The sequence below is a fragment of the Acartia tonsa genome, chromosome 15 (assembly GCF_053477335.1).
Source record: "Acartia tonsa isolate MP-2025a chromosome 15, ASM5347733v1, whole genome shotgun sequence".
NCBI classification, from domain to species: Eukaryota; Metazoa; Arthropoda; class Copepoda; order Calanoida; family Acartiidae; genus Acartia; species Acartia tonsa.
The window spans coordinates 23,112,448-23,234,343 of record NC_137274.1 but is presented as its reverse complement, the minus strand read 5'-3'; the positions used below and the strand labels follow the sequence as shown (position 1 = coordinate 23,234,343).

Here is a 121,896-nt window from a genome sequence, read left to right as displayed (position 1 = left end):
ATATTGAATTAATTGCCCATTGCCCCCTCCCTTACTCCCTGGGCATACCTACTTCAATTTAAGATTATATAGTATATGTATAACTGCATGTTTTCCTTTCATTTCAATGTTTATTAATTAATATTTAATAAAATTCTAGAAAGTACTTAAAGTTGTTAAGCCAGTGAATAAGAAAACGTTATAATAAAAACTTACAGACTAGTGTAACAAACAGCTCAATGTCCCTAATTTTTTATTTTAGATTTAAAAACAATTTCTGGGGGCAATTTCTCTTGGGAGGGTGGTGGTACCCTCACCCAAAATAGTTATAAACCTTCCCTGGACCTCTGAGAAGCTACCCTGTAAAGGAGAACCATATTGGTTCAGCAGTTAGCAAGATCCTTTGGTACAAAGACATACTTATAGACAGACAGACAGACATTCTTTTACTTTATTATAAGGATAAAAAGATTAAAGTAAATATGTACAGAGGATTGTTGGAGATATACCAGTGCATCCTGGGCCTCAAGTTCACCAAGCTTGATGATATGGAATTTGGGCACGATGATGTCCAGGTCTACAAGGTGGAAGACAACTCTAGTGGACAGGTAACTTTAATCATACAAACACTGAAAATAATAGGTCTTTTGATATTTCTAGAATGGAGTTTCCCAAGGTAGCATATTAGGTCTTCTGATATTTATAGAATGGAGTTCCCCAAGGTAGTATATTGGGTCTTCTGATATTTCTGGAATGGAGTGCCCCAAGGTAGCATATTAGGCCCTTTGGTGTTTCTAGAATGTTTAGTAAGAAAGGATCAAAAGTTTTGAACACCCTGAGCTTGATGACATGGAGTTGTGGCATGATGATGTCCAGGTCTACAAGGTTGAGGATAACTCCAGTGGACAGTTAAACGCTTTGTCTGATTTTTATTTTTCCATGTCATATAAAGCATCTGGGTAAGATAAGATAAGATTTATTTCCTAAGGTGCATACAACTAGGGCGAGTTACTGATAAAGTTTACAATGTTTTTACTATAGATTTCTTCCTGAAAGAGATTACAATTTATATTTAATTAGTTAGGTTTCTTTCTGAAATAGATTGCATTGTTCAGATTAATATATTAATCACAATAACATTGGATTATTGATTCAGGAATGTAATTTTTATCAGTTTATTTAATTTACACAAATATGTTTAAGGTATGTACCAGCTCAGGGCTGTATTGAACATTACTTCTCCTCCTTATTCACATACATTTTATTTTTAAATATGATTTCATGACATTTTAATTATGAACACTGAGCAGCTGTGACACGAGTGGATGGCTTAACCCTTCAGGGTTGTTTAACTGCATGGTGTCGTTGCAGCACTTACCAAATTGCGTCAGAGCTTATATGTAGGATATTGCATGAATGATATAATAATAACTACATATAAAATAAAATAAATTCGCTAATAGTACCATTATGGCAACAGTTCCACCCAACTAGTTTTGGGGTTTACAAGAATAAGATCAGTACGATTATGTTACCGATGCCGTAGAGTTACCCTACGTTTCTATTCCCGTTTTGGACCCTCCCTTGCCCCACCCCAACATTTCCCAGGATTAGTTGATTGTACACTATAATGTTATTTTATATCCCATGGGATATATCATCCCATTTTAGTAGGTACCTAGTGACTTATTCTCATCCCAACATTTTCCTACATCCCTGTGGCAATCTATGGATTAATAAGTGTTAGATAAACATTAGAATGTTAACAAGTTCACCATGTGGGTGTAAATATTTGAAGGTAAGATAAGATGTAAAATGAAAAATAAGAAATGAAAATAAAATGAAAAGAAAAGAATTTTGTTTAAGTGCTATTTATTTTGTTTGGATTTGTACCTATTGAAAAGATTTTGTTCAAGAGTGATTAATAATATAAAAATTTAAAAAGATTCTGAAAAAGATTCATAAAAGAAAATAAATAAACATTCAGTGCTTGTTTATCCCTTACAGAATGCAGCTGATTTAAGGATTGTCAACTTAATAATAGGGGTTATAAGTTTGTTTTTGAACACTCTACGCTTGGCAACTAGTAGGTTTGACATAATGATGTCTAAGCCTCCAGGTTCAGGACATCTTCATTGGACAGGTAACTGTAATTGACACCTGAAAATGTTTTGTATGGTGTAAGAGCTGGGTACCTACTAAAAAGATTCAAAATAAAAAGTTCATAGACTTTCAGTAAGAAACAGTCCTAAGTACCACTAGAGACATTGAAAAAAATAGTTATATATTGCATCATAATTATAAACTGCTTTCTGCTGTTAAAAAAATATAGAATTATAATTCTAAAACCAGATGCTGAAGGCACAGGCTAAAAAAATGGTTTAATCTTCTGATTGTGTATTACTGAATTTTTAAAAAACTAGAAATAATATGGTGATATACATAGTTTTTCAGTATAGGTGAGAACCAGTTCTAGTCTGTTTCAAAGAAATACTGGAAAAAAATTCCAACTGATTTTAAGTGTTTTTCTTTATAGGTGCTGGGTTATTTTTATCTGGACCTGTATCCCAGAGATGGTAAATATGGACATGCTTGTATGGTGCAACTTCAGCAAGGATGTCTTGACAACAAAGGTAATATGCTTTTTAGGTCCTCTGATTTTTCCAGAATGGAGCCCCCCAAGGTAGCATATTAGGTCCTCTGTATCCCAGAAATGGTAAATATAGACATGCTTGCATGGTGCAGCTTCAGCATGGATGTCCTCATAACAAAGGTAATATGCTTTGAAATTTACATGCAGGTAGCATATTTGTCTGCCTGAAAGCTGCCTATAATACAAACATATTACAGGAGAAAGACAGAAATCTGTTGTTGCATTAATCTAAAACTTCTCCATGTTGATTGTAGAAACCGATAAATATCCGATGGATTAGAACCAGTTCTCGGGCATAATATCCACGGAAAGCTGTCTACAATATGATATTATTTCAGGTGAACGGCAGAAATCCGTGGTGGCAATGATCTGCAACTTCTCCAAGTCGACAGCGGACAAACCCTCGCTGCTGGACCACAAGGAGGTCGAGACTTACTTCCACGAGTTTGGTCATGTCATGCACGGCATCTGTTCTCAGGTATCATATTTCATAATATTACAGTTTATTGTCTGTAGCCAAGGGTCTTGCTAGCCGCTGCTAAACCAATATAGTTCCCCTTTACAAACAAGCATCTTATATGTGAGCACCTTTTTCACCAATAAAATGGCCAGATTGATCTGCCACTGTTATTTTAGTTTAGATTTAGTTATACTGGGTCTTATATATTCAATTGTCACAGGCTGATACAAGCAAATTCTTCGGCACCCATGTGGAAAGAGACTTTGTGGAGGCGCCAAGCCAGATGTTGGAGAACTGGTGCTGGCAGGAAGAGTCCCTCAGCCTCATGTCAGGTAATCCAATTTTATGTGGAGTCCATCAATTAATTCCTCTGATTCAAATCAGTTGGACTGCTATCAATGCTATAAACTAAAATATACCCCATACCTAGGGTGAGGCGGGGCTGAACCGGTAATTTTTTCGGTTTTTTTAAGAAAAAAAATGGGGTAAATATTAATATTTTTAAATGGGACCAAGACCATTAGAAAGCTTACGGAATGGACTATCAGGTCCTATAAGGATGTTATCCTAGGACTTTTAGAAGTTTGTCATAATTGGACTCAAAGAAATTACGGACCAATGCCCCACGGTGGGGCATGACAGGTAACGTCTTTTTAACCTAAAAAAAAATCGATAAAAAACGGCCAAAAGGCCAGTCAAACATAAATAATCATAATTAGTTTAGGTTATAGGGATTAACCACAAAAATTTTCATAAGGATCGGACTATTCCTACTATGTCAAAAATCATTTTTTTTATAAAACGAGAAATTTTGATTTTTTTCTTGCAAAAATTTTCTTAAAAAACAAAATTTAAATTTTTTATATAAAAAAAACCTGTTCTATTCAGTTTTTGGCCTAGTTCTTAAAAAGCCCATATTGAATTTTAGATTTTATCAAAGAAACCTGAACATTGATCTTAAAAATCGAATTTGAATTTTTTTTTCAATGTTACTGAAAAATACCCCACGTGAACTTTGGGCATTTTTGAAAAAAATATTAACTCTACATTTAAGTTCTCAACGGATTTGGCAAGAACGGGCAATTCATAGTTTAAAAGGTTTTTACAGATCAGTTCTAGGTCTTACCAATTTTTGTGTAGGTGGATCTTTACACCTAGGTGAAAAAATTTATGAAAAAAATTTTTTTGTCTGACTTTGAGACCCAAAAAGTACCCTTAAAATTCATTTCACAAAAATTTAATTTTATACTTTATGGCCCTTTAAAGTGAAAGATAGAGTAGCTTTGCTTTGCTTTGAGGATGGCGTTTTCTGAGACATATTGTACATTTTGTTCAGGTCACTACAAGGATGGGAGTGCTCTGCCTGCCGAGATGTTACACAAGTTGATCCAGTCCAAGAATGCCAATGCTGGAATCTTCAACCTGAGACAGATCCTGCTGGCCAGCTATGATCAGAAGCTCCACTCAGGAATGTAGATTAATTATGGGACATTCCCATTTTTATATTTTTAGAATGGAGTTCCCCAAGATAGCATATTAGGACTTTTAATGTTTCTAGAAATGGAGTCCCCCAAGATAGCATATTAGGACCTTTAATGTTTCTAGAAATGGAGTCCCCCAAGATAGCATATTAGGACCTTTAATGTTTCTAGAAATGGAGTCCCCCAAGATAGCATATTAGGACTTTTAATGTTTCTAGAAATGGAGTCCCCCAAGATAGCATATTAGGACCTTTAATGTTTCTAGAAATGGAGTCCCCCAAGATAGCATATTAGGACTTTTAATGTTTCTAGAAATGGAGTCCCCCAAGATAGCATATTAGGACCTTTAATGTTTCTAGAAATGGAGTCCCCCAAGATAGCATATTAGGACTTTTAATGTTTCTAGAAATGGAGTCCCCCAAGATAGCATATTAGGACCTTTAATGTTTCTAGAAATGGAGTCCCCCTAGGTAGCATATTAGGACCTTTAATGTTTCTAGAAATGGAGTCCCCCAAAATAGCATATTAGGACCTTTAATGTTTCTAGAAATGGAGTCCCCCAAGGTAGCATATTAGGACTTTTAATGTTTATAGAAATGGAGTCCCCCAAGGTATTATATAAGGTCCTCTAATGTCGTTAGAAAAGGGTGCTCTAAGGTAGCATATTAGGACCTATGATATCTTTAGAATGGAGTTCCCCAAGGTAGCATATTAGGTCCTCTCATGTTCCTATAATGGAGTGCCCCAAGGCAGCATATTAGGTCCTACTATGTTTCTAGAATGGAGTGGCTCAAGGTAGCATATTAGGTAAAGGTAGAATATTCACATTCACATTTTAGAATCCTTTTTAGAGCAAATAGGTATATTGCAAAAAGTAACCAAGACTTTTTATGCAAAGTATGAAAATCTAAAGAAAAAGTTCTTTTTGATTTTGATGTACATATCAGATAAATGTTTCTCATATTCATTCGAATCCGATGGATAGGAACCGGTTCTCATCCATACGAAAAAACTCTGTCTAGAATTGTATTATATCCAGCTTTCTACAAATATAAAAATGTACAATCATAAGATTAAAAACTGGTTTTAATCTTATAATTGTACATTCTATATCCCCGGAACCGTTTATAATATGATGCGAGAAATAACTATTATAAAAATAGTAACCAAAAACTACCTGTAAAACAAGTTATAACTTTTTTCAACACTGTTATTGATTAAATTACACTTTTAGGTTTAAGCCTTACCAAAGTAGCGCATAAAAACTCTTTTTATTAAGTTATTAGGTAAACAGAGAAATGCCAAATTTAATTTAAATTACTTTTTGCACTTTATTTTCTCTAAAAAGGATTCTATATCTAAATTTCACATTCAGGATGATTTTATGCCAATTATTGTGTTGACTTTTTAAAAAAATCATCTATTTTGTTTCTATGCCTTTCTTATCATAAAAGGTAAAAAAGTAACACTGAAGATATTTTTTATGTTTAAACTTTTATATGCAAACATGATTTCTGCGGATTTTCTAATTTACATATGCGTTTTCTTTATATATTTCTCTTTCCAAAAATACCTCTCCTGTAAAGATTGGATAAAAAACTTCATGATTGAGATTCCATAACTCTGATCCATAGCATTAATACCCAGAGGGAGGGAGGGGACATTGGAATGTAAATTGCACTGGAGCACAAAGTTTATCTACATGTTTCAAAAACACAGGATCCCAGAATGTAGATACAGCAGCAGAATGGGAGAAAATGAACAAGGAAATGTTTGACATGTCCACAATTGATGACACCAACTTTGCTGCAACCTTTAGACACCTCGTAGGAATGGATATAGAATATGTGAATATATGGCGTTATCCTGTTACAAAATTTTTTATCAATTTGAAAATTTGAGTAGCCAAATTTGCGCAAAATTAAAACCTTTTACTGGCCAAAGTCAATAAATAAGGAAATTATGCCCCAAAACATGAATATCCCTGTAATAAGGTTTCCCCTCTGGTATACTGGATTTTCTTGATTTACCTCACTCAACTTTCTGGCGTGAAAAAACTACCCCCCCCTTATTTTTGATTTTCTTCAAAATTAAGGGGGGGGTTAATTCTTTGCCTTGCGGTGCTTTTTTCCTCCTTGCCGTTTTCCAGACATTAAAAAACTACCCCCCCCTTATTTTTGATTTTTGTCAAAACTAAGCGGGGGGGGGGGGGTTTTCGGTGCTCCGGTCTTCACATGTAAGCAAGCACCGAGATATTAGAGGACAGAAAAGAAGATACAAAGAAAGAAAGAGGCTTGCCTAGAAAATGAAGATGGCAGCTATGAGTGGGAACCAGTACCCACGATGCGCTTTTTTTATTATTTAATGATATTGTTTTAACAATTACTAATAGCTCTGTTTAGAGCCACAAAAACTATCAATGAGATTATTATTCTAAAATAAGGAGGGGGGGGGCCGAAAAATGTTTAAATTTTCGCGCGCTATTGATGAGAGGGGTAATCTAATTTTTAAAATTTCCAAAAAATATTTTAGGTTAGGTTAGCTTATAATCTAGGGAGCCAAGCGCTGCGGCCACAGATGTTGGTTGTCGAGGGTTCTCTATTTTTATAAATTTCAAAAAACTATTTTAGGTTAGGTTAGGTTAGGTTATAGGCTAGGGAGCCGAGCGCTGCGGCCACAGATGTTCGTTGTCGAGGGTTCTCTATTTTTATAAATTTCAAAAAACTATTTTAGGTTAGGTTAGGTTAGGTTATAGGCTAGGGAGCCGAGCGCTGCGGCCACAGATGTTAGTTGTCAAGGGTACGCTAATTTTATAAATTTAAAAAACTATTTTAGGTTAGGTTAGGTTATAGGCTATGGAGCCGAGCGCTGCGGCCACAGATGTTAGTTGTCAAGGGTACTCTAATTTTATAAATTTCAAAAAACTATTTTAGGTTAGGTTAGGTTAGGTTATAGGCTAGGGAGCCGGGCGCTGCGGCCACAGATGTTAGTTGTCAAGGGTACTCTAATTTTATAAATTTCAAAAAACTATTTTAGTTAGGTTAGGTTATAGGCTAGGGAGCCGAGCACTACGGCCAAATATTTATGTTATTCTAAACCCATTAAATTACTAACAATATTTGTTAAAAAGTATCGTTAAATTTGACAATTTTTAACGTAAAAATAAATTACTTACAATACTGAAAAAAATAAAAGATCCCTCATTCATGGAAATATTTACAAGGTAGAACATGTTGTATAGTTAGGTTGCTAATATGGACCTCATTTATTGGTAAGGGGCTGGGGGCAGACCAACATGGCAGGATTTATGCTAGTTTTCATTTACTAGGTTTAAATTTCGGATCAATTATTTTTTTCCTGTAACAAAATTATCATTAACTTTTTTTTGCAAAAAAACCCACTAAAAATAACGATAGGAATCTGAATTTTTTTGTGTAGATTCCTTAGACAAATGAAAATTGCCGTTCTTTTATGCTTCGTGTCCGATTTTTACGTTTAAACCCATATAATTATGTAATCTTTGTCCGTAGGTTTTAAGTTTAAATTTCGGATCAAGTATTTTTTTCCTTTCACAAAATTGACGTTAACCTTTCGTGGAAAAAAACCCACTTAAAATAGAGATAGGAGTCTGATTTTTTTTGAGTAGATTCCTTGGACAAATAAGAATCGCCGTTCTTTCATGCTTCATGATCGATTTTTACGTTTAAATCCCTTTAATTATGCAAACCTTTTCCTTAGGTACTAAAGTTTAAAAAGATTACATATGATCTCAAACTTGATAATGTTTTTGTCCTAAACAGGATGGCATCATGGTTGGGCTTGCCGGCGCTCTTCTTGGTAAACTTGACGGCGGAAGTGTTGGTAAACAATTGAGATATTCATTTAAATTTAATACTGTTTGCATCATGGTTGGGATTCCCGGCGCTAATCTTGGTAAACATTTGGGCGCAAATGTTATAAAACACTAAGTTTTTAAATGTGAAAATTTAATATTTAAATTACTCTCTGGATTTGTACTCTCTCGCACTCCCCCCCCTCCCAACCCAATCCCCACGGCGTTTTGTCCTGATCCTAATTTCATAGTAAACTGACCTAATTTTGCTACATGTACGAATATTTATATGTGCTTGCGGCTCCTCCTTCTCTCGCGCTCCATCCCCGACAGAATTGAAGAAAGTCCAAATCAAAGAGTTCCTCTTCCAACCAATCAGAGTGTTTCATTTTTGACCAATCACACACGAGTATTTTGAAAGCTTTGCAGATTTTTTTGTATAAATAAACTGTAAAGACAGGATAACAATCAGTCGCGTGAGGCTTGTGGTAGTAACCTGAGTGTTAGCTAACCGGTTGCCACAGCGGCTAAAGAGGCTTATGTCTCTATCTTCCCTCCCCTCCTCTCCTCTCTTTCCTTTCACACATTATAATATTTCATGGAAAATATTATTTTGTTGTCGGGGGGGGGGGGGCTACTCAAATTTTCAAAAGGGAAAAAAAAATTTGTAGGAGGAATTTACCGAATATATTTATCAATCTGTTTTTATATCTCTCTTTCTAAATAACTTGATATTTATCTGTCTATTTGTCTATATATTTGTCTATCTGTCTATCTATCTATCTATATATCTGTCTTTCTATCTGTCTACCTATCTGTCTTATCAATATGTTTATCTATTTGTCTGTCTGTCTGTCTGTCTATCTATCTGTCCATATATCAGTCTTTCTATCTTCCACCTCTCTGTCTTATCAATTTGTTTATCTATTTGTCTATCTATCTATCTATCTGTCTGTCTGTCTGTCTGTCTGTCTGTCTGTCTGTCTGTCTGATGAATCCACTATTTTATTTGGTGGATTTTTGTAAAAGTTTGAGGATTGGCAACCCTAATAATAGGAAACTAGATTGATGACACTATATCCACGTATTTTATATCCATTATTGTTGTAGGGTATGATGGCCAGTATTACGGCTACATGTGGAGCCAAGTTTACTCTCAGGACATGTCTGAGGCTAGATTTGCTAAGGATGGTGGAGTCATGAATGAGAAAGCTGGCCTTGATTACAGAAACAAGATTCTGGTCCCAGGTAATGCTTAATCCTATTAATATCCGCTGGATTAGAACCGGTTCTCAGCCATACTATCCTCATAATATCCGCAGAAAGCTGTCTATATTCCTCATGATTGAGAAAACTGGCCTTGATTACAGAAACAAGATTCTGGTCCCAGGTAATCAAACATATTAGGTCCTTTGAAGTGCCCCAAGGTAGAATATTAGGTACTCTGATATTTGTAGAATCCATCCATATATCTATCCATTCTTCTATAAAATTATTAATCTATCTATCCATCTATCTAATAATTAACCCATCCTTTTATTTATCTATTCATCCATCCATCTCTATATATCAATCTATCCTTTTGTGTATCTATCTATCAATTTATCCATCTATCTATTCATCCACTCACTCATATATTAATCCATCTATTTATTTATTCTTCTATCAACCAATCCATACATCTATCATCAATTTATCCATCCATCCATATATTAATCTATACATTTTTTATTTATCTATCCATTCACCCATCCATCTATTAATCTATTAATTCACTCATCTATCCATCTATCTATTGATCTATTATTCTATCCATCCATTTAGTCATCTATCTATCTATTTATGTATCTATCTAACTTAACTATCTATCAATATATCCATCTATCTATCAATCTATCTATTAATCCATCCATAAATCCTAGGTGGATCCCGCGACGCTTTGCTGGTAGATTTTTTTGGCCGTTCTCTTAATCTATTTATGTATCTCTCAATTTATTTAAGTATCGATCTATCTATTTATCTATCTATCTATCTATCTATCCATCTATCAATCTATCTATATTAATCTATCCATCTATCCTAGGTGGATCTCGCGATACAATGGCTCTCCTGGAATATTTAATTGGCCTTTCCCCCAACCTTTCTATCTATTTATGTATCTATCTATCTATTTATGTATCTATCTATCTATTTATGTATCTATCCATCTACCTATTTATCTATCTATCTATCCTAGGTGGATCTCGCGATGCAATGGCTCTGCTGGAAGATTTCCTTGGCCGCTCTCCCAACCCAGAGGCCTTCCTGAGAAGCAAAGGACTGGACACCATCCAACGGACAGCTTAAAACCACACTAGATTAAAACCGGTTCTCAGTAGTACTATCCGCGGATAGTATCTGCGGACTGCTGTCTATAATACGATATTTTATATATAAATAAGAAAATTTCAGGGATCTGAAGGGATAAGACAAAGTAATAAACCTAGCCAGAGAGAGAGAGAGGGGACAATGAGCTGGTTATTGTACTAGTCCCCAAAGTTTCTTAGTAATATTTTCTTATTCGTTGGCTTATCAACTTATTTATTTATTGTCCATTGTCTTATCCCTTAAGCATATATATATCATTAACTATTAATTTTTTGAAATAGCTCAAAATTCATGTTAAAATTTTTGGTGTGTGTTTCCTCAAAGTTTCTGTTGATCCTCCCCCCCCCCCCCTTCCTCTTGCATATTGGGTACTGGGTACCCCGCAGGGTTAGGGCTCCAGTAGGAGTTAGGCATTTGAAGAAAAAAATTAGAGGGGAGGGGGGGTGTTCTTGTGCTTAACAGATACTTTGAGGGAAAAATTAGGATCACGGGAAGAAAACGAAGTTGCGGGTTTCATCCCATTTTGCACAGTAGCTTTTGATGGGTTATTTTAGTTTAGGTTTGGTTAATGATTGCCCCCGCAGGGTTAGGAGATTGGCCCCGCAGGGGCTAGAAATAGGAGAAAAGCTACTGTGAAAAAACGACGAAACTTGCAAATTTGTTTTCTTTCCATGATCCAAAAATTAATTGTTGAAAGGAAGTTTACTTTTAATTGATTGTATTTAATAAAAATTATTTTGATTTTTAATAAAATATTGTAGTCCAAATTTTTACATTTTTAAATTAATGGTAATATTATTTTAAACAAGGATGACAACATCCATAAGTAATAAAGCACATAAAATCCAGAGAGAGAGAGAGAGGTGGCAATGAACTGTTTATTACACTAGTCCCCAAAGTTTTATAATAACGTTTTCTTATTTGTTGGCTTTACAACTTTGGGGAGTTAAATGAATTTTGATTGGTTGGTTAATTTTGTTGAGTGTTCAAACGTTTTAACCACTAGTCTTAATCTAATGAAGGGGTAGTTTTGTGTATCATCATTGGGGATGTACATCAATTTATCAGTCATTGTCTTATCCCTTTAAATCCCTGATTTTGCTGCCGTATTTCTTGAATTTAATTGATAATTTAATATAAGGGGTAATTTTGTGTAACATCATTGAGGATGTATATCAAGTTATAGGCCATTGTCTTATCCCTTTAGATCCCTGTTAGAATATACTTTCTCTACCTTATTATATTGTTAGTCAATGAATATTAAATTAAATGGGGAGGGAATGAATATTGGACTGTAAATAACACTGGTACCCAAAGTCATATAACTACTTTTATCTTTGGGTAGAAGGAATAATTTTGTCTATCATCCGTGTGGGTATGTCTATTAATTTATTATCCATTGTCTTATCCCTTAAGCTGCCTGTTAAGGCCCTACTATATGATATTGCAGCAGTCTAGTGCAAAAAAAACATGATTTATAAAAGCAAAGGTATCTAGAATTATGGTTGGTCTGTCCGTCCAACTGTAGAGGAAAAGAGGAAAATTATATCATAAAACAAGGATGACAACATCCATAAAACTGAAGCACTGAAACGGAGGGACAAATGGACATTAAAACTTGTATAGAGTCAGAACTGAATAATCAGAATATAAATGTATAAGAGTCAAAGCAGAAATGTAAGTAAATTTGTTGAAAAACTGCTTGATAAAGGATAATGTTTATGGACATACTTATCTCTCTGTGACGGATGGACGGACCGACCATGATTATAAAAAGCCTCGCTTTTAATGAAAGAATTTTAGTTTGATAAGAAGTCTACTTCCTAAACAAAATTCAAACATCATACAGTTCAATTTTAGTAGCAAAGCTACTCCATGAATATTTCTAGTTTGTCAATTTGAGCACCAACAACCTTTCCACGATAAACCCTTGTCTTATATTTTTTCTTGTTTATTACCACGGGTATAGGTTCTGCAGGGTTAGCGAGGTTTAATCAAAGAAAAAAAAAGGAAGACAAGTTGAATTATATGAAAGCCGCCCTCTCATGCGCAGCCTAGCATATAAAAGGCTCACAAACAAGCTACGTGACCTCTTAAGCACCAGAATAAGCCACACACTGTTAGCAACTCTCAGTAACATGGCTTAGGCTGCAGCCACGCATATTCAAGAGAGCTTTTGTGCTATGGAGCTGCGGCTTACAGCCCTGCACCGGACGTTCGTTCTAATAATAGAGCGGGTGTATGCCGATTCGCTAGAACTGGATGTGTTGATGGTTTCATAAGTAGATGATTAAAGTCCCTCAATAGATGATGACGACATATGTTAGAAAAACCATTGAGAGGCCATTATACACTATAATTGACCAATGGTAAAATTTATGCTGGCCTCTCATTGGTTATTTTATCATATAACGTCATAATCTGTTATTAATCATTTTCGTTTCATAATTAAGCAGTACATAAGAATCAATATTTACACAGAATAGATAGACAACAAGGATGACAGCATCTATAAGTAGCGAAGCTAAGAAATTATGAATGTATATTATGAATATATTTACCATATACCAGTGTCATCCTATATATTTGATGAAATAGGGAAATGACAAAAACTTCAAAATCACGCAACCTTTAAATCACGAAAAATTAAAAAACTAGGAATCGATCTAGCACCACAATATATAAACAAATCTTAATGAAACTTGATGGAAATATGTAGACTATTAGCATATACAATCCCTGATAATTTCAGCCGTAAATTTTGAATAGGAATTGAGAAAACAATAGAAAACCTAAAAATCTAGGAATCGATCTAGCACCCCTATTAATAAAAAAATCGTAATAAAACTTAAGGAAAATATGTAAAATGTAAATTTAAGCAATCCCTGAAAATTTCAGCCCATTATCTTAAAAAGGAGTTGAGAAAATCAGAAAAACATGAAAATGTAGGAATCGATATAGCACCCCAAATGACAGACGGTTGGACAAAACAATGTATAGATTAGATGGGCATATGTTATAAGAATCTTCACTAAAAATTTCAGCTGTCTATCTTTTATAGGAGCCGAGAAAATCACGTTTCCCCCACTTTGTCTCAGACGGACGGACGGACAGACGGACGGACGGACAGACGGACATCATTTCGAATTATAAAGTAGCTTCGCTACTAAAAAATAGAAATGTAACAATATATAAGCATAGAGTAGAATGATGGGGGTGGAGTTCCCACAGTTACAATTACAATAGTCAGAAAACTAAGAGAGGAGCATGCTATGGAACACAGTAAAAGTGTCGGACTGATTATGACGTAAAAAAAATAGCCAATGGCAGGCCATTATTGACCAATGGTAAAATTTATAGTGGCCTCTCATTGGCAAATTTTTTTTTACGTCATAATCAGTCAGACACTTTTACTGTGTTCATGCTGTGATTGTACAAGGTGTATAGATAGATAGATAGATTGATAGATAGATAGATAGATAGATAGATAGATAGATAGATAGATAGATAGATAGATAGATAGATAGATAGATAGATATATATAGATAGAAAGAAAGATAGATAGATAGATAGATAGATAGATAGATATATATAGATAGAAAGATAGATAGATAGATACCCAGCCGACAAATTAGCAATTTCGCCGGGCAAAATCGCGAACTTTAGCAAGGGATTAAATGCAAATTAGCAGTTTTTAGCAAAATTTTTGTTTTTTTTGCAAAAAATTTCGAATTCGCGAAAAATTTTGCTAAATGTATAGGCTAAAAATTGCGAATTAGCAAGCTAAAAGTTGCTAAAAATTGTGAATTAGCAAGCTAAAAGTTGCTAATAATTGCGACTTTGTTAATTAGATTTTTGAGAGAACGAAAATATGCAAATTCGCTAATTTTTAGCGAAAAAAAATTGAGAAAATTTGCGAATTAGCATTTTTCGCAAAATATTTGCGATTCTTTGTCATCACCTTTAATAAATTCGCCTTTTTAAATCGCAAAAAAATTGCAGATAAAACTAGCGAATTCGCGGCTTTTTTTCAAGAAATCCTTGCAAATTCGCGGATATTCTCTATTTTTCCCTCAAAATTCTTGCAAATTCGCGACTTTTATCTTTTTATTTTCGCGGCTATTCTCTATTTTCCTCAAAATCATTGCAAATTTGCGGCTTTTATCTATTTTATTCCCTCCAAATTCTTGCTAATTTGCAACTTTTGTCTATTTATTTTTGCGGCTATTATATTAGCTCTAGCTTACGTATCATTGCAAATTAGCAGTCATTCTCCTAATCTACCCAGCGGATCCGTATGTTTATTTGCAGATTTTTCACGAAATTTTACATCATATTTCAACTAAACATTGTAAGCTCTGGCTCAAGAAGTATTGCAAATACGCTAATGTTTTCTAATCTACCTTGCAAATATTGGCGGATTCACATTAATTTACTTGAGATATGCTTAACTTTAACCTCTGGTTCAGAAGTTAAGTAATGAGAATCTCGTATACTTATTCTTAAGTGAGAAGCTATAATCCTTTCAATCTTATATTAAAAATTTTCAAATTTTGTATACTGTTGTCTGTTGTTCAGATTATGTTATTCTTTCTTACAATAAATTTCAAAATACCGGAAAAAAAATGAAATAGGAAATTAATAAAAATATGATATACTTATTTAATTTTTAAACAACCATACTTATATCAAAAATACCAAAAAAAAATATGATTTTCTAAAATGTTAGCGGCAAAAATTTAAACTATATAAAGTATAAATTTGTTGAAATCCAATTTAAATGGCAAATGGAAAAAATATAAAAACAGCTCGCCACAATTTTATACACAGGGAGGGAGCGGACATTGTTTTTTACACTAGTCCCCAAAGTCTTAGTATTTTTCGTTGGATTTACAACTTTGGGGACTTTTATTGAACTTTTATTGGTTGCCTTAATAAGTTAAGTGTTCAGACATTTCAATCACTAATTCTAATCTACAGAAGGGGTAATTTTGTGTGTCATCATTGAGGATGTACATGAATTCATTTGTCATTGTCTTATTCCTTTAGATCCCTGTTTTCTACACCTTATATTAAGTGAATATCAAATTCAATGTCAATTTTAATTATCCGTAAATTTCCATATACAAGAACAGACAAATATTTAACCGGTATGGTATTGAATCTGATAAATTTATGCTGGATTAGAACCGGTTCTTGGGTCATGTATCACAATAAACACTTTTCCGCATAGGGTAAAATAAAATCAATAACACTGGAGTTAATCTTACAAGTTTTCATTTTACTATCCGCGGACAACCATCTAACGATGAAATAATCTATTCCTTTTAGGATTTGATGAAAATAAAGATTTCAACCTATAGGGACAGAAAGCTTTGCTATATATGTATACTAGTGGCTGCGCCCCTAGAAGCATCTAGGGGCACTTTACTTAAAGGGAGTGTGAACGTAAAAATTTCTCATCTGATTATCAAATCTTAACATTTACTAAGCACATTTCACTACACTGATCAACCAAAAATGTCCTATTCACAAAAATATCCAGAAATAATGCCTTGATTTTATGGTATTTTGAGAGGGAAAAAGGAAAAAACAGGGAAAATCTGAACGGTTTTGTTTCTTATAATGTTTGTAGGGATATTTAACTTGTCATATATAGTTGAAACAATTTACTTACTGTTAAGGATTTATTTTATGCTATAAAATTGCCAATTCGTTTTTTTATAACATAGTAATTAGGTAATAAAGACATATTTTAAATTCGTATTATTGACAAAAAAAATACCTCACTGTCTACAAAGGGTTGAATCTCATAGGTTATATAAAATAATAATATCCTTTTTTATTGTGTTGAACAATAAATAACCCACTTTGGAGAATTAGTTTACACTTTTATCAGACTGTTTATAAAGAAATATTGCGTCTTTATTATTTACAAATTTGTAATTAAAGGTGGGCGAGAGATGGGCCATTTAAAGTTAATTGGATACTAATAAAAAACCTGTTTCTGGCTTTGTTATTGTATTTGGTTTTCAATAAAAAAATATTGCTTATTTTATCAATTTCTAAGTAACTATACATTGGATTAAAGCAAGGATTATGTTAAAAGTCAGCTTAACTGTTAGGAAAAATCTAGAACTATGTGAAAAAGTTTAATTTTAGCTATAATGGGAGAAAAAAGCAATTTAATGCACATTTTATATAATACGGAAAATTTCTTCCTTTCCCCGTACCTTATAAAAATCGTCGGAAAAAGCCGTTTTTTAAGCAAACAAAAGCGCGTTTTGCTCTATCTGTGAGATATTATGAATGAGATAATGTTAAGATTTGATATTAAGATGAGAAAAATTTACGTTCACAGTCCCTTTAAGGTAGGAGGAGGAAAAGTCGACCTCATACCATTCAAAATTTGAGTTTCAAAAAGATAAAGAAGATATTTTTGGGGGGGAGGAGGGTGAAGACACCCTCTCCCAAAATAGTTTAAAACCTTCCTAGGACCTATAAGAAGCGTCACTGTAAAGGAGAACAAAATCGGTTCAGCAGTTAGCGAGATCCTTCAGTACAGACAAAAAACGCTTACTACTTTATATAAAAGGATATATAAAGCCTCTAGGGGCTTTGCATCAAGATGTTTGATTAACCTGATTTTTCATTCGGTGGGGGTGTCCCACCCCCCAAGAAAATTGCTTAAAATTGTAAAATCCATGTAATAATAATCCATTATATAATACTAGCGGTTACGCCCCTAGCTTCTAGTGGCTCTGTATTCAAAGGGGAGAGTTAAAAAGCCTAAAACCTTCCCAAGACTTAAAATAGAATAGCCTAAAACCAATCCACGACTTAAAATAAAATAGCCTAAAACTATCACAAGACAAATATTAAGCTTACCTGAAATAGAAAGCCCAATCGGTTCAGTAGTTATTGAGATCTTAAGCTTCCGAACATAGAACCAGTTCTAATCAAGGGGATAATAGTCAGTTTTTAAGCCAAACTGGAAAAACTTTAATGAACAATTGAATAAATGCAACTACTCTATGAAGTGTATGTTATACAGGGATAGGAAAATGGCCGATAAATTGATATACAAAATTACCCCTTCTGTAGATTAAAAATTTGTGGTTTAAAAGTTTGAACACTCAACTTAATAAACCAACTTATCAAAATTCACTAAAGTCCCCAAAGTTTTTAAGTCAACCAATAAGAAAACGTTATTGAAAACTTTGTGGACCAGTGTAATATACCCATTGTCCCCTTTCTCTCTCTCTGATATTTATTGTTTTTTTATCAGTAGCGAAGCTACTCTATAATTTGAAATGTTCGTCTTTCTTAGTTTGGGGGAAACGTGATTTTCTCGGCTCTCATAAAAGATAAAAGATTGATTTTTTTTGACAATTAATTACCCCTTATGAACAATTAGATTATTTGTTGGAAAAGTTTGAAGAGAAAGAGGGGACAATGGGCTGTTTAATATACTAGTCCCCAAAGTTTTATAATATTGTTAATAATATTTTTTTTCTTTGGAGAATTTTGATTGGTTGGTTAATTTAGTTAAGTGTTCAAACGTTTCAGCCACTAATTTTGATAATATAAGGGGTAATTTTGTCATTCAATGTCTTATCACTTTAGATCCCTGAGTTTGCATTAAATTTTCAATTGCTCTTTAAAAATGTATAAATATACATACACAACTATCTCTCTCTATACACAACTTATGTTACATACGTAAAATCATTCTTATATGATGAATTTCCCAAGTTTTAAGATTTTTTGAATAGTCCTCCAGGTTCCGGAGCTCCAGGCCTCCAGGTGGTCTCTGTACAGGTAAAAGTTAAAAATCAACTTTTTTTGATGAGTTAGAATTCAACTTATTAAACAAAATATGCATCTTTTTGAATATTATTCACATATTGGAAGAAATAACATAAAGATTTTGTTTCATAAGCTAACATCGTATTATGAACAGCTTTTCGCGGATATTATAATGTACAATTATAAGACAAAATTAATTAGCCCTGAGAGGCCGAGGATCATAAATTGATATACATACATTCCAAATGTTGATAAACAAGATAAGATGATAAACTAAAATTGCTTAAAAACGGACCTAATGAAGCTTCCCTAAAATGAATTACTTAATCAGTTTAATGATTACCAAGATCTTAACGAACAAACACAAAGTTATCAGCGAAGCACCACTGTTTTTTTAATTTTCAAATGTTAAGCATTCTGTATTTGATTTAGTTTGGGATAAATATTTATATAAATTTAAGAAAAGTATCCAACTTTTAAAAGCCAACCAAAATGAGCAAACGTTTTATAAAATTTGGGTAGCAGCATATTTTAAATTCCAATCCCCAATCCCTCCCTGTTTATTACGTGTCCAGTTTGACCGCTCATATGCTCTCACATGCACCTCATGTAACTGCTATTGGTCTAGTGCGCATATTTGACCGACAATGCTCATGCGTTTTCATCTTTGAACTAAATAATGGGTATATAAAAAAGACAATTCACATCATCTCTATTAATACCCAAAAACATCCATTGTCTATCTAACGGGAAATGTTCTCAATAAAATCTAAAGGGATTTGCATATCCTCAATGGTGACACACAAAATTACCTCTTCTGTAGATTAGTTTTCGTGATTGAAATGTTTAAACACTCAACTTAATAACACAACCAATGAAAATTCAATAAAGTCCCTAAAGTTGTTAAGCCAAGGAACAATACTAAGACTTTGGGGACTAGTGTAAAAACAGCCCAATGTCCCCTCCCTCCCTTTGTATAGAATTGTGGAGAGCTGTCTTTTTCATTGCACATTTAAAATAGAGTTAAACAAATTTTTACTTTATATAGTTCAAATATTTGCCGCTAGGTGTCTCTTACTTTTTAAAAAAACTTTATTTTTTAAGTGTTTTTAATATATGTATATGTATGCTAATTAGCAAGATTGAAAATTTTTAAAAATTGGCGAAAATATGCAAAATTGCACTAAATCTTATATGCTAAACATGCTAATTAGCAAAATTGGGAATGTAACAATAATTGGCGAAAATATGCAAAATCACACTAAAGCTCATATGCTAAACTTGCTAATTAGCAAGATTGAAAATTTAAAAAAATTGACGAAAATATGCAAATTTACACTAAATCTCATTTGCTAAACTTGCTAATTAGGAAAATTGGGAACTTAAAAAAATTTGGAGAAAATATGCAAAATCACACTAAATCTCATATGCTAAACATGCTAATTAGCAAAATTGGGAATGTAACAATAATTGCCGAAAATATGCAAAATCGCACTAAATCTCATATGCTAAACTTGCTAATTAGCAAGATTGAAAATTTTAAAAAATTGACGAAAATATGCAAAATTGCACTAAATCTCATTTGCTAAACTTGCTAATTAGCAAGATTGAAAATTTTAAAAAATTGGCAAAAATATGCAAAATTGCACTAAATCTCATATGCTAAACTTGCTAATTAGCAAGATTAAAAATTTTAAAAAATTGGTGAAAATATGCAAAATTGAACTAAATCTCATATGCTAAACTTGCTAATTAGCAAGATTGAAAATTTTAAAAAATTTGTGAAAATATGCAAAATTGCACTAAATCTCATTTGCTAAACTTGCTAATTAGCAAGATTGAAAATTTAAAAAAATTTTTAAAAATTGGCGAAAATATGCAAAATCGCACTAAATCTCATATGCTAAACTTGCTAATTAGGAAAATTGGGAATTTAAAAAATTGGCGAAAATATGCAAAATCGCACTAAATCTCATATGCTAAACTTGCTAATTAGCAAGATTGAAAATTTTAACAAATTTATGAAAATATGCAAAATTGCACTAAATCTCATTTGCTAAACTTGCTAATTAGCAAGATTGAAAATTTTAAAAGATTTATGAAAATATGCAAAATTGCACTAAATCTCATTTGCGAAACTTGCTAATTAGCAAGATTGAAAATTTTAAAAAATTGGCGAAAATATGCAAAATTGCACTAAATCTCATATGCTAAACTTGCTAATTAGCAAGATTGAAAATTTTTAAAAATTGGCAAAAATATGCAAAATTGCACTTAATCTCAGATGCTAAACTTGCTAATTAGCAAGATTGAATATTTTGAAAATTTTTTTAAAATTGCTGAAAATATGCAAAATTGTACTAAATCTCATATGCTAAACTTGTTAATTAGCAAGATTAAAGATTTTTAAAAATTTGCAAAAATATGCAAAATCGCACTAAATCTCATATGCTAAATTTGCTAATTAGCAAAATTGGAAATTTAAAACAAATTGGCGAAAATATGCAAAATCGCGCTAAATCTCATTTACTAAACTTGCTAATTAGCGAGATTGAAAATTTTAAAAAATTTGTGAAAATATGCAAAATCGCACAAAATCTCATATGCTAAACTTGCTAATTAGCAAGATTGAAAATTTAAAAAATTGGCAAAAATATGCAAAATCGCACTAAATCTCATATGCTTAACTTGCTAATTAAGATTGGGAATTTTGAAAAATTTGGCAAAAATATACAAAATCGCAATAAATCTCAAAATGTGATAAACTAGCTAATTAGCAAGATTATAAATTATAAAAATTAGGGAGAAAATACGCGAAAACATATTTTTTTGGCAAATTTTTAGGGTTGATAAAGTATGCAAAATCGCAAATATAAAGCTAAGATAAAAGTTGCAAAATCGCACTATATCTCAAAATTTTCTAAAACTTGCTAATTAGCAAGATTGGGAATAAATCTAATTAGTGCTAAATTGCAATCATTAGCAATTATTAGCAAGATAGGTAATTTGGAAGTTTTCATTTTAAGTGAATTAGCAAGTTTTAGCACATTTTAAGATTTATTGCGAATTTGCAACTTTTATCTAATTTTTTTTTTTGCGATTTTGTATATTTTAGCAACCCAAAAAAATTCGCCAAAAAAAAGCATTTTGGCACATTTTCGCTAATTTTTTTTTGCATGTTTTTTCGCGATTTTGCAAGGTTTCGCAAAATATGCGATTTTGTAAACTTTCGCTAATTTTCGCAACATATAATCGCAAATATTTCGCGAATTCGCCATTTTTTCGCAATTTATTTGCGAAAGTTGGCGAAAATTTCGCAAATTTGTCGGCTGGGTAGATAGATAGATAGAAAGATAGAAATATAGATAGATAGATATATAGATAGATAGATAGATAGATAGATAGATAGATAGATAGATAGATAGATATATATAGATAGAAAGATAGATAGATAGATAGATAGATAGATAGATAGATAGATAGATAGATAGATAGATAGATAGATAGATAGATAGATAGATAGATAGATAGATAGATAGATATATATATAGATAGATAGATAGATAGATAGATAGATAGATAGATGGATAGATAGATAGATAGATAGATAGATAGATAGATAGATAGATAGATAGATATAGATAGAAAGATAGATAGATAGATAGATAGATAGATAGATAGATAGATAGATAGATAGATAGATAGATAGATAGATAGATAGATATATAGATAGATAGATAGATAGATAGATAGATAGATAGATAGATAGATAGATAGATAGATAGATAGATAGATAGATAGATAGATAGATAGATATAGATAGAAAGATAGATAGATAGATAGATATATATACCGTACCCCATTACTACACTTTTTTAGGGCTTAGAGAAAGAATCTGCCACTTAAAGATGATTCCTGTGACGTCATATATATTTCGGAAAAGAAAAAGGGAAGGGGGAAAGAAAATCTCTTCAAAAGAGATGGAAGAAAAGGGAATCGTCTTCCTCTAAAGTGACACAAAAGTTATGTAGTTTAGTTAATAGTCATTCTCTACCCTCAGCAATAGCAACCCTAAGCTGAAGAACACCAACCCTAATCCACAAAAGCAGCCCTTTAAAACTACTCAGTTTTTTATTCAACTTTGAACGAAAGAACTAAAATATTTACCATATTCACTCTCTTTCTTATTCCTTACAACTTCATTTTCTTTCTCTCTTTCTCTTAATTTCTTTCTTCTTTTTCTTTCTTTCTCTCTTTTCTCTCTTTCTACCTTTTTCTCTTTTTCCTCTTTCTCTCTTCCTTTTTTTTCTCTCTCTCTTTTTTTCATTCCTTTATTCTCTCTCTTTCTACATGAAACAGCTTTTGGAATTGTAGTTCCTAGAGTGATATCACTTTAACCCCTTACAGTCGGGCCCCTTGCCGCACCTTAATCAGCTTAATTAGCCCTCTATCTCAGTTCCTATTAGAGCTAGAGGGCTAAAAAATTTTGTGCAAGTCCCCTGTGTTATGATGAATTTCCGACCTTAAGTAAGTCAAAGTCAATTTTCGCTTCCTTCACCCTTTTATTTAACAACCTTTGTTTTTAGGTCCTTTTTTACTTACTAGCGGCTTCGCCCCTAGCCTCTAGGGGCTTCGTTATGGGAAGTCAACCCTTCTTAATAGAAATATTCAAGAAAATTATTCTTTGTTTAATTACTCTGTGGTAAAATTAAACCCAGGTTGTGCGCTTTATGCACAAAAATTTTGATTTGTACAAATTAAACCCAATTTGTTTGCCGTATACACAAAAATTTCAATTCGTAAAAATTAAACCTAGGTTGTTCGCATACACAAAAATTTAAATTAAAAAAAAAATATTTTTATTTTTTTTCGGGGGGGGGGGGGGGATTCATGGGGGCTTCGCCCCATGTTGCAGTGGGGTTCCCCCACCCCAATTACTGGTTTTTGTTTACAAAAGTTTTAAAAAATTAAAAAATTTTGGAAGTGGGGATTTTTTTATTTTTTGGGGGGGGGGTGGGGTGTCCCATCCCACAAGAAAACAGCTTAAAACCACCAGAGGACCAGTAGGTATATGCCCAGAAGGGTAGAGCCCAATTTGATCAGCAGTTACTGAGATTTTACAAAAAATGTAAAAAAAAAAATTTTAGGGGTTGGTTTTTTTTTTTTGGGGGGGGGGGTTGGGGGTGTCCCACCCCCCAAGAAAATAGCCTAAAACCACCACAGGACCAGTAGGTATATTCCCTTAAGAGTAGAATCCGATCGGTTCAGTGGTTACCGAGATCTTAAGGGACAGACAGACAGACGGTCAGACGGACAGACATCAAGCTACTTTGTATTATAGATAATTTTTAAACGGCTGTAATTTTCTTATTTTTGAAGCTAGAAGAACAATTTTTTTGCAGAAAATGTTTATCTTTATGTAAATTTTATATTTAAAATATCAAAATATAATTTCAGCGGCCGCAGCTGTACTTAGCAGCTGCCAGCCGCCGCAGTCGGCGGGAAAACGGCGGCGGATCTTTGTAAAATTTTAATACATTATGTTGACATGTAAGATAAGCTTAAGTATAAAATTTGAAGTCTTTAAGTCAAAAATTGCGGCCACAGGAGCCTTTTAAAGATTTCTGGAGACCTGGAGGATCAGGACCTGCAGGATCATACCTGGAACCTAAAATTGACTTGAACACCTGTATTTAATATGAGGATGTACTACTAGAGGATATTTTAGTATTTTGGTAAGATAAAATGATTTGTTTAAGTCAAAAAAAATATTTTTGCACTTTACCTGGATGACCCTGACAGGTTTGCTGGCATCCTGTGCCCGCCAGGATGGAGATATTCAAAAAATTTCAACTCTCAGTTATGTCTCATACCCACACTTAAAAAGTCAAGCAGTTTGGGCTCTTTATCTTTCACACACAGAAAATGAGATAGAAAAAACCGGATGGGGGGGCGTTCAACGCCTCCCCCCCCCCGACTGTTAAGGGTTAAATGCCGTGCAAATTTCTATATTTATGTCAAGACTAGGATGAAATTATCTATAAAAAGAAAGCTCAAAAATCAGAGGGTAGGTCAAATAAACTATAGACTTGCAGAGTGTCAAAATTCTATAAGAATCTATAAGTAAAAGCATTATTAAATAAAAAAAGTTGTTTCAGGACATATTTACATTTCTAGGACTTGATTATAGATATGCTTTAATTATAAAATTTATAAAAAAGAACCTATATTCTAAAACTCAGATGAATAGGATAATCATATCATACACTAAAACTTTTTTTTTAAAGTTTAAAAAAAAATATTAAATATTATCCTTAATTTGTCCGTCTGTCTGTCTGTCTAATTTCACCTATGTTGATGATGTCATCCTTGTTTTTAAAAGCGAAGCTTTTCTTTAATTAGGGTCCGTCCGTCAGTCTGTCAGTCCGTAATGGTTAGCTCTTTACTTATTGTCTTATCAATTTCAGACTTTGAATGGTGATTCCTGTAGTAGTTATGTAGGATTTAGAAAGCACTGCAACTCTGTAATCATTACCAGAATGTCCGTATGTCCATTTTAAACATGTTGATTTTTAACTGTTTTTAACAGCAATTTTTTATGTGATAAAATTATTTTATTGATCTAATTTTTGGAATACTGATTCATATGACAACAAAGTACAACGTTATAAGCGGAGCAGCTCTTAAATCAAGTCCTAAAAATGTAAGTATGTCCTAAAATATCATCCTGAGCTGGATCTGGATCACTGGATCACTTTAGTGGTGAGCCAGATCGGGGTGCGCCGAATTTTCGCCAATCACAGCGCAGCATTTCATAAAATGATGTGCTCTCATTGTTGGAAAGTTGGCTCACCCCGATCTGGGTTTCCACTAAAAAGATTTAAAGATTCAGCTCTGTATTAAGCAGTTCTTCAACAAATTCACTTAGATTTTAGCTACGACTTTATTTTCTGATATTATTCTGTTCTGACACTCTACAAGTGTTAATGTTCATTTGTCCTACCATTTCAGAGCTTCGCTTTTATGGATGTTGTCATTCTTGTTTTACCTAAACATTAAATTTGATAAAGATAAAAATGAAAAAAAATCCGTTAAATAAAAAGTGAAAAATCCATTAAATTTTAGTTTTTATTGGCATCTGAAAAATGAAAATGTAATAAGCATCAACTAAGGTAAAATATTTAATAAACAAGGATGACAACATCCATAGATGCAAAAACTTAATCAATTGTCAGTCAAATGAACTGCAAGCAATTGTAGAGTGACAGCTAGGGAGGGATGGGACATTGGACTGTAAATTATACTGGTCCCAAAAATTTTTGACACTTATGTTAACTTAAAAACTTTTGGGATTTGATTTGTATGTACAAACTAGAATTGTCTAAACTTTTCAACCATTAATTTCAACCCACAGAATTGATAATTATGTTAATTTGCCATTATAGCAATCTTATTTTATCGCCAATTTTCTTATAAGAAGCAAATGGACAGTGCTTACAATTAAAACCAACCAAACAGGGATGTAAAGGGATAAGACAATGGCTGATAAATTAATGTACAACCCCAATGATTATACACAAAATTACGTCTTCTTTAGATTATAATTTGTAGTTAATCGTTTGGACACTCAACTTTATGAACAAACCAATCAAAATATAATAAAAGTCCCCAAAGTTATTGAACCAACGAATAAGAAATTGTTAAGTAAAGCTTTGGGAACTATTATGATAAACAGCCCAATGTCCCCACCCTCTCCACCAATCAACAGTGTCTAAACTTTTATACCAATAGTCTTAATCTAGAAATAAGTAATTTTGTTTTAGGAAACATTCTATTTACTTGAAAGCTTGCTTTTAAAATTCGTTATCAGCTCAAAAGTCTGTGTGACCATTTTAAACTATTAAATTATTACTTTTTAAAGATTTTTAAAATTTTATTGAAATAATGATACTATTTATTTGACTTTTTAAATGGCTAATCCTTGGGTTATTCTAGTGTGAGAGACGGACGTTACTTAAGCCTTGATTACAAAAGACAAAGGTAGACCTCTGGAAATTTAAGGTTGACCTATTTGATAAAGTCATTTATTAGTTGTACTTGTTTAGGTTGACCTACAAAATTAATCAGTCAACCTATTATAAAAGTTTATGAATTGTAGAGAAGCTTCTGGTCATGTAAAGGAAATAAAGTTGCGGGTTTCATTTTCACAGTAGCTTTTGAATGGTTATTTTAGGTTAGGTGATTGTCACGCAGGGTTATGTACCTGGCCCCTGCACGGTTAGAGCCCTCTCGCAGGGGCTAGAAATAGGAGAAAAGCTAATGTGAAAAAAAGGAGAATCGCCCCTTAAGTTGCTTTGCCACAAAAGGGACTATACCCTAAAGTTTTACCAAAACTAATCTTTCTATCTTTAGCATTAGGTTAGGTTAAATGGTGATTTAAATATATTCCTTCCCTTTGTATATTAATGTAGCATCTCCATAATACAATTATAAATTTATTCATACCTCTTTATTACCTAAGAATTCTGTAATTTAATAAATTTGCAAATGATTAAAAATGATTTCTATATTTTAATATCTTTTATGTTTTTCCATTTCTCTAGTTGTATGTTCTCCATTTTAATTTATGAGCGGTTTTCACTATGTCAATGTTTTATAGGTTGTAGGGATTTAAAAAAAATTAAATATGAACAAAATTTACCAATTGAATAAAGAAAAATCTGTTAATATGAACTTTAAAATTTTCAGTTTTATGTTGGCAGCAGAATAATGATAGTTTGTTATAATGTACATAGTAATCCTTTTATAAGAGTAACAGGATGTTTGTCTGTGTGTATAACTTGAGAACATGCCAAATGCTAAAATTATGTACTTTTTGCTGTGTATTCTACATTTAGGTACTAAGTTTTGCAACAAATTTATAAACAATTTCTTTAATACTTACTAGCGGCTTCTCCCATAGCCTCTATGGGCTTTGCCCCAAGAGTTCATTTTTAAAAAAAATTTTGAAAAAATTTCTGGTGCTGCCAATGAATTTATGTGAAGCAGTTTCCCCAGAAAACATTTTTTTTCAAGGAGGATCTTCATTTTTTTAAGGGGGTTGGGGGTGTCCCACCCCCAAAAAAATACCTTAAAACCACCACAGGACCAAAAGGTATATACTCTAAAGAGTAGAATCCGATCGGTTCAGTGGTTACCAAGATCTTAAGTATCAGATGGATGGACGGACGGACAGATAGATAGATTTATGTTCTGCTTCTTAATTTTTGACATTTATTGGGAACCTTGATTACTAGTCGCAAAAGTTTCTGACAGTAGGAATTCTGCTTGTATCATCCAGTATGTAAAGATGTCTGTCTGGCATTAATAATCAAAAGTCAACCATTTGTTGCCAAGCATCATAGTTTAGCTTTATTACTGAACAGCGGCTTTGCTACCCTAGACTTCTCTAGGGGCACTTGAGGAGGGTGGAGTTTAATCCCAAAACCTATCTTTTTAAAATTCAGATTTAAAAAAAAAGAGACAATTTTTTTTTTGTTGGGGAGGGGGGCGACCCCTCCCTGGCCACATTTTTATTTTAGTTTTTAATTTTATTTTAAAGTTAGTATGTTTTTCAACCTATTTTTAAAAAAAATACACTATTCTAAGACATGAAGATATATTTCGATTTTAGCAATTTTCAATTCATTTTGTCTCTTGTAGAAGTGAATCAAGCAATATTAGCTTGGTCGTTTTATTAATTTTTTTCCTAGATGTGATTTCTCTTGGGAGGATGGTGGTACATTCCCCCAAAATAGTTCTAAACATTCTCGGGACCTATGAGAAGCTATCCTGTTAAGGAGAACCAGATTGGTTCAGCAGTTAGCGAGATCCTTTGTTACAGACACACAGACAGACAAACATCCATCTACTTTATTATAATGATAACATTGAATGAGTATTTTTATAATTTGAATATCTTTAAAGTAAAAAAATGCGATCACAGGAGTCTTTTAAAGATTTCTGGAGACCTGGAGGATCAGGACCTGCAGGATCATACCTCGAACCTGACATTGACTTGAACACCTGTATTTAATATGAGGATGTACCTTTTAATTACCTTGTACGGGCGGGATTGCAGTTAAGGACCTTATCAACTTGATGTATTGTCCAGGTCCTGGTCAAGCAATTCAGAAGAACTAAGGATGACTGTTGCGCACCCTTCTCTGTCCAAACACCCAAGGATATTAGGTTAAGTAACATCCAACAGACAACCAACTCTCTGTGAGGCACGACCTTTGTCTGAGAAGTCCCAACTGTGCATGGTAACGAGTTGGGCATGCTTTTGGGCCAAGGTGTTCCCCCTACTCTAACTACTTATGTCGCGCATCTGACATAGCAGCAGTATAAACCATTTTTAACGTCTTTATTTATGACATGGTGTCGGACCAAGATTCGAACCTATCACCTTCTCGATGATGAGCAGATGCGCTTTGTGTTGAGCCACGGTTTTGGGTAAATATGAGGATGTACTACTAGAGGATATTTTATTAGTTAAATTAGTTGAGTTTTTTCCTCGATTCTTATAATCAAAAACTATAAACACTATTAAATGAAAGAGGAAGGTGGCAGAAAATAGCCTAAAACAAATCTCAATGTTTAAATAATGTTTTTATGACTTAAGACTTAAATTAAAATAGCCCTTTCAGACTTGTAACTGAGAGACAAAGTAAATTAAAAGTAGCCTAGCTGGGAAACAAATTAAAATTGTAAGTAAAAAAACTGAAAAAATCTAAATATTCTTATTTTGAAAATCATGAATCATACAATAATCAATTTTTATAAAAAAAATGCAGGTTATAAAGCATTTGTAGGTAATCATTCTGTTAACCCAAAGCAGTTCTGTTCTGAAATAATTGTTATATTAATTGATCAAAATAATATTGGAATTAATAACAGATATAAGATATAAACAGATAAACTGGAAATATTAATAGATAGATATAGAGAAAATTAAAATTAGAAAGAGTTGTTTGTCTGTTCATTTTGATTTTCAGATTAGATATTTTGAGATAAATAGATATAAAGATATGTTTAGAAAGATAAACATCTCCTGCCATAAACATTTAAATAGTTATAGGTTCAGAATTAAGGATTATAAATAATGAATAAGTAAATAAATAGATAGACAGATATACAGTTAAGTTGGTGTAAAAAGATTTTTAAATACATATTTTACAAATAAGGAGTAGAGTGATCTATGCTCCCTATGCAATTTAAGTGAAAGAACTGATATAGCCAACTCTTTTAATCTTTAAATGTTTCATAAGACTTTACTTATAAAATGTTTCACCTTGTTATATTGTTGTTATTCTGACTTTACTCAATCTCACTTCCTTTCTTAGCTCCTAAAAAAGATTTTAACTTTTAGGATCAATGTGAATTTCCCTAAAATTTTTAACTAAATTAGTTACTTGGTTATCTTAAAGGACAAATCAAAAAACCTTTATAATTAACCAAGATTTTCCCTCCCCCCCTCCTTAATTTTGAAATAAGGGCCCCATAACCTCTGTACTGCACATCTATTGAATAAACTAAAGACTATATCTATATGTGATGATTTTTTAACAACATTTTCACATTTCTTGAAAAGCTTACCATTTTTTCTAAGTATTTCTACTATTTCTCTCTTTTCTTTTCTTTCTTCTTCAGTATCCCTAGAATTTTCCTTAAGAGCCCAATCCATAACTGTGTACCCTATGATATTTATTGATTATCTAATAATATACATATATTAACCCTGTCAAAATTTTGTCAAGTTAAATGATAATAGTCAAGTAGTCATAATATGATTACAATATTATTAATATTGTTAATATGTCAGCAATTTGACTTTTTATTAGTTTATAAAGTTGGCATAAACTATATTTGAATTGTACACATAAACATAATGTTTACAAGGTAAATGGACAAGCAACATAGCAAAGTATTACTGGGTAGAGAGATAGAAATAGAGAAAGAGAGAGAGAGAGATAGTGTGAGAAAGTGAGAAAGAGAGAGAGAGAGAGAGAGAGAGAGAGTGTGTGAGAAAGTGAGAAAGAGAGAGATAGAGAGACTGATTAAAGAAGTTTAAAGAAGAATGTTTAATACATATCTGTGCATCAATCTAATAATAATACAAAATAAATTTAAAGTTTAATAAATACATTTCTGACTTTTTAATTCATTATAAAGAAAGATAAATTGATAGAAAGATATTTACATGCAGAAAGATAATTAGATAAATAGATAGATAATTAAGCAGTTGAAAAGCAATTAGAACTATTGTTGAATAGATAAGAAAATAATACTAATTGCAACGTCAATATTTACATGAAATATATTATAGATACAATATATGGTATAATAATATTATGTAACTAACCTTCATTATCTTTAATGTTGACATCGGCTCCATATTCTAGAAGTAGTTTGACTACTTCTGTGTTTCCATTTCTTGCTGCAACCATAAGACTTGTCTGACCTAGATATAAATATATTAGTTACATTATATATTCTTTAGTTCAGAGTACAGCTATAGATATACAGAGAGAGGTATACAGAAATTGATAGATAGATAGAATACACTAAATATACAATATTTAAACTATTAATTATATAATGTAACTAACCATAATCATTTTTATGTTTGACATCGGCTCCATATTCTAGAAGTATTCTGACTACTTCTGTGATTCCATACGATGCTGCCCTCATAAGACTTGTCCATCCTAAACATAAATATATTAGATACATTATATATTCTTTAGTTCAGAGTACAGCTATAGATATACAGAGAGAGAGGTCTGCAGATAGATGAATGTAAATGTATTGTATATATAGATAGATATACTAAAGATACACTATATAGTAAAATAATATTATGTAACTAACCAGCATTATTTCTATGGTTCACATCAGATCCATGTTCTAGAAGTAGTCTGACTATTTCTGTCTTAGACATTTCTGCCATAAGACTTGTGACTCCTAGATATAAATATATTAGATAAATTATATATTCTTTAGCTTAGAGTACAGTTATATAAATGTATACAGAGAGAGGTATACAGAAATTGATAGATAGATAGAATATACTAAATATACAATATATAAATGTTATAATCGTATAATAATATTATGCAACTAACCTCTATTATCTATATGGTTAACATCAGCTTCATGTTTTAGAAATAGTCTGACTGTTAGATAGAATATACTAAAGATATACTATATATTAAAAAAATACTATGTAACTAACCCTTATTATCTTTAATGTTGACATCGGCTCCATATTCTAGAAGTATTCTGACTACTTCTGTCTTTCCATTTTCTGCTGCATGTATAAGACTGGTCCTTCCTAGATATAAATATATTAGTTACATTATATATTCTTTAGTTCAGAGTATAGTTATAGATATACAGAGAGATGTTGCAGAGATAGATATTTAGACTATATAAAGATAGATAGAGAGAATAAACTAAAGATACAAATATAGTATAATAAAATTATGTAACTAACCATCATTATCTGTATGGTTGACATCAGCTCCATGCTCTAGGAGTAGTCTGACTACTTCTGTTTTTCCATACCATGCTGCCCTCATAAGACTGGTAGCTCCTAGATATAAATATATTAGTTACATTATATATTCTTTAGTTCAGAGTACAGTTATAGATATATATGTAGATATATGTGGAGAGATAGTTATAGATAGATAGGAAGATTGATAGAAAAAAATTAAGATAGATAGAGAGATAGTTAGATTATATAGATATAAAGATAGATAGATAGGTACAGATAGATATTTACTCCAGACAATATACAAACTGGCATTGTAGGTCAACAAAAAATCTGATATAGATAAGGTTTTTTATGTGCATTTGGAGCGAGCTATACTTAAGCAATAAACAAAAAAGATTTTTGAATAATGGAAATTTTTAGTTTGCCTTGTAAAGTAAATTATATTTTGTGCATTGAAAGTCTGTACTGCCAGCCGTTTGGCGCCTTGCTCATGCTCAAGTTCATAATATAGGTAATAGATAGATATTAAGATATATATCAAATAGATGGATAGATAAACAAATATTTAGATTGATAGATAGATAATTGGATAGATAAATAAACAGATTGATAAAATGATAGATAAATATTTAGATAATTAGATATATAAATAGATAGATAAATGTATAGACAATTAGTTAGATAAATAGATAGATAAATAGATAGATAAATAGATACGTAAATAGATAGATAAATGGATAGATAATTAGTTAGATAAATAGATAGATAAATGAATAGATAAATTAATAGATAAATATATGGATAAATAGATGGATAAATAGATAGATAAATATATATAGATAGTTAATAAATAAATAAGTAATTTTGAGAAAATGGAATTTCTGAATTCAATATCTTTATATTGTAGGATATTTTATGATTCAATGTTTTGAGTACAGATACAACCATTTCTACCCAAAGCAAATCAAATATTTTTCTTTTTACAATTATCAACTATTTGAAGAATTTGTTTAAAGGACCACCCTCAACGTCACAAAAAATGGTTTTTGATATTATAGCCCCCATAGTGCCTATGTGAAAATTAAAGACCAGTTTTCCATACAATTTGGGGTTGGAGATTCCGAATCTGGCGTCCATTTTTATGTAGCTGACCTCCTACATGCCGAAAAATGGCGCCAAAGTTGACTACCCTTCAAAAAATCCGCGAATACCAATTTTAGCAAAAAAAAATCTACCAAATTATTTTGATCATAAGATAGATAGATAGTCAGATTTAAATAAACATAATTAATTTTTTTCTTTCTTAAACGTTGAGAGAGTGAGAGAGTGAGAAAAGGAGATAGAAAGAAAGAAAAAAGGAGACAATTATAAAGGGAGAGAAAGAAAAGATGTTTTTTGGATAAAATGTATAATATGATACAATGTATAATAAGATAGAGAGAGAGAGAGGGAGAGAGAAAAGGAGAAAGAAAGAGAGAGAAGAGAGAAAAGAGAAAGAAAGACAAAGAGAGAGAGCGGGAGAGAAAGAAAGAGAAAAGGAGAAAGAGGGAGAGGGAGAGAGAAAAGGAGAAAGAGGGAGAGAGAGAGAGAAAAGGAGAAAGAGAGAGAGAGAGGGAGAGAGGAAGAGATAGAAAAGGAGAAAGAGAGGGAGAGAGAAAGAGATAGAAAAGGAGAAAGAGGGGGAGAGAGAGTAAGAGAGAAAAGAGGAAAGAAAGAGAGAGAGAGAGAATAGGGGAAGGAAAGAAAGAGATAGATAGAGAAAAGGAGAAGGAAAGACAGAGAGAGAGGCAGAGAAGGAGAGAGAGAGAGACAGAGAGAGAGAGAGAGAGAGAAAGAGTGAGATAGAGAGAGGAGAGAGAGAGTGAGAGAGACAAAAACTGAGAAAATGTGTTAGATAGAGAGGGAGAAAAGGAGATAGAAAGAAAGAAAGAAAGAAAGAGGGGGATAATTATAAAGTGAGAGAAAGAAAAGATATTTTTTTGGTAGAATAGAAGACCTTACATGTAATCTCCTTATAACAAAGTTTGTCTGTCATGTTTGTCTAAATGTTTGTCTGTTTTTTTTGTCTATCTGTTTGTCTGTCTGTTTGTCTGTTTGTTTGTCTGTTAGTCTGTATGTTTGTCTATCTGTTTGTCTGTCTCTTTGTCTGTTTGTTTGTCTGTTTGTCTGTCTGTTTGTCTGTACTGAAGGATCTCGCTAACCGCTGAACCGTTATGGTTCTCCTTTACAGGGTATCTTCTCATAAGTTCTGGGAATTAAAATATATTGAGAATCAACTCAGGTAAAATCCATAAATGCTTAACAAAATGTGTGGCATTGTAAAGTGACAGCTAGGAATGGAGGAGACATACAGCGGAAAATTTACTAGTACCAAAAGTTCTTTTAAATAATTATCTTATTCGTTGGCACAAAAGCTTTAGGTACTGTTATAAATTATGATTGATTTAAATTTTAATCTACCGACAGGGAAATTATATGTTTAATAATTGGAGGGGGGGGGGGTTGTATATTTATTTATGACGTTGTACATCAATTTATTCCATTGTCTTATCCCTTCTGCCTATCTGCTACAGAAATGGATATAGAATACATGTCTATTGTGACAGAGGAATTTTGTCGACAATTTAGGTTGCTAATATATAGTTCTCAGAAATAAGTCAATACCTTCATCCATGGTCATGGAAAGGGATGAGGTAAAGTCATAGCAGGTGATTGGGATTATAGTATACTAGCCATGCAGCGGAAAGAAACATTTTATTCCCGTATTTTATATCAACATTTATCCATAGCTACAGGAATCTTTTAAAAGGTTTAAATAAATAAGTTGATATTATAATTACTACTACTAATTGCTTCAACTCCAGCCTCTGGTAGAAGGACAGGAAAATAGCCTAAAACTACCCAAAGATATTTGTAAAGCTTCCCTGTAAAGTACAATCCATACAGACCAGTAATTTTAACGTTAATTGACTTTAGACAAAGTAAAAAATATAATTTTTCAGGGGGGGGGGTATTTATTTTTCCTAGGAACTATTTCTCTTAGGAGGGTGTAGATAACTACCCCAAAATAGTTATAAACACTCTTTGGACATATAAGAAGCATCACTGTAAAGGAGAACCATATCGGTTCAGCGGTTAAGGATATCCTTCGCTACAGACAAATAACCTTACTACTTATATAATAGAAATTACTAGCGACTACGCCCCTATGCATCTGGGGGCACTTGAGGTGGATGGAAGATTGAAGTCGACCACCACCTGTTATAAATTAAGTTTTTAATAGATAATTTTTTTTTTTAAAATTGGGGGGTGGGTGGTAATTTATTCTAGTGGCAATTTCTCTTCTGAGGGTGATGTTCTCTCCCCCAAAATAGTTATAAACCTACAATGTAAAGTAGAACCATATCGGTTAAGATGTTATTACTGGGTGATTTTCTAATAGGACAAAAATATTGCTTAATATAACCCTCTTACTATTGACATAAATTAATGTACTATATCTTATATTCTTCATTGGGTTGGGGAGTTTTGTATTAGAAAAAAATATTTAATGATCTGGTGATTACAAGTAATAATATATCCAGGTTCAAGATCTATCTAGTAACAAGGATGACAACATCCATAAGTAGCGAAGCACAAACAAAATCTTGAAAAGCCAAGAAAATCACTTCATGTCGGATGGACAGACAGACGGACGAATAGACATTTGGAATTGTAAAGAAGCTTCGCTCCAAAAAAAATATGTTGTTATCTTGTAAACATAAATATGTAGTTTTAATGTTATAAATGACAATATTATGTCAGCCACAACTGCTTTTATTTAAGTAAATATAAACTCTTGAAATTGAATATATTGTAATAGGGGTGAAGCAGTTCAACCCTATTTGGTGAGTCCGGCAAAAGAGCCCCTAGCCTTAATGATTCTATCAATAAAATACTCCAAGTAGTTACAGTTTTGAAGATTTATCTAGAACTGTTTATACATAACAAATTAATGGCTTTATATACAACAGATTACAATATTGGGTTAGGTAGAAAATGGGTGTGGAGAGAATGAGGGACTGCAGGCCAGGTGAATGGCAGAATGGCAGGCCCCTGTGGGGGTAAGGCTGGCGTCCCCCGGAAAAGGGTAGGTCATCTGGAACATGAGGGGGGAGGGGCAACCCCTTCCCCAAGTCGGCGGCTGGTAGAGTTGACCGCATTATCTGGCGATCAATAAAAGAAAGGGTTGGCTGAGGAATGTGATGGTTAGGGATTAAACACCTGCGTGTTTTATTGGGAGCCCCGGAGCGTAGCATGCTCTGGGAAGTGACAGTCTGTCCGACTACCACAATATATATAGAATGTCAACAAGTATGGCTGGGTATATCAATCCAGGTTCTTTAAACTTTTTCTGTCTGTCTGTCCCTCATTCCTTAACGCCATGGGAAATAAAATTTTCTCGGCTGCTATTGAAGATAGACATCTAAAATTTTAAGTGAAGATTTTAATGGCATATGCACATCTAATCAATACATTGTTTTGTCTGTCGGTCATACTTCAAAGCAAACATTTTTTTTTAAGGTTTCGTGATTTACTTTTATTTTTTAATTTTAAAGAACTGAACATCTGCCCCATAACTCACTTTGTCTGTTTGTCCATTCAATGATATTTTCTGTTTATAACTTAAGTTAATCATGAATAGGAATAGAGAAATTCACAAAAATCTAAAAATGATCTAGCACCCCAATTAATAAACAAATATGTCATAGGAATCTTCACTAAAAATTTCAGCTGTCTATCTTGAATAGGAGCCAAGAAAATCATGTTTCCCCCATAGCATTACAGACTGATGGATGGACGGACTGACTGACAAACAAAGTGAATTATAGAGTGACTTTGCTTCTAAAAAGTATGACATTCCTAAAAGTGCAGCTCTAAAATCAAAAGGAAGGACAGACGAACATTAACCCTTGTAGAGTGTTAGAACTTGTAAACAAATAAGCATAAACAAAATTGTCCTTATTTTTGTGGCAAAATTGCGTAAATACTTACGTTCAATTTTAGGACTTAATTATAAAAGTTCCTCGCTTATGATATTGTACTTTGTTGTCATAGACATCATTATTCAAAAATCTGAATAATAGGATATTTATCCGCATGCAACAGTTGGTGTAAATAAACTTTACAACCACTGATTGTAATCTACAGAAGTTTATCATCATTGGGAATGTATTTCAATATATTAGCCATTGTCTTGTCCCTTTAGATCCCTTTTATTTGATCTTTTTGTTACGTTTTCTTTATTCTCTATCTCTCCCTCGTATTAACTCTTTTTCTCTCAATCGCATTATCTCTCTCTCCTTCTCTTTCTCTCTCTCTTTTTTCTTTATCTATCTCTCTCTTTCTCTCTCACTTTATGTATTATTTTTTCTCTCTTTCTCTTTTTCTCTCATTTGCTCTCTCTCTCACTTTCATTCTCTCTCTCTTTTTCATCTTCTCTCTCTCTATCCTTCTCTCTCTTTCTCTTTTCTTATCTTTCTTTCTCCTTTACTCGCTTTCTCTCTCTCTCTCTCTCTCTCTCTCTTTCTCCTATACGCTATCTCAATGTGTTTCTTACCTTATCTTTTTCTTTCACTTTCTCTTTTTCTCTCATTCGCTCTCTCTCTCTTTCATTTTATTCCTCTCACTTTCATTTTTTCTCTCTCTATATCTCTGTCTCTCTGTCTCTCTCTCTCTCTCTTTTTCTTTCCTTTTTCTCTCTCTCTCTTCCTTTCTCTATCTCTTTCTCTCTCTATATCTCTGTCTCTCTCTCTCTCTCTCTTTGTCTTTCTTTCTCTTTTCTCTCTTCTCTCTCTTTCTTTCCCCTTTTCTCTCTCCCTCTGTCTCTTACCTTTTCTTTCCCTTTCTCTCTTTATCTTTATATATTACAGGGTGTCCCTCGTAAACTGTTTTTTTTGAAACGCTTATTACTCCCTTAATATTTCAACTATCTTAGTAAAATAAAAAGTATTTGGCAGCCTACTACTGATCATTTAATGATATAGTGATGAAAAATCCGCAAAGTTAACAGAAAAAAATCCAGAAGGTAATACATAACATGCTGATTTTAGTGAATATAAGACTAATCCACAAGAAAAATATGACTTAGTTAACTTTTAAAGCAGCTGGTGGTCAAACGGTAGATCACAAAGACTTACTCCAGACATTATATGAACTGGCATTGTAGTCTAATTAAAATATCTGGTATATTTCAGGTTCTTGTGTGCATTTGAAGCAAGCTCACATGAAAAATTAACAAAGAAGATCAATATTATGCCTATTTTTACATATTGATTACCTACTTATATTACACTTCAGATTCTTGAATATTGAGAATTTCTGGTATTTTATGTCAAGTCTGTTCTATTTTTGTGCTTAGAAAGTCTGAGCGACCAGCTGTTTGGACCCTAACTAATCTTAAAGTTCACAAAGCAAATATTTTCTTGTGGTTTAGTCTATATTCAAAAATATTAACCTCTTATGTAATACCTCGTAGATTTTTTCCTGTTTATTTTGTGGATTTTTCATCATTACCCTGTAAAATGGTCAGTAGTAGGCTGGCAAATACATTTTATTTTACTAAGATAGCTCAAATATTAAGGGAGTAATAAGCGTTTAAAAAAAAACAGTTTATGAGGGACACCCTGTATATTATACATTTTATCAACAAAAAAAAACTTTTCTTTCTTTCTTTATAATTGTCTCCTGTTTTCTTTCTTTCTATCTCCTTTTCTCACTCTCTCTCTCTCTCAACGTTTAAGAAAGAAAAAAGTTAATTATATTTATTTAAATCTAACTATCTATCTATCTTATGATCAAAATAATTTGGTAGATTTTTATTTTGCTAAAAATGTCATTCGCGGATTTTTCGAAGGGTAGTCAACTTTGGCGCCATTTTTCGGCATGAAGGAGGTCAGCTACATAAAAATGGACGCCAGATTCAGAATCTCCGACCCCAAATTGTATGGAAAAATGGTCTTTAATTTTTCATATAGGCACTATGGGGGCTATAATTTCAAAAAACAGATAGATATTTAATAGATAATGCATATGATTTAATTTCACTAATTTTAATGTAACAGCTTCTGTGACTAAAATGTCTTACTCTGTCTAATAAATGTTACCGTAAGAGTTAGTTTCATCAACAAAAAATTGACCAGTTTTCAAAATATTCTTTACTTCCATATAGTCTCCAAGTCTTGATGCTTTAATCAAAGCTGAAAAAAAATATTATATTAAGAGCCAAGCTGAAATATAGAATGATTTCTTTAAAGTTACATCCATCTTTAGTGCAACATAATCTTTATGAAATTCAAGGAGGAAAATATTAAATAGGACAGATTTACTTATTTAGAATTTTAGATATTGTTGAATGTTAATTGCATTTTTGCTTGAAATTAGTCAATATTCATTTGTTGCATCCTGGTTCATTTTTATTTTCTGTCCAAATTTATTATGAAAAAGGCTTATTTATCAAAGTTTTATTATTGTACATTTACCTCCTGTCTTGTAGCTTATATCTGATGCTAAAAATAGAATGTAATTGTATAATTTTGCTTCAAAATCTATTAAGATTTTTTTTCTAATATAAGTGTATAGATTTAAAATAAATACAAATGAAATATTATTTCTATAAAAATAATCATACCTCCACATTGACTTTGTCCAAAATCACCACCAGCCTGTTTAATTTTTTCAAAATGAGAATCACCACCTGCCATTACAAGAGGTGTTCTTCCTGATTGTAAACATATTATTTTAATAATGAATCTTGTGATTTTTACCAAATTTAAAATGTATATAAAATCATTTATTGTATTAATAAATTTCACCTTCTTCATCTTGTATGTTTATATCTCCTTTGTAAACCATTACCACAGTATCAAATAAGTTGATACATTGGGAAAGATACTTTCTACAATCATCTGAAATATATTATAGAAAATTTTATACTTTTTACATTTCAACCCTTACAGATCGGGGAGGGGGGGGGGTAATATTGACCCCCCCCCCCCCTCTAGTTTTTTTAATGTCATTTTTTTTGTAGTTAAGATAGAGAGTTGTGACTTCATGACTTTTTAAGTTTGGTAATCATACGTTAGCAAGAGTTGATTTTATTAGGATATCTGGTCTGTGTTGGTTGTGGTGTCCAGTCAAAGTCAGTTGGGTAGCACCAAAATTTTAAAAAAATTCTAAATAAATCTTAATTTATCCATTATGACTTTTGTGTATAAGGTAGAAACCTAAAATTTTTTTTGGTGAATACTGAGATATCAATGATCTAATGAGAAAAGTGGTGTTATGACCGTTTGACCGCACCCTTACCGACTTTATGACCCATTTTTGTCCGGCTTTTCCTCCAGACATATATAATGAATATTGTGGCTTCTATTACAGCTAGAGACCTATAATTTTTATTGGTAAATCCTTGAGCAACAATAAACAGATAAAATATTAATTGGCACCGCCAACTGACGTTTTACTGCCGTAACTGCCGAAAATGGTGGTTTCCGTAATTTGCCGTTTTTCGGCGATGATCTGAAAAAGTATTTTTTTTGTTATGAAAAATTAAAGTTTGTCCTAAAATTTGGTCATCTTAGCTGCAAAATTGGCTGCTCTACAGCTGTTCTAAAATTTAGCGGCTGGCTGCTAAAAAGCGGCTAAGGAGCGGCCTGACCGTTATGACTAGAAAAAGTAATTTTCTCTAAAAATACACATGAACCACCAGAAAAAAATTTTTACATCTCTATCTGTAACAGAAACCGAGATAGAGGGGGGGGGGGTCAATATGACCCCCCCCCAATCTATTAAGGTGGAAATTTGGGCCCGATCTGTAAGGGTTAAGCATGCTTAAATGTTGTAATCTGCATTATTTGGTTGGCCAACCTTCCTATATTTATTAGTGCATTTTTCAGGTAGTAAGGGAGGCTACAATTAATCAAATAAAAGGGGCCAGTTGAATGTGATCATGAAAGATTTAGCAAGATTTTTGAGACTTTGGCTACTTTTGCATTTAATACTGAAATTGTTATGATCCTAGCAGACAAAAATCTATAAAAATAATAAACACAATTTCTAGCAGACAAAATTATTTATGTCTAATAAAATTATTACGGCTGGTTCTAAAAATATTTTTTCCAAGAAAATATCATTTTATGTATTGAAACTCTACTGTGATATTTATGTAATAAACAATCTAAGGACCCTAATGTGTTAACTTGAATCTAGGTGGCAGATAATAATATAGGGGAAGGGATGACAAAGTTCTAAGGGCGATTTTTCTAATGATTAATTTAAGAAAGTTTTCTACATTGTGATGCACTGGTAACCTAATTTTATTCTGGATGAGTAAAAGGGGTTATAAAAGATACATGAAAATGGTACATACTGCTGCTTTGTCAACAGAATGACATGAATAATTAGTGTCAGGTTTATTGTCTAATGACTGTTACTTAAAGTGAGCCTGCAAGAAATATACCGCTCTAACTTCTGTTAGAATTCAGTTAATCAAAAGGCTATATCTGCTCAAAAACCAATCACAGTTGTGATGGTTTTAGAGTTAATTCATGGGAGTGTTTTAAGCCATTTCCTGCATAGAATCTAAAAGCGCATCTAATATTCTATAATACATAATAGAACAATATCTGTTAATCAGAAGCTTGGTATCTTGGTAACCACTGAGCTGAGTGGGTTCTACTCTACAGGGAATATACTTACTGGTCCTGTAGTGATTTTAAGCTATTTTCTTGTATTCAAGAACAATTAATTACATCACTATGGGGCGAATTTGAGAAATTTTAGATAAATTTTTAGATAAAATCTCAAATACCTATTTCACAAAAGACTTTGGTGATCTTTAGAAGCTTGAGGTCAACCAATTTTATAAATGTACTTGTTATTGTACATGTTTAGGTTGACATGTGGAAAAAAAGGTAGAACTGGGCTTTAAGATCGATTCTATATTTATAGGAGTTGGACTTCCCATTAACTATGAGGGAAGCATCTAGGTAACAAATCCACAATGTAGCAAATTTAAATCAACTATTACCTCGATAATAAGGACAATCTCTAATTGATCTGCACACATCAATTGTTGTATGAAAAGCTGTCAAAATTTTCACATCATTCCTAAATAATTTTATAATGATTTAAAGTTTTTTTTGTAATTTTTAATTTATTTCCTTTACAATAACTGATAGCCTTGTTTTAATACATAGAAGTAGCTGTGTAAATCATATTTTCATATTTTCCCTGTAAAATGACTCTCCTTTCTTTACCGACAAACAAATGGAACAAATAATGATTAAATTGGATGTTCATTTCAAAGCTTCCAAAAACATCATTAAACATTTAAGCTTTGTACATTAAATGGGAGTTTAGAAAATTCAGATGGACAAAATGAAAGATTGAGTAGTTTTGCTAATAAAAAATATAAACTTGCCCTGTTTTTGTCCACATTTTGTGTTTTGGTCTGCATCTTGAAATAATTTTCTCTGCCCATTCAAATTTGTTATCTGGTTGATCAAAATCGGTGCTGGCACTGTTGATAATTTCATGGAGAGTAGATACAACTAATAATATGAGTATTTTTGTAGACGTAAAATGGAAAAGCTTTTTTGTAATGAAATTTTACATTTCCAAGCTTTATCTTTGGCTAATGTTAGTTTACAAAGTCAAGATAGATTTATATTTTAAGATATCATACAGAGCAGCTAGTCAAATATCTAAATCTTGGAATTCCCCTGTTTGCACACATAAATTTTAAATTGATACAAGGTGTTTTCCCTCAAATCTACAAGGTGTTTAAAAAAACTGCTTTTTCCAGATTTTGAAATGAACCAGAAGGAGCATGAAAGAAATAATTATAGCTCCATATGCTCTGTAAAAATGTACATACCATTTACCTGAGTTTTTTTTAGATATCTCTAAAAATGCAGCCGTAGTGAAAGGTAAATGTATTGTTAAAATGCCTGATCTTAAATCTGTGGCTTGGCTGTAGTACTCCGGCAAAGTGAAGCGTGACAGATTTAGAGATGTCAAAAACGTCAAGAATCATGTAAAATCATGAAAATTTCTTGTTTTTCGACGTTAGAGATCCGTATGAAACTTAAAAACTCATTTTAGACTATAGACTATGGACTGAAAACCCAGGCTGAATCTTCATGCCATTTCTAAAAAGGTATAAAACATCGTTTTAGCCCAACTGTGGTCTAAATAAAGGCCTCCGTGTCAAAGGGTAGCTTGAAAGTTGGGTGAATTTTGATCCTGTGGTTACTCACGTTTCTAAGGAAATGGGGCCTCCCGGCGGCCGATCTTCATTCAATGGACTTTTGGGCCTGGGGCTACTTTGAAGCATGCACCAATAGACGTGCCCATGCCACAAAGACCTCCCTCATTGCCACTATCAAGGACAACTTTGTCAGCTTGGACAGGTAAATTTTGACCTGGGCCTGCCGGCAGTTGAGGAGGCGGGTAGGGGATTTTATTCAATGATCTAATAATCATATACCTATTTTGCTTCCCAGTTTTTAAAATTTAATAAAATCTTTAAAATTGACGATTTTATGTTCATTTGATTGCAATTTAGAAAAAGTCTGGTTATATGTGGCGCACCCTGTATAATCATTTTTTTCATACTCCTACTGGTTGTTTCCCAAAACCGGAAAATGCAGGGTTTTATTTAAAACACCTTGTAGTTTTCACCATAAATATAATATAAATTACAATAAACTATAAATGATATGGCAAAAAATCCATTAAATAATTTTTAATTTTGCCTCATAAAATCTTTTAAAGGATGCAAACATTTTGTGTGGTATATTTCTATTTTAATTTATATCAGGGAATAGTTTCCAAATGAAACATTCTGATAACATAATATTTTTTTGCTGTAAGTAAGAATACTTTCCTAGAGACTCTGGTTTGTTTTCCAAAAGATTACATACACTGTCATTTCTAAATAATAAATTTTTTAATGTAGTAAGTTATATGTTATATAAGTTTTACTGACGTTAACCTAAACTTTTAAAAGTTAAAGGAAGCCTACAAGAAATACACCAATTTAAATAATAATTGACTGCCACATGTAGACCCAATACCCCAAATTTGAAGCCTTTAGCTTCAAAATTAAAAAAAAAGTTTTAGACATTTATAAATGACATTTTTAGCTACATGAAAATTTAGTAAGATTTCCATTAATTATGATGTAAATTTCAAAATTTAATTTCATTGCCTAGAAATATAATTATAATCTTATTTTTGTCAGAAAGTTAGGTTACCTGTAACTGCTTAAATTTTTGCAATAAAAATTATTTTTTTTAAATCACTTTAACTTGCATTGTACAGAAAGTAATGTAGTATTTCCAGCCAATCAGAAGGCTGAATTAGCCTAACAACTAATCACAGTTTAGCTTAAATTAGTTTAATTTGTTTTTGCTATGATTTTAACACTTACAAACCAAATTTTTTTATAGAGATTTTTACTATAAAATGTGATGTGTTCTATTAAAATTTCTGTTATTAGCAATGGAAATCTTTCATAATTTTCATGTAAATAAAAATATCATTTTGAAATGCTCATATTTTTTTTATTGAAGCTGAAGGCTTCAAAGTTTGTGAATTGGTTCTACTTGTGGGAGTCTTTCAGCAGTTAAGGCGTGGTATTTCTTGCAGGCTTCCTTTAAGATATGTTCAAAGAAAAACATCTGAAACCCAAAACTTGGTTATTTTCTGTGAAAAAAATGGGGGATTGTAGATCTCTCAATAGCTCTTGGTGTGGGGCGCATATGTGTTTATGATGGTTAAATTTAATAATAGATTATATATCTTGGGAATATAAATGAGGGACAAATATATTTTTTTATAATCAAAAATTGAGCAGTGGCGTGCGAACCGAAGGGGGCATCTAAGGCAATCGCCCCCCCCCCCCTAGTGACCAAAACGCCACCCCCCCCTGCCCCCCCCCCTAGCAACCGCCCCCCCTGCCCTCCCCCTAAATGTTAAAAAATGCCCCATTTTGCCCCCCCCTGGTCAACAAAAATGCCCCTTTTTGCCCCCTACCCTACAAAAAGCAAAACTATCCCAGTTTCCAAAAAAAGATAAAGAAATACTCCAAAAAATAAATTTTGGCGCTTCGCGCCAAACAGACAGATACTATTCATTTAACCTTACCAAGTTTTTAAATTAGTGTAGAAATTAGGTTATAATCTTTTTTCACTGAACATAACAAACCAGGTTATAGGAAGAATTTTATTTTGTATACCAAAGAAATTTTGTACATCCCCAATGATGATACACAAAATTACCCCTTATATAGATTACAATTAGTGGATGAAATGTATGGAAACTCGACTTAATTAACCAACCAATCAAAATTCCATTAAAGTCCCCAAAGTTGTTGAGCCAACCATAGACGTCCAAGGGGGGGGGGGGTAATGGGGCAATTACCCCCCCATTTAAAATTTACTTCTACCCTGGGGGTGCTGTAGGCACCCCAAACCATTTAGAAGGGGGTACTTACACCCCCCCCCCAAAATAAAAAAATCTCTAATAAAAAAATTTTTTGCGGGCTTCGCCCCAGGGTAAATTTTTTTTGGGGGGGGGGCGGTAAACTTAATTTACCCCTGCCAACAGATTTCAGGGGGGGTAATTACCCCTCCCCCCAAGCAAATTTTACCCCCAGGGTAAAAATTTTGGGGGGAGTAAAAAAAATTTTACCCCCCCCCCCAAAAAACGAATTACCCCCCCTTAAAAATTTTATACCCCCCCCAAAAAAAAGCTTGGACGCCCCTGGAGCCAACAAACAAGAAAATTTTATATGAAATATTGGGGACTAGTGTAATAAATAGGTTAATTTATCTTCTGTACTATTTTTTTGACGATGCTTTCTAGCTCCCTTCCATTCGGTCATTGCAGGGTGGGGCACTTTGATTTAGGGGGGGGCAAAATTTTACAAAATCTTCAAAATGCCCCCCCCTAGACAAAGTGCTTCGAACGCCACTGAAATTGATTTAATTCAAGCAATTTAAAGTATGACAAATATGCAAAATAAAACATTTTTTTGATATATTGCACTATATACACCTTAATTTTACATTAAAAATGGAGCCTTCTTAATATTATAAAAATAAGATTTGCCTATATTTTTATACTTTACTATACACACCCCACCCAAAGGCTTGTTAGATTAGAAAAAAAATGTGGAAATGGTTTACACATGCAGGATGTACTGGGACCTTATGGTGAGTTCAGAACATGCTTTCCCTAAATTGAATTAGTACCTTCCCATAGTAGAAAATTTTTAAATTACTATTGGTGATCAAATTTTACTTTTATTTCTAGAGTACTTTCACCTAACCACCTTTATTGTGTTATTTTGTCTTTCATGTTCTTCATGCAAATTCGTTCACATTACAGTTGAATTGACATATATTGGAGCTTTCTAACAAGGTCTCTAACATTTTTCTCGCTCTAATACTTTTTGAGATCTCTTATTTCAAAGTATTGCTGTAAAATCATCTTTTACACAGCAAAAAGGTGAAACATAAAATTAAATATTTTAGAGAAAGCTATGATTATAAGAATTTTAAAATCAGACATCAAATATAAATGAAATGGACAAATAATAAACACAAAAAAATATTTTAAACAGAAATTATACAGAAAATTTTTTGGCAGCTCTAGTAATATAAGTTTTTTGTTGACAATTTCTCAAATATTGTGAATAATGCAGAAAATAATATTATAGTAATATAAGTTTTATGTTGAAATAATTACCTGGCAATTGATGCTTCAATGTTTTGAATTAATTTGGTAATTTCTGTTGTATTCATGTTTCCTTGGACAAATCCAGTTTCTTTGTTCACTGCTATTAGAGACAGGATAAACACAGTCATGATGAAACCAAGAAGAACAAGACCTAAAGATAAATTTTGTTGAATACCAAAAAAAGTAAAACGGCAATATTCCAGAAATGTGCTATTCTTAAGCATGCTAAAATTACAGGCTGGAAAGCTATTACAATATCTAGTGCCATATTACATCCAGTTTCCTATCATAAACATAACTAGAGTTGAATATCAACCTAACCCTTTTTCAAAAGCTGCCAATATAATCTACAATATTACTATTGATTGCCAGCACAAATTTATAATAAAATACTATTTCCATTATCACCAAGGCATTTTTCTCTATGATGTTAACAATTTCAATATTACCTGCAACAATGTCTGCTATTTTTACAAGAATTCTAAAATAAATAATTCTTTAAAGTTTAGACATAATTTTTGATAATGATAACATATGTTCGCAAATAACTTCAACTTAGTTCAAATTGCAACATAATCTGGGTCAAACTGCTTGTATTGTTATGTTTTCTTCAATTAAACTTATAAAAACAGAATGTTTTTTTGTGTGCTCTGTGGGTAGTTTTTAAACAAAATAATCTCTTTTAAATATTGTTGTGATATAAAGTGTTAATGTGCGTTAAAACAAATATTTACCTTCTCAGATTTTTACAGCTTGTAGTATCACCAACATTTTCATCTAAACAAAGCAGTGAATATTATATGAATGTTTATATTTGAAGAAATAAGGGATCTTGGGAAGTCCTTATTTTTTTGGTTTATTTTAAGAAAAAAGAAAAAGAACAGAGGGGTAAAAAGTATCAACAACCTTTGTAAAGTTAGGTAAGTATGGCTATATACTATAGTAGCAATGAAATGTTAGGACCATGTTTTCCTAGACCTTTAACCCATCATCCCCACCAATGAATAAATTGTCTTCAGAAAAAAATCTGGAATTTGTTTCTGTGGCCAACTATGCAGATGATTTTAATTAAAAGCAGCTTATTATCCTGACTTACCTGAAGTGTTTTCAACTGGTTCTTGTGGGGTGTTCTCAATTTTTTCAAGAAACAAGAAATTAATCCAGCATGTCTTGAACTTCTTGTATTGAATAAATTCAATACTAGATATCACAAGACATGTGGCCACTGTCATCCATACCTTCTTCTGAAGAGACAGTAACTTTCTGGCTCTCTCTGCACAGTTCCACCTAACAACAAAAACAATTAATTATAAATTGAGAACATCACACTTAGTAAAAGTATCTAAAAACAACAGCATATCTTTATATTTGAAACAATTATACTTTTAACAAAGTAAAAGGATATTTGTTTGTTTGTCTGTTTGTTTGTTTATTTGCATGTATGTTTGTACCAAAGGATCTCACTAACTGCCTAACTGATCAAGTTCTCCTTAATAGGGTAGCTTCTCATAGATTCCAGGAAGGTTTATAACTATTTTAGGGGAGAGTACCAACACCCTCCCAAGAGAAAAATTACCCCCCTATATATGTATAGGAGCTACGTGGTAAAATGTTCCAACTTACTAAAAACTTTTTCTCACATTTTTCAATAATTGAGATAAAATCAATCTTATTAGACGTTCACTCAAAGCCCAAAAATAATGAACTTAAAAGTGTATTAAACTGTATATAAGGCATTTGCGAATATATTGATACCATTAACCCATTAGTGCCGAACCGGGCACTAAAACCCGGTTCCGAAAAATGGAGAAAAAACCGGTTTCCGGCTTCATAATTGCCTCATTCTCAGAATGAATCCCCCCTCTACTACCCTGACTTTCATTTCCCCCTGGAGCAGGCAGTTTAGCTTACTTCCGTTTGCTGGTATAGCTCAACAAAATTTGAAAATCATGAAAATTCAAATACCCCTTCTAACTTTTTTGTTTTTATAGTAAAGTCGCTGATTTTTTTTGTGAAATCTAATGTTTATTGACATGTACATCTATTTGTGAATTCGTTTTATTCAAATTAAAATTTTTTATATGATTTTTTTATCGTTTTTTTACGCCCTATTATGACCCGGTTCGGCTTGGCCATAAATACCCGAAAATTCTAAAACCCGGCTCGGTTTCGGTTTTTATTACCCGGTTTTAACTTTTCAACCAATAAAATAACAGTTTACGTCATTAGTAAGGGTTTGAGCCACCCTAATAACCCTAGTAATCTCTATAGGTGTCACCCAATAGTTTTATGCTCGTTTTCTGATATGTAACACCCAAATTTTATATGTTCTTTTTTTGTAGTGTGTGTCTTTTAAAACTTCGAGCAACGGGTTTTTTTACCCGAAAACGGCGGCACCTATAGCCGAAACACTAAATTTGAAATAAATCGCTTCGTATTATACTTGTAGCTCTTTAGATTACATGAGGTTGTGTAGTTTTCAATTACGGATCGTATCAAAGTTCTAAAAAGTGTTCATCTCACTTTTGGCGTTCAAAAATTACATTTTTCGATTTTTGGTCAAAATAACCAGGTTTATACAGGTCAACCGGGTTTTAAAACTGGGGGAAAGCACCAAAAACGGGTGTTAATGCCTGGTTGGTATTTATGGCCAAGCCGAACCGGGTTTTTTTGCAACTTTCCTGTGCACGCCACTAGAGCAAAACAAAAAAATACAAATTCCGTTTTGACCATTATAAAGCTTCCCTGAAACTTACAGCTCGATCGGCCCATAAAAGTGGCGCTCGGCACTAATGGGTTAATTTGCCTCTTAGATAGAAAAAAGTATGTTTTTTTAATATTTTTCTCTGGCTACAAATCAAATTTGAGTCACCAAAAATGCTAAACTAATTTTTGCTCTAGAAGAATCAATTTTTGGAGTTAGAAAGTGCTTAATACCTCATTTTAATTGCCTGGCATTGCTTTATAATATACAGGTAATGACTTTTATGGTTTTTTATGGAACAGCTGACTAAAAAATCGAGGTTTTGTGATAAACCCACTTTTGTTGTTGGTCCATAAATGATATTTTTTTCCCCAATTTTTTTGGCTGTAAAGAAGCTTTATGTATTCATATAACAACCACCTAAATTTGACTTTTGGTATTTTATTTATAACATCACCAGAGGGAATTGAATTTTGGAAAAAAAATATCAATTTATATTTTTCACTGCTATGCATTGTTCTTGTTCTTGTTTCTAAAAAAAATTTATATTATTAAAAAGAGAATTATTTAACGCTTCTATAGGTATGTTTATCATTTTTCTAGGCTTAATATAACTATAATTACACCATTTTAAAGTTAGACATCATAACATTGTGATGTATAGTCCCTTTCTTCCTGTCTTGAGAGCATTATATGTATTTTGTATATTAGCAGTCAGTTCTTGTGTCACCCGTTTCGGAGCAAGTCTTTGCTCTGCAACTTGGCACGAACCTAACAGTGAATACTTGCTATTATATTTAATATTATTATTGCATGTTTAACTTGTCTTGAATTAATACACTTTATTAGAATATTTAGCTGTTTATTCTTGCTATTGCTACACGTCATTTTGGCGCAGTAGTGTAGTACGAATCTATAGCTCAGATTTTCTTTTAATTGTATTATTTCTTTTCTTTTTAGTTTTGTTCAGGCATATTTGCAGTGGCCAGGATGGACATTGCTGAGTGGAGGAAGATGTCTCAGGAAGAAAGGGATGTGTATATGGTTAATGCGATTAATGCTCTTAGGATGGGCATGTATGGGCATGTAGCGCCGCTGGAGAAGCAGGATAATGTTGATACCAACAGTGCTGCGGTTACAGGATTAGCTAACAGTATGGACGATTTCGAAGCTCGAACTGCTAATGAAAAATTTTGTTTCCTTGAACAAGAAAGTTTGGTGGTGTTGCCAACACTTTCTATGGACAATTTCAAAGCTCCAATTGCTAATGAAAAATTGTGTTTCCTTGAACCAGAAAGTTTGGTGGTGTTGCCAAACAGGTTAGGGGGGGGAGAGTGTATAGGTGGAGAGGACCAGGTAACAGTCAAGGAGATGGTGAACCAGGTCGAACCTCTGGAGGAGGAGAGACATGTGATGCTGGCCCAGGTCGAATTCCTGGACCAGTTATGCTTGAAGAATGGAGAGATGGTGAACCAGGTCGAACCCCTGGAGGAGGAGAGATATGAGATGGTGAACCAGGTCGAACCTCTGATGGAGGAGAGACATGTGATGCTGGACCAGGTCGAATTCCTGGACCAGGAGAAGGATGGAGAGATGGTGGACCAAAAGAAGGATGGAGAGATGGTGAACCAGGTCGAACCCCTGGTGAAGGAGAGATATGTGATGGTTAAGAACACCATGTTACCATCCTGTCCATTGAAGGACACCACGACACCATCCTGTCTAGTGAAGGACAACATGTGGGTGGAGGACACCAACATAATGTCCAGGGAAAGATATGTGCCGCCCTGGACATGTACTATGTTGGTGGAGGACACCATGAAAGGGGAAAAGGTGCCGCCCTGGACATTGCAGGTCAACATGTGGGTGGAGGACACCAACATAATGTCCAGGGAAAGATATGTGCCGCCCTGGACATGTACTATGTTGGTGGAGGACACCATGAAAGGGGAAAAGGTGCCGCCCTGGACATGTATCAGCAGGGAGAGAAGGTTAGACATGTGTTGTTAAAAATATATCCTTTTATAGTTTATAGTTTATAGTTTCTACAGGGAGACGAGGACAGTTGAGTATTGTTAAAAATTGTTAAAAATGTATTCTCTCTACAGTTTATTCCTTTCTACAATTTGCAGGGAAGCAAGGATTACATGTATCGTAAACAAGGACAGACGTATATTGTTAGACATGTATTGTTAGACATGTATTTCTTTCTATAGCTTATTCAGGACAGACGTGTATTGATTAAACGAGTATTTCTTTCTACAATTTGCAGGGAAGAAGGATTTTCTCTACAGTTTTGGATTGTATCAGCAGGATATACATGTACTACGGCGATTTGACGGCGGTGTGGCGGCGATCGATTTTTGTAGTTTTGCAATTAAGATATCTATAATTGAATAAGTTTTGTATCTGATAGATTTGACGGCTTATAAAAATGTATAGAAGTTGTGCTTCTGGAAGTATTTTTATTTAGGAAATAAAACTCGCAGATGTTATGTTGACATACAAATCATATCAATTATTTGTGGAGCAACTTTTTCTATAATGAACGAAAATTAATCTGCTATTGTTATATCCATGTATATTACTGATCTAACTCGGAGATGTTATGTTACAAATCATATAGATTATTTGTGGAGCAACTTTTTCTAGAAGGAACAAAAATTTATCTGCTATTGTTATATCCCTGTATATTACTGATCTTACTCGATTTTTTGGGAATGAACGTCAATTTATTTTCCATTGTTGTATCCATTGCTAATCAATGTAGATCTCTGATATTATTCGAATTAGTGGGATAAATGTTAATTTATCTGCCATTGTGGTGTCCATGCATAAGGTTAGAATTTATAACATATAATTTGGAAAGCGCTGACATTGTTTAAATAATAAGGAGAGAAACGAAGCAACTCTATAAAGTTTGTGATGGAAAATAATTTGATTTATGGTAATTATTTGAATTCTGGAAATATAACATTTTGTTAACTATTGAGTTTACGAGTTTATGAGATTATGTTATTATGAAAATCAAAATATATGCATTTATTTTTTTTTGTTTTGTTACACTGGAATTGGATATTTGGATATATTTATTTTTGTTTCAGACTATTGTGGTGTCTAACAGAGATAAGAATAATAAAAAAATTGAAGATGGATTAATTTCAACGAAAATAGGAATACAATTTTGTAAAATTGTTAATGGAAGAAAATTGATTTTATTAAATGTTAATATCGTGATTTTATGAAAATTGGATAAAAATTTGAAATTAGATACTTTAAAAGGTATTAGAATTTTGATGAAAGGCTGTAAATTGTTTTAAAAAGTTGAGTCAGTTATTATGGTTCTAAGTATTTAATTTTAAAACAATTATATTGCGGTTTATGTATAAATAAGAGTAAAGCTACTCTTAAGTTTATATGTATGGAAACAAAATATTTTGAATATGGTTAAAATGTGCTATGAATAATAACGATTGTACTTGCGTGAAGATAGATATGTGATCTTTGATCTGTGATATATTATTCATAGTACGAAATTTCTATTATAGATAGAACAGAAATTTTGTTTGTTTTGTTTTTGAATTTACGTTGATTTGGATTGATACATACTTGTCATCATGATCAGTAGAATGTGATATTTGATTGGTGGGCGGAATTTTTGTGGATTTAACTAGATTTATTTTAAACAATTAAATGGCGATTTAAGATTGGAATGCATAACTCAGCAAAAATTTTTAATGAAGCAAAAATTGTTATTCAGTATTTGATTATGATGTGAGATAGAGAGAGAGAGAGAGAGAGAGTGAGAGAGAGAGTGAGAGAGATATGTGTGTAGAGTTGGATTGTACAATGGACATATTATATGTGGATTAATTATGATATGTGTGCAGAATTGAAATGTATAATGGACATATTATATATATATGAATTAATTATCGGAAATATTTGTATAGTAGGAAATGAATGTTATTGGAAATATTTGTATGGAGAGAAGAGAAAACTTGTTGATGTGTGTACAATGGATATATATTATTTATGGATGTTTGTTGAAAATAAAACTTTGTGCAAGTTTTGACAATAGATCTATTATATATAGGATTGTGTAGGGAAGAGATGTCTATTGTGTATATCTATATCCAATGATGGGTGATGCAATATAGATTAATACTAAATGTGTTGTTTAGACTTGGTGGTTAAATGTTGCAAGTTTAGTTTGACTTATATATGACTTCTATTGTAATTGAAACGTTTTCGAATATGATGTATAAACCAAGGATATTAATATTCATAAAAATGGAGCATTAACACTCGTATAGTAAATGTTGATATATGATTTATATGATATATGATTTTTATTGTAATGAGGATATGATGTATAAAAACAAAGATGACAGCATCCGTAAAAACGAAGCAATGGAATGGCAGGACAAATGGACATCAACACTTGTGTAGTGTCAAAATTAAATAAAATTGTAAGCAAATTTCTTTGTAAAAAACAAGGAAGACAACATTAACAAAAGCGAAGCATTGAATGGTAGGACAAACGAACATCAACACTTGTATAGTGTCAAAACAGAGAAAATAAGTGTATAAGGGTCGATGTAAAATTGTAAGTAAATTTGTTAAAAAAGAACTGATTGATACAGATTGATGTTTTACTTACATTTTATGAACTTGCTTATAGAGTGGCTTCGCTTGTAAACCGCTTAACACGTAGCACATCTACTTGTCGTTGGGTAGGTGATAGGTTTAAATCTCGGTCTGACACTGAGTCATAACTAACAAAGTTAAAAATGGTTCCTACTGCTACTATGTGAGATGTGTGACGTAAAAGTTAGAGTGGGGGGAATGTTTTGGCCAAAACCGGTGAAATTCGTTACCATGCACAGACGTTAAAAATGGTTCTCACTGCTACTATGTCAGATACTTGAAGTAAATGAAGTAAATAGTTAGAAGTAAATAGTTAGAGTGAGGGAATGCCTTGGGCTAAAACAGGCGCAATTCAATACCATGCACAGTTAAAAAGGTTGTGCATCTCAGAGTGTTGGTTGTCTGAAGGGTGATTGGATGCTTGACATTGTAATCATAAGTATTGTACTTTGTTGTCCCAGGAATCAATATACATCAAAACAATCGGATAATTAGATCATATAGAAATTTGTGGTCAAATCAACATGTTTACAAATGGAAGTATGGACGTCATAGAAATGATTATAGTGTTGCTACGTTTTCTAAATTGTACCTACTTGCTGAAGAAATCATCATGTAAAGTTCAAAATACAAAAAGTAGATAGATGTAAAGTTTGGAAGCGATAGGATAATGCTGACATGTATTAATTAACGAAAAAAGCTAAAAGGATTGACGTACAGAGTGACGAAAGGACGAACGGTCGTATGGATGGGCGGACCGAATCTAATTATAGAAAAAACAAATATATCAATAACACAGGGTGGTCAATCAAATTGCACTCAAACTTGAAATTGGAACATTATGTGTTGCTAAATTTTGGATGAATCAAAATAAGTTTTTTTTTAAGTTTTTGTTTAACTTAAATTTTTTGTTAAGGACACTCGATATAGAATAGTATATATTGCGATTTAGTGATGTTGATTCAGCAAAATTATTTATGAAGCTTAGAATTTCATGAAGCAAAATTGTTATAATGCATTAGATATTTGTGTGGAGCTGTCTCTCTTCATGGAGAAGGGGGGTGGGCAAAAATTTGGCAAGGAAAGTTTGCACTGTCTCTCGGAGTTGGTATGCGCAAGATGGGGTGGTGCAGAGAGGTAGCTGCAATGATGAGCAGGAGTTAAGCGTTGTATGCGCAAAAGTTGAGCTGCGCAAGAAAGTGCTCTCAGGTATAGAGAAAAATAGTTAGTTGTGCTTCAACTTTCAAGATTCTAATACATAAAAATAGTTGTGGATGATATAAGTTATTATTCGGATATTTCATAGAATAATTAGGTAAATTTTTTACTGTATTAGACTAATATATTGTATTAAGAATTATTTTTATGTTGCTCGATTATTGACAAACATTTGATTAATATTATATTTCTTAATACATTTTTAAGAAGACATGTTGAAATTTTATTTGTTAAGTGATAACATTTAAGTATGGCATCCAAAATAATTGTATTATGTTTTAGATTGGTCGAAAAGAGGAGTAGTTGTGGTGGTTGAGATACAGTATTACCTGTTGGTGAGTTTTAGTTTGTTAAGATTTTATTTTTAATGATGTTCAATATTGATATACATTTGATTAATGTTATATATACTAATACATGTTAAAGAAATTATTTTATTTTGTTGAGTGAAAATAAAATATGTATTAAATAAGTTTTGGCATCTAAAATGATTGTATTTTGTTTTAGATCGGCCGCAAGAGAAGTAGTTGGTGGTGACTGAAATCTAGTTTTGAATTTGGCCATTGTTTTGTGTTGATATTGGTATTATTTGTAGGTGAGTGATTTGTTTTGTTTTATGATATAGTTAAAAGGTGTGAGAGAGAGTGGAGGCTGGTATATGATACACTTTGCTCTGACCGATTATATGTTGAATTGTTGGTGGAGAGAGAGTGGAGGCTGGTACAGGATACACTATGGTACATGACCGATTATATGTTGAATTTTATCGATATTAAAGGAGCATTATTTATGATTGTTTAGTAATTGGGTCAGTAATATTGTGAAACATGCTATTGCTGCTGTAGAATCTGTTTATAGATTAGATGTGAAGTCTGTTGAAGTTCAGAATGCTAAAAAGGAAGCTAAACAGGAAGCTAAACAGGATGCTAAAACAGCTCTCAATAATGCGGTCAAGAAGCTTGGAGTATCACCAGGAAGGTAGATATCAAGTTCAAGGTTCCTGTATTCTCTGGCAACTATAAGGAGATTTAGTGATCATGAAAAGTACCTGAAGCTAACAACTGAGTGCTTGCACAAAACTCCAAAGGAAGCCTGTGCTGGATTGACAACATATTTGGAATGTAAGGAGCTGCTGGAGTTTATGGATGTTTATGGATTTACTGATATTCTGTCTATTGTGCAACAGAATATGTTTCCTCATGATGTACTAGAGCTGAAGAAGAGAGTTGAAAGTAAAAGGAGAGCTGATGATGTTACAGATTAAATACTTGCAAACAATGATTGATGAAGCTATCTTTGAGCTTGAATATGATATCTCTATATATGGGAAGACTATTACTGATCTTGGCAAGAAGAGTCTTAAATCAACCAGTAGTGGCAAATCATATGCAGCTAATGATAGTACTGGTGATAGTGATGATCATAATCCTACTGAAGCAAGTCAATCTGTTGGTACTGTTGTTGCAACCCTTTCTCAACCTGTTACAAATACTCCAATCAACAGTCCAACTGCTGCCAAGGAGAAGAAAAGTAATTTAGATTTATAGATTGCTAGATTTATAATAACTGTTGAAAAGTTTTGAAGACTTGGAGGTGTTAAATTTAAGCATTTAAGCAACAGTTGTGGATAATGAGACGTCGGAGAGTAGTTTTGAAGCTTAATTTGAAAATTGAGGATTCGTATGTCAAGGATAATGAAATAACATTGAGTTAAACGAAATATGTTGATATTGTAACATTTTGAACAGATGTGCACAGTGTGCCAGAATAACGTAAATAAATGCACAGTGAGTCAGGTAGATCCAAAGAGCTAAACGAATTATGTTGATATTTATTTTGAACAGATGTGCACAGTGTGTCAGGATGATGCAAATAAATGCACAGTGAGTCAGGTAGCTACAAAGAGATGAATTTACAGTTGTCAAAATGAGAAGTATTTTGTTGATAGATAATGATAAACAGAGATATACACCATGGGCTAGAAGCTATTGTGAAGTTGTGCAGAATTTTCAATAGCATGCATTGTATCTTAAATATATTTATGACTGATAAAACGGATATTTGTAAGTTGTTAATACAGTGGGCAGTTAAAGTAAAATGCTGGTTAGTGAAATTTTAGCTGTTCTAAAGAAGGCGGGGCTTAAAGATGATGTGGCTGTTGTAGATTTGACTGCCAGGTTGGATATCTTACTTGTCAATAGCTGGTGTTTTTGTCGATAGTTAGTATTGAAAAACTAAATGGATCAGATTTCGAATCAATCTATGGCGAAGGTTTTGGTTGCTTTTGTTCGGCTGCAGTTTTCTCTGTGTTTGTTGTTTCTGTTCATTGTTGTCAACGTTATCATTGGTTGGAGTGTCGACAGTAGCATCATTGTTATAACGAAAATCATTGGCAGTTTCTGTATTTTGAATGACATGTCAATTTTTGGATTCTAACAGAGATGTTAATAGCAGTTATTGTGGTTGTCATTATTAGGCTTAAGTCATGCCTGACTATGCAATAGATATAATCTCCTGGATGATAAATGTGAACAGCAGTTCTGATTTTTGACCTGAGACCTCAAACATTTGGCAGGTTTGGCTACTAGAATGGTTGAGTTAGATGCTCGGTTGGCTAACCTGCAGGATCAGCAACGTATTTTGAATCAGGAAAGGGTGAATTTTGGGAAGTAGCTAGATTCGATGCTAGAAAGGATTTGATCCCAATTTTTTGAAGAGATTGGAGGCTTCTTGTGGTGGAGGTGAATGCCTGTTGTGTTGTTTGAGAAAATCACAGTTGCTAAGTGGAAACCAGTTTATAACTAAGCTAAGGTCAACTGGTATGGTTATATCGTTTGTGGTGTTGTAGCATTGGTATGGTTATGTCATTTGTGAGATGTTGATGGATTGATGGATAATGATGGATTGATGGATATGAATGATACTACTATGGTTGGTATGGTTATATCATTTGTGAGATGTTGGTGGATTGATGGATAATGATGGATTGATGGATATGAATGATACTACTATTATCAAGAAAAATCTGGCAAAAGAAAATGAATATTATGATCAAGAATAATTATAGTTTTACTGTGTATTAATTCATATTTTATTTTATTTTTATGTATTAATGTTTAAGTATTTGTTGAGGCAGTAGTAGTCTCGAAAGGTTTAATATTAATGCTTTTATAACAATGCATCTCTAATGACATGTTTTTAAATCAATGCATTCTGATGGTTATATGTTAATCAGTGTTTTTATTTATCATGCATTTATAATAACTATGTTAATCAATGCATTTCCAATGTTTATATGTTAATCAATGCATTATATGTTAATCAATGCATTTCTCAATGATTATATGTTAATCAATGTTTTTTTTAAAAAAATATAAAAAAAGAGAAAAAAAAACATAAAAGAGTTCTAAGGAACCAAAACAAAAAGAAAAAAAATGTATATGAAATGTTGAAAGATCTGGAAATAAAATAAAAAAAAAAAAATAAAAATTATGGCAGGTGTCATACCAGATCAATTATTATCTATTTAATAAGCATTCAATGCTATTTATAATATATTTGATAATTAACATGTAATAAACATATTGTTATATTCAATCTGTAATGTTACAGTTTCGAAATTTATGTTCATGTTAAAGCCGGGGAGAAATGTGATGTATAGTCCCTTTCTTCCTGTCTTGAGAGCATTATATGTATTTTGTATATTAGCAGTCAGTTCTTGTGTCACCCGTTTCGGAGCAAGTCTTTGCTCTGCAACTCGGCACGAACCTAACAGTGAATACTTGCTATTATATTTAATATTATTATTGCATGTTTAACTTGTCTTGAATTAATACACTTTATTAGAATATTTAGCTGTTTATTCTTGCTATTGCTACACGTCAACATATTAACACAATTATTGAATCGGTCTGTATTATTAAGCCAGCAACTCTTAAAACAGCTGCATTTCATTATCCTATTATATAAAGTAGTAATCTTTTTTGTCTTCAGCTTAAGATTTTGACAATTACAGTACCTATTGAGTTCTGTGTTTTATGGATGCTTCCTATAGGACCCTGGATAGTTTTGGAATTTAAAAAAAAATATCAATTTATATTTTACACTGCTATGCATTGTTCTTGTTCTTGTTTCTAAAAAATATTTTTATAATTAAAAAGAGAATTATTTAATGCTTCTATAGGTATGTTAATCATTTTTCTAGTCTAAATATAACTATAATTTCAGCATTTTTTAAACATCATTATATTCAAGTTATTGTAATTTTTAAATAAAATATCAATATCAAGAACTATTGGAACAATTTTTACCATGCAAAACAAGGTGTTATAAAGTGTAGGATCCCTCACAATATCTATCTGTCTGTCTATAATGCATTACACATGTAATGCTAATAGAGAGGATGCTATAAGAGTGCTCTTATAATGTGAACTTCTCATAATTGAATGGGCTTCCTGAAACCAGAGACCATAAAGTTGGCCTAGTCACTACAAGGGGGAGTGCAGGAGTATCCAGGGGGAGGTGCTTGTAAAAGGGTAATTTTTTTAGGGATGGGGGTAATAACCCCCTTAAAATATTATGGGGGGTATAAACCCAGCCTTTTAAATTTTTTTTAATAGGAGTAAAGAAAATCCTTAAAACTTACAAATCTAGGAATCAAACTAGCACCCCAACCAATAATCGGTTCCATGCCAAATGTAGGAGTGGAAAAACATTGAAGGGACAAATGCATGAGTCCCAAACGTCAGAGTGGAACAAATGCAGGAGTGGGACAAACGTTGGAGTGGACAAACGCAGGATTTTTGGGACAAACGTTGGAGTGGACAAACACAGGAGTCCCAAACTTTTTTTTACAAACACAGCCCACCCTACCTTCGTCTCGTTACTTTTCTTAGTTAGGTTAGGTTAGGATATAGGCTAGGGGGCTTAGCACTGCAGCCATAGTCATTATTTTGTAGACAGGGGTATAAAAAATTTCAAAATTGTAATATTATTAAAATAGTAGACACTCCTAGGTTTTATTTAAGCAATGTCCACTCCAATGTTTTCCACTCTGATGTTTGTCCACCTTGATGTTTGTCCACTCTGACGTTTGTCCCATTCTTACGTTTGTCCACTCCGATGTTTGGGACTCCTGCATTTGTTCACTCCGAATTTGTATTTTAAAATCACCTCTTTTTCCTTGGTTTTCAAATTTTGTTGAGCTATACCGGCAAACGGAAGTGAGCAAAACTGCCTGCTCCAGGGGGAAATGAAAACCAGGGTAGTAGAGGGGGGATTCATACTGAGAATGATGCAATCCTGAATCTGAGAACCGTTTTTTTTTGGCATTTTCTGGAACCGGGCGTTAAAAGCCAGTTCGTCACTAATGGGTTAAAACATACTGAAATCAATTTGTGTACAACAATTATCCTATTTAGTTTTTTAGTAGTGAAGCTACTCTATAATTCAAAATATTTGTCCGTCCATTGTCTGTCCATTCATCTGTATGTCTGTCCATTGGTATGTCTGTCTGTCTGAGACAGAAAGGGGAAAACAAGATTTTCTCGGCTTCTATAAAAGATAGAAGGCTTAAATTTTCATGGATTGAATATTCTCTCTCTCTATCAATACTCCATATTTTCATCAAGTTTCATTAGGATTTGCCAAAAAACTGGGGTGGGCTATATCGATTCCTACAATTCAAGTTTTCATGATTTTCTCTACTCCTATTCAAGATAGATGGTTGAAATTCAGGGATTGAATACTTTGATATTTTGCATAATTTTATCAAGTTTTATTGAGATTTACTTATTGGGGTTCTACCTCAAACATAGGAGTCCCAAAAATCAGAGTGGACAAATGCAGGAGTCCCAAACATCGGAGTGGACAAACGTAAGAATGGGACAAACGTAAGAATGGGACAAACATCAGAGTGGACAAACATCATGGTGGACAAACGTCAGAGTGGAAAACATTGGAGTGGACATTGCTTAAATAAAACCTAGGAGTGTCTACTATTTTAATAATATTACAATTTTGAAATTTTTTATACCCCTGTCTACAAAATAATGACTAAGCCCCCTAGCCTATATCCTAACCTAACCTAACTAAGAAAAGTAACGGGACGAAGGTAGGGGGGGCTGTGTTTGTATAAAAAAAATTTAAAATTGAAAAAAAAGTTTGGGACTCCTGTGTTTGTCCACTCCGACGTTTGTCCCAAAAATCCTGCGTTTGTCCACTCCAACGTTTGTCCCACTCCTGCGTTTGTTCCACTCTGACGTTTGGGACTCATGCATTTGTCCCTTCAATGTTTTTCCACTCCTACATTTGGCATGGAACCGATTATTGGTTGGGGTGCTAGTTTGATTCCTAGATTTGTAAGTTTTAAGGATTTTCTTTACTCCTATTAAAAAAAATTTAAAAGGCTGGGTTTATACCCCCCATAATATATTAAGGGGGGTGATTACCCCCATCCCTAAAAAAATTACCCTTTTACAAGCACCTCCCCCTGGATACTCCTTCACTCCCCCTTGTAGTGACTAGGCCAACTTTATGGTCTCTGGTTTCAGGAAGCCCATTCAATTATGAGAAGTTCACATTATAAGAGCACTCTTATAGCATCCTCTCTATTAGCATTACATGTGTAATGCATTATAGACAGACAGATAGATATTGTGAGGGATCCTACACTTTATAACACCTTGTTTTGCATGGTAAAAATTGTTCCAATAGTTCTTGATATTGATATTTTATTTAAAAATTACAATAACTTGAATATAATGATGTTTAAAAAATGCTGAAATTATAGTTATATTTGGACTAGAAAAATGATTAACATACCTATAGAAGCATTAAATAATTCTCTTTTTAATTATAAAAATATTTTTTAGAAACAAGAACGAGAACAATGCATAGCAGTGTAAAATATAAATTTATATTTTTTTCAAAATTCCAAAACTATCCAGGGTCCTATAGGAAGCATCCATAAAACACAGAACTCAATAGGTACTGTAATTGTCGAAATCTTAAGCTGAAGACAAAAAAGATTACTACTTTATATAATAGGATAATGAAATGCAGCTGTTTTAAGAGTTGCCGGCTTAATAATACAGACTGATTCAATAATTGTGTTAATATGTTATGATGTCTAACTTTAAAATGGTGTAATTATAGTTATATTAAGCCTAGAAAAATGATAAACATACCTATAGAAGCGTTAAATAATTCTCTTTTTAATAATATATAATTTTTTTTAGAAACAAGAACAAGAACAATGCATAGCAGTGTAAAATATAAATTGATATTTTTTTTCCAAAATTCAATTCCCTCTGGTGATGTTATAAATAAAATACCAAAAGTCAAATTTAGGTGGATGTTATATGAATACATAAAGCTTCTTTACAGCCAAAATATTGAGGAAAAAAATATCATTTATGGAGCAACAACAAAAGTGGGTTTATCACAAAACCTCGATTTTTTAGTCAGCTGTTCTATAAACAACCAAGTCATTACATGTATATTATAAAGCAATGTCAGGCAATTAAAATGAGGTGTTAAGCACTTTATAACTCCAAAAATTGATTCTTCTAGAGCAAAAATTAGTTTAGCATTTTTGGTGACTCAAATTTGAAATTTGATTTGAAGCAAGAGAAAAATATTAAAAACACATACTTTTTTCTATCTAAGAGGCAAATTAATGGTATCAATTTATTCGCAAATGTCTTATATACAGTTTAATACACTTTTAAGTCCATTATTTTTGGGCTTTGAGTGAACGTCTAATAAGATTGATTTTATCTCAATTGCCAAAAAATTTTTTTACTATTAGTTTAGGTTAGGTTTTGGGCTAGGGTGCCAGGAAATTTATCTTTCCTCCACTTTGTGTCTAACAGACAGACATTTAGAATTATAAAGCAGCTTTTATACTAATAATGAGACCATTCAGTAAAAAAGTTACAATCTTACCACATGGCTGGTGGAATAAACGGAATGACTTCCTGTGTAATCAGAAATTGCAGTGACAACATCAATACAATCAGAATGGAAACAATTGCTTTGTTTTTCATTCTGGACTTCTGGATTTTCTCATCAGCATTGGTTGGTTGAAATGATGGTACAGGTATGAACAGAATTGAATGGTCAGCAAAAGAAGTTTTGTGACTACAGCATTGTTTACCATTGCACAACATGGTCAGTGTAGGAATAATAATCACAATAAAGCACATGGAAATAGTTGATATGAGAACTCCATATCTCCAACTTAGGCTGAAAACTATAATGCTGATCATTATAGCTATCCTATAAAAATAATAATAAGAACAATATTCAAACTGTTAAACATAAGACAGGTAGGCTAAAAATATTCCAGATTTTTGAAAATACCCATTTAAGTGGTTTGCACAGCCTTAAAGTCAGATGTCTTGACATACTGGAAAAAGTGAAAATCAAATTTATTATAGAGCCCTTTTTGGGAAAATCCTCGAAGTTTTTTTTCTCCATTTTTGTGTAAAATACTAAAAATAGGGAAATTGTATGTGAACACTAGTGGGTTGCTTACCAGAAAATCACAAATGGTTCGATTCCCACTTAGGATACAGGAAGGAAAGGGTTTTTAAAAATTTAAAAAGAGGGGCTAGCATAAATCTAAAGGTACCCATATAACCACAACGGCCATCCCTTACTACTCTCTAAAGTGGTCAGAGACAATTGCCGGCCGCATCAAATAATTAAATTTTTTCAAGGTTTTTTTGCACACAGTGCAGCATGTGTTTGTGGCACAGCCACTTGTATTACCCCTTTTGCAGCAGACAGAGGAGGTCGCAACAGCCATTTGACTGAGATGAAATCAATCTTATCAGCCCAAAAATAATGGACTTAAAAGTGTATTAAACTGTATATAAGACATTTGCAAATACATTGTTACCATTAATTTGCCTCTTAGATAAAAAAAGTATGTTTTTTTAATATGTTTCTCTTGCTACAAATCAAATTTCAAATTTGAGTCACCAAAAATGCTAAACTAATTTTTGCTCTAGAAGAATCAATTTTTGGAGTTAGAAAGTGCCTAATACCTCATTTTAATCGCCTGGCATTGCTTTATAATATACAGGTAATGACTTGGTTGTTTATAGAACAGCTGACTAAAAAATCGAGGTTTTGTGATAAACCCACTTTTGTTGTTGCTCCATAACTGATATTTTTTTCCCCAATTTTTTTGGCTGTAAAGAAGCTTTATGTATTCATATAACATCCACCTAAATTTGACTTTTGGTATTTTATTTATAACATCACCAGAGGGAATTGAATTTTGGAAAAAAAATATCAATTTATATTTTACACTGCTATTGATTGTTCTTGTTCTTGTTTCTAAAAAATATTTATATTACTAAAAAGAGAATTATTTAACTCTTCTATAGGTATGTTTATTATTTTTCTAGGATAAATATAACTATAATTACACCATTTTAAAGTTATACATCATAACATATTAACACAATTATTGAATTGGTCTGTATTATTTAGCTGGCAACCCTTAAAACAGCTGCATGTCATTATCCTATTATATAAAGTAATTTTTATATGTATAAACACACTTTATTTTTTAACTTTATATTAATGGAATACATATGTTTCTCTATAAAAATAGATCATCAGTTCCAATTAAGATGTATAAAATAAGAGTTAAAAAAAATATATATATTTCCATGCATTTTGAATCCTTTTAAAAGACTAAATAAGAAAGAAGTGTTAGAAAATTGTGCCCCCTGCAGGGTTTTTTTACTGCTTATATCCTCTTGGGGTTCGGGGGGAATTAGCATTTTTATATAAAAAAAGGGAGGTGTTTAAAGAGAATCTTTAAAGAGAAAAAAATAGGTCATATTTTATCATTTGCAGTTTTACAAATTAATACATATTATATGAAGTAGTAAGCTTTTTTGTCTGTAGCTTAAGATTTTGATAAAGTATAAGGTTATTTTACTAATTTCCTTACTCCTTTAATTACAGAGCTCCTAGATGCTTGGAGCGCAGCTGCTAGTAAACAAACAAAGTAAAACGATTCCTGAATAATTGATTTACAATTTTAAAAAGCAAAACATTTTTATAATTAGGATGTGTATATCCTCGCCATGGTTAGCTCTTTTTGTTAATTCAGGCGTATTAGAATTAATCTTAAATGTTGGAAGATGATTTTTGTAGCAGTAAGGTACTTAGCAACTTTATAATCATTACTTTATGTAAAGGGACGTCCAGGTGGGGGGGGGGGGTAGTGGGTTAAGGGTTATTAATTAATTTGGGGCAACCCCATAATTTTAAATTTTTAATTTTTAACCTTCCCCTCCCCCCCCCCAAAAAAAAATATAAAATGCTTTGACGTCCTTGCCTCTATGATATAAAGATTACCCCACAAAATGAACATGGGGATGCCCAAATTTAGATATTGCAATTTGTGTACAACAATTATCCTATTTAGTTTTTTAGTAGGGAAGCTACTATATAATTCAAAATATTTGTCCGTCCGTTGTCTGTACATTCATCTGTACGTCTGTCCATTGGTATGTCTGTCTGAGACAGAAAGGGTAAAACGTGATTTTCTCAGCTTCTATAAAAGATAGAAGACTTAAATTTTCATGGATTAAATATTCTCTCTCTCTATCAATACTCCATATTTTCATCAAGTTTCATTAGGATTTGTCAAAAAACTGGGGTGGGCTATAGCAATTCCTACATTTAAAGTTTTCATGATTTTCTCTACTCCTATTCAAGATAGATGGTTGGAATTCAGGGATTGAATACTTTGTTATTCTGCATAATTTTATCAAGTTTTATTGAGATTTACTTATTGGGGTTCTACCTCAAACGTAGGAGTCCCAAATGTCGGAGTGGACAAATGTAGGAGTCCCAAACATCGGAGTGGACAAACGTAAGAATGGGACAAACCTCAGAGTGGACAAACATCGAGGTGGACAAACGTCGGAGTGGAAAACATTGGAGTGGACATTGCTTAAATAAAACCTAGGAGTGTCTGCTATTTTAATAATATTACAATTTGAAATTTTTTATACCCCTGTCTACAAAATAATGACTATGGCTGCAGCGCTCGGCCCCCTAGCCTATAACCTAACCTATCCTAACTAAGAAAAGTAACGGGACGAAGGGGGGGAGGGGGGGGGGGGCTGTGTTTGTATAAAAAAAATTAAAATTGAAAAAAAAGTTTGGGACTCCTGTGTTTGTCCATTCCGACGTTTATCCTAAAAATCTTGCGTTTGTCCACTCCGACGTTTGTCTTACTCCTGCATTTGTTCAACTCTGACGTTTGGGACTCATGCGTTTGTCCCTCCAATGTATTTCCACTACTACATTTGGCATGGAACTGATTATTGGTTGGGGTGCTAGTTTGATTCCTAGATTTGTAAGTTTTCAGGATTTTCTTTACTCCTATTAAAAAAAATTTAAAAGGCTGGGTTTATACCCTCCATAATATAAAAAGGGGGGTGATTACCCCATCCCTGAAAAAATTACCCTTTTACAAGCACCTCCCCCTGGATATTCCTGAAATCTTAAGCTGAAGACAAAAAAGCTTACTACTTTATATAATAGGATAATGAAATGCAGCTGTTTTAAGGGTTGCCAGCTTAATAATACAGACCAATTCAATAATTGTGTTAATATGTTATGATGTCTAACTTTAAAATGGTGTAATTATAGTTATATTAAGTCTAGAAAAATAATAAACATACCTATAGAAGCGTTAAATAATTCTCTTTTTAATAATATAAATATTTTTTAGAAACAAGAACAATGCAGAGCAGTTTAAAATATAAATTGATATTTTTTTTCCAAAATTCAATTCCCTTTGGTGATGTTATAAATAAAATACCAAAAGTCAAATTTAGTTGGATGTTATATGAATATATAAAGCTTCTTTACAGCCAAAAAAATTGGGAAAAAAATATCATTTATGGACCAACAACAAAAGTGGGTTTATCACAAAACCTCGATTTTCGTCAGCTGTTCTATAAACAACCAAGTCATTACCTGTATATTATAAAGCAATGCCGGGCCATTAAAATGAGGTATTAGGCACTTTCTAACTCCAAAAATTGATTCTTCTAGAGCAAAAATTAGTTTAGCATTTTTGGTGACTCAAATTTGAAATTTGATTTGTAGCAAGAGAAAAATATTAAAAAAAAACATACTTTTTTATCTAAGAGGCAAATTAATGGTATCAATATATTCGCAAATGTCCCCTAGTAGTTTTTACCCCTTTTTGGTCAGATTAGAAATCCAGTCACTAGATTTCAGATTTAAATCTGTCTCAATATGACTCTTTGTTACCAAAGTTCAGATTTCAATCTGAAATTTAGTGAAATTATGTCAGGTTATTTTCTCATTTTTGGAAATGCAAACAAATCTGACACAATATCACCAAAAGTCATATGGGACATTTAGTGACAAAGAGTCAGAGTTAGGGAAATTACCTAATCTGACACATTGTTGCCAAAGGTCATACATGACATTTAGTGACATAGAGTCAGAGTTGAGAAAATTACCTAATCTGACACATTGTTACCAAAAGTCATATATGACATTTAGTGATATAGAGTCAGAGTTGAGGAAACTACCTAATCTGACACATTGTTGCCAAAAGTCAGATATGACATTTAGTGAAATAGAGCCTTCCTGGCTCTCTGAAGGTCATCCTCCCACACCTGAGAAAAGTCAGATATGACATTTAGTGACATAGAGTCAGAGTTGAGAAAATTACATAATCTGACACATTGTTGCCAAAAGTCAGATATGACATTTAGTGACATAGAGTCGGAGTTGATAAAATTACCTAATCTGACACATTGTTGCCAAAAGTCAGATATGACATTTAGTGACATAGAGTCAGAGTTGGGGAAATTACCTAATCTGACACATTGTTGCCAAAAGTCAGATATGACATTTAGTGACATAGAGTCAGAGTTGAGAAAATTACCTAATCTGACACATTGTTGCCAAAAGTCATATATGACATTTAGTGACATAGAGTCAGAGTTGAGAAAATTACCTAATCTGACACATTGTTACCAAAAGTCAGATATGACATTTAGTGAAATAGAGCCTTCCTGGCTCTCTGAAGGTCATCGTCCCTCACCTGAGAAAAGTCAGATATGACATTTAGTGACATAGAGTCAGAGTTGAGAAAATTACCTAATCTGACACATTGTTGCCAAATGTCAGATATGACATTTAGTGACATAGAGTCGGAGTTGATAAAATTACCTAATCTGACACATTGTTGCGAAAAGTCAGATATGACATTTAGTGACATAGAGTCAGAGTTGATAAAATTACCTAATCTGACACATTGTTGCCAAAAGTCAGATATGACATTTAGTGACAAAGAGTCGGAGTTGATAAAAGTACCTAATCTGACACATTGTTGCCAAAAGTCAGATATGACATTTAGTGACATAGAGTCAGAGTTGAGAAAAATATCTAATCTGACACATTGTTGCCTAAAGTCATATATGACATTTAGTGACATAGAGTCAGAGTTGAGAAAATTACCTAATCTGACACATTGTTACCAAAAGTCATATATGACATTTAGTGACATAGAGTCAGAGTTGGGGAAACTACCTAATCTGACACATTGTTGCCAAAAGTCATATATGACATTTAGTGACATAGAGTCAGAGTTGAGAAAATTATCTAATCTGACACATTGTTACCAAAAGTCATATATGACATTTAGTGATATAGAGTCAGAGTTGAGGAAACTACCTAATCTGACACATTGTTGCCAAAAGTCAGATATGACATTTAGTGAAATAGAGCCTTCCTGGCTCTCTGAAGGTCATCCTCCCACACCTGAACCAACAACTTTAGGTCAGCAATTTGGCGGATCATAGAGCTAACCGTCCCCTCCTCCAGTTGAAAAGTAGAAATAATATTTCCAATGGAGTCATGGGGAGAAACTCGACCTCTACCTCTTCCTCTGCTAGCCCTGGAAGGCCCTACAGACTCATGTTCCAGCCCCACAGACACAGACTGCCTCCTTTTGGACCCATGAGACACCTTTGCCCCCTTTACCGTCTGCTCCTGCTCAGCCACCTTCTTCCCAGCATGCCCTCTCTTAGGGATTTCCATTTTATATCCCAGGGATTCTAACAGCTCACTGCAGCTGCGGCTGTTGCAATATCCTGCCGTCGACCACAATGCCAAAGGCATTTGATCGTTCAACGGCACAGTCGGCGGATATTCATGGTCGAATCCACCACTATGCAAGCGCAGCAACCTGGCCTCGTAGCGCTTCATCCCTTTGGTCAAGAGTGTGGCACCCAGCCCCGTATCCTCACAGAATTCGGCGTAGCATGGCCCATGCACCACCCAACTACGGGACTGCCTGGCCATGAAGTTTCTGTGCAAATTAAGCACTCCACATCCATTGGCTACAGCTTGTGCCCAGATATATTTGTTCAGGGCGAACGCTTGCTCCCACCACATAAAGGCCGCGGGTACAAACCGAACCGTAGGTATAATAACCTGGTGTTTGGTCCCCGCAAAGCACTTCATGATGGTGTCGACCAGCCTACAGATGGCGTCGACATGCAGCACCCCACAGAACATCTGTAAGCCAGGTATGCTAACCCGCTGCGGCGTATCCCAACGGACTATCGCCTGGATGGTGTCCAGCAACTGCACCTCGGACTTCTCCACACAGGTAATCCAGGTCACCTCTTGTGGCCATCCATCCAATTCTTCCTGGTCAGAAATGATTGTGTGGGTTGTCCCCTCCTTCAACTGGATCTCTTTGACCAAGGACACATCCATCACAGCCATGACAAAACTAGAAATTTAACACTTTATCATCATGTTAAAAAGAAAACTTATGACCTTACATTATTTTCACACTTTTTATTGTGTCAAAATAAATTAAAACAGGAAACTAATATACGCAATATTTCTATATAGGTTGTAAAGTTCATTTAGATGAAAATAAACTAGTTATGGTTTACATTACCAAGCATAAAAAAAAATCATTTTTAAAAACAAGTATTTTAACTTGGCAAAATAATTATATCAATTGTAAACGATCGTTATCACTATTCAGACAAAAAAAAAGCAATAAGTTTACTAATTTGTGCAATTTAACGTAAGCAAAATAAAAGATTTTTGAAAGGTTTTTATTACCTTGGAAAAACTTTGAATTACTTGTTGAATGAACTAGTAATGAAACTTGAATGATAAATTGTTAAATAAAGCACAAAAAAAACACATTTTTAAGGAATTTTAACTATTTCCGTGTTTCAGCATCTGCTTGAACACACCAATCTCTCTCCTTAATTTCCTTTCTTGCACATCAGTGGTGGAGTGTACACTCTCAAATGTGTCTTTGTTATCGATAATTGCTCTAACTGGTATTATGCCTTCCTTTCCAAGCATTTGTTCAAGAGTCCACTTGAATGCAATTGCAGCATCAAGGCCTTTGGTAAGACTGATAGCTTCTGCCGCCAGAGTGGATGTTACCACTCTGTCAATCTTGTTTGCCCTCCAATCAATAGGAGCACATCTGCCATCTTCTGGTCTAACCAAGAACAAAACATATCCTTGAGTACTGTCAGTACCTCCATTTAAGTTCCCATACGAGGCATCTGCAAACAACCAGATCTCGCACTTGCTTATGTCGCCCAGATTCGAGAAACGAAGCACTGCATCATTCTTCTTCAAGTTCACCAAAGAGGTCTTTGCATATTTCAAGTCGGCAACCATACCTCCTTTGAAATGTGTTGAGCACGCAATCATATTGGGATGGGAGAATAGGTACGTGCACGCCGTTCATCCTGCACCGTGCATCAATGACCCTGGGAGCTACACCAGAAGAGTCCTACTGTGCTTGAAAGGTCCTAGGGTAGATGCCAGACTGAATTCTGGTCACTTCCCCCAGTCTAGGAGGTTTGGGTGGGGCTAACAATCCTTCCCTAGAAAAAACCTGCTTATGTTCAACCCGCACAAAGTAATGACAAATTTAACTTTGGGCTCAGGAACGAAGTAGAGGTTGGAAACAACAATATGATGTTTGGCTGGGAAACCACTAACGGACCAGTCAGGCGGATGATTCTGAATTCCCGCAGACCAGCAAAAATTTGCACCTGGAATGTTCAGACAATGTTTCAGTCAGGCCAGACAGAAAACATTTGCCGAGAAATGCTAAAAGCCAAAGTTGACATCCTGGCTATCACCGAATCAAGGTGGACAAACAATGGAGAGTTTAAACATCATTCTGGTTTGAAAATACTATACTCAGGCCATATGAATGAGGATCTAGGCAATAATCAAGGGGTGGCTCTTATGCTGACCAAGCAAGCAGAGCAGGCCATGATCAGTTGGCAACCCCATGGTCCTAGAATTATGGAGGCTTATTTCAAATCCTCAGTTAAAAACATCAAACTGAGAATTATAGTAGCATATGCTCCTACAGAACAAGCAGATACAGAGGTCAAAAACGAATTTTATGACCAGCTTGACTCTGTATTTAAGAATAGTCATAAAGAAAAGGATCTGACCATGCTCCTAGGAGATTTCAATGCTCAAGTGGGGAGTAATAATGAGAATTTAGAAGAAGTCATGGGCAGATATGGCCTAGGCTTAAGTAATGGCAAGGAAAATGACAATGGTGATAGACTTGTAAGTTTCTGTAATGAAAACAAACTTGTCATTGGTGGAACCATCTTTAAACACAAAAAGATTCATACTGCCACCTGGAGATCACCAGATCAAAGAACCTTTAACCAGATAGACCACATATGTATATCTAGACGTTTTAAAGGTTCTCTCCTTGATGTCAGGGTTGAAAGAGGACCTGATGTTAATTCAGACCATTATCTTCTATCTTCTAAAGTTTGGCTTAGATTTAAAAAGCAGGACACAAAGCCTAACCCCAGGAAGAAATATAATTTAACAACCCTTCAAAACTCTGAAAAGTTACAAGAGTTTAAGCTCACTCTAAAGAATATATTTGAGTTGCTGACTCTTCAAGAGGAAGATGGAGTGGAAGATATTTGGCAAGGTATCAAAAAAGTTTATAATGATACTAGCCAAGAAAAATTAGGTTTCAAAAAGGCTAACCAAAAGCTGTGGATCACTCAAAGATCCATTGATCTCATGGATCAAAGAAGAGAGGTAAGACAAAAGACACTCTCTAGAAAATCTCCAGAAGATAAAGACCTGTATAAGAGGCTCAGCAGGGAAATCCAAAAAAGTGTCAGAATTGACATAAAAGAACACTTGGAAAACCTTGCCTTGCAAGCAGAAAATGCTGCTAATCAAAATAGAATGAAAGATGTCTATGAGATTACTAAGAGCATTGCAGGTAAAGTACACAAATCAGGATCACACATCAGGGACAAGGATGGTTCACTCCTTAAAACTGATGAGGATATTCTAAATAGATGGGCAGAGCATTTCACTGAACTGCTTAATCTTCCAGTTCCAGAGGAAGAAACTGAGATTCCACCCTCAGATGCACTTGACATTGACAGTCGAGCGCCAAATCTATTGGAAATCAAAGAGGCCATTAAAAGTTTGAAAAATAACAAGGCCGCTGGACCTGATAACATCCCAGCTGAGGTCATGAAAGCAGACCTAGACACATCTGCTGAGGCATTCCTACCTTTGATCACTAAGATATGGAATGATGAGTTATGCCCAGAGGACTGGAAAAATGGACATATCTCAATTCTGGCCAAAAAAGGAGACTTTACCCAATGTGGAAACTACAGAGGGATAATGCTTCTTTCAGTACCTGGTCGTATCCTTAGTAAGATTCTTCTTAATAGAATAAAGAAGAAGGTTAATGAAAAGCTAAGACCTAATCAGGCTGGATTTAGACCAAACCGTTCCACTATTGATCAGATAACCCCTCTAAGAATCATCATGGAGCAATCCTAGGAATGGAACTCTGAGCTTTTTGTAAACTTTATTGACTACAAAAAAGCATTTGATTCTTTAGACAGGAAATCTCTCTGGAAGATCTGCCGACACTATGGCATTCCAGAAAAGATAATCAATATCATTAAAGCTATCTATCATAAAGGAGGTGGAAATGTTATGTATAAAGGTAAACTATCAACCTTTTTTGAGATTGTAACAGGTGTCAGACAAGGATGCCTTCTCTCTTTCTTCCTTTTCCTCCTTGCCATTGACTGGATCATGAAGAACTGTTAAAGCAATGATGGCATTCGCTGGCAGTTATTTGGCAATCCCAAATATTTGGGAAATCTGGACTTTGCTGATGATATTGCTTTGTTAACAAGCAATAGAAGTCAAATGCAAAGAAGGACTAACATGATAGCTGAAACTTCCAAGAAAGTTGGACTTGAAATACATATTCCAAAAACTAAAATACTCAGATTAAATGCAAACTCCCAAGAACCAATAACTATTGGAAACCAAATTCCTTAGGATGTTAACTGCTTTGAGTATCTTGGAAGTAAAATTGATGAAGCTGGAGGCACTTTGACAGACGTTAAAGCTAGAATTAACAAATCTAGAACAGCCTTTGCCAGCTTGAACAAAATTTGGAATTCTAACAACATCTCCATAAAGACCAAGATAAGACTTTTCAAGTCAAATGTTCTCTCTGTTTTGCTGTATGGGGCCGAAACTTGGTTCCTAAACACAGCAGTGGTCTCCAAGCTACAGACATATGTCAACAAATGTCTTATGAGAATCCACAAGATCTTTTGGCCAAACAAGATCACAAATGCTGAGCTCTTAGAGCGCAGTGATATGTCAGACATCAAACTGACAATAAAACAGAGAAAATGGAGATGGTTGGGGCAAACTCTAAGGAAAGGGCATGCTGATTTAACCAATCAAGCCTTGACTTGGGACCCCTTCACAGGAAAAAGGAAACCAGGCAGACCAAAAACAACCTGGAGGAGGGAATTCCTTGAGGAACTGAGAAAGAAGAATTTTTCATCTTTCAGTGAAGCCTCTACTGAGGCCCAATCAAAGATAAATGGAGAACCATTGTGCGTGGCCTATGCTCTGGAAAGTAGAGATAAATGGCAATGATGATGATGACGCAATCATATTGAAGGATAGATCTGGACGAGTAGAACAAACAGTCCAATTCAATTGCTCTGTCATCTTTCTCAGCAAAGAGAGCTCATCAAATGTCATCTCTGCCTTTGTCTGCTTCAGTCTCTGTGGGTCTAGCACCGGAATTGTTATTCCTTCTACATAGTCAGATGTCAGATTGATCCAACGTTACACCATTCTTGTCCTGATTTAATTGGAAGCCAGTGTACTTAAAACTTCCACGTTCAGATTTTCCTACCATAAATGTATTCAAGATTTGTGGCAGTATGATGTTATGGAAATGTTCTCCTCCTGCGTTCAAAAACTCATCAACATGCAGACCAACTAACTCCTCCAGTTCGTCATCTTTCATCAGATAGAACAATCCTGAATCATAAGTGCACTTTTTAAAACCTAGCTTTGTAAGTACATCTTCTACCCTCATGTACCATTGTCTACTCGCATCTCTCAGACCATACAAACATTTGTTTAAAAGCCATAAAATATCAATTTTGTTAGCTTTTTTTGGTGGCTTGACATACACTTTCCTTTCCAGACGGGTGCCTTGGAGAAAGGCACTTTTCACATTGACAGTTTCTATTGCCCAACCTTTAGCTGAAGCAATAGCCAGAAGAATCCTCAAGGAGTATTTTTGCATAGTTGGAGATTCCTTTGGATGCTCATCTTCTTCTTGAAATCCTCTAGCTGTCAGTCTGGCTTTTACTTCTTTGCCCTTCATAGTAAGAACCCAAGTAGTGGTAATTCTACTTTGACCTTCATCCTTGACTTCTTGATAGGTGTCAAAATCCTTCAACTTCTGCAATTCTGCTTCTTTAGCTGCATTGCATTCCTCAGAATCTTTCATTTCTTTTGGCATCATTACTGCCAAGACTTCTTCATGTACCCAAGTAGCGAGTATTTGTTCTTCATTCAGGCTCACCAAGTTGTCATCTGCTTCTGCTGTGATCTCTTTCCCATTGTCAAGTCAATTCTCATAAGCCTCCTCCTGATCTTCTACCCTAGGCTCTGTTTCTTTTCGTACTTCTTGCCTTGAGAAATCAGCTGAGAATTGCTTGCCACAGTCAAGCTGTACGTTGTACCAATGCTTATACTTGCCCACTTTCTTGCCAGCTTGTCCAAGAACAACAACTCTTTCCCATTTTCCGTTGTCCTTAAATTCAATCCTTTGATTGGCCTTGAACTTTTCAGGACTTGCTAATGTTTGAGAGTTTTCACTTGCATTTGCTGTTGTATTGGATATATCCATAGGTGTTACTGTTGTATCAGCAGTGGAGGCTTCATTTGTTGCAGCCTCTGCATTATTCTCTGTATCCTTATCAGCTTCTTCAACAACTTTCTCTCTTGCTTCTTGGAAGTTCTCTATCTCTTCATCAGATGATTCCTCTATCTTGAATTCTTTTCTTGCTTCTTTCACTGCTGGTTTTTGTTCTAACAACTCACCTCTCTTGATCTTCTCCAATTGTTCATCTTCTCTCTGAGAGCGTTTGTCCTGCAGGCCATAACCTGTTGGCACTCACCCTGACATAGCCTGATGAAGTTCTAATTCCGATCACTTTTCCATCCTGGAAAATAACCTTAGCTGGCCCTAGCCATTTGTCATCTTTGTCCCTCCTATAACATACCAGTTCTCCAGGTTTATAGTCTCTATTCACTGCTCTCATCTTTAACCTTAGCGCTAGTTTTAACTTCTCACATTTTTCTGCCTTGGCAAAAGCAGCTCTTGTTCCATGTATGGCTTTAATATTCTCAATCAAAGCTCTGCTTGTTGGTTCAACCTGAGAAGCCGGAATAGGATCTGTCATAATGCTTGGTAACCTTGGAGCTCTCCCAAAAGTTAGCTCAAATGCTGTGTATCCATTAACATTTGTAAGTGAGTTCTTAACTGCACAGGCCCAAGCAATCACTTGCTCTAAAGGCATTTCTGGATAATCTCTTTCTAAGCATTGACCTAGGTTATCACATGTGTAATGGGCCTTTTACTGATGCCCATTTTGCCACGGACTGCATGCAGCAGTTGTAGCATGGTAAATGTTTAGCATGGCACATACTTCCTTTACTGGTTCGTTTACAAACTCCCCTCCGTTATCTGTTAGGATTATGTCAGGTGCTGTAAAATATCTGATCCAATCCGAAAACAGTTTTGCAACAATTGTCTCTGGTTTCTTATTCGATATCAATGAGCCCACTGTATAACGTGTAAACATGTCTACAAAATATAACACATAATGCTTGTCATCACATTTCTTTAAATCCATTGTAATGATATGGTTGAAATCCTTTGCCATTGGGAGACTGACTGCTGGTCTGTAGGGATTGCGCTTCCTGAGTATGCAGCCCTCGCATCCATCAATTATCTTATCAATCATCGTACTGAACTTTGGATCCCATTGCTCTGCAGACTTTAGTAGATTCACAAATACTTTCTTCGGCCTGTGGCCAAACTGCTTATGCAGTTTTTGCAAAAGCTTCAGCTGAGTATTTTCATTCTCTTTCAACATATTCACTGAATATATCTCTTGCATTAGCATTGTGTCATGATGTTCATTATCCCCAAATAGGTTGAGAATAAAATGCCCTGCAGATGTTGTATCTACTCTTATAGGTTTGCCATTGACAGTGGCTGTATCATCTGCCATGTTTAGTGATATACCTAGCTGTTTCATGTGTGTTTTGGACATGAGCAATGGAATGTCGGAGTTGATCACGCCAACCGTTAGAGGTGACGTTCTCCTGCTACTATGATCGGGATTGTGTATGCTTGTAATGTTGGCAATATTCCTTGATTCCCAAATTGAAAGGTTTTCTTACTTTTATAAGGACCTTTAATTTGATTTTTAAGCTCACTGGGAACTGACGACAGGAAAATATCCATCCATTTCTTACCAGCCACGGATATCGTGCAGCAAAAATCTAATGCTGCACAGTTGATTGACTCAGCTGTGAATCTGCTCCTCTTTGTTTGTTGTAAACAACACCTTCTAAATCTGGTCCGGTTGGCTGTCATCGTTTTCATCCTCTGGCTCTTGTATAACATTCTCAAATTGTGATAAAAGTGCGTCTTCTTCATCTGAGTTTTGTGTTGGTATTAGAAACACCCTTCCCTTTTTACAGTTTGTGTTGTTTGCGCTATTTTGCGTGTTATTTCCGCCGTTTTGTCCATTTAGAGATTTCTTATAATCTGGGCAATCCATTTGAAAGTGTCTGAATGAACCACAAAATTTACATTTTAATGGTTTACCAGTCACGGGATTTATCTGGTTCATGTTGGCATCCCTGTTATTGGGAACATTACGTGAGCCATTTCGAACTGCGTTGGACGACGACTTTTGCGTATTATTATAATTATTATTATTATTATAATTGTTTGTATAATTCTTTTTATATGAATTATTCTTTTGCCACGCAGCGAAAGACATCTTTCATTCTATTTTGATTAGCAGCATTTTCTGCTTGCAAGGCAAGGTTTTCCAAGTGTTCTTTTTTGTCAATTCTGACACTTTTTTGGATTTCCCTGCTGAGCCTCTTATACAGGTCTTTATCTTCTGGAGAGTATCTAGAGAGTGTCTTTTGTCTTACCCTCTTCTTTGATCCATGAGATCAATGGATCTTTAAGTGATCCACGGCTTTTGGTTAGCCTTTTTGAAACCTAATTTTTCTTGGCTAGTATCATTATAAACTTTTTTGATACCTTGCCAAATATCTTCCACTCCATCTTCCTCTTGAAGAGTCAGTAACTCAAATCTATTTTTTAGAGTGAGCTTAAACTCTTGTAACTTTTCAGAGTTTTGAAGGGTTGTTGAATTATATTTCTTCCTGGGGTTAGGCTTTGTGTCCTGCTTTTTAAATCTAAGCCGAACTTTAGAAGATAGAAGATAATGGTCTGAATTAACATCAGGTCCTCTTTTAACCCTGACATCAAGGAGAGAACCTAGAGTCAGAGTTGGGGAAACTACCTAATCTGACATATTGTTGCCAAAAGTCAGATATGACATTTAGTGACATAGAGTCAGAGTTGAGATAATTACCTAATCTGACACATTTTTACCAAAAGTCATATATGACATTTAGTGACATAGAGTCAGAGTTGAGAAAGTTACCTAATCTGACACATTGTTGCCAAAAGTAAGATATGACATTTAGTGACATAGAGTCAGAGTTGAGAAAATTACCTAATCTGACACAATATCATCAAAAGTCATTTATGACATTTAGTGACTTAGAGTCAGAGTTGATAAAACTAACTATTCTGACACAATATCACCAAAAGTCATTTATGACATATAGTGACATAGTAAATGTTTTGTACAACAAAAAAGGCATTTTTCTGAAGTACCTGAAATTTGAAAAAGTTAGTATAAAAAGGCCAAAACCAAGTTCCCCCCACTTCTGAAAAGGTCAATTTGTGAAAAAACTATACAAGCTTATTTTTAACCCTTAATGGTCAGTGGGGGGGGGGGCGTTGAACCCCCCCCCCCTTCGGTTTTTTCTATCTCATTTTCTGTGTGTGAAAGATAAAGAGCCCAAACTGCTTGACTTTTTAAGTATGGATATGACACATATCTGAGAGTTAGAATTTTTTGAATATCTCCATCCAGGTGGGCACAGGATTCCAGCAAACCTGATAGGGTCATCCAGGTAAAGAGCAAAAATAATTTTTGACTTAAACAAAGCATTTCATGTTACAAAAATACTAAAATATCCTCTAGTAGTACATCCTCATAATAAATACAGGTGTTCAAGTCAATTTCAGGTTCCAGGTATGATCCTGCAGGTTCTGATCCTCCAGGTCTCCAAAAATCTTTAAAAGGCTACTGTGGCCAAAATTTTAGACTTAGAGACTTCAAATTTTAAACTGAAGCTTTTCTTACATGTCTACATAATGTATTAAAATTTCATGAAGATCCACCGCCATTTTCCCGCCTACTGCGGCGGCTGGCAGCTACCAAGTACAGCTGCAGTCGTTGAAATTTATATTTTGATATTTCCAATAAAAAATTTACATTAAGATAAAAATTTTCTTCAAAAAAATTTTTTCTTCTAGCTTCAAAAATAAAAAAATTACAGCTGTTTGAAATTTTTAACCCTTACAGTTTTTTCAATCTCATTTTTTTTGTAGGTAAGATGGAGAGCTGTAACTTCATGACTTTTTAAGTTTAGTAATTATACGTCGGCAAGAGTTGATTTTATTAGGATATCTGGTCTGTGTCGGTCGTGGTGTCCGGTTAAAGTCGGTTGGGTAGCAAAAAAAATTAGAAAAAATTCTAAATAAATCTTAATTTCTACATTATGACTTTTGTGTATAAGGTAGAAACCTAAATTTTTTTTGGTGAATACTTAGATATCAATGACCATCTGAGAAAAGTGGTGTTATGACCGTTTGACCGCTCCATGACCGACTTTATGACCGATTTTTGTCCGGCTTTTACTACAGACATATATCATGAATATCGTGGCTTCTATTACAGCTAGAGACCTATAATTTTGTTTGGTAAATCCTTGAGCAATAATAAACAGATAAAAATATTAATTTGCGCCGCCAACCGCCGTTTTACCGCCGTAACCGCCGAAAATGGCGGTTTCCGTTATTTGCCGTTTTTTGGCGATGATCAGAAAAAGTAATTTTTTTGTTATGAAAAATAAAAGTTCGTCCTAAAATTTGGTCATCCTAGCTGCAAAATTGGCCGCTCTACAGCTGTTTTAAAATTTAGCGGCTGGCCGCTAAAAAGCGGCTAAGGAGCGGTCTGACTGCTATGACTAGAAAAAGTAATTTTCTCTAAAAATACACATGAACCACCAGAAAAAAATTTTACGTCTTTATCTGTACCAGGAGCCGAGATAGAGGGGGGGGCTCTTTGAGCCCCCCCCCCCCCCCCCCCCGATCTATTAAGGTGGGAATTGGGGCCCGATCTGTAAGGGTTAAGTAAAAATTTATTTTTTAATATTAATTTATATTGCCTGTTATGTCAAAACTGACACTATTAATATACAGAAAATAGTTTTTTTGTCTGTCTGTCTAAGTATTAGCTATGTGTTCTTTACAGCTGATCCGATGTTGCTACTTTACTATGAAGAGTCAGATGTTTCTGCAGGACATTATCAAACTTTACAATTTCTACCAGATTCAACAATTATGCAGTTATACGATTTCAACAGAAGAAGGCATATATCTAGGCTCCATACTTCAAGTGTTTCATCTCTGCCTTGTTTAGCAGCTCTACAACTGAGCAAAGTAAGGCAATATTTTGTTTTTTAAATTAATCAAAATTGTGTACTTCAAATATAAGAACTACTTCATGAATTAGACATTAGTTATTTAATAGCGCAGCTACTCTAAACTTTCAAAACTGTATTCTTTGAATAAAGCTTTGAATAAAGCTAACAAATTTGAATCTTTTAATAACCAAACTATTAAAATATATTTTTCTTTTAAAAACACAGCTACACTAAAAAACTATACATTTAAAAATGTACTGAAATAAACTAATTAAAATGTATAATTAAGGTTCAATGATTATCGGAAAAAGAAGAAATGACAACATCATAAGTGCACCACCAAAAAAAAGAAGAATTGTGGGTATTAATTCAAGCCGGGCAGTGATAGATTTTGATAGTAGCACACTATCTTATTTAGATTTATAACTTTATGTATATAATAGTAACAAATATTTTAAATATATATGACTATTATTTTAATAAAGAATAAAACATGTAAACTTTTTATTTTATCTAATACTTATAGACGTTTTTTGAAATAGGCGTTTTTTGAGTATAGCCCAATTTTCCATAAAAAAAATCATCTAAAAATTTTCATTAAAATATTTAAGGAAACCTGTCTGTAATATGATGTGATAAATGACTACTACTATATGCAATTTTTTCAGTATTACTGAGAACCAGTTCTAATTCGGTGGATATTAATAGGTTTCAAAGCCATACTGAAAAAATTGTTTTTCTGTCCATTGATATACCAGTTTTGTGAGCCAGGTCTAATTCTAAAATTTTTCATTTTAATATCCGAGGAAAGCTGTCCATAATACGATGTGATAAAATATACAATACATAAAATACTACCATTTTAAGATTTGATTTAAGTATTATTACTCCCCATCCTTCTTTTGTATACTAGTGGATACGCCCCCTAGAGGCCTCTAGGGGCACTTGTAGTGGGGAAAAGGGGTAAATTGACCTTCCTCCCAATTTGGTTTTAAAAAGAAAAAGTTTTTTAAAAAATTGGTTTGGAGATGAGATTAATTTATCTTGGATGGAGAGTGGTACCCTCTATCTAAGTAGTTAAAAACCTTCCCAGGACCATGCAGGAAAACCATATCAGCAGTTCAGCAGTTAGCAAAATCCCTAAAGGGCATTTATAGATTATCAAAAAGCTTAGCAATATATGAAAATAGGTCAAAACTAGGTCACATAGAAATTTAGCAGACAACATTTATACTTTTAGGGGGAAGTAATTACTTCTTGCTCCGCTCCTCCCCTAACCCCCTGTAAACCATTCTGGTACCCAAAGATTCTAAACTGTCCATCTATTTGTTGGGTTAAAACTTTGGGGACTTTTAATAATTTTTTAAGTAATAATTTTATTGTAACAAAGGATAAGAGGTTTCAAACTGGCATTAGTAAAGTTGAAATGAACTGATGGCTTTTCTCCCTGTCTGTAAAGCCATAGGAAATGGCAGGTTATAGTTTAAACAAAGATGACAACATCCATAAAAGTGAAGCTTCGAAACAGTAGGACTAATGAACATTAACACTTGTAGAGTGTCAGAACTGAAAAATCAGAATATAAATAAAAAAGAAAAATCTAAATTGTTAGTAAAATTGGTCAACAACTGCTTGAATACAGGATATTTTTTAAGGACATACTAACACTTTTAGGACTTGATTATAGAGATGCTTCGCCTATATCATTGTACTTTGTTGTCCCAGGAATCATTATTCAAAAAATCAGAAAAATCGGATGTTTTTATCACATAAAAATTTGTTGTTAATAAACTTGAAAGTCAACATATTTAAAATGGATGTACAGACATTCTGGTAATGATTATAGAGTTGCTACACTTTCTAAATTGCACCTAACTACTACAGGAATCACCATGCAAAGTTTGAAATCGATATGACATCTCTAACATGCCTAAATTAACGAAGAAAGCTATTGCTGTTAAAAAGTTAAAAATGTTCATGTTTAAAATGGACATATGAACATTTTGGTAATGATTATAGAGTTGCTATGCCTTCTTTATCGTACCTAACTACTATAGGTATCATCATAAAGTTTGAAATCAATATAACAACTCTAACATGCCAAAATTAACGAAAAATATATTGTTTTTAAAGAGTTAAAAATCGTCATGATAGACAGAAAAAAGGGGAAAAGACAGATTGATAGACAACCAGACCATTGACAGACAGACAGACAGAGTGACATACATTTATTTATACAGATGTTAAGACTGACAGAAAGACAGTCATATATAGAGGACATAAGACAGCCAGAGGGACAGATATGATGGACAGGCAGATATAAAGACATACTTATATAGGCAGACATGAGACAGTCATAGGGACATTAAAAGTAAACATACAGATTGAAAGTTTTAAAAATTTTCATAAAAAATGTAGATTTATGTACAATTCAAGTTAGCAGTACACAGATTGTAACTACTTAGGCTTTTACAATATATATATGGATTTTTAGCACAACCTATAACTCCCTTTATCATCTATTGTCTGATCCTGGTTCCTTGTGAAATAAAATTTTAGTTCATTCAGAAAACAAGAATATAAATCCAATAAAGATGGACACCAGGAAAGATAAACAGATGGAAAGACAAACAGACAGATAAATGGACAGACATATATACAAACAGTCAGATAGACTGATTTACAGAAATACAGACAGACAGACACAAAGATAGACAGAGAACTTTTAAACAGACATACAGGTTTTAAGACAGACAGTCAGACATATGAAGAAATAGACAGACTTACATATATGGTCAGACAGATAGACATACAAAGACAAAGATAGACAGACAAACAGGCATAGATACAGACTGGTAGCCAGATGAGCTAACAGATTTACAGAAAGGGGAAAGACAGATTGATAGACAACCAGACCATTGACAGAAGGACAGACAGAGTGACATTCATATATTTAGACAGATGTAGAGACTGACAGAAAGACAGACATACATAGGTGGACATAAGACAGCCAGAGGGTCAGATATGATGGAGATATAAAGACATACTTATTTAGGCAGACATGAGACAGTCATAGGGACATAAAAAGACTGAAAGTTTTAAAAATTTTCATAAAAAAATATGGATTTTATGTACAAATATAGTTAGCAGTATACTTCAGAGTATAACTACTTAAGCCTTTAAAAAAGGTTTTGGTAAGCTTATTTTCAATGTTACTATGTGTTTGGAGCAAAGAATTAGTGAAAGCCAGGATTGATGAAAAAAGTAAAGGTAGCATATTAGTGCAATTTCAAAAGTAATTTTGTAAATCTAACATTCAAAATGAGAGACAATAACATGATAGGGGGCGGGGGGGGGGGGGTTAGCATTAAAAAGATATAGAAACTAATTCAAAATAGAGCACTATGTAAATCTTAATCTTTTCTACATTTACAAAAACAAACAAAAAAATGGTGTATTTTCTTTGTTGGTTAGTTTTCTAATTTCAGATATATTATTATTATTAAGTTTAATAAATTGTTTAGTTAGTGTTAGCTATTATTTTTTTGCATCAAAGGTGTAGTTGCACTAATTGCATTTAAACTTGAATTTTGTGAACAGCTTATTTTTTATGTTTAATAGTTCATTTATAGGACATATATTTGAAATAATTTAAATTTTCTACCATGTAGTTTTAAAATATCAAGACTTGAAAATCATATTTTTTGGATATATGCAATATAAATGGCCGTCCTGCTTTCACAAAACAGTATTTGGGTGGTGCCTAATTGATTGTTATTCATTTTAATACAAAATTATACATGTTAGATGGTATTTTTGTTACTTATGCTAGCCATCATACTTTTTAAATGCACTTCATGCAACTATCCCTTTAGATATTATTTGATGATATGTGATTATTTCTAATTAGTTTTTCTATTGCAAAAAAATAATTTACCACAAAATTTTAGAATCACTTCAATGTCAGGTTGTTGATAATATTTTTTGTCGAAGTGTTTTTGAAAATCATAAAACTACATTAAAACTCATTTTTAAATTATTGATGAACTATTTTTGATGCAGTCAACACCCAAACAAAGAAATGAAAAACCAAGAAAGAGACAATTTTGACAATTTTCAATAGAATAACTTAATTAAAAGATTGTCCCATAAAAAAATCTTTTATGATAGTCACTTCTGTTGACCCATTTGCACAACTAGAACAACCAGAATTGTTTGAAGAGTACCATCACTTAATTTTATAGTTGTTATATATATTGTGTAATTAATATTGTATTTTGTAGAATTTATTGCTGTCATTTTTTTTATAAATAGTATGACTATTTATCATTATGAGCCAGATTAGAGTATGAATTTTAATGACAAACTGTCATATTCTAACCTGTCTTTTGATAATCTGAAATTTAGTAACAAACAGTCATACTCTAACCTGACTGTTTGTCATCATACGTCAGATTAAAGTATGACCATTTGTCATCAAATGTCAGATTAGAGTATGACTATTTGTCATCAAATGTCAGATTTGAGTATGACTGTTTGTCATCAAATATCAGATTAGAATATGACTGTTTGTCATTAAAAGTCAGTTTAGAGTATGACTGTTTGTCACTAAAAGTCAGACTTGAGTATGACTGTTTCCCATCAAATGTCAGATTAGAGTATGACTGTTTCTCATCAAATGTCAGATTAGAGTAGGACTGTTTCTCATCAAATGTCAGATTAGAGTATGACTGTTCGTCACTAAAAGTCGGATAGGAGTATGACAATTTGTCATCAAATGTCAGATTAGATTTTGACTGTTTGTCATCAAATGTCAGATTACAGTATGACTGTTTGTCATTAAATATCAGATTAAGGTATGACTGTTTGTCATCAAATGTCAGATTACAGTATGACTGTTTGTCATCAAATGTCAGATTAGAGTATGACTGTTTGTCTGCAAATGTCAGATTAGAGTATGACTGTTTGTCATCATATGTCAGATTAGAGTATGACTGTTTGTCTGCAAATGTCAGATTAGAGTATGACTGTTTGTCTGCAAATGTCAGATTAGAGTATGACTGTTTGTCATCATATGTCAGATTAGAGTATGACTGTTTGTCACTAAAAGTCAGTTAGGAGTATGACCATTTGTCATCAAATGCCAGATTAGAATATGATTGTTTGTCATCAAAAGTCAGGTTAAAGTATGACTGTTTGTCATCAAATGTCAGATTACAGTATGACTGTTTGTCATCAAATGTCAGATTAGAGTATGACTGTTTGTCATCAAATGTCAGATTAGAGTATGACTGTTTGTCAACAATTGTCAGATTAGAGTATGACTGTTTGTCATCAAATGTCAGGTTAGAGTATGACTGTTTGTCATCAAATGTCAGATAAGGGATTAACTGGGCAAATTTTGAGGGTCAATTTAATCACAGATTACGATCTTAATCACCTGAACTTTGCTCACATTGAGTCAGATTCCTCAGATTATAATCTGAAATCCCCCCTGACAGATTAAAAATTTGGCGGCAAATCCTGAGTAATCTGAGTTTTAGTTAGGTTTTGCGCAAAAACACAGGTTTCATCAGATTACAATCTGACGAAATGTAATCAAATGTCAGAGTTGATTGATGAGGGGCAGGCAGATTAAAACCTGAGGAAAACCTGTCAAAACTCAGATTAGACAAGGTTTTGTTAGTACTTGTCAGATTTAAAAACTACTAGGGTCTTATATACAGTTTAATACACTTTTAAGTCCATTATTTTTGAGCTTTGAGGGAACGTCTAATAAGATTGATTTCATCTCGACTGTCAGCCACTGTCAAAGGCCCCAAAAATTCTTAAAACTTCCCTGGCCATGACGGCCATACATAGTGGCCTGGGTCAAAATTGGCCAAAAACCATGTTTTGGCCACTTTTCGGCGGCCAGTCATGGCTAAACAGACAGACCGACAGGTATGGCCAGCACACTCTGAAATTGTCTGAACATAGATCGAGCTTTTCAAGACCAAAAATTTTATGACTCCCCTTTATCACTTTTGCCAGTTGTGGCTGGGTTTCTAATAAGTGTAATTTCCCTTATTTGTGTATATTATATGTTACATAGATATAACTTGAGTTTTGACCCAGGCCATTTTGGACGGCCATCAAGGCCAGGGAAGAGGTGGGAAAAAATATCAAACATGGGCAATGGCCCAGTGTTATGTGTCCCAGGCCTGTCGGCCAAATGGCCTGGCCTCCTTCTCTTTATTAATTGTCAAAATAAATTTTTCTTCTTTTATCCATTTATTTGGAAAGGATTTGTCATCTTTGCAAGTGTCTTTTTACTTACTGACTGACAAAATGATTATTGATGCATATATTTAAACACACTAAAATGGGATAGAAGTAAATAGTCTTAGATAAGAGTTTAGGGTAAAATGAGCATACCTTGCAATGATATCCACTGAGCTCCTAACCATTAGTACAAACTTGTCCTTATTACTTTGCTCTTTCTGAATCACATTTATCTTGAAGCTGCTGAGGCCCCAGAGAAGTGATGATATGGATGTGGTGATGCTGATGATATCCCAGTAATAACTGCTGTCATCCTGGAATTCATAAGTGCCAGGAGTTGTAAGGAAAACTTTGAACAAAAGTATTCCAGTTTGAAGAAAGAATTGCATTGTTGATTCAATGCATACTTCATACATCTAAAATAAAAAGATTATATTGATAACAGTTCAATAGCAAATTTAAATAAAAAGGCAATTTATTTTGTCAGCTCTAATAATTAAGTTATGTGTGCCTTCATCAGAATTTTATTAGGGGAAGTTTAAAATTGTATCTCCTACTATTTTAGCTCAAATTAGAGCTGAAAGTTTAAAATTTTCTGTTTATGACAGTGATAAAAAACAACCTAAAAATCACATATCTTTACTACTCTTAAATACAGAATATTTCAACAAAAGTTTTTTATATGGCTAATTTATGTATATGAAGATTCATAGTATGACAACTGAGCATCATAATATTTGTATTCATGGTTGTTATCATTATTTTACCTGTTTAGCCTTTCTTCATTTTTTATACTAGTGGCTTCGCCCCATGAGGTAATGGAAAGCCAACCCCCAAGAATAATTTTATAGTTATATTTTCAAAAAAGTTATTCTTTGCTGAATTACTCTTTGGTAAAATTAAACCCAGGTTGTGCATCGTATGCACAAAAATTACTGGTTTTTGTTTACAAAAATAAAAAATTTGGAAATGGGGATTTTTTTTATTTTTAAAGGGGGTTGGGGTGTCCCACCCTCCTAGAAAATAGCTTAAAATCATCACAGGACCATTAGATCCCTGAAGAGAAGAGCCCAATTGGTTCAGCGGTTACTGAGATCTTAAGCTTCAGACGGACAGACATCAAGCTACTTTGTATTATAGATAAGAGCTTCATTGCTTACATAAATATCAAACATCTAAGCAATTTTTAGTGAATTATGTATTAAGATATTCATTTTACTGATGAGTTATATATAAACAAGGATGACAACATCCATAAGTAGCGAAGCTCAAAAACTATAAATAGACAACTGGAAATGATCTATAGAGTATGTAATAAAAAGCTTCAATAACAAAAGTCACGAAACCTTTTAAAATGTATATTGTATAATGTTTTTTTGAAGCATTAGGCTAATAAGAAAAAACGTTAAAATCTAAAATTCGATTTAGCACCCCAAAAAAAAGTAAATCTTTAAAAAACTTGGTCAAAATATGAAGAACGTTGACTTAATTAATCACTAAAAAATCCAACCGTTTATCTTGAACAGGAGTTGAGAAAATCACAAAAACTTGAAAAACTAGGAATCGATCTAGCACCCTAACCAATAAAGGTATCTTAATAAAAATAGGTGGAATTATGTATAAAGTAAACTTGTTCAATCCCTGAAAATTTCAACTGTCTATCTTGTAAATGATTGAAAAAATCATGAAAACTTAAAAATCTAGGAATTGATCTAGCACCCCAACCAATAAAGGCATCTAAATAAAACTTAATCGAAATATGTAAAATCTAAATTTATTCAATCCCTGAAAATTCCAGCCATTTATCTTGAACAGGAATCGAGAAAATTACAAAAACGTAAAAATCTAGGAATCGATCTAGCACCCCAATTAACAGACAGACGGACAAAACAATGTATAGATTAGATGGGCATATGTCATATGAATCTTCAATAAAAATTTCAGCTGTCTATCTTGAATAGGAGCCAAGAAAATCACGTTTCCCCCATAGCGTTACGGACGGACTGACTGACTGACTGACTGACGGACGGACGGACGGACATAGTGAATTATAGAGTAGCTTCGCTAATAATAAAATCTCTACACTTAATGCGTTTTGAAGATATTTATTTTTTTTGTGCTGAAAAGAGTTACCTTTTCTGATTGGTATTTTTTCTTTTGTTCAACATCCTGTGGATTCAAAAAACACCGAAATCCCTAAATAGATGTATTCTTTTTAGAATATTTTAACATAAACAAATTGTTAGACCATATTATTTGTTTACAATAAAAACATGGAACATTGAGTAATATCTAGATTTTTATTGCACCATGTTTTCAATCATGTATTTTATTTGCTTCATTCAAGTTCTAGCAATTTTTGAGTTTTAATTCAAAAATACTTTTGTGTTTTAACAAGTGTCTGACACGTCTTTTTTAGTGTTTAAAAAAGTGTCAAATTTCAAGCAAATTCCAGAGAAATCCGCCATACCCCTTGAAAGGGGTAGATAAAAGTGTTTTTACAATTTCACTTTTGTGTTAAAAATACATGTCAATTCAATTTTAATATAGCTGAGATAATTAAAAAGTTTCTATGCACATATAATTAGATTATTTAACTTCAATATTAAACCTTTGTGTATGAATTATTTTGCTGTTTTAAAAGAACATTCAAAATCCCAATATCCCCAAAATAGCAAAGTAGGGGGTAGGAAATGTAGAGGTGACAATAAACATAATAGGTTTAGATGAACAATTCCATAATTATACCAAGAAGGAAAATAGTGTAGGCAGTTTTCAACCAAATCATGACAATATCTTTGTCAGCTAAAAAATTCTTTTTTATTTGGACAATTAGTTTTCTAAATGACCATCTAGAGCAATAAATCTTTTGTTATTATTGAGGCATGGGATGTTGTAAAATGGGTTTCATCAGGGATTGAAAGGGATAAGACAATGGCCAATAAATGGATGTATATCCCAAAAGATTATACTCAAAATTAACTCTCCTGTAAATTATAATTATTGGTTGAAACATTGATCACTCAACTGAATGAATCAAGTTAAAATTCTAAAAAAGTCTCCAAAGTTATTACACCATGGAATAAGAAAACATTATTATAAAATGTCCACTCACTTTGTGATATTTGAGTAAATATATAAATAAAGAATTAAGAATTGAAAAACCTTCCCCTTTTCTTTATCACATCTCCATATACATTCCACTTTTTTTCATAACAGCCTCTCATGAGAAATTTCACAAAATTTATAACTTTTAAGTTGAAATTTGACTAATGCGAGTTTCAACAATAAAGTTAGAGAATAGAGGGAGCAAGGGTACATGGTTATATAGAACTATTGCAAAGACCTACCACACTGGTCGCCGGAAGGGAAATGTAGTTTTTTGAAAGGGGCTATCTGAGATTATTATAGATTTTGATATATACATTAGGGTGGGTTCATATCGGAATTAGACAAAGCGGGGATATGCAACAGATAAAATTAACCTTAAAAACATTTCTGACCAAAAAAGAATTTTAAAAAAAATTGAGTTTTAGAACACAACCACTTAAAAATATAATTCATTACTTATTAGTATGCAAAGACGACATTCAAATTTTTTTTTGAATCAGAACTATGGCTTCATGGTGCTCCCTGGAAAGGCCTTGAGGAGCTGAATCAGGAACTTTTGTCCGTTTCCTAATATCTCGTTCCTAGCCTTAGAAATCACTAAAAAAACAAAAAAATTTAACCCTTACAGATCGGGCCCCAATTCCCACCTTAAAGTGTTCACGAAGCTGGGAAAAAGTTGATATATGTTACTGATTGATGTTTTTTAAGAGTACTATTTTGAGAATTAGGTCTTAATTACTTCCCATTTAAAAATAAATTAAACTTTAAAAAAACGAATTTATTCCCTTGAAAACATTGATGTATTTTGTGTTTTATTATACATATCTTAAAACCTATCAAAATCGACAAATAACAATCTTTTTGTTAAGGTTTACTTGCAAATTTAGAGTAGAATAAATTCTTTTGTTACATACAAATCAAACTAACCAAAAAGGTTTATAATTTCTTTTTACGGGGAGATTAAACGATTTTTACCGATAATCGAAAAGATATTACCAAATATGGATATAAGGTCAGCTGATTTATAGTTGTCGATTGTAACATAGCATCCTCATCCTATCTCAATATTTACTACTTGCTAAAAAAGCTTCAAACTTCCATAAAAAATTTAAATTTTAAAAATTAAAATTTTTAATGTATAATGTATAAATCGTTTTGGAGGGTGGTGGTATTCTCCTCCAAAATAGTTATAAACATTTCAAGAACTTATGCCGAGCTACCCTGTAAAGGAGAACCATACTGGTTCAGCTGTTAGCAAGATCCTTTAGAACAGACAAACATACAGACATCCTGTTACATTATTATAACAATTTATATTTAGGATGTGTGTATTACTGAAATATAATTTATTAACTTAAACAGAAAGAGGGCTACTTATAGTAGATATTCAAAATAAGCTTCAAAACACAAAATAATTTATAAGTTTTAGGTCATGGAAAGGAAACAAGTTTGCAGGTTTTGTTGTATTTGTATCCTTTCCATGAACCAAAGTTTTTATTATAAGCGTTTTCTAAGATAGGCATTTGTTGAGTATAACCCCTCTCTCTCTCTCTCTCTCTCTCTCCCTCTCTCTCTGTTTTTCTTTCTCACACTTTCAGATTTTTACCTGGGGGGTTAGTTGTTAAATAAATATTATTTAATGTATAAAAAGAAACCAAATCTAAATTTATATTTTTCTAATATTCAAAGGGATATAAAAGGGCAGAAAAATAGCTTAAAACCAACAAACGACTTTTTTAATAAAAATAAAATAGCCTAAAACCTTTCCCAAAAACTATAAGAAGCTTCACTGTAAAAGTGAACCATATCGTTTCAGCGGTCCCTTCTCTACAGATAAAAAAAGCTTACAACTTTATAAATTAGGATATTGTTAAATCTTTTCATTTAAAACTAAACCCTTCTGTACATAATTGTATGCAGGGAGGAAATGGATATTTGGCTTTTTATTACATTAGTTCCCAAAGTTAATGACATTTTGTTAGTTGGCTAATTAACTTTGGGGACTTTCATAGAATTTTAATTGGTTGGTTTATTACTTTGAGTGTCCAAATGTTTAAACCACCAAATATTGTTTACAAAATGGGTAATTTTGTGTATATTTTCATTGTGAATATCCATTAATTTATCGGCCATTGTCTTATGCCTTTAGTTCCCTGGTTAAGTAAGGTGTATAGATATGTGGGGGAAGTGGGGGTTTTAGGCAAATGAGTGTGTGTGTGTGTAGATACGGGGGGGGAGTGGGCGTTTAAGCAGAATGAGTGTGTGTGGGTGTGTGTGTGTGTCAGGCTATATAGGGAGAGTGGGCGTTTTAGGCAAAATAAGTGTGTGTGTAGATACGAGGGGGGAGTGTGTGTGTGTGAGTTAGACAGGTATTTAGACAGATATTTAATTAAATTCGACACTTTATGAGGATTATTTTACATGATAAAATGCTTATTTTTATGTAAATACTATAGAAACGCGCTATATTTTATGCTGAATATGTGCAGCCAATAATATTTGTTTATTCTATTTAAACATTTCAATTCTTAAATATCATTCTTTCTACAGATTTAAACAATTTTTCTTTTGTCCCTATACCTGCATAAACAAAGCGGTATTTGGTTAATGATTTTATAAAATAAACCAAACTTTTTCATTACATTTAAGAGAAAGTTCAAAGATAAATATTAATAGAGATATATTACAAAAATATTTTCTAAGTATCAATTTTTTTGTTTTTATCTGCAAGTGAAGAAATGGTTTATATTCTCTTAGTTTAATTCTTGCTCAGATTTTAACATTATTTTCATGTGGAAATACTCTCAGCATTTTAAACTGATTTTTTTCTAACTTAATTGAACTTTTAATTCTTTGAAAATTACTTAAAATATAAAAAAGGTAAACAAAAATGCATTTTGAAAAATTAGATTCGCGATCACTTTAACCCTTAACAGTTGGGCCCCTTGCCGCACCTTAATCAGTCGGGGGGGGGGCGTTCAATGCCCCCCCTTATTATCTCAGTTCCTATTAGAGCTAGAGGGCTAAACATTTTTGTGCAAGTCCCCTGTGTTATGATGAATTTCTGACCTTTTATAAGTCTAGGTCAATTTTTGCTTCCTTCACCCTTTTATTTAACAACCTTTGTTTTTAGGTCCTTTTTTACTTAAAAATTTCAAACGGCTGAATTTTTTTATTTTTAAAGGTAGAAGAAAAATTTTTTTACAGAAAATGTTTATTTTTATGTAAATTTTATATTTGAAATATCAAAATATAAATTTCAGCGGCCGCAACTGTACTTGGCAGCTGCCAGCCGCCGCAGTCGGCGGTCTGCAGGAAAATGGCGGCAGATCTTTATGAAATTTTAATACATTATCTAGATATATAAGAAAAGCTTAAGTTTAAAATTTGAAGTCTCTAAGTCAAAAATTGCGGCCACAGGAGCCTTTTAAAGATTTCTAGAGACCTGGAGGATCAGGACCTGCAGGATCATACCTGGAACCTGAAATTGACTTGAACACCTGTATTTAAGATGAGGATGTACTACTAAAGGATATTTTAGTAATTTTGTAAGATAAAATGCTTTGTTTAAGTCCAAAAAATATTTTTGTTCTTTACCTGGATGACCCTGCCAGGTTTGCTGGCATCATGTGCCCGCCAGGATGGAGATTTTCAAAAAATTCCAACTCTCAGTTATGTGTCATACCCATACTTAAAAAGTCAAGCAGTTTGGGCTCTTTATCTTTCTCGCCTCCTGTTACAGATAATGAATGTCTGGTCGTCAGCGGTTTAAAGACTTAGGATAAATTTTAAATCATCCAGAGGTGTATTATATCTATATAAATTGAGTGCAGATCCCCGCTTTGGCCTCAGAAAAAAAATGTCCAAAATCGAACCACCCTAATATACATATATAGACTAATGAAAAGGGGGGAGTTTACACACTTATAGGCAATTAAATTCAGTATAAATTTTTCTCTGGATGTATGTACTTGTTGTTATAGTTATCAACCTGATTATTTTAGTAAAATCTCTTATATGATTAAATCTACCAGTAAACCCTAAGTTTGGCACTTGCCTACAAAGGGCTAGTGGGGTAAAACTGTCCCCAAAACAACTAAAACTTTAAGTTCTTGGCTTATTCTTAAAAATATTGGGCTGATTTTGTTAATGAAAACTTTTTTCCAATAACTGAACTAAATAATCATTCAACATGATGTCTTTGAAAATAAGATCAGAACTCATAATATTTGTATTTGGTGGGTGTTTTACCCCACTAGACTCTAGAAGGAAAGTGCCAAAACAAAATCTGTAATAGCTACTTAGTTCAATTATGTGAAAAATGTTTACATTAGAAAAATTAGCTTGATATCTTTAAAAATAATCTCATACCTTATCATCTTAGTGTTTTAGGGTTTTTATTACCCCACAAGACCCCAGAAGGAAAGTACCAAAAATAAAATAAAAAGTGCAAACAGCCAAAAAACAGCAAAATCTTTAGTGGCTATTTATCACAATTATGAGAATAAATTTTGAATTTAAAAAGTTATCTTGATATCTTTAAAAATAGGCACATAGCTTTTTTAGTGTTTTGGGGGATGTTATAACACACTAGCCCCAAGAAGGAAAGTGCCAAAATGAAATCTTTAGTGGCTACTTAGCTCAATTATGCCTAAAAAAAAGTTAACCCCACTAGCCCCTTTCAAAATTTTACTGGTATATTTAATCATATAAGATATCTTACAAAAATAATCAGGTTAATAACTATAACATCCAACCCAAAAACATCCAGGGCAAAATTTTATACTGAATTTCGTTGCCTATAAGTGAATAAACTCCTCCCCTCCCCCCTCCCTCCCTAGTTCTTAATACAAACTATATACATTTCATTTATTTATAATAAAACTAAAAGGGGGACATAACTGAAGCTTTTTTGATGCTGGGGGGGGGGGTTCTCCGGAACCAATTGATGAACTGTGTATTTTTTTGAATTTAAAGGACGCCTGCAAGAAATACCACGTTTTAACTGCTTAAAGACTGCCACAAGTAGACCCAATACCCCAAATTTAAAGCCTTCAGCTTCAATAACAAAAAATTCTAGGCATTTCAAAATAACATTTTATGTACAATGAAATTTTTGAAAGATTTCCAAAGCTAATAAAAGAAAAAACAATATTAAATTACGTCGCCTAGACACAAAATTATAACCTTATCTTTGTCAGAAACTTAGATTGCCTGTAACTGATTAAATTTTTACAATAAAAACATCACATTTCATAGTCAAAATCAATGAAAAAAATTCGATTTAAATTGCATTTGTAAATGAAAATCATAACGGAAACAAAGGGGTAAACTAATACAAGCTCAGCTGTGATTGGTTGCTTAGCTGATTCAGCCTTCTGATTTGCCACAGTACATTTGGTACAATGCAAGTTAAACTAAATTTTTTTTAATGATTTTGACTATAAAAATGGGTATTTTTATTATAAAAATATAATCAGTTACTGGCAACCTAAATTTATGCCAAAAATTAGCTTATAATTTTGTTTCTAGGCCACGTAGTTTGATTTCAAAATTTCTAACATTAGCATCGAATTTCTTTCAAAATTTTCATTGTACATAAAATATCATTTTAAAATGCCTAGAACTTTTTTGTTACAGAAGCTGAAGGCTTCAAATTTGGGGTATTGGGTCTACTTGTGGCAGTCTTTCAGCAGTTAAAGCGTGGTATTTCTTGCAGGCTTCCTTTAAGCTTTTATGGACATCTTAAAGTTTCAAAGTCAACCCCCTAGCCCCCCAGGGCTCAAAAACCCCCTAAGAATGAACCTAACCTTAATTTTCAGAAACTATTTGACCAATAGGGATGATTTCTTAAACTTAAGCTTTTATGGTTATAAACTAACTCCTAGTTTAGAAGTCTCCCCACTGCTGCCAACCCCCAGCCCTCTGAGGCTCCAAAAAACCCTAAAAATTAACCAAACCTTAATTTTCTTAGAAACCAATAGAGATGATTTCTTAAACTTAAGCTTTTATGGTTATATAATAAATTTTGGTTTAGAAGTCACCCCCCTGCCGCCAACCACAATCCCTGGTCTGACAACCAGTTGATTTATATTTGAACAAGGATGATAACAAAAGCTCTGAAACTGGGTGACAGACAAACATTAACTCTTGTAGAGCGTGAATATGTAAAATATATATAAATAAGTCTTGTCAAAATTTTGCCTAAATTTGTTGCAAAAGTTCTTAAATATAAAATACTGTTTAAGGGTATACGGACATTGTTAGGAATTGATTATTTAGATGCTTCGCTTAAAATATTGTACTTACAATATAAGTTAAAAATCAACATAAACGTATGGACATTCTGGTAATGATTATAGGGTTCATACGCTTTCCAAATCGTACAGAACTAATACAGGAATCAATAGAACAATTCTAACATGCCTAAGTTAATAAAAATGCTAACGTTACGGACGCAGGGACGTACGGAATGACCCTAATTATAGAAAAGCTTCGCTGTAATTTTAGATAGACAGCTTTTTTTTTGGGGGGGGGTAAAGATTTACCTCATTGATGGTAATCTACACTATATAAAACTAACGTCTGCGCCCCTAGCATTTAGGGTATTCGAAGGGATATAGAAGGGCAGAAAAATAGCTTAAAACAATACCAAGGCTTATTTATAAAAATGAAATAGCCTAAAACCATCCTATAAGAAGCTTCCCTCTAAAGAAGAACCATATTGGTTCAGTGGTGAGTGAGATCCTTCGCTACACACAAAAAAAGCTTTATATTATAGGATATACTGAAAATATATATACAATGATTATTATGAATAGTTTTAGGAACAAAGCTGCTCAATTTTTATAAATGTGTGTATGTCTTCCTTTCTGTATTTCTGAAACATTTAAATTAAATTTGATTTATAAGCCACTATTTTTTATGTCCGTCCTTTAACTTTGTTTAAAATACTTGATTTATATTGTTCTTTCCTTTCAATGGCCTTGGTTTCTAAATTTAATAGCAGTCCCTGAATCCACATTCATTTACTGTAGGTATTACTTAAACTCTCCATCCAACTATTAAAATTTGAAAATAACAAGGATGACAACATTCATTAAAGCGAAGCTCTGAAACGGTGGGACAAACGAACATTAACACTTATAAATTGTCATAACTAAATAATCAGAACATAAATGTATAAAAATTTAACAGAATTGTAAGTAAATTTGTTAAAAAACTGAATAATTACAGAATAATTTTTAAGGACATTGTAAAAGGGCTCGGCAGCCTGTATACCTCAGGCAAACCTTTTTCAATTTTAAATATCAACTAAAAGGTCGAACCTGACCCAAGTATGGCAATCCCTCTTATCAAAGATCTTTTAAAGCATCAAAATGGGTTAACATTTACAGCTTAGTCACAGCTGATGCGCAGCTGCCGAGCCCTGTATACTATTTATTGAAAGCATATAATATGTATATTAATCATATATGTACACCTTAAAAACTCTCCAAAAGTTTTAATTGAGGTCTAAGTCGATGTTAAAAAAAAATTTTCTTTTTAACAGAATTTTGTAAGAAATTTCGAATTTTTAACCATATGAGTAGATTAGTTTTAAGGACATTTTTCTTATTAAAATCACAATAATATGTATATAATATGTTATATTACATAACCTGTATATGAAAGGTTTTAACTTTATTTTTACATAGAATAAGCTTTTGTTGGCATTTGTGACTCATAAAGTTAAAAAATCCCCAAATCAGCCAAAAAACCCACTGTGCCCCCCCCCCAGCATCAAAAAAGCTTCAGTTATGTCCCCCTTTTAGCTTTTTCAAAGATAAATGAAATATCTATAGTTTGTATTAACCCTTACAGATCGGGGGGGGGGGGGGGGGCTCTTGGAGCCCCCCCCCCCCTTTAGTTTTTTCAATCTCATTTTTTTGTAGGCAAGATGGAGAGCTGTGACTTTTTAAGTTTAGTAATTATACGTCGGCCAGAGTTGATTTTATTAGGATATCTGGTCTGTGTCGGTCATGGTGTCCGGTCTAAGTCGGTTGGGTAGCACCAAAATTAGAAAATTCTAAATAAATCTTAATTTCTACATTATGACTTTTGTGTACAAGGTAGAAACCTAAATTTTTTTTTGTTAATACTTAGATATCAATGACCCTCTGAGAAAAGTGGTGTTATGACCGTTTGACTGCTGCCTGACCGACTTTATGACCGGTTTTTTGTCCGGCTTTTACTATAGACATATATCATGAATATCGTGGCTTCTATTACAGCTAGAGACCTATAATTTTTTTTGGTAAATCCTTGAGCAGCAATAAACAGATAAAAATATTGGTTATCCTAGCTGCAAAATTGGCTGCTCTACAGCTGTTTTAAAATTTAGCGGCTGGCCGCTAAAAAGCGGCTAAGGAGCGGTCTGACCGATATGACTAGAAAAAGTAATTTTCTCTAAAAATACACATGAACCACCAGAAAAAAATTTTACGTCTTTATCTGTAACAGGAGACGAGATAGAGGGGGGGGGGCTCTTGGAGCCCCCCCCCCCCCCATTCTATTAAGGTGGGAATTGGGGCCCAATCTGTAAGGGTTAAGAACTAAAGAGTGTGGGGGGAGGGGAGGAGTTTAAAAGGAGTTAAATAAAATAATCATATAACTCCTAGGTGCTAATCAATATATTTTTATAAAGGTTTTTGTAACAATTATCAAACTTAAAATTCAAGAAAAAAACTGCATTTTTAAAACTTGTGTATAATTCAGAGGATATCTCAAAAACTAATAATAGTACAAAAACGTTATATACCAATATGAAAACTATAGGTTATGAGCTTTCCAATGATATGCGTAGCATTTTTCCACCATTTCTAGGTGCTGAGCAATGACATGTTTAAAATGTCTGTATATTTTTTTTGCAACTTGCCAATGTGAATTTTCGGTTAAAAATAACTAAAATCTTTTTCCTGGATTTCTCCCAAGAAGGAACGCGTTTGATTTCATTTTTTGCATTTTTCATTAGTCTATATATGTATATATCAGAATCTGTAATAATCTCAGATAGCCCCTTTCAAAAAACTGCCTTTCCCTTCCGGCGACCAGTGACCAACACAATCCCATTGCTCAAGAAATTTGACAGCTTAGACTCTAAAATGGCTGAGTTTTTTACAGTGTTTTTCATTTTTAGAAAAAATACCCTAACTATAAAATTTATTATGTATTTGTGTTTGTCTTTCATAGATAATGCATATATCTTAAAATTAATAAAGTAAAAAAAAACCAATTTTGGCGTTGTCAAAAAAACCTTTTAAAACACATTTAACATTTCAAAGGATTAAGCTTCTTTGATATTTAGGTTATCCTTAAACACAAATCAATTGTTTGCATCATCAAATTATACCTCCAAAAATCTCAAATAAGTCAACATTTTATACCAAGTAGTTTTCATTTCATGTTTCATCAATAAAATGTACACATTTTTTCACTTTTTTGGTTATTTAAAAAGAACACTATTTCTTCCTCCATCCTAAAACCCAAACAAAGCAGGATATCATAAAGATCAACATTTTTCCCATCTCAGGAATAACTCCACCCATTTTTTTAACAGATTTCAATATCCAAATCTCCACCCATGCAATTGCACAACCAAGGACAAAAATAAATCCACAACCTTTTTCCAACAACCCCCCCCCCCCACTCCTACCACTTTTTCATCTCCTCCCAGTTTTTTTCTGTCTCCGCCTTCAACCAAAATCACCTATCTAAAACTCCACCTATTTCTTAACCATCCAATAAAAACTATGCCCCGCCCCATAACTCAAACAAGGCCAAGAACTATTCCCTACTCCTTCTATTTAAAAAACTAATGTTTTAATCTTTTTTTTCAAACTTTTTCAGTTGTCATCTGTATTTTATGGTGATACCTAAGATTCAAAATAATTTGTGACATTGTTCTATATAAATGTATGTTTAACCCATTAGTGCCGAGCGCCACTTTTATGGGCCGATCGAGCTGAAAGTTTCAGGGAAGCTTTATAATGGTCAAAACGGAATTTGTATTTTTTTGTTTTGCTCTAGTGGCGTGCACAGGAAAGTTGCAAAAAAACCCGGTTCGGCTCGGCCATAAATACCAACCAGGCATTATTACCCGTTTTTGGTGCTTTCCCCCGGCGTTAAAACCCCGTTTTCCTGTAAAAACCCGGTTATTTAGACCAAAAATCAAAAAATGTAATTTTTGAACGCCAAAAGTGAGATAAACACTTTTTAGAACTTTAATACAATCCGTAATTGAAAACTACACAACCTCATGTAATCTATAGAGCTACAAGTATAATACGAAGCGATTTATTTCAAATTTCATGTTTAGCCGGCGATTTCGGGTAAAAAAACCCTGTTTTGTTGTTGTTGTCAAAAAAGATCTATTAGTGAAACCGGGTAATAAAAAATTCAGACTCCAAATGGAAATGCCGAACCGGGCCTATATAGGGCGTAAAAAAACGATAAAAAAATCATATAAAAAATAATAATTTAAATAAAACGAATTCACAAATAGATGTACTTGTCAATAAACTTTAGATTTAACAAAAAAAATCAGCAACTTTACTATAACAACAAAAAAGTTAGATGGGGTATTTTGAATTTTCATGATTTTCAAACTTTGTTGATCTATACCGGCAAACGGAAGTAAGCAAAACTGCCTGCTCCAGGGGGAAATGAAAGCCAGGGTAGTAGAGGGGGGATTCATACTGAGAATGATGCAATTATGAAGCCGGAAACCGTTTTTTTTTTTACATTTTCTGGAACCGGGTTTTAAAACCTGGTTCGGCACTAATGGGTTAATATCTTTGATCATATTTGCTGTTATCTAATGTCTCATACCTATATTTTTTTAGACAAAATGAATTGAAAATGATTGCTAAAATCGAAATATATCTTCATGTCTAAGAATAGTGTATTTTTTTTAAAATAGGTTGAAAAACATACTATTTTTAAAATACAAAAAATTATAAAATCGTAAAAATCTGGATAATAATTTTATTACAAGCTGTCTTGAGTACAATTATTTTGGAAAGTAGAGATTATTTCCATTTTTTATAATAACAATATTAAAGTTCATGTTAACAGCACTATAGATTTAATTTGTTTTTAAAAATATATTTCTTTTTTTTAGGAAGCTTTTAAATCTTTATCTTAGTACTACATAGATAACTTTCTTCCCTACAACTTTCCAAAAAATTTTAACTGTCCATAGCAATGTAAACTGAACCAGTGCGCATGTCTGTGTATATGTCATATTTAGTAGCGAAGCTACTCTATAATTTACTTTGTCTGTCTATCAGACAGTCCGGATTTTTTTTCAATGAATTTGTAATTAAAATCAATCTTTATTTGCCTTTTATAAAAGGATTTTACATCCTAATAAATATATGTAATTTATTTCAAATTGTAGCTCATTTATGACACTATACATGCTATACTCAGCTTTTACAGTTACCAAATGAATGTAATTATTTTAAATTCCTGAAAATTATAAAAATCTGTAAACTGCTATATACATTTTCAATATTTCATGCAATAAATCAACTGATTTTTGAAAGACATATTTGTTAAATGTTGTTAAACTTGATATCATCATCCTTGTTAGAATGTACTATAGTATTTGAATAAAAAATGTATTATTATTTTTTGAAGCTAGCTTTAAATAATTACGTTTAAATTCTGTTAGATTTACTGATAATTATCATATAATAATTTTTTGCTTATTTTCAAGGTCTTACTATTCTAATTAATACATTATTATGTTTAATAAGAAAATTCCGACATTCATCTTAGGTTATTTTTTTTTAAATATTCAAATGAAATTACACAGTACAAATAATAAAAAACAGGTTTTGCATACTAAACACAATCAAATTAATGGAAACACTTTTGAAAAGATAGCATTGATTTTAAATGATGAATATGCTCTAAATTTTTACAAAAACTAGGCAAAACATTTATTTTTTGTTGTTGATAACAATATCTTATTCTTATACTCTTATTTACAAATAGTTTTACACTAAAATCTTTTGATTTAATTGTTTTAACTCTTGTACATTAGGTCACATGACTTTAATTAATAATAAAGGTCCCCCAAATCCTTATACAAAAATATATGGTGGTTTTGATTAATTAGTAAAGTTCTTTCAAATCTTATTCCAATGACAGCTTATGAGCTTTCTAGCAGCTAAGTGGGAAAGCAAAATTTCTAGCTATAAACAACCTTCTGCAACGTCATGGGTCTTTGAAAAGGGAAAATGGTTTCATAACTATTTATCACTCTATATTACTTTAATGTTTCAACTGCATTTCATGATTGAATCCAATTTCAATGGATTTTGAGAAAATTTAAAATGCAAGTTTTAATTATCTAAATAATCAAGTCTGTTAAAACTCAGAGCAAAAAAGCAAAAGGGCATATTTATATTTCAAAAGACATTGGTACTTTCAATTGTGTACATTAGCCTGTCCCAGATTTAAAAAAATTATGTTAAAATTTTGGCCCCCAGCCAAAATATGGTTGATTTATGCTAAAAAAATGACGCATGCAAAATATTTTTTCTGTAATGCAAAAATTGCAATGGTACAAACACTTTGAAATTTTGAGGCCATTTGTAATGGAGGTCAAAAATTCATTGCATCAAAACTGTGTCTTAATAGTGCTCCCAGAAAAGGCCTTGAGGAGTAGAATCAGGAACTTTTGTCAGTTTTAAAATATCTCATTCCTAGCCTGAGAAAAGATAAAAAAAAATTCAAAAAATCTCTAAACATTGGACAATTCTCAATAAACTCTAAAAAAATGGATGGTGGTTTTTTAGTCATTTCTAAGGCTAGGAATGAGATATTTTAAAACGGACAAAGTTTCCTGATACTACTCCTCAAGGCGTTTCATGAGAGCCCCATAAAGCCATAGTACTGAGGAATGATGATTTAACCTCCATAAGGTGGGCCTTAAAATTCCAAAAAAATATTTTGCAAGGGTCATTTTTTTGCACAAATCAACCATATTTAAGCTGGGTTTTAACAAAATTTTCAAATCTGGGACAGGCTAGTGTACATAATAGACAGAATATTTTCAATCATCAAATATTTTTCTCTAATATAATATTAAAACACATTTAAAACACATGCATTAAGTTTAGTTATGCAATATAGTAAATTAATAACCTTGAATTTGCAAGTTTAATATTGACATAATAGATTTTAAGTTTCTCAGTTATATATACCTTAATCAACATCACAGGCTGATAACCAAATGCCAATAAAAATCCTTTGAAACTCCATTTTCTCTTCAACGCAAGATCAATCATCATTGCAATGCTGGGTAGGACTAGTATGAAAACTAAAAAAGAAATAAGTAAGTAATAACAATAATTTCAAAATTTGTATAGAGTAAAATAAAGTTTGTACATAAAAAACGATAAGAACCTGATACAATAAACCCAACTGAATTCATCTGCTCTTTTCCAAACTTTGTATATTTGTATGTGTAGTTGGCAACTTCTGTTTGTCAAGTAAACAAATTATACAATTGTTTTTTTTTAATATTGTCTCTGGCAATATAAAAGATGAGGGAAGTAAAAAAATTCTTATTATTAATAGGTTAGATATAATTAGGTTAAATATTAAATAATATTTCCATTTGGCATATATTATGTAGCATGTTTAAGCATACAACATTAATGTAGAATTGCTATAAGCTGGTTTTGTTTTATTTTACAACTTATTTCACATATTATAGGTGTTTTTGGTTAGATTTCTAAGGGAATTTTCAGGCAAGAGTTAAAAGAGCCTCTAATGAAATTATTTTTACTAATTCATTATTTGATGACAAAATAGTTTAACCCACTCTGAGAATGGACTAATGGACCAACATAAGTTATAGAAACTGAGTTACAAAAAAATTATAAATTTGGCTGAAATATGAAAAAAATATAATTTGATTGTTTCCTGTCTGCTGAGTATACTCTACATATTCATTCTAAAACAAACAAAATAGATATTTCAATATTGCAATTTTAAATATTTACATATATATAATGTTTTTTTTAGATTTTGATTTAGCAGGTACACATCTTTATATAGTATTTCATTTCATCATGATATAATTTTATCAAAATATTTTTACCCAATCAAAACTAGCATTCATCCAGTACTTGGTGGTAACTATGATGTCACTTGTAAAATCCCAGGCAGGCCAACATACATCAAGAACCAAGAACACCAAATTTGCCCCAGTCAACAATTGCCATAGCTTCAGCAAACTAAAATTATTTACAAAGATTGCTTTTCTTGTAGTATAATAAGTTTAGCCAACTAACAAAATTAATAAAAACTTCTTGACAATAATAAATTAAATTGTTGTTAACCTATCTTAAATATTTAACCCTTTACAGCCAATTTTTTTAAAATGGGTAATAGAACATAAACATGTTTATGGTAATACATTGATGTATATATAAATAATTAATTTTTTAATGAATTTTGATAGATGAAATAAAAAGAAATTTTACTCTATACTAGAATACAATATTTAAGATGCAAAACACTCTAAAAGCTAAAAATTTTACCCCAAAATAAAAAAATAACCTTCTGGTCTGTAAAAACTTTCTCATTCCATAGTAAAAGATAAACTTTAAAATCCCCCAAAATAGTGATTTTGAGGCCTATACATATTTTAAGCTCTTCATTATGATTTTACTGGTATCATAGTATATTTTTGATATACCCTTAAAAAAAGGCTAAAAACAGTTTCAGTAGCAATACAATAAAATAATTTCTTAGCAGCTGTTTAAAATTACAAGCTAAACATTCAGAGAAAATTTTAAAAAGATTTAAATAAGAAGGAGATATAAATATTTAAAAAGAAAAAGTAAGCAAAATCAAAAAATAGTTTTGACAACAATGTTTTAATGAAAAAACTCATTTTGTGAAATCATAATATCATTGAATAAATTTGAATGTTTTTCTGCATAACATGGAAAAACTTAACCCTTACAGATCGGGCCCATCTTAATAGATTGGGGGGGGGGGGTCATATTGACCCCCCCCCCTCTATCTCGGCTTCTGTTACAGATAAAGACGTAAAAATTTTTTTCTGGTGGTTCATGTGTATATTTAGAGAAAATTACTTTTTCTAGTCATAGCAGTCAGGCTGCTCCTTAGCCTTTTTTTAGCGGCCAGCAGCTAAATTTTAAAACAGCTGTAGAGCGGCCAATTTTGCAGCTAGGATGACCAAATTTTAGGACGAACTTTGATTTTTCATAACAAACAAATTACAAACAAATTTTCTGTTCATCGCTAAAAAACGGCAAATAACGGAAACCTCAATTTTCGGCGGTTACGGCGGTAAAACGGCAGTTGGCGGCGCAAATTAATATTTTTATCTGTTTATTATTGCTCAAAAAAAATTTATAGTTCTCTAGCTGTAATAGAAGCCACGATATTCAAGATATATGTCTGTAGTAAAAGCCGGACAAAAATCGGTCATAAAGTCGGCCAGGGTGCGGTCAAACGGTCATAACACCACTTTGATAAGGTCATTGATATCTCAGTATTCACCAAAAAAAATTTAGGTTTCTACCTTATATACAAAGTCATAATGTAGAAATTAAGATTTATTTAGAATTTTTTTTTAATTTTGGTGCTACCCAACCGACTTTGACCGGACACCACGACCGACACAGACCAGATATCCTAATAAAATCAACTCTTGCCGACGTATAATTACTAAACTTAAAAAGTCATGAAGTCACAACTCTCTATCTTACCTACAAAAAAAATGACATTGAAAAAATAGAGGGGGGGGTCACTATGACCCCCCCCCCCCGATCTGTAAGGGTTAAGAAAAAGTAAATAACCATAAAAAGATTCATGTTTATAACAAAGTTAGGAAAATAGAATTTAATTTAGTCCTTCTATATAAACTCATAAATAGTAAATACATTACTGAAGTACAGATAGAAACAACCCAAAATTACAAAAAAAATTCTTGTTTTGTTTTTATAAATGCTTACCATGGACATCTTTTTGTGAGGAATCCTTTCTTAGCCTAAAATAATTATAAACAATTAAGGAAAATAATTGTAATTAAGATTTATACTTTCATTGATTGCATGCATGCAAACCTTTTCTTTAGGAATAGATTGCAGTCATTTTGAGAAATTTTAAAGAAAAAATGTGATTTTTTTGTATCAAGCAAAGCAAATAATATTAGCTTTTAGGTTGCTAAATAATTAAAAGCATTTTTACATGGAGTATAAAAAGTATTAATTTTTAGGATATGATAGGGAACAAAAAAAATATTTACCATATCAACATCATTACCATCTTCAGTTCCACAATCTGAGCTGCTAGATTTTTCATCTTCCTAAAATGTGAACACTATAACTATATAAGCTAAAAATCAAGTTTTCTCAAGATTTACACTTTCTCTACATTAAAGGAAGCCTGCAAGAAATACACAGATCTAACTGCTCAAAGACTGCCACAAGTAGACACAGTGCCATAAATTTGAAGTCTTTAGCTTAAATAACAAAAAAAGTTATAGGCATTTCAAGATGAAATTTTAAGTGTAAGCAAATCTTGAAAGTTTTCAATTGCTCTTTGTCGATATTTCAATGTTAAATTATCTGCCTAGAACCAAAATCAAAAGCTTATTTTCAACAGAAAGTTAGGTTGCCTGTAACTAAATACATAATTCAATGAAATACCCATTTTCATAGTAAATTTAAAATTTCTATCATGAGCAATGGAAAACTTTAAAACTTTTCACATAACTAAAAAGTCACGATCATGGAAAGAAAACAAAGTCATTCCTATTTAGAACAGAAGTCACATATGATGGACTGAAAAGGGCCTAACTGCAATTGAATAAATGATAATCTGAATGTACTATGAAAACACTCTTGTTATGTGTGCTCTGATTAAGTTCTCATATCCTGTTAGATAGAAGTTCAAACAGTACATTTAACTCTGCATAATTGATAATCTGGATGTACTATGTAAAAACTCTTGTTATGTGTGTTCTGATTTAGTTCTGATCTCCTTTTAGAAAAAGGTCAGAAAAATCCATGTTTTCCAAGAATTTGCTATGTTTTGCAAGATTTTGCTGTGTGAAGGACAGAAAAGCCAAGTTTTCCAAGAATTTGCTATGTTTTGCAAGAATTTGCTATGTGAAGGACAGAAATGCTATGTTTTGCAAGAATTTGCTATGTGAAGGACAGATAAACTATTTTATGCAAGATTTTGCTATGTGAAGGACCAAAAAGCTAGGTTTTGTGTGATGAAGGGAGGCTACTTATGTCCTCCAACTTGCAAAATCTAAGTTAAGGGAGACAAGTTATGCCCTTCATCTAACAAATTCTTCCAATTAAGGAATGACTTTGTTTTCTTTCCATGATCCAAAAGTCGTTTTGATCATGCCTATAACTTTTTAGTTATTGAAGCTGAAGGCTTAAAATTTTGGCTATTGGGTCTACTTGTGACAATCTATCAGCAGTCAGAGTGGTGTATTTCTTACAGGCTTCCTTTAAGCATGTTTTTGTATAAAACACAAATCTGTTTTTCATCCAAAAACATGGTTGATGTACAAATGTTAAATAAAAATATTGTTAAGTTTCAATAAATGAAATTAAATCTTTATCTATTATAGATAATAATACCTTCAAAAATGTAACTTGCTCCTCTGCAGTACTGAATGCTGCAGAAACATTGTTTATTTCACCATGGTTCTCCAACTAATAACAGATCAAGTTAAATAAAATATGAAATATTTGGCAAATCAAAAAGACTGTGCTTGCTGAGCACTATGATAGAAGCCCCAATTTACCTTATTAGAGCGGGATTCTCATCTTTAAGTGATCATAAAGAGCATCCACCCCGTGTAGAGGGATGTGATACTGGATATAAGGTTGTTATTTTTTGGGGGGTGGGACACCCTCAACCCTCCCATCCCCAAAACAATAGCTTAAAACGACAGTACCAATAGATATATTATCTGAAAAGTAAAACCTAATTGGTTCTGCAATTACTTTTGGATTACATAAGAAATGGAAAACACATTTTCAATTTTTAAATTTTTTTTGGGAGGGTTCGGGGTGTCCAACCTTCTAATAAAATAGCTTAAAACCCCCACAGGACCAGTAGGTATATTCCAAAATAATAGAGCCCAATCAGTTCAGAGGTTACCAAGATCTTAAGTTCCAGTCGGACAGACAAACATCAAGCTACTTTGTATTATTGATGTCCTGCATCTGACATAGCAGCAGTAGGAACCATCTTTAGCGCAGTGTTAGTCCAAGACCTGAACCTATCAGCTATCAGACTAAGAGTGGATGCCCAATATTTTAAGCCACGATTGAAGCATCAATTCATGTTAATTTTTTTGGCCAAGGTGCAAAGGAACACTTTTATATCCGCTTTTTAACACACCAAATCCATTTAATAAAGTAAAAGGATGTTTTTTATTCTGTTTTCTCTTTAAATCTAAAATAAAAAAAAATAGGTTATCAAATTTAACTCCCCCCTCCGCAAGTGCCCCTAGAGGCCTCTAGTGTATATTTATAAAGAAAAAACGTGAACTGGCTGATGGCAGAAGCCCAAAGGGGACCAATGGTATACAGAACCAAAGCCCATAGACCCTTTTCCAATCCAAACTGTAGCTCCATAGTTATTGTTCGAATTAGAACATGCCATTTTTTTAGATTCTGTAAACTTTTACTTCAAGATTTTTGATTTACTAACTAAACTCTAAAGCACACAAAAGGCTTTTTAAACCTAACCTAACTATAAAGGGAAGTTAATAAAAATGTTTTTTTTTACAAAGTTAAACCTTCACCCTCCATTCTTTATGTTTATTTTTGTAATTTTTTAAACTTAAAAAATCAGAACTTACATCTTCCACATAAACAGAGTTTCTTTCAACAGTTTCAATTTCATGTCCAATATCTTCAGTGTCTGATTCTTTTCTTTCCTATAAAATAAAAAACATAAGAAAAATGCTATAAAATGAATTAGAAATGTTTTAGACACCTGTAAAACATATCTCCATCTTAAAGGTTGTGCATAAAAATGCATCTCTTTTATAACAAATAACACAAATGGTGTGTTAATGGTAGAAAAATACCACGTACACTGTTAAAACGACGTTGCTACAAAAGATCTTTAAAGAAGGTCTAATTTACAAAGAGTCAAATGCTACAAAAGGTAAAATTTGCAAAAGGTCTTATGCTACAAAAGATCCTAATGTTACAAAAGATCTAATGCTACAAAATAGCCTCACAACTTTTACATGGGTTACAGGTGGGTATGGTTAAGTTATAGAGGGCCAAGCGCCTGCATCTAGACAGGTTAGGGGGTTAAGTGCCGGTGGCAAGGCAGAGCCGGGGGTGAAGCACTGTGGCCATGTTAAAGGTGTGAAGATGACTAATTGAAAATTCGTGGATTTTACAACAAAAAAGTGGTTGGGAGATTTATTTAATTTCCCTTTTTGCGAATCTTAAGTGTGAGGTTATGTTTCTCTAGTAAATTTTAAGAGGCTTAATTGTAATAAGGCTATTGAGATTGGACCTTTTGTAGGATTGTAGCATTGTAAACTTTCTTTATTTATGCATCATCCACCACAAACCATTTTACCACAAAAGGCAGGATTTTTTATAACTGGGGAATTTTATTAGCAAATCTACTCTATATTTCAAAATGTCCTCACGTCTGTCTGACTGAAAAGTTTTGGTGAAACGCGATTTTGGCAGCTCCTATATAGGCTCTTCAGGGAATATACTAACTCAGGGATCTAAAGGATAAGACAATGGCCGATAAATTGAATTACATCCCACAAAAATACCCCACTGCACTGTAGATTAAAATTTGTAGGTAAAATAATACAACCAATCATAATTCAGTGAAAGTCCCCAAGGTTGTTAAGCCAACGAATAAGAAAACGTTATTGTAAAATTTTGGAGACTAGTGTAATAAACAGCCAATTGTCCACTCTCTCTCTATGCTACCCGCTAGCCTCTTTTGAGATATTTTCTTGGTGGATGGGACAACCCCCCAACCCATCCCCAAAAAAGAAAAAGCCCAAAGCCCACAAAAAAATTACTGTCTCCCAAATATTTTTTTAAGAATTACAAAAGTTTACAATTTATATGTTCAACCTAGGTTTAATTTATGTTAAAATAAATGTTTTGATAAAATTTCTAAGAACAACTATATGTAGAGGGGGGGGGGGACGTCCAATTCCCTCTTGAGGCGAAGTAAATTTAGTTAAACATAAAACATCCATGACATAATTAATCTTAAAAAACGTCCAATGCGGTCAGACTGCTTTTACATTGTACAACTGTTTTTTTCAGGGGCTGAAATTTCTTGCCTATAATATTTTTAGTATCAAATCTACTATATAATTTGGATTTCCGTCTTTATGTCCTTTTCCTTTGTATGAAAAAGCCTTGTCAGTCTGAAACATTCTCAAGGTTAAATTTTCAGTCCATTTATGGAATTTTGGTAATTATAGGACTAGTGGATTGATTCTTGTCAACATTCTCATGGAGCATAATTAAATATAAAAGATCCCTGGCGGTCAGACTGCTATTAAGCAGCTTTTTTAGCCATGGATTTTCTTGACTCCAATATATAAGACTTGCGGCTTCGCCCCTAGCCTCTAGGGGCTTTGCCCTAAGAGGTGATTAAAAAAAAGTACTTTCTATTAAAAAAAAAAAAAAAAATTGGGGGATTTTTTTGTTTTTTTGGGGTGGGAGGTTGGGGGTTTCCCACTGCACCCCCCAAAAAACCACCTAAAACCACCACATGACCAGTAGATGTATACCCTGAAGAGTAGAATCCGATTGGTTCAGTGGTTACCAAGATATTAAGGGACAGCAGACAGATGGTCAGACGGACAGACATCAAGCTACTTTGTATTATAGATAGACGGCTGAAAATTCTTGGCAACATTCCCATCATATAATTATACAGCATAAGTAATTACTTATAAGTAAAACAGCTTATACACAGCTATTTCAAAATGTCTTGAATTTTGTCTCATCGTATAATTGTTTGGAATAGAAATTTGCTTTGAAATTATCAAAGGCAATTCCACTGATTTATAAGCATCTACTTATTATTATTTATTTATTTACCCCCAAAAGTTCAAGTTGATTTAGTTACAAGATGTAACACCCAACCAACACAATCAGGTTCTTTGCCACTAAAAATATCTTTATTTATTGTATAAAATGGAGGAATAAGGTATAGCCAATAATCAAAATCTTGAATTTTATTGGGTTGCCCCAAACTACAGATGAAAAATCATGTATAGGTTTTGTAGGTTTTGGGAATTTTTTCAAATTAATTTCATTGTTGGTATAAGCTGATAAAAAAGTGTTGTGTACCTCTACACATTCAACTTGCTCTTCTGCTGGTTTTAATACCAACTCATTAGATGATTCACCTGCGACATCTTCCTCCTTTGACAACAATTTCTGAAGAAAAAAAAACATTTATGTTGATATACAACCTACAGAAAATTTAAATTTGGGTCAAGAATAAGGAGACACAGCCCAAATTGTGTTAAAAACTTCTCCTCTCATCTCTTTCATTTTATTACGTCACGTGGATCATTTTTGACACAATTTTAACACAATTTGGGCTTTGTCGAATAAGGATATTTATAAAATTTTCCATCATCGCTTTAAAACCAATCCAGTGGATTAGAAATGGTTCTCAGCCATACTGAAAAATTATGTATAGCATCGATCTGGGGGACAAAATCTCTTGGGGGACATCTCTTTAGCAAAACTCTCTAGGGTTTTTATCTTTCTATAAGTACAGTTGTCGGTGTACCTTTTTAAATAGCGAGAATGGGGTGGAATTTATCTGATTTTTGGAATAATGATTCCTATAACAACAAGGTACACTATAATAAGCAAGGTATCTCAATAATTAAGTCCTATAAATTTATACTCTGCTTACTAAGTTCTGACACTGTTTGTGTTTGTTTGTCCTACAGTCTGATTTCAGAGCTTAGCTTCTATGACTATTGTCATCCTTGTTTGATAGTTTACCTGTACAGATTTCCCATCTAATCTTTCTTTTAGCTCCAGTATCACTGGCATCATCTGAGTGGATCCACCAGGATCCTTATCCATCTGCAAATATTATTATTCATCATAAAAAATAGTAGGATTTCTGTACAATTCAGGCTGTTTGATCACAACCTTGCGGCCTTTAAACAACATTCTGTTTCAATCAAAACCGATTAATGTCTGGTAAATTAGAACCGGTTCTCAGCCATCCAAAAAAATTTAGGTCTAACATTGTATTATATCCAGTTTAGTTACAAGATTAAAACAAGTTTTAATCTTATAATTGTATATTTTATTTCCGCTAAAAGCTGTTTATGATATGATGCGAGAAATAATTATTCTAGGCATCTCAGACAAATGTTGCGGGTCAGACTAAATGATAGAGTAGCTATGCTCCTCTGGATAAAGATTTGCTTGTTAATATTGTGTAGATTCATTAGGATTATCAATTACTTACAATTCCTTCCCATTATCTCAAAGTAGAACGATGTCTGTATGTCTGTTTGTTTGTTTGTAGCGAAGGATCTCGCTAACCGCTGAACCGATCAGGTTCTCCTTTACAGGGTAGCTTCTCATAGGTCCCGCAAAGGTTTATAACTATTTTCTTGGGGGGTGGGACACCCCCAACCCCAACCCAAAAAAAAAAAAAAATACCCCCTCCCCCCAAAAAAATAAATAAAATTTTTTTCTTTTTAAAAATAAAATTCAAATAGTGCGGTAGAATCCCCCCCCCCATAAAATTTTTTTTTTAGATTTATTCTTTAAAATCTAAATACCTACAAAAAATTGGTTTGATCAAACCTCTTGGGGCAAAGCCCCTAGAGGCTAGGGGCGAAACCGCTAGTAACATATAATGTGGAAATATGTAATTAATTTAGGATTGTTTGTGTTTGCATGTAAAATAAACATGTAAATGTAGTAATGACAGACCTCGTAGGTATAGAGGGGCTACGCTCTTTAGGCCTTGTCAAATGAATACATATATATAGATCTGTTAAACCTATTTATCTAATTCTGATTTGTAATTATGTTTGCTGCTAGATGTAATTATGTTTGCTGCTAGATGTAATTATGTTTGCTGCTAGATGTAATTATGTTTGCTGCTAGATGTAATTATGTTTGCTGCTAGATGTAAGGGATGATATTGGCTGCCGCCGTGAGGGAGTTCTCCATGTGTTGCCTACATGGCAGGGATAGAGGCTCACACTCCACACCCTGCTATGTTATTGTAATTAAAAGCGAAGCTTTTCTATAATTAGGGTCGGTCCGTCCGTCCGTCCGAGATAGATAGCTTTTATTCGTTAATTTAGGCATGTTAGAATTGCCCTATCGATTTCAAACTTTGCATGATGATTCCTATAGTAGTTAGGTACGATTTAGAAAGCATAGCAACCCTATAATCATTACCAGAATGTCCGTACGTTCATTTTAAACATGTTGATTTTTCTACTTTTTTAACAACAATGTTTTATGTGATCTAATTATCCGTTTGATCTAATTTTTGGTGTATTGATTCCTGGGACAACAAAGAACAATATTATAAGCGAAACAACTCTATAAACAAATCCTACAAATGTAAGTATGTCCATAAACATTAATCTGCATGAAGCAGTTTTTCAACAAATTTACTTACAATTTTGCTTCGACTCTTATACATTTATATTCTGATTATTCAGTTCTGACACTATACAAGTGTTAGTGTCCGATTGTCCAACCGTTTCAGTGCTTCGCTTTTATGGTAAAATAAAATCATAAAATCAATAACACTGGAGTTAATCTTACAACCATCCAACGATGAAATAATCTATTCCTTTTAGGATTTGATGAAAATAAAGATTTCAACCTATAGGGACAGAAAGCTTTGCTATATGTACTATGTATACTATATATGCTATGTATACTAGCGGCTACGCCCCTAGAAGCATCTAGCTAGGGGCACTTTACTTAAGGTAGGAGGAGGAAAAGTTGGCCTCATCCCATTTAAAATTTGAGTTTCAAAAAGATGAAAAAGATATTTTTGGGGGGGAGGGAAGTGAAGACACACTCCCCCAAAATAGTTTAAAACCTTTCTAGGACCTGTAAGAAGCTTCACTGTAAAGGAGAACAAAACAACCAACAGCAGTTAGCGAGATCCTTCAGTACAGACAAAAAACGCTTACTACTTTACATATAAGGATATATAAAGCCTCTAGGGACTTTGCACCAAGATGTTTGATCAACCTGATTTTTCATTCGGGGGGGGGGGGGGGGCGGGGTCCCACCCCCCAAGAAAATAGCTGAAAACCATCTTAGGACCAATTGGTATAATCTCTGAAGAGTAGAGCCCAATCGGTTCAGTGGTTACTGAGATCTTAAGCTTCAGACGGACAGACAGACATCGTTCTACTTTGTATTATAGATTTAAGTAGTTAGAATTGTCATATTGTTATTTAAATTTACAGATTTTTAAAAGCGAAGCTTTTCTTTAATTAGGGTCGGTCCGTCCATCCGGAACGGATAGATTTTCATCAATTTTGGCAGGTTAGAATTGTCCCATCGATTTAAAACTTTGCAAAGTGATTCCTTTAGTAGGTAGGTACAACTTAGAAAGCGTAGCAACTGTATTTGATAAGATTTATTTTTAAATCGGTTTAGTTATGATAAATATATTACATATCATTTACAGATATTATATTCGTTACCAGAATCTCCGTACGTCCATTTTAAACATGTTTATTTTCAACTTATTTAAAATAGAATTTTTATGTGTTATGATTATCCGATTGATCTGGTTTTTGGAATACTGGATAACGAAGAACAATGTTAAAAGAGAAGCATCTCTATAATCAAGTCCTAAAAATGTAAGTACGTCCTTAAAGATTATCCTGTATTTCAGCAGTTTTTCAACAATATTACTTAAATTTTTGTTTTTACTTTTTTTATACATTTATATTCTGTTATTTATTTCTGACACTCTACAAGTGTTAATGTTTGTTTGTCCTATAGAATTACCATGTGGATTTTATGGATACCAGTAAAATTGCTATAAGCTCTAATTTTTATAATTATTAATACAATTTTTATCCTATTTGTAGTTTCGGGCTGTGTTGAAAATTTTTAAAAATATGAGAAAAGTTGAAAAATAAAACTGTTTGGACATTCTACCACGTAGCTCATAAATTATGCATATCACAGGAATAGATCTTATATTTCCATACACTAGAGCTTATAGTGAATTTAACGATATGCATAATATTTTTCTACTATTAAAATTTTAAATTGTATGCATTTTTTTGCAAACCCTTTACTTACCTTTAATGATTTACTCGCAGGACAAGTTTTAAGTCAGTTGGGACATTTTAACACACAGCTCTTAAACTATGGGTACCACAGGAATCGTTTATATATTTCCAAAAACTAGAGTGCATAGTGGTTCTAATGGTATGCATACCTTTTTTCAACCGTTAACACAAGCTGTGCAATTTGAGTTTTAAAATCTACGCATTTTTTTTGCTCACCCTTTATTTTTAAACTATATTTGTTTTCCCACCCCCATATAGGTAATTTTTATTTAAAGGGAAGCTTTTCTTTAATTAGGCTCAGTCAGTCCGTACATCTATAAGAGCTTTTTTAGTGTAACAGATTCGATTTCAAACTTTACATGATGATTCCTATAACAGTTAGGAACTATTTAGAAAGCGTAGCAACTCTATAATCTTTACTAGAATGTTCTTACATCTTTTATAAAAATTTTTGTATGGTATAATCCTATTGATATGATTTTTGGAATAATGATTCTTAGGACAACAAGGTAAGTATTTAAAGCAAGGCAACTTTATAAACAAATTCTAAAAATGAGAGTATGTCCTTTTACTTTATCCTGTAATTACATTATTTTGCAACAAATTAATGTACAATTTCGTTTAGACTTATGAAAAATGTTCTTAGTAAGCTCTGACATTCTACAAAAGTTATTGTTCGTTTGTCCTTCCTTCTGATTTTATGGATTTTGTCATCCTTGTTGTGAAACATTGATATAGAACAAAATAAAATATAAAATTAGCCTAGCATGTCTATACCCACGTCGGTCCGTACGTCTGTCTGTCTGTCTGTTTGTCCGTCCAACCAAGACAGATAGCTTTTTTCGTTAATTTAGGCAAGTTAGAATTGTCCTATCGATTTCAAACTTTGCATGGTGATTCCTTTAGTAGTTTAAAAAGCGTAGCAACACTATAATCATTACCAGAATGGCCGTACGTCCATTTTAAACATGTTGATTTTTCTACTTTTTAACAACAAATTTTTATATGATATAATTATCCGATTGATCTGATTTTTGGAGTACTGATTCTTATTACAATAAGGTATAATATTATAAGCAAAGCTTCTCATAAATCAAGCCCTAAAATTTTAGTTTGTCCTTAAACAGTATTCTGTATTTAAGAAATTTTGCAACAAATTTACGCATAATTTTGTCAGTTTTGACACTCTACAAGTGTTAATGTCCGTTTGTCCTACCGTTTCAGTGCTTCGCTTTTGTGGATGTTGTCATCCTTGTTATTTTGTATATTCAGTTTTGACACTCTACAGAGTTAATGTTCGTCAGTCATACCGTTTCCGAGCTTCGCTTTTAAAGATGTTGTCATCCTTGTTAAATAGAACTTATATTTATGCTTATGATATATAATTATATTCACTGTTTTATGATAATAAAATATACTTTTCACAACAACAAAAAACTTGAACTGCTACATTAAAGTGATAAGAATTAAACTATTCATTTTTGTAAAAATTTCTTATCTTTTACCTTAGAATAAGAGTTGATATACACACATAACAAGGAAGACAACATTCATAAAACATTCACAAAATTCCATCTCTTTTTTAGGGGTTTCCTTTCCCACCTCCCCTCTCATCCTTCCATTTTTGTTACGTCACAAAGATAAAAAGTTAGACACTATTACTAGGTTCTTCATAAAAGCGAAGCTCTGAAACGGTATGACAGAAGAACATTAACTCTTGTAGAGAGTCAGAACTGAATATACAAAATAAGAATACATAAGTTTTGACAAAATTATATGTAAATTTGTTGCAAAATTTCTTAAATACAGAATTCTGTTTAAGGACATACTGACATTTTTAGGACTTGATTAATTATAGAGATGCTTTGCCCAAAATATTGTACCTTATAGTAATTGGAATCAGTAATCGAAAAATGATTTTATCACATAAAAAATTGTTGTTAAAAAAGTTATAAAAAAAAACATATTTAAAATAGACGTACGGACATTCTGGTTACGATTATAGAGCTGCTACGCTTTCTAAATAGTTCCTAACTGTTATAGGAATCATCATGCAAAGTTTGAAATTAAATCTGTTACACAAATAGAGCTTTCTAAATCGTACCTAACTACTACAGGAATCACCATGCAAAGTTTGAAATCGATAAGACAATTTGAACATGCCTAAATTAACAAAAAAAGCTATCCGTTCCGGATGGACTGACGGACAGACTCTTATGTTAAATAAATAAAAATCTGAGTGTTTTGTAGGCCTTGTAAAGTGGAAAAAGTATTTGACTTTATTGGTTAAATAAAATTTAAACAAGGATGACAACATCCATAAGTAGCGAAGCATTAAAAATCCTGGATGGTAATGTGTACAAGTAGATTTAAAGTGTATTTTTTTAATATCAAGAATAGATTTATTTGAGAAAATAAACACGAAACCTTGTTTTATATTGTATGATGGCGACATAAAAGATGCTCATAACAATGGGAAAAAAATATTTTGAAAGTTTGCTACTAATAAACATCCCCACATTTAATATTTATCAGAACAGTAGTGCCTGCAGGGAGGAAGGGGACATTGGACTGTAAATTACATTCATAGCCAAAGTTATCATATCTGTTAGCTCAAAAACTTTGAATACATTTTTTCATTTTAATTGGCTAAAACCTACAAATGTGTCAACAAATGATTTTTATTTACAGAGGGGATAATTTTGTTTATCCTCATTGGGGGTATATATCAATTTATTTTCAATTGTCTTATCCCTAAAGATCCCTGAGTGTCCGAGAAGGATGTGCTGAAAATGTATTGCCTAATTTCCAAAGTTGTACAGCAGATAACCCAATTATTGCAAACGCTATTTTCAGCTACTCCGGTCAAAGGGAAAATTTTGAATGTATAAACAATTTATACACTTTACATTCAAAATTTTAATTTTTCAAATTTTGATATTTTTTTGGACGTTTGAAGCTTTTTTTATTTAGAAGTAAATATTGAGATAGGACGCGGAAGCTAGGTACACTTTCGGAAACTAAAATTCAGTACATCCCGAGAAGTGGTGGTTCCTATAAAGTTTAACACTATAGTATCACAATAAGATAAGAACTAGTATTGTTAAAGTATCCACTGTGATGTGAAACCGCTTTATTCAATTTGTTTATTCTAAAAGATAAAGAAACTTAATAGTTATTTCTCGTATTCATTTGAATCCGGTGGATAGGAACCGGTTCTCATCCCTACGAAAAAAAACTATGTCTAGCATCGTATTATATTCAGCTTTCTACGAATATAAAAATGTACAATCATTAAGATTCTATATCCGCGGAAAGCTGTTTATAATACGATGCGAGAAATAACCATTATCGCATCGTAACATAGACAGCTTTCCGCGGATATTAGAATGAAAAATTATAAGATTAAAACTAGTTTTGCTAGCCCCTGTATAACAAAACTGGTATAAATTTTATGATTTTTATTCTAAAGTTCGTGGAAAATTGTCTGTAATACGATGTTGTACATCATTTTTCAGAATGGCTGAGAACTGGTTCTAATCCAGCTGATATTAATCGGTTTTGAAGCTATACTGGAAATTCAACGAAATTGCATTGGCTAACACACAAAGATTGTTCTATAAGTCTTAGGATCCCTCACACCGTCTGTATTTCTGTTATGCATTTCTGTTTATTTTTCTCACAATAACTTTTTCACATTAATTAATAAATATTCCAGTATCGCTTCAAAACCGATTAATATCCGGTGGATAAGAACCGGTTCTCAGCCAGACTGATAAATAAATTATGCATAGCATCGTATTATATCCAGCTTTCCGAGGGTATAAAAATTTATAAGATTAAAACCAATTTTTATTAGCTTGTACCTCCGGTATTTGCGATAAATAACTATTAAAAGTTGATAAATAAATGTGTGAAACTAATTTATACAAATTTTTGACAAATCCTTATCAAGCTGTTAAAAAGTATTTTAAAGCAAAGCATTTCTATAATTAACGTCGGTCCGTCCGTAACGGTTAGCTCTTTTCGCTAATATGAAAAGGTTATAATAGTCCGATAGATTTCAAACGTTGCATGATGATTCATATTACAGTTAGGTAAGACTTAGAAAAAAATTTATATGTTTAATTAATCCTATTTATCTGATTTTTGGAAAAGTGATTCCTATTACAACAAGATACAATGTTATAATAGAAGCAATACTTACATTTTTAGGACTTGATTAAATAGATGCTTTGCTTATAACATTGTACCTTGTTGTAATAGGAGTCAGTATTTAAAAATTCAGATAAATAGGATAATTATAACACATAAAAAATTGTTGTCAAAAACGTAAAAAAATTATTATATTTTAAATGGACGTACGGACATTCTGGTAACGATTATAGAATAGCTAAGCTTTCTATATCGTACTTAACTATTATAGGAATCATCCTGCAAAGTTTCAAATCGATAGGACAATTTTAACGTGTCTAAATTAACGAAAAGAGCTAACCGTTATATTACTGATGGACGGACTAGCGTACGGACCAACCCAAATTTTAGAAAATTCTCGCTTTTAAAAATGATTGTTATTGGACTTAATCATCGCTAGTTTATTATTTAATTAATTGCGACTACGCCCCTAGAGGCATCTAGGGGGTATTGAGGAGGAGGGAGTTGAATTCGATAGCCATTATTTATCTTAAACTGTAAAAAGAAATACAAACAGACAGACATTGTTACTTTATTATAATTATTAGTAAGATATGTAAGGAAGTATAATTCTTATCAATATTATTCATATCTTTTTGTTTTCTCTCTCTCTCTCTCTCTCACTATCTGTCCCTCTCTCTATCATACTTTGTCTTTCTCTCTGTCTCTCTCCTTTTCTCTGTCTCTCTCCTCTCTCTGTCCTTCTCTCTCTCTCTCTCTCTTTCTCTCCTCATTCTCTCTCTCTCTCCCTCTCTATCGTACTTTGTCACTCTCCTATCTCTCTCGCTTGCTTATCTCTCTCTCTATTCTCTCTGTCTCTCTACGACTCTTTCTTTCTCTCTTTCTCTCTCTCTCTCTCTCTCTATCTCTCCATCTATCTGTCCTTTAAGATCCCATAAATGGCTGTATTTATTGTCCCACAAGTTACGGCAAGAATCTGAAAAGACAACAGCGGATAAATTGATGTGCATACCCAATGTTAATACACATAATTACCCCTTCTGTAGATTACAATTAGTGGTTGAAACGTTTGGAAACTTAACTTAATAAACCAACTAATCAAAATTCACTAAAAGTCTCCAAAGCCAATGAATAATAAAACCCTGGGGACTATTTTAATAATCAGCTCATTGTCCCCCTCCAATAGTACGATATAATGATTTAAACAAATATTATTTAATTAATTTTATTATTTTAATATAAAATTCAAATACATATAAAAATAAAATATTTTTTTTTACAAAGTATATAATTCTAATTTTCAAATAATATTTTTTAAATGATTCTAACTGGTAAAATGCCACGAAAATAATCTCTTTTTTCCTGAAAAAAATATTCAGGTCATGTGAAGGAAACGAAGTTGCGGGTTTCAACGTATTTTCACAGTAGCATTTGGATTTAGGTTAGGTTAGGTTAAGTAAATGTCAATGATTGCCCCGCAGGGTTAGAAAATATACCCCGCAGGGTTAGAGTCCTCAGCAGGGGCTAGAAATAGGAGAAAAGCTACTGTGAAAATATGATGAAACCCGCAACTTTGTTTTCTTTCCATGATCCGAAAGTATTCTTATTATTATATATATAACTAGCGGCTTCGCCCCTAGCCTCTAGGGTCTTTGCCTCAAGAGGTAATTTAAAAAAAAAAAAATTCTGGTGCTGAGACCATGATTTATGTGAAGTAGTTTCCCCAGAATCTTTTTTTTGGGTGGGGAGAATTTTCATTTTTGGGGGGTTGGGGGTATAAGAAAATAGCCTAAAACCACCACAGGACCAGTATGTATATTCCCTGAAGTGTATAATCCAATCGGTTCAGTGGTTACCGAGATCTTAAGGGACAGACGGACAGACATCAAGCTACTTTGTATTATAGATTATAACTATATAATATGTACTTTTAGAAGGTTTTGTGATTTATTTTAGATTATATTTAGTTAATTTAAACATGAAAGAATTGTCGTACAGATTTAAAATATGATGATATAACCGAGATCTTAAGGGACAGAAGGAAGACAGACAGACAGACAGATAGACGGACAGATATCAAGCTACTTTGTATTATAGATTATAACTTTATAATATGTACTTTTAGAAGGTTTTGTGATTTATTTTAGTTTATATTTAGATAATTTTAACATGAAAGAATTGTCGTATAGATTTAAAATAT

General features: G+C 32.9%; 3 protein-coding genes and 1 long non-coding RNA gene across 4 annotated transcripts; 2 read left to right on the top strand and 2 right to left on the bottom strand.

Moving 5' to 3' along the window:
• The first annotated feature begins 461 nt into the window (after positions 1-461).
• Positions 462-4,590, top strand: LOC145307013 (thimet oligopeptidase-like). The gene is made up of 6 exons (XM_080149351.1): positions 462-587; positions 686-747; positions 2,516-2,612; positions 2,913-3,110; positions 3,313-3,424; positions 4,429-4,590. The coding sequence occupies exons 1-6, from the start codon at positions 462-464 to the stop codon at positions 4,566-4,568; spliced, it is 735 nt and encodes a 244-aa protein (XP_080005477.1). The 3' UTR covers positions 4,569-4,590.
• Positions 4,591-6,330: 1,740 nt separating this feature from the next.
• On the top strand, positions 6,331-10,751 carry LOC145307011 (thimet oligopeptidase-like). Its single transcript, XM_080149350.1, has 4 exons — positions 6,331-6,399; positions 8,374-8,434; positions 9,516-9,653; positions 10,642-10,751. Exons 1-4 carry the CDS (start codon positions 6,331-6,333, stop codon positions 10,749-10,751), a joined length of 378 nt encoding a protein of 125 aa, XP_080005476.1.
• An 18,661-nt stretch (positions 10,752-29,412) lies between these two features.
• LOC145307392 (uncharacterized) lies at positions 29,413-30,287 on the bottom strand. Its single transcript, XR_013875440.1, has 3 exons — positions 30,219-30,287; positions 29,914-29,968; positions 29,413-29,467 (listed from the first exon to the last, which is right to left on the bottom strand). It is a non-coding gene; the product is annotated as an uncharacterized LOC145307392 (long non-coding RNA).
• Positions 30,288-30,721: 434 nt separating this feature from the next.
• Positions 30,722-112,323, bottom strand: LOC145307010 (uncharacterized). The gene is made up of 28 exons (XM_080149349.1): positions 112,240-112,323; positions 111,568-111,657; positions 109,071-109,148; positions 107,839-107,913; positions 106,485-106,544; positions 106,192-106,226; positions 104,304-104,439; positions 104,130-104,156; positions 103,604-103,682; positions 103,369-103,517; positions 89,168-89,230; positions 87,188-87,450; positions 63,428-63,760; positions 48,005-48,195; positions 47,643-47,685; positions 47,358-47,389; positions 46,918-47,059; positions 44,047-44,097; positions 42,191-42,270; positions 39,791-39,880; positions 39,642-39,668; positions 39,267-39,359; positions 32,119-32,217; positions 31,858-31,956; positions 31,494-31,586; positions 31,232-31,330; positions 30,985-31,083; positions 30,722-30,726 (listed from the first exon to the last, which is right to left on the bottom strand). Exons 1-28 carry the CDS (start codon positions 112,321-112,323, stop codon positions 30,722-30,724), a joined length of 2,715 nt encoding a protein of 904 aa, XP_080005475.1.
• Between the last annotated feature and the right edge of the window lie 9,573 nt (positions 112,324-121,896).

Bases quoted from the DNA above. Each gene is read 5' to 3' on its own strand.
- LOC145307010 (XM_080149349.1), bottom strand. From the start codon at position 112,323: ATGGATAAGGATCCTGGTGGATCCACTCAGATGATGCCAGTGATACTG. The intron at 107,914-109,070 runs GTAAGTTCTGAT...ATCTGTTATTAG, and splicing joins ACTCTGTTTATGTGGAAGAT to TTGGAGAACCATGGTGAAAT. The intron at 39,881-42,190 runs GTAATAGTTGAT...GTTTACAATCAG, and splicing joins AGATTGTCCTTATTATCGAG to GAAGAACACCTCTTGTAATG.
- LOC145307011 (XM_080149350.1), top strand. From the start codon at position 6,331: ATGAACAAGGAAATGTTTGACATGTCCACAATTGATGACACCAACTTT. The intron at 6,400-8,373 runs GTAGGAATGGAT...TGTCCTAAACAG, and splicing joins CTGCAACCTTTAGACACCTC to GATGGCATCATGGTTGGGCT. The intron at 8,435-9,515 runs GTAAACAATTGA...TTATTGTTGTAG, and splicing joins ACTTGACGGCGGAAGTGTTG to GGTATGATGGCCAGTATTAC.
- LOC145307013 (XM_080149351.1), top strand. From the start codon at position 462: ATGTACAGAGGATTGTTGGAGATATACCAGTGCATCCTGGGCCTCAAG. The intron at 588-685 runs GTAACTTTAATC...TGATATTTATAG, and splicing joins AAGACAACTCTAGTGGACAG to AATGGAGTTCCCCAAGGTAG. The intron at 3,425-4,428 runs GTAATCCAATTT...CATTTTGTTCAG, and splicing joins GTCCCTCAGCCTCATGTCAG to GTCACTACAAGGATGGGAGT.